Raw genomic sequence first — 144,179 nt, 5'->3', positions numbered from 1 at the left:
AGAAAGGGAAACCCAACTTGTTCAAGGTGACACAGGTAATAATGGGGAGAGGTGAGGTAATAAGCCAAGGTGTATTGTCTCCAAAATCCATTTGTTACTCTACTGCACAGTAAGAACTCCAGAAATGATGCTATTCAAATAGGAAAATGAATAGAGGAAGATAAGCGCGTTTTATAATTTGCCTTTCCTCTGGAGTAGTCACAAACATCTTAGCAGATGCTGTTAGTGTCACTACATAAATACTCTTGTATGCAAAGCGATTTCCACTTAAGATAGTTTTTAAACGTATTTAATAAGAGGGGAAAATACAGTAGGGTTCAGCCAGCAATAGTCTTTTAATTTATTGGTATTAATTGGTGAAGAAAGACACCTAGATTAGTATTTATATGGGAATCAAAATTACCAATGATAATTGTGTTACTATGTAATCTAAAACTGAGAAAAAATTAAAAATACTATCATTAAAGAAATGATATGCAACTAAAACTAATGCAATTGTTTTAAAGACTTTTAAGACACACATTTTACATTTCTTATATTTTCTATTCTTTCCTATAGTTTCTAAATATTCATGGAAAAATAAATATTAAGGCAACAGAATTTTAAGCTTCCAGGCTAATTTCATGCTTAGATATATTTTGAGTGTCTGGTCATTATAAATCCTAGCTACAGGGACCTCAGGTCATATTAGTGGTAGACTTTTCTAGATCATTTTGCACTAGAATCAAATGTTAGCACTTTACTAAGAGTGAATCTTGAGAAAATGAAATATATTTATTTATAGTTACTGTTCTAGTGCAGTGATGAAGCATCATTTCCAAGGCAACTTACAAAGGAACCATTTAAATGGGGGCTTGCTTACAATTTCAAAGTTAGTCCATGGCTATCACAGTGGCAAGGCTGACGGCAGACAGGTAGGCAAGGCGCTGGAGCAATGCACCCTGATCTGCAGGCAGCATTCAAAGTGAGAAAGACGGGGGCCAGACGGGGCCAGATAAATAACTCAAATCAAGAAAGACAAATGATTCGAGTTCTCTCTCACGTGTGGATCCTAGTGTTGAATCGTTAGATCCACGTGCTTAACCTGGAGCCCTTGTAGAAACCAGGGAATTAGAAAGGGGATCATGGGGGTTTGTAATCTTAAGGGACAGAAGAAGTCATCAATATCTCACTTTAATTGAACTTAATGGATTATGTGGGAAATCCTCTTCAGTGTAAAAAAACAATGATCTCTCCATTGTGTCAAGTTTAATTATAATGCTACTAAAACACCACTCAATAAAAATTATTTTTAGATATATGTATAAATTTAACAAAAAGAAATTTCCTGTTATAGACAAGCAAGTAAATATAGCAAAAGTTTCATCTCACTTTAAAAATTCCCATGGGAGGCCATACCTTTTCGGAGGAGGGGATGAGGCGTGGGATGAGGCATGGGCTGGGGGGAGCGGGAGGAAGGATGAGGGGGGAATCTGTGGTTGGCATGTGAAATAAATAAAAAAATAAATAAAAATTACATTTACTGAAAAGTGTTTGCATCATAAAATCTGCTCAGACTTAGTTCACTGTTAATCTTTGATATGCTACAGTGCAAAACAAGCCATTACAAAATCAGAACCTGCAATCCAAGTATTAATATAATACTATGATATTACCTAAATTGTAAAAAAAAGCTGTAAAAATTGACTCTAAGAATTTCATCACAACATTGCTTTTATTAAAGTCTGCACTAATATTTTGCCTGTAACATTATTTTATGTGAAGCCCCACATGTTTAAAGCTGATACAGAGTTATATCTTTAAATATTACAAAACATAGCTATCAAACTAAATCCTTGTCTATATGCATATATTTCAGAGTATAAAGCCATTAGAATCAGAACAACATCAGCATTTTAGCCTCCACATGGAAAATCTGTGATCTACTGTCCTCTTACATGTGGTCCCCTGCTCCCATGACAAAATGCAGGACGAAGATTATAAAGAGTCAGAGAACATTAGATCTCCATGAAGCCTTAAAGTCATCTAACTCAACTCTTTACCACTAAAATAATGCAACACATATAAAGATAAATTGACTTTCCCTCTGCACATAAAAGAAACCCAGGTCTTTCTAATGACTGTTCAAACATTTGCCTCTTAATTACAGCATTTAGATTAATTTACTATTTAAGTTTTGTCATAAGTCTTTCCTCCAAGATTCTCAACTTCTTATAAATGGCATAGATACTCACCTCGCTATTCACGTGACACCTGGAAATCTGCCTAATTTACGTGTCTTCTCGGGCCACATCCAACAGAAGTTTCTATAACTGCTCCTTCTGCAGTGAATGTAAGTGCTTAAGTCTGGAAGAATAGCTGAAAACAGTGCAGACTAACATTATTTGCTATTGTTGGTGGACTAGAATGTTTCTAGTTTAACATTTATATTATAAGATTTAATTTTTTTTCAATTTTATGAAGGCCAACTATTTCCTTGGCAAGCCAGTTCATATGAGAAATTCAATTTAAACTGATTTTGCTTTTATATATTTCTACCAAAAAAAAAAAGATTTTATACTTTACTTTCCACCTCTTGATTGAGTTCAGGAAAGGTTTTCCAACCCTACTGCATTTCATCTGTCAGTTCTAATCTTGTAAGTTGACTGTGCTTTTAATGGACTCTTTATTTGCTATTTACATTTTCACAAAAGTTCAAGGATTCTGAATGATTCTACCTATTCTTTAGAATCTGCACATTTCTTATTTTAATGTTAAAATCACCTTCCTAAAACTAAAAAGAAGATGCCTGAAAGATGAGGACTGTAGAGTAATAAAACATAAATAGTAAATATAAAGTTAAATGTAAAAACTGGGTAACTGCTGTCATTGGCTAAATTCCCCTTCCTCACATGCCCCGCCCCCTTCCTGCCCCCTCTTCCTTTTCTTCTGTTTCCTGTTCTTCTCTTTCTCATACAAAATACTACTGTTATTTCCAATTTCACTAATAAGAATAATGTAACACGAATCTTAAAAGTCTTATAATAAAAAAAAAACAAAACCGGAGCCAGATATTGGGGTGAAAGCTGAAAGATCAGAGAAGCAGAGCAGGCCAGCCACAAGTTCTTACCTGTACAAAATCCTCAGTCTAATGAGAGTGAGTTCCTGTTTCCTCACACCTGTGTCCTGCCATACTACGTCCTGGGATTAAAGGTGTGTATCACCACTGTCTGGCTCTGTTTCTCTCATGTAGCCCAGTGTGGCCTTGAACTCACAGATCCAGATGGATCTCTGCCTCCCGAGTGATAGGATTAAAGGTGTGTGCCACCACTGCCTGACCTCTATGTCTAATTTAGTGGCTACTCTGTCCTCTGATCCCCAGGTAAGCTTTATTGGGGTACACAATAGATCACCACAGAATAAGGATCACAGCACAGCAAGCTGAGCTCTTATCAAAACCAGAGTAAACTGCAAAATTGTGATGTTCATTGTGTTCATTTGCATTTTTCTTTTAGTTACTGAAATAGCTACTAAGCAACAATAAGAAAAAATATTACAACGGCCATTCTCATTACAGTACTAGTTGTAACTGTTCACATCAAAATGGTGACCAGTTTTGATAATTTTTAAACTAAAAAAAAAAACAAACAACTAGTTAAGCCTTAAAGCAACCTTGACCTTCTTGGACTGAAGTTTGTATCAGAGGGAAGAAAAAAATGAAACTTAAGCTCAATAAACCAGAAGCTGATTTGAGCTATACACCTTGCATTCAATGTCCAACCCAACAGACAAGTGGGGCATTGTCAGTCCAATGGTGGGGTCTCTGAATATTTCGCACACATTCTACAAAAGGCTTGTCTCTTTTGCTTTATTCCATATACTTTTAAACCATTTGTAAGCTTCCTGTTTGGAATTGTAAGTCACTTGTCACATAGACACATAAAAATCATTGTTCTTCTTTCAGCACAATAGATACACAAAAATATGATGAAATGTGCCAGACAGACTGATCAGATGGAATGGGCATCCATGGTAAGGAGCAAGAAAATGTGATGGATAAGTACATAGACTGTCATTAAACAAGGAGTTTAGATTTTAGGTAAAGCTGGTCAGTTGACTCCTACAGAAGTTCCCTGGGAGAAGAGTTTGAGAATCAGCTGTGGAGCTTGAGAATGTAGAATTGTGAACCTGAACTTCATTTGGTCCAGAAGATAGGCTTTGGGGATGGGGTGACAAGATGTCCACATGGTTTATCCAGATGGATTGATTTCTAAAGCTCTGTATCCTCATCTATATAAGACAAGGGGCTCCCCTTACTCACAAGATCTACCTGCTTTGAGTCAACAAACCACACATTAAAATTATATATGTATGTATGTAGTTTTTCTCCTGCCATTATTTCCTAGACAATACAGAATGACAACTACTTATATATAACATTTACAGTGCACTATATGTTATAAGTAGAGATGATTAAAAGTGTATGGGGGAGTATGTAGAGTTTTTATGGAATACCAAAGTATATTCTACAGCCAATCTCCCATGGATATCAAGGCAAACTCATACATGGCCTGTAATCTTATATTGCATCTTTGTTTAAAGGATTAAATGAGATAATATGTGAAGGTAACTGAATTCATCTTGTGTGCAGTGAGCTATGTAGTCTATCTGGCTTTGTTGCCAAATGCTATTGTAATTGACGGTATTCCTTCGACAATTGGAACTCCACTGTTGGTATTGCTGCTTTCCTTGCAATCATTATTATTAATTTATGAAATAGCGTGAAGGCGTTATACTAAACTACTATATCAGGAAGACTAAGTGATAACTAAATACTCACAATAATGAACTGAAAAAGCCAGTACAATTTCTTCAGTTCTCAGACATGAAGAAAGCATGCTAAATTATACAAGTGCATAGAAGAAGGGCTGTAAGGATTGCGCTAGAAATTTAGCCCAGCTTTCCTCTGCCATTGAGAATAAAGTGTGAACCACCCTTTCTTCTTTGGGCCTTGCTGTATCTACAACGTTTTCTTCCTTTGCCACACTAGGTTTGAGATGGAATCGCACACGTATCCTGCATCTTTTCTATGAAAGGCTCTCTGTGAGGACATGGATGAGAAGAGCACTCTAGAGAGGAAAAGGCATCCTTATCACACGGTGCCACTAACAGTCGCCTTTCTGAAAGTCCATTCAGTCTCAAACACAGAAGTTTCTAAATGCACACTTCACGTCTGTGTTGCCAAGCATGTTTGGATCCTTTAGAAAACAACCTGAGATGGACTTGAAATCACATGTGTCTGTGTCATAGTTCCAACACGTGTGGAACTTTCCAGAGGCTCTGCTCCTCTGGCTCAGGCCTAGCATCCGCCACCGATTGTTTCTCCCTTTCCAGAAAGATGCCCTGAGTAGCAAGCTTCCACATTTCCCTTACTCAAAATGGACTCTGAACACATCCTTCACTGGTCTCATTCACTCAGCCACAGGCTGGAATTCCTTTGCTTCAGGTTACAATTTCTTCTACCCAAGTTCTCATCATTGAGCAAACATGTGACTGCTCCTTGCAGCCTATTTCTACTCTTCCACTCTCCTTACTATCATCTCAAAGAAAACTGTGTCAGGACCTAGGATTTACCATTTATCTCTTGCATGGGAAGGAGTGGATGGAACAGATGTGGATGTGATATACATAAATTTCAACTTATCCACAGAAACTAAACAAATAAAAATAAATTTGAGCCAGCCTACTTAAGGACATAATATACATAACCCCAGATGTGATAGTTCACTTTCACTGTTTTTATTAAACAGAGGTATGCATGGAATCTACTGCCTTATAAAACTGATCTATATAAAGTCTAACATGGATTGACTGGGCAATTGCCATTTCTAATAAAAGGTGGAATAGCAAAGGACTTTTTTTTTTCCAGCGTGAAAAATGAACCAATGAGACTAGCCAAACAATATCCCCAAGTTGATGAATTACCAGAGTATGACAGAGAAAGTATATGTGCGCAATGAAGCACCTGAATATAACTGTAAAACAGAGATATGCTTTCTTGTAATAGAACAACCAGCATTAGATTGTTAAGGAAAACTATTTTATATGAAAGGCCCTATATGAAGTAACAAAACATATTTCCAAAGACTTTTATGGTTTCTTCACTGGCTACAGATACCAGGAACAAATGCTTTTAGCTGCCTGTGTTCAGTGCCTTTGCTCACATCCCAGTGTTCATCCTGAATTTTGATCTGAAGTCCAAGCCACTTGAGTGGAAAAGATGATTTAAAAAGATCTGAGGTGCTCCTTGTTTTGTCTTTCATCGTGTTACACATCCTCTGTGGACAGAGGCTGTCTTATGATTCCTCTTCTTGTCTCTCCAAACTCAAGGAAAAGAATACTATTATTCTGGTTTTGCTTCTTCACACAAAGTTTGTATTATTCTCGAGTCTGTATTTTGAGAAACTATGCAGGACATCTGTGCCTCTCCTATATTCATCCCAGCTTATGTGTCTTTTCATCTATTTTTTTCTACTTACTCTCATTAAATTTGGACAGTTGAAAGATCTTTATGAGTGATGTTCAAAGCATCATCTCAATTCCCTTTCTCCAATTAGCATCATGAACCAACACTTAATTAGACTTATGGTTTTGAATACTTTTGGACTTTCTTCACTTTCAAATCTGGCTATAAAAATATGCCCACCTTTGACTGGAACATTTTGAAAAGATTTATTCTAAAAGTTCAGTAGGCAAAACTAACTTTTCCTTTCCCAGATACCATATATGATGAAGATGTGGCCAACATTTTCTCCTGTTCTTCTTGAATAATGTTTTACATGATTCTTCAGCATTCCAAAACGTAGTCAATGGGAGCTAGTTTATGGTAGGATTTTAAAAAGAGAAAGCAAAAAGAAATAAATAAAATACAAGCAATTAATGAAATCTGTACATAAAACATAATTTTTGTCACTGTACAGAAATATATTTTTGAATCCTGAGAGTAACATATGTCTTTTTAATTTTTCTACTTCTTTTTTTTATAGTAGAATTTCTTTTCTAAGACCCTACTTTTAATCTAAAAGGTTAAAAAATAAGGTTCAGGGTTTACTTACTAGATGGAACCTATTCCCCAAACAGGCTAAGATAATATATAGTTTTAATCTAAGTACCTTTGAAAGGACAAATTGGTTACAAAATCAAAGATTCATTACTTCACTGCTACCCTAGACAAATCATGAGACTTGCCATCTAACACACTGAATGATGAAAGCCAAAAAGGGGAGAAAAAAAACTTTAGATAAATTCTGATAGAATTGAAAACGACTAAATCAGCAATTTCATCAAACAGTGGAGTTGTTGTGTTTGCCTTTAATTATCTCTATGCCTTAGAATAGTGAGATTAATTTATATTCAGTTCAATATTAATTAAAAATAGTTCCCTTCCACATTATATGTGTTTTGTTGTGACAACTTTTATTTCTTTTTTATGACTGAAGGCTTAGAGAAAACTAACTACAGATATGATATTTGGATCAATGGAACTTAAGTGTTTCAGTGTGTGTGTGTGTGCGTGTGTGTGTGTGTGTGTGTGTGTGTGTGTGTGTGTAAGTGTGGAGGCTAAAGGTCAATGCTGGGTATCTTTCTTAGTCATCTCTACCTTATTTTTCAAGACAGGGTGTCTCATTGTACCTGGAACTCTTCCATTGCCTGGATTCGCTGGCCAATGATCAATAGCACCTCTTCGGCACTGAGGTTACGGATATATCGATTTTTAATATGGATTCTGGGATCAAACTTAGGTCTTTGTAGCAAACATTTTGCTCTCAGTCCTTAAAGTGTAGTGTTTTACATTTAAAGGTGTTCTAGAAACAAAAAGGAGGTACCATACTGCAGCAAGTGTTGAACCCTTTGGCCAGAGTAGAGTCAAGGCAAGAGAGCATTCTTTCATACTCTTACTTTGGCAATTAGAATCATTATGTGCCAATCATAAAATTTCCCCAATTTGTTGACAAAAAGCAACCAAGTATAAAGCCTCAACTTGTTATTCTGCCTCCAAAGCGCCAAAATCAAGTCAAACCTAGTTAAAATCTTTTTATCCATACCACCTTAACCACTCAATGTACAGCCATCATGAAGAGGGATGTGGGAGAAAACTGAGCAAACTGTTAGTGACAGAGCAGCTTCTGCTGGTTTCTTAGAGAAGTATGCACCGGATCCTGTGAGTGTGTAAACATGGTGCTCAGTGTAAACAATCTGCACAGGAAGAATTTAAGGGGCAATAATGAGTGAGGTGAGGTTCCACCTCTTGAACATAGCATTGGCTTAGTGGCTGCTCAGAATCAGACAGCTTATGCAATAAAGACTTGATGAATCACTAAAGAAAGTGAAATAGAATTTGCCATCATTATTTTCTTATCATAAATCAAGCTAGGGAAAATGTAGTGAGACAAACAAGTTATTTATAACAGGAAGTAAATCATTTTGAAATGGTGTAGGATGCTTGATTTAAATCAACTTAAATGATTAGAGAGTCAACAACGCCCTCAAGCTAAAGACCACTACAGGCACCCTCAGTCCAAAGTTTATTTATTGATTTGCTGATATACAAGTGAAAGAAGTGGGAAGTCATATCCATTAAATCCTATAGAAAGGACATTATCCTTTTTTGGACTTGATTTCAGTGTTCTGGTGGGGGTGTAAGGAAGTGATCCTTTGTATTGATTTTTTTTTCTCTCAGAAAATTCAGGTAATTCAAAGATTGGGCATCACAATAATTCCTATTTGGAGATGAAACAATGAGGGAAAGCTCAAGCTGTAGTTGACAAAGGAGCAAGAAGCACCCGCAGTAACCCAAGATGGAGAACTAGTTGCATTTTGCAATTTGAACGGTGGATTTTTCTATCCTGTTGCATTAACATGATAGGGTGCTCTCCTATGTTGAAGCCTTGTGAAATTGTCATCGGATATAGGAGGACATTAGAGGCTCATTTTGAATCTGCTACCATCTCCTAGCAACACCAAGCCTGATGTGATGTCAGTCCACCTCCCAGAGGACAGAGTATTTTCCCTCTTGTTTTCAAACATCTTAGAGAACTTAACAATTTTTGAAATACATCACATTTATATACTAAAATAAAGAATCCATAATTCAATCTACTGTAAAGAAGCATAGGGTCTATTCTTCCACAAGGAATGGTAGTTTTTATATCCAAAAATAAATAAATTAAAAGAAGGAAGAAGAGGCAGGAAAGAGAAAGGAGTGACCTTAGCATTAACAAGGGGTAGCTGTGTGAGACATGTAAGGTGGTGAGGAGCCCTCTGAGAAGATCCCCAACTATTGCTTCAGAGTGGGCTAAACTTAGGCTGGCTTCTGATGAATTGAGTATGAGATGTCACTGCTCACAGTGAGCTATGAAAAGCCATGACTTCCATCTTGCTTGCACACACTCTTTCTCATCCCATTTGCTTTTTCCAGTGAAGCACACTTCGGTTCACAGTGGCAGGAAGAAGTAGAAGGCACTAGCAAGGAACAGAAGTAAACAAGTCATTACTTCAGAAGTAACTGAATCCTGCTGGCAGTCATGTGAATATACTTGGAATCATACTGCCCCAGCCAAGCCCTGAGATAGCTGTAGTATCTGGCCAATCCCTCAATGACCGCTTTATAAGTACCATAAGATGGGGACTCAGCTAAGCAGCAAACTGATTCCCAATTTACAGAAAATCTGCCAAGAATTCAGATTACTAATATCTGATACAATCTGTTATACAGCCACAGATGACTACGGCAGGAATGCAGGGCCAGAATAAGGGTAAGGAGAATGAGGAGACTGGGAGACAGAGGGCATAGATTTAAAGGAGACACTTGTTCTCAAGATGTTTGAGTTCCTTTGCCACCTAATCCTGGTCAAACTATCAAGGGGTAAGTCAAAAGTGAAGTATCAATGTAAGATTTCAGGAGAGGATTACTGTGGATGTGGACCTACTTGAGATGTGCAAGAGTATGGAGTAGCTTAGCATCCAGGGTCTCTATATGACTTGGCTTATAAAACCATTTCATTCCAAACAATGTACCTAGCAACCTAGGACCCCTACTTGCATCAAGCTTCACTGAACACCAGTTGTAAACAATGGAAATGCTTTATACTCCCCTTAGCTACTCTTGACAACTCTATTTGTGTTCAAACGTATACTGGGACACAGTGCAGGAAATACGGGCTATGTATGGATTGATCTGGCAAGAATGAGTTTGGGTTGCATCTTATGAGTATGCATAACTGATTATGCATATGACTAAGGGCAGATGCATTGTGGGTAAGGATACGTTCAGTAGAGAAAGGGTAATGCAATTTAATTTAATTTAATCTGTCATTTAAAGTAGAGAACCACCCAAATTGTGACCCTTAGCAGCCAATCTCTTCCTTCTTTTGAATCCTATAAAAATCAACCTAGGTCCTGAGTCTCTTCACTTGTGTGGTCGGCTGTTGGCCTTGACAGTGTATTCCTTGCTAATCTGTACTATTGATTCACTTTGAATACTGTTTCACTGATACTTTATAATTTGAGAGCTTTTATCTTATTGTTGAGTAGGAGTTTAAGAACCTAGAAACAGAGCTGAGGCCTCATCCAAGAGTAACATACATATTTTATCATAGCTCAATTCCATTGAAATCCAGTGCCAAAATTATAACGAGTATTCTATGAATTAAATACCAGGGTTTGTATAATATTCTAGATATCCAATTTAGGAAAATATATTCTTTGGGTAGGAGGCAGAAAACATGAAAGAGAATTTATTGTGGCTTAAATGTTTTGAAATATTTATTAAAGGAAGTTCTCCTGATAATACCTTTTACATATCAGTGTTGTGAACTAATCTCCTTAAGCACCTCAGCAGGAAGTAGACAGACCAAGGATAACAGCAGCACCAATATTAAAAATAAACGACACAGCAGGAACAAACCCAGTGAATGAGTCATTTCAATGGAACCTCATGTGTGCCAAAGCCAAACTGTAAATGAAACAGTTGACAAGAACTTCAAGATAAAATCAAATTGCATCTAAATATTAGATCAGAAAACGTTGGTGATCCAAACCGCAAGCAACTGATAGTTCTTTGTGATACTTTAGTTATAATTTTAAGCACTCTAATGTACAAAAGACAATCATTGCTTTAGCTATATGTTTTCAAAATTTTCTGTGACTGAGAAAGAAAAAAGTTTATTGCAGAAATTTAAATCATAGGAAATTCAAGAAACATCTGTCTAGTTCTTCTATAACTTTAAAGAGTCTGGTGGAAAAAGGAATTCAGATTTTAGTAGGTGGGGTGAAGTTTGAAACTCTGCAATTTGATTAAAGTTTTAGATAATGTATTTTGAACAACATGACATTCATTTAGAGCTATGAGCTGTTGCTATAATGGTTTCCTAAGGCCTCCAAGGAAGCAGCTTCATTACCACATGGGATATGCTATATGAAAATTCCCATACTTCAAGTCACTCTACTGAGTCAAAGACTGGGGAAGGGACTCAGCAAAGGACAGTGTTCTATTCCTTCCATCTTCATCTGAGAGTTGAAAGTTTGAGTGCCGGTCTCTCAAAATATGGTGTCCTCCCCGACCCGGGAAACAAATCAGATATCCTGGGATTTCAAAAGACTTGACCACTAGACCGACCCAGGTCATAGTTCTGAAGAAGACTCCTTAGAAGGAAAGAGAGTGATAATAAGAATATATTGAGAAGTACTGATCGAAATGGAGAAATGCAACTGTAGAGACTTTCCCAATGTTTGAGAGACAGAAGTAAAAGTCCACCTGATCTTTATTCTTGCTTTCCTAGTTCTTCAAGTTGATACCAAGAGGATTGAGAATCAGGCCAGATAATTCTCTTTGGGACAGAATGTGATCCCAGTATACTGTCACTCTTCTTGTGATAAAGAGGCAGCCACCTGTTCAGAACCATCGTCTCTTACACAGCTCACACAAAAGCACTTGTTGGCTTTGTATATGCCCATGTAAATCCTTAAAAGCACAGTGAGTATGTTATGTTATGTGAATGCTTGGATACTACAAATAATACTTTGTTATTATTATTATTATTATTATTATTATTATTATTATTATGTGTATGCAGCATATTCACACAGTGTAGGTGAGAGGACAATCTTCAAGAACAGGTTCTCTCCTCTCTGGGGTCCAGGAGGGAACTCAGGTCATCATACTTTTGTCTGTATCTTTACAACACAATGATTTTTCTTTCTTTCTTCTCTTCCTTCTCTCCTTACTCCCTTGATCTCTCTATCTCTCTTTTTCCTTTCTTTCTTTATAAAATAATTTATCTTTTGAGATCATAATATAATTATACCACTTTTCCCTCTGATTTCCTCCTTCCAAACCCTACCATACATTTTCCCCTTGCTCTATTTCAAATTCATAGCTACTTTATCCTTAACTGGTTATCTATCTATCTATCTATCTATCTATCTATCTATCTATCTATCTATCTATCTATCTATTTAATTTATCTATCTATCTATCTATCTATCTATCTATCTATCTATCTATCTATCTATCTATCTATCTATCTATCAATCATTCCTAAATACAAACATACAGCCTTCTCTGCTCATATAATGTTATGTGTTTATATGTTTTCTTAAACTCAGTTAACTTAACTTGTTTATAGCTCTTAATGTCTGTAAATTAGGTTGTTTCTAGAATTTATTTCACATCCTTTGAACGTGTGTTTATAACTTTTCCGATCAAAAAATTGTTTCTTCAGCCTAAATCCTATTTTATTTTGCAATAAATGTTTATACCTAAAGTAAAATCTCTTTAAAAGTCTCCTTAGCATAGAAAGCATGTAGACCAGTGTTTGCCACTTGCACGTAGTTTTTGCTCCTAGGAAACTAAAGCATACAAAAGACTTGTACCCATGCATCTTCTGGGATACAATTCAATGGTTTTCTCTAGATACATTTGAAGAGAACATTATGGATCCATTTAGATATGTGCACAATGGTTCTGAATTTTAGTGACACCACCTCCTTAAATGGTTGGGAAAATAGATGGAGAAAATTGGATTTTGCACTAAGTAACATTTAGCAGATAAAGACAGGAAGGCTCCCCGTGCTTCAATGAGTAGTGAAGTTTGACACAATGAAGAATTCCACCCATACAGTCACTGCTTTAAGACACATGTATAGAAGGAATCCTGTATTTAGTTTTGGATTAGAAAAGGGGAAATGCTGTGATGGCACGGGAAATTCACCGTGAATGACAGAGGTTATGTCATCACTGTGGACAGCAGCAGGTGGAGACAGTTAGGACCATCTTGATAGTAAACACTGGAAATAGTCACTTAGAGGTCTATTGGTCAAAAACAAACAAGCAAGCAAGCAAACAAACAAAAGTACTCTTACGATGATGGTCAATGGGAAAGACAATATGCTCTCTCAAAGTGACCTTCTGAAAATACCTATAACAGGACAACAGGCAACGAATGCTTGGAGTTAAATAAAACAGCAATGGGCAGAAAGAATTAATTCAAGGCGAAATCCCCCTACCAAAGCCAGAGGTATGGTTTATAATCAAAGATTATGGAGATGAAACACAGATGGGCTAAGTATAGCCAAGTACTTGTCTTTGATGATCTGTCCTTAATCTATGGGTCTCTTTCATGCTTTGTAGAAGAGGAGATTCTATTTAGAAGTGTGTGTATCACTAAGTATCATCATCCTGAAGAAATAAAGGAGGCAGTTTTTTGTTTTGTTTTGTTTGTTTGTTTGGTTTTGTTGTTTGTTTGTTTGTTTTGTCTTGTTTTACAAAGCCTTCATAAAATATTTAGTCTTCTCTGTTCAAATTGTGATAGTATGGTGTGTGGAATTCCTGGTCATGTCTCTCAAAAAGAATCTGGAATGTAGGAATGCTGTCACACAGATGTTTGTAGAGTGTTTGGTTTGGTTAACAGTTCCATTCCTAGCTCCCACATGGCAGATGTCAAGTTTGTAACTCTTTTCCCAGGGGATCTGCTGCCCTCTTCTGGCCGCCTTGGGCACTGCACAGATGTGCGCGCATACGAAACACAGATATCTAGCAAACACAACACAAAAAAATCTTGCCTTAGCACATCCTGGCAAATGGTCCACTACTGTGCTACATCCCTAGCCCAAAGAAGTTTAATAAAAGAAGAACCAAATCCAATCTTCCTGGTATTTTATTCATTGGGAAAAAAGAAAAACAAAGCTCCCCCTCTGAAACCTTGTGGAAGTTTCCTGTGAATCTAAAAAAAAATCTTTAATGTTATGAATTAAATTAAACTGATCCTGAACTTAAAATTCAGAGAGGGGTGTAACTGGGGACAAAGAGTTTTTGGGATGGACAAAGGAGAAGTATAATTACAACAAAAAGAACTTCAATATATCCAACGCCATCACGCTAACACAGCAGGTTCACTCACATCTCTTTAGCCGTTTTCACCCATTGTCCATGCTTTGCTACTCAGTGAATGAGAATTATGACAAGATGCTTAAGACGTGCACGTCTTTGCTTTGACCTTTAAAATGAGCTTCCATATGGAGTCTGTTAGATATGCAGATATGTTGTTTTATGACACACAGTAGAGTATCTCTCCTAAAGGTGGCTCATATAGACATTTACTTGTTAAGAAGACTGATGGTTGGCTAATACGACATAAAAATATTCATTTGAATTGAGTTCTGGGATCCTACTGAAAGTCAAATATAGACCAATTACTTTATAATATAATATGCTTTCCACTTCCTAGGATAGGCTGTTTTTAGTGCTGAGTGAAGTCTGTAAATCACTAAGTATGTGAAAAGTATCATAACTGAAACAATTTACACCAGCTTTGAATAACTCTGAATGGATTTGATATTCAGCAAATGGAAATTTGAAAGCCCTGGAACATAGACTTTCAATGTTCATGTATTTATTTCCATACAGATACTTTACTTAGGACTTTTAATATTTGATATTAATAACTTTAAATACTAATATTGGGTTTGATATATAAAAGCACTTATGCATCATTTTAGGTCTGGATCATTACTTGATAGATGTATAGATCAGCTACCTAGTTATCATGAAGGAAAGAGACAGATATGCAGACAGACACATAATAGAGCTATAGATATATGGACTTATTAATGTATATTATATATACTCAAATTATATTATATCCATTGTTTATATATATACATATATGACACGTTATCCCTGTATAGAAAATATAATAACTTCTTTTGATGTAGAGCCTGTGACAACAAATACTTCATCTTTCCCCCAAAATGTGTTCTATAAGAGTTCCTGTTCATATTATAAATAACAAGTAAAAAAAAAGGTCATCATGAATAGGAAGTAATAAGTACTGCTTTGTTCTTTCATATCAGTACTGTATATCAACTTTCTTTGTAGTGTGGTGTGCTGTGTATGTGTGTGTGTGTGTGTGTGTGTGTGTGTGTGTGCATGTGTATTCTTAACGACTGTGGACTGAATAAATAATACATTGAATGAAATGGTTAGGATAGAAGTCTACTTTCCAACTCGGGTTGAATCAGTTGTGTACATCAGGTTCGCTGGAAACGTAGCTGATATTTTAAACCTATTCTTAATTTATTTTCAGTTTCATCAATTCTTGTATGACTTATATGGTTTGAATGTAAAATGCTCCCCTAAACAACATCATCCAAGTGAACTTGAATCATCACACAGTTCACAGGGAATTGTATCCTTTAAGCTGTGATCTGGAATAACATGCCCCCTCCTGGCTTGCTTCTGTCAGAAATCCAGAAAAGAATCCAAGACAGGAAGAAGACCGGTAGCTCATTAAGATGCATTTCTTATAAATGGATGATAATTGTATTTCAAAGAATTAACATTGCTGACACTATTAAGTCTGATAGTTTTGTTTTGTTTTTTTTTTCAGTACTCCATGCTGGAAATACAAACTAATGGGACAGTGATCGGTTCTAGTCACCTGTGATTTTCCCATCTGTAAACTAACGTAATGTTAGCCTAAGGCTGCCTCTGTGTCTTTAGTCTCTTCGTTATAAACAACAAACTTAGTTTAGTATCAAAAATAAACCAAATGTCTAACAGTGGCAGTGAGGTTTTTGCTATTGCTTTTTGCTCTGCTTTTGTTTGGGTTACTGCTCCTTTGTGGGAACAGTGCTGACAAGATGGTGACAGAGGTGAGGAAAGAATTTCTCAAGACAGAAAGGCAGAAGTAAATATTTATTTGATATGCTGTGATAAGTGGCCATGAAGAAGCCAGCACAGGGAAGCTGTCTGCACAGAGATCTCCTAAGGAGGCACTTTTATGGATAGAGGGGTTTCACATAGGCAGTCAGAGTGGGCTGTTTTATATTGTAATGCAATTATATAGTTCCCTCCTTTTCTTCCCTTTTACCAAGCCCTCATCTGTGTGCCCTGCCCCTTGTTCTCTCTCAAGCTTATGATCTGTTTTCCTTAATTGCTGTTGCATAATTCCTAAGCCTATAAATAAATGCATCCAAGTCCCTATAAAGTCACTTGCACGTATATTATTTGCAGCTGACCACAGAGTACTGGATAAGCATTTGGTGTGTTCTTCTCTGGGGAAGACTATATTTTCTGCTCTCAGCATTTCTTAGTGGCCTACGCTTCTTGTCTATGGTCAAAGTCTCCTGAGCTTTCCTCTTTCCACATTAGCATGTCTGTCTGTGTTTTCATGGTTTAGGCTGCCATGCTGATGAGACTTCATGGGTATAGCTTCTTTGACAATTATAGGAGACACAGGCTCGCAGCAAACTCCCTGTTCCTCTGGCTAATACAATATTTCTCCCTCTCTTCTGCAATAATCTCTGAGCCTAGGTGCATGATCTCCTGTTCTCTGTATTTAATTAGTTGCAGCTTTTTTTTTAAACGGTCTCTCTGTCTGTTACAAAGAGAAAATTCTTTGACAAAAGGTGACAATTACACTTATCTTTGGTAGAAAGATAAATATTTAGATAGTAGTTAGGGATTATGCTGATTTAGTAATGTGGTGATTATAAATTCTCCTCCAAGATCCCATGACTTTTCTATCCCTGATGGTTGGCTAGCTTTCCAGAACTGGGCATGATCTCCCTCTTGTTAAGTGAGCCTTAAATCCAATTAGAGACTTGATTATAGCCAAGGCATATATTCCACTCTTGCCCCCTAAAGGTGATCATGTCATGCAGGTTGTTACTGTAGTTCGTAGGTGTCATAGATGAGTAGAATTATTCATTTCTTCTCTCCCTTAGAAGCTTCAATGGCACCTCTGGTACCATGAATTCTATTCCTCCAGGGAGTGATTTTAGGTTAGCTTAAGCTTGGGTTCTCTGGGTTCTGTGTCTGAAGTATGTGGTGTCTTCAGCCATATGGCATTACCTTCCACCTCTGGGAGGCAACCAAGGACAATAGCAATAGCCTATAATGTTTCGAGAGTCTCTTGTACAACCATGATAAACAACTCAAAAGGGGGATTCTGTGCCTAGTGTTGGAAGTTTTGTTAGATGGTTCTTGAGGGGAGAAATGTCAGGCCAGGTGGGGCATTCACTGAAGCTATGTGTTTACGTATTTACATACCTTATACATATCATGTGTAATTTTAGGTAGATTGATAATATGATTCCTTACAACTTTTTCAGACATCCTACTGTTACTTTGCACACCTTCTTGTGTATTTACGTCCCTCTCCCTGTAATTAACGCCCTCACCCCCATTCATTATTCCCACTTCTCCATTCAAATAACAGTTCCCTGCTATTCCCCTCTCTACTGCCCGCCCAGTCCTTTTTTACTTTTATGGTTTCTGCAGTTACTCCAGGTTATGGAGCTCTTAAGCTCTCAATGTGAACTAATCCATCTACCTCACTTTTCTGAGATATAAAATCAGAGTAATAATGTGTACTGCTCAAGGTCATCACAAAACTAAGTTGAAATCATTAATTTCTTTCTCTCATAACTTATATACCTATATTTCTATTCTACATGAAACATATTTAAGATTTCACACCTTACTTGTTTAATATTTCTTGGGTTTGTTATTTCAATTACACCATTTATTTTTTCTTGGAAGAAAGCTTTATGCCATAAGAATTAACCTCCCAATACTACATCCCATTTCTGTACCATGACTTGAAACTTATTCTTCTAGAAACACATCTAAGGTAATTACTTCTTTTCCTCGGGGAGCTGAAACGGTAAATTTTTGTTTGTTTATTTGTATATTTTGAGATTGGGTCTCATGCAGCCCAGAGTGGCCTCAGAGGTCAGTGTAGTTGAGGATGACCTTGAACCCTGATCTTTTTCCTTCCTTTCCTAGCGCTGGGATGTCATTCAGTTTGATCTGAGAGTTATAAAGTCCACCGTATGAATGGCGAATGACAGGGCCTCAGAAGCAGCTGCGACTGTTTTCATAGATGTTCTTCTTGCAACCTAGACATGCACGCACAATCATGAAATCTAGAATTCAACGTGGTAATGAGGGTAAGAGTAGAGGGCCAGGACTCAGACTAGCTAGGCCTGCTTCCCAGATCTGTCACTAATTGTTGACCTTGGGGGGAAAATATATATATGTGTGTGCGTGTGTGTGTGTGTGTGTGTGTGTGTGTGTGTGTATGTGTGTGTGTATAATGTAAACAACTCTCTGCTACTACTGACAGTGCTCATGAGATAATTAGATAAAATAATTATATAAAGATTTTAAATGCTGTGGATGACCTACTAGACACCTTCAAGTGGCAAGGGTCAAGGAACTCCCAAGTATTCTTCTCACGCAAGGGTCAGCTTGTACTTACTTGTCTTTATTCTTAAGTGAATCATGCACTTTTTGTTGCCTATATCACAGCTAATAAACTATGCAGGCTACTTTGGTAGCTGTTTTTCAAAGGTGTTCAGGATAATCTCTTTATATTGTTTATTGCTAAAATGGAAAGTCCACCTTATGAAGGTAAGAAAGGAAAAGGACATTTACTCAGAACCAAGTTGACTAGAAATGAATAACTTTAAAAGGACAGTAGACAGTGATGCTTAGGGACCATTTACATCAAGAGATTCAAGAAGGTTTTGTTGGAGAGTGATCATTTGAACAGTTAGCTGAAGCAAGCTAAGGTAGACCGAAAAGCCTCATTTGATATATAGGAGAGCTATATTTTACCTTGGGTTACACTGTTAGTAAGTGCAGGGCTCTGGACCTGAGCTCAGACAGTCCTAGAGTTGGCATTGACTTTGCAGGTTTTAATGAAAAAAGAACATGTCATTAAAGTCATTTTATTGTCCTACATTGCATAGTTTTTGAATCACCTGCTTTTTCTGGTCTTCTGTCTCCAATTTCCCATTCCAAAACCTTTTGTAACTACATAGACTGTGAAACAAAATGCCAGTTTTCAATTGAGCTTGCTAGTTTGGTTAGCAATTAAGCCATTTATTCTATGTTCCTTTTTCTTTTAATACACTATAAATAACTTAACAGCATGGTCAAAGAGCAGCTTCACAAATGACCAAACAATCTTGCACACTTGCTGAGGACTGCATGATACATTCTTTGCCTTCAGAAGTTTTTAATGTATAATAAATTAAACAAGCCAAGATTAAAAACAGTCACCAATTAAATAGTCCTTTAAGTCAGCAAGGAATATCCTTGACCTTTCCAAACTCACACTTTAGAAGAGAAACAAAAAAAAAATCAACTCATCAAAAAGTTACCTGTTTATTTTTATAGGGAAACAAATCAATAGAAATGTGGACTATAGTAATTTTTGTAAAATGTATTTTGTGAAAATTTGCCCTCAGCATCATCATAATGACAGTGAAAGCAGTGGGTGGGACTGAGTTGAATGACTATGTTGCTTGCTGATGTTTCCTGGTTATAAAGGACCACCGAGTCTGTTTAGTAGGAGCTTGTGTTGCTTTCTGCCATTAATGCATATGAAATGAGAAATTCCTCGGAGTTCACATGAAAGCATTCCGTCTGGTTTTGCTGTATTAAGTCTCTCAACACATCGAAGTTCCTTGATATATTCTTGCACTAGACATTAAAGTCTTTCACTTTGGCCTTGACTGCCACCTACTATTGTGTTCCTAACAATAGAAAGAAATAATAGCTTTCTCCACTTCAGCATCTATTGCAAGGTCAGTGATTATTCACTAGAAAACATTAATAGCTAATAACACCAAGAGCTATTTAGATGAATAAAGGTTATAAAGGAATGACAAACTGCAGAGAATTAGAAAAATTTTGTTCAAAATGTTTAAGTAGAAATTATTTATTATTAATTATACCTGTTTTTCTGTATGCTTAATTTCTTTTCATGCTTATATTTCTACATATGCTACTAAGAAAGCTTAGATGTAGTGACTCCCCAGCACACACAAACACCATGGTGGTCAGATTTCAAATTCTAAACTCATCATTAAATAAAAATATTCAGGCCTTGTTATACAAGTAATTGATAACAAGGCTGGGGCACAAAAAAATTAAGACAAATTTGCAGTATATTCAATGGAATAATTAGTAACCTGAATCAATATAATATGAAGAATATCTTTGCATATCCATGATATAAATGCACATATACATACAATGAAAAGGGTTTTTCCCCTTATACAATAATTATAATATATAAAGGAAGATACAGGAAATAAGACTTTCAAGGAATGTGAAGTAATTGTATACTGGAAAATTTGCTAAAGGGCACTTTCTGTAGGAATTGAAGTCAAGGTTCACCAGGGAAAGGATATAAGCCCTTCTTTTTGTAAGACACATTTAAAGACCAAACACTGCACCTATGGAATTCTTTCCACTTACACATAACTCTAGTGTAATTTTGAGAAATGTTCTGGACAAACCCAGGTTAAGGGATGATCTACAAACCAAATTCTCTCTATGTATTTTTCAATTTCAAGATCAACAAAGATAATGAAAAACAGAGAGCCGTAGCAGTTTGGGAAGAATAAGGTGCCATGGCAACTAAACATGTGTGGGATCTGGGAAAGAAAAACTTGTAAAAGATGAGGAGGGCATGCAGTTGTCCTGGTTGGTAGTGTTACCTAACATTGTCTTAGCTTTCCTAACTCCGTGACGTCATTTGAGACATTAATGCTAGAGGAATCGGAATGGTGAACACACAGGAGGGCCTTATCCTCCCGTATGTTAAGCTTGGAATCTCAAACTAAAGCTTTAACATCCAAGAATTATGAAATACGTGGAGACAGTTTCAAAATTCTTAATTCCATTGCTAGAAATAAACTTGGCCGCCTGTCCCTGTATGTAGAACAGACATTGTATTCACTCTCACAATAATAAGTCAATAAAGTAGTTTTTAAATGTCTTATGGTTTTCAAATATCTTACAATTGCTCATTATAAAATACTATAAGAAACTGTTGCAGAATGTCATTTAAGTGCAACATTTCAACAATACCAATAGCAATAGCAAGAACCCCACAAAGACAGAAGTAGATTTCATATCATCTAAAGGTCATTTTACTTTCAGTCCCTTGGTTGGCAGCTGGCACAGGCCACCAGATTGTCCCACTCCTCCTCTAGCATAATCTTGCTTAGCTCTCTCATTTCAATATTACAGTTGGCCTCCAGCCCCTTACTGAGCTCCTTGCTAAAGCAAAGATAAATTGCTTGAACTAATTTACTTGAAATCCTTCTGGAATAAATGATGAAATGCTTATTAGGAATATTTTATGTTCAGAAATTTCATTATATAAATTACTTAAATTAATTAAAGTGTAGAAACCTAATGACTAATGTTCAAAATCCATTAACTAATTAAAAGAGACAAATGAATTCCCATGCCATTCCCTTCTCCATACCTTACTGAATGCTTCTGGAAGTTAGCAAATTTGTTTATGGTGTAAGTGTTCACTCTACTGCATGAGAGTAAAAATTACCTTTCATTTTTTCGGTCCAGAAGATCTCACTTTGATTACCTTCTTTAATGTCTTCTACTTTAACTGATTCATAATTTGAAAATTTGTTACCTGTTAACAGTGTGACAGTGTTCTTCCAATGAAGGAGGGGGCCATGCTTCTGGTAATTTAATAGGATAAAGAGCTAAGAAAATATCCAAATAGAAGTTGGAGAACAGCTCCGGGTGGTGGTGGCGCACACCTTTAATCCCAGCACTCGGGAGGCAGAGGCAGGCGGATCTCTGTGAGTTCAAGGCCAGCCTGGGCTACCAAGTGAGTTCCAGGAAAGGCGCAAAGCTACACAGAGAAACCCTGTCTCAAAAAACCAAAAAAAAAAAAAAAAGAAGAAGTTGGAGAACAGACTCTGAAGGGGAGAGCCTGTAGGGAACAAGTAAGTATGAACAAACTCTGCGTTTTGCCAAAGAGTTATGGAGAAAAGCTGGCTAGCAGGAAGGACACTTCCAGCTCAGCTCTACATTGATGTCTCCATTTGCCTTGATCAAAGGAGTGGTGTCTTCAGCATTAGGGCTTTAGTAAGTCTTGGTGGTCAACCAAGAGTTATGGCATAATCTAAACTATTTGAGAGCCATGGGGGCCTTCCTGACTAGCAACCTATAGGGAGGTAGCCTACATCTAGCACTGAGGCTTTTATTTAATAACTTATGCTTTCTAGGAGAAATATTATCCACCCTTATGTGGGACAACTCCATTCAAATTCTTATTTTTTTAAATTGACTCTTTTTTTTAAAAAGGTCATGAAATATTAGGTTTCCACATAGCTTTAGAAATTATTATCCCTCTCTCTATTCCATATATAAATGAATATAACCTTATTCAATTAAATATCCATTCAATTTTAACAAAACTGAATTTGTGTGTGTGTGTGTGTGTGTGTGTGTGTGTGTGTGTGTGCCAAATTCTGTGTTAATTCCCTAAAATATATTCCTGTATACAGAAATGTGTTGTTGGCTTGGTTCTCAGATTTTACAGGCAATTTGACTTCTTTTCCTTGAAGCTTTGATATTTTAAAATCATGTGTGTGTGTCTGTGTATGATATATATATATATATATATATGTGTGTGTGTGTGTGTGTGTGTGTGTGTGTGTATTTGTGTGTGTGTGTGTGTTTGTGTGTGTGTGTGTCACAGTGCACACGTCAAAGTCAAAGAAAAACCTTGCCAGTATTACACAGACAGGCATATTGTACAGTCAGGTCGTTACTATAGCTCACAGCATTTACAGCCAAGTAAAGAAAGCTATTGGTAACTTTTCCCCCTAGAAGCCTGCATTGTGTCTTCCAGTACTAGAAAAGCTAGCCAGTAGGAAGGATGCTTCTGGCTCAGTTCCAGCTTGAGTTCTCTACGTGCTGTGATCCAAGTGGGTAGTGTCTTCAGCAGCAGGGTTTTATTCTCAAGTTCTGGTGATTTAGCCTTGGCTTATCACTCTACTTGATGCAGGTCTTTTTGTTGATCCAGGCTGACTATACCAACCAGAATAACTGTCCCAAGAGCCTCTAGATATTTTCCTCTTTCTGCTCTCATTTGTCTGGGATTACAGAAACATGTCACCATTATGACAATGTGGATTCTAGGGATCTAATCTTAGGTTCTCATGGTGGCATGGCATCACATAACCCACTGATTTGTCTCAGCCACACAACCAGGCCAGATTTGAGAACTGTATTCTTGTCTTTGATGTTCTCTGACAAACACTGAGAGCATTACTATACCAGCTGGTGCTGAAAAATAGCATCATTGCCTATCTTGCTCGACACTATGATTCTTTCTATACGAGCGTTTATGGCTGGCTTTAAATCTAGAGTTGTGGCTGATTATTGCTGCTGTTACTGTCTTGTTATTTCCTGTTTCATTATCTCTCCATCTTGGATACCAATCACATGCTTTTGACAACTTTACTTTGTATTCCATACCCCTAAGCTTTAAAAATATAGCATTTACTGTTTCTTTTCCTACTTTCTCCAGGGAGTTTCTCAAAGTGTTCTGTCCCATAAATTCATTCTAAAACTGTCTCTCTCGTGTTTCACATACAATCAAATTGTTCTCTATTGTCTTTTTCAAATGAAATATTTCCTCTTTGTTCATCTTTATTGGATGTTAGACCGGTTATACCCACGTGAAGCATGGCAATGTCTTTCTTTTATAGTCCTCACATTTCCTGGGTGTTTCTAGCTTTATTTTTGCCCATGGGTTTGTGCTCTTGTGTGTTTCAGGTTTTCTGTAGATAATGTAAGTGGGACAAAGAATGACAGCTGGGTAAAGTTCTGCCCCCACTGGGCAATTGTAAGGATGATGTAAGAATCCCTAAGCAAGAAGTGCTGAATATCAGTGAAACTCTGCTGGCCAATGTCATTTTTTTCCACCAGGTAAATTTCTAATTTACATTACTGGGCATATCTAGAAAAAAAATATTTGGAGGGTGCTCCTTCCTTTGAGATTACGGAGATCAAGAACAGTGAGGAATATGTGCCTGTGGCTGTTTCTCTGCCCATTCATGCCAAGTCCCAACCTGTGGAAACAGGCCATGGAGGAAAACTACAGGCCTCTATTGTGCAGAAGTAGTCTCTACAGCAGCTCAGTGGACTGTACAGGAATAGGGAATGCAGAGAGTGAGAGAAATAGTCTTCCCTAGGAAAGGGCACACCAATAGGTTATCCAATGCCAAATGATCAGCCCTGAAGAAAAACACACGTCAAGTAACATTATGCAGACTAAACATGTTGTCTTTGTGTATTTAGAAATCTATATGTATATACATATACTTATATGCATGTAAAAACAAATAATGCAAAAAGAGACCAAAAAAAATTTTTTTTTTTGTTTTTTTCGAGACAGGATTTCTCTGTGTAGCTTTGGTGCCTCTCCTGGAACTTGCTTTATAGACCAGGCTGGCCTTGAACTCACAGAGATCCATCTGGCTCTGCCTCCCGAGAGCTGGGATTAAAGGTGTGCGCCATCACCACTCGGCCAAGAGACCAAAATTTAAAAGAGAGCAAGGATGGAATTTGTGGGAGAATTTGGAAGGCGAAATGATGAAAGCATATTATAATCTCAAAAAAAGAAAGAATTTTGAAAGGGAGCAGGACATAAACACTTCCTTCCAGACTGTCCCTTCAGCTCTGTTTCTATTTTGCGCTTGGTGTCTACACATAAGCTATTTCATGATCACGTTGAGGTGGGTCTGTGACCAGAAGAAGGGATATGGATGCTTCATTACATTTAATTTAACACTGTTGAAATTTTTCCTCCAATATATACCATCACTGAAGCTGCTAAGTTAGTTTACTGAATCTGTCTTTATCTTTCAAATTTATTAAAACACGGAGTGAGTCCACTGTTACTTCTAATTACTTTTTTTTATTCAGCAGAAAGAGACTATGCACAGCTAAATTGAGCCAAGAAGAGTTATTCAGTTGGGGGAGACATCAAGCTGTACATGGTACCAGGGCTATAAATCTCAAAAGGACTGAGATGAGGTTGCCAACTGGTATATCTGACACTAGAAGAAGCATTGATAATTAGTGGTGTTTCTCCATCTGGTGAGCAGCTACATGCACGGGGCTGTGAACAAGTCATACAATCAAAGTCAAACTCAGATTTACTCCCTATTGATAGCAAATATTCCCAATGAATAGGAGTCTTATTTCTGGGTAGTGGAACTGTATCTGTTTCTTTCTCCCACTTCCCTATAAAACTATAGTGTTTTAAATGTCCAGAGCGAACTTTATTCATGGATATAGTATAAGATTCTTTTAAAATGGAGCACATGTAAGTTTCCCGTAAGACTCTTTGTTAACTGAATAAAAAAAATTCTCTTTCTATCCATGCAATTGCAAGAGATGCTTAACTATGTGATGCAAAGAATAAAATTAGCCCTTAGGAGAGTATGAGACTGAATGTTTGCTGAAGAGGAATATTAGAAAGTTAAAGAGAGGGAATGAGCCTTGAAAAAAAGCATTCACAAATGGTTTCAATTCTCATCAGGTTCAAATAATACACAGCTGACTTAGCGGGATGGCTCCCTGGATCAGTTATTCTGAATGCTTTTGGACGTATGTGGATGTATGTAGATAGGGGAACAGCTTGTGCGATGCTCTCAGCACATTAGGCAGAAGCTGCTTTTAGTGAAGTTTCAAATTATCTGGCACTTGATGAGCTTAACTAGAGTATAAATTCCCCCTTCTCCACTTAAGCCCCTGTCTTTCTGTGCTAATGAAAAACTCTCTGATTGCATTTTATACTCTATGAGGTGTAAATTGCTTCAGTAAATTTAAGATGTGCCAATATTCAATGTACTAACAGCTTTTCTACTTTTTCTAAATAGCAGGAGTTGGTTATTGAAAGGAAAATATACTCAAAGTCTAGCTTATAATAATAAAGTAATGTAATAATGTTATGCTTTTGAAAAGATTTACTTTATTTTTAATTATGCATATGGGGGAGCATGTGCGTATTTGTGCAGGTGCACAATGAGGCCAAAAGACGGCATCAGAGCCTCTGGAGATGGAATTAAAAGTATTTGTGAGCTGCCCATGTAGGTATAGGAAACCAAACCCTGGTCTTCTGCAAGAGCAGTACATCTTAAACACTGAGACATCTCTCTAGTCCCATAGTTTTATGTTTTTAAGCACATTTTGTTGCTTAGTGTTATTATTTCACTATTTTTATCATTTTTTGTGTATATCATCTCTGGCTATATGATTATTTATATTGAGGAAAATGTATTAACTACCTTCGGAGATGATAGTTAATATCCAACAAACTAAGGAGTGTGTTAAGTCTTGTCTTCATCAGGATGTTCTGCCATCCTGGCCTCCTCCAGTCCTTGTGTTTCCATAGCAGAACTCAGGCACTTACCACCGTACCCTTCATAGAATGAGGCTGTGTATTTACTTGCTGGAAAACTGCAAATGAGGTAAAATTTAACCTCAATAGCTCTTGTGGTAGGAATATTCCTCAGTGATCAAACCTGCTTTCCATGGTATCCTGTTCAAAAAAGCAATTTAGAAGCCGGGTGGTGGTGGCGCATGTCTTTAATCCCAGCACTCGGGAGGCAGAACCAGGCGGATCTCTGTGAGTTCGAGGCCAAGCTGGTCTACAGAGTGAGATTCAGGAAAGGTGCAAAGCTACACAGAGAAACTCTGTCTTGAAAAACTAAAAAAAAAAAAAAAAAAAAAAAAAAAGGCAATTTAGCCCTGAGAACATATACATACAGATAACATTATATAGACTGAGAAAGTTGTATTTATGCATTTAAGGATATGTAACAATTAAAGAGAAGGTGGCTATGTTTTGAGAGAGAGCGAAGGGCTTGAATGGGAGGATTTGGAAGGGAAAACAGGTGGAATGATGTAGTTATAATTACAAAAATATTGCTTTTAAAAACGAATTTTTCATGCACTGATTTCAATGGCTCTTTAAATGCAAATTCTTTGAAGTTTGCATTAACTGTATTAGTATACTGTGATCCTTCCCATTTAAGGTAGGCTCATGTGAAGAATTAAGTTTTCCACATGTAATGTAATATCAGCAGAGCAGAAACTTATAACAGGGAATGAGTCCCATGAAATGGAGACCCACTCCTTAAAGACTGTCACAACCCACATGCTGGGGTCTGGAATCTTGACTGGGGTGGAGAGGGTAGGAAGACTAAGGTCAGACACATGTACAGGAAAGCTGCTGCCAGATGCGCTGTGTGCACCAACTGCATTTCTAGCAATTCTGCGCTAGTAAATGCATTAACCGATTTGCTTATACAAAAAAATGCCTTTGGAATATAAAGATATCCTTTCTTCCCAAGACACAGTATATTTTTTTGCTTTCTCTTCAGGAAAGTGTTCGCCTGGTTAGTTAGCAGTCCCTTTAGAATGTCATGATTTCCCAGCTCAGAAATCCTCGGTTGCCAACACTCTTCATGGGCAGTTTTACTGAACTCTCTGCCTCTTCGTGTGTCTTGGGTAGTCAAAGAGAAACCAATGAAACCCAAAGCTCCTATTGGGGCAAATCAATTATAAGAGCTGACAACTGGGTTAAAATTCCAGATTTTCCCCAGTTCTCGGTCCATTCTCATATCCATTACTTTAAAATACCTTTTCAGTGTTTGGCTCATATTATTGCTATTAAAAGAGTTTTAGTCTTTTTGTAAATTTATGTCCATTTGATGGTCCCTCACCTTTTCATCCATGGAATCCATTTCTCTTTAATCTAGACTTTGTCTCAGATATTTGTTTTCTATCCCTGGATGACGGAATTGGTGGTTTTGACCCTTTATATTTTCCCAGTTAATAATATCCTGCGGCTTCTTCAATGCATGTAACATAGTGAAAATACCTGTGTTGCTCCTTGTCTACTAATTTTAATATCTGTATCATTTCTGGTTCAGTTACAATGGAACTGAATGATTTTTTCCAACAATATGGCTTCTATTTTCTAGCTTCTGTTCCACCCTGGTTGATTTATGATTGAATACTAATCATATTTTTGGTTTTGATCTTGGTTGTTTCTAAATAGCTTCCTAATCTCAGAAGTATTCTACTTCAGAAAAGTCACCTTAAGTTTGATTCGTGCAGGTATGTTCAACCTGTGGCTTGTGGGAAAAATGTACCCCAGGATAGCACAGCATTTTAAACTTACTTAAAAGACAAAATTTGTAAAGAACAAAAGCTAGCTCATACTGGTGCACATTTCTAGCGGAATCAGTGTCTGCAGGGTACAGAACGAAAGCAGAATGGCTGAATGATGAAAAAGGACAAGCATTAAACAGTAACGGTTCTGTTAAAAGAAAGGGGGAGAGATGTTGAGAGGCAAGTGCCCCTCTATATTTTAATACATCACACCTTAGAAATTAAAATAGTGCTTATTACTAAGACAAATGTAACACTGTGTGCAGCAAAGAATATAAGCTAAAAAGAACTCACAGCCCTTTATAAACAGGAAAAAAAATAATTGAAATGCTATAGGTCTATCTGTTCAATTTAATTTTGACTTACTCATTAGGGGGGAAAGCCTAGTTGCTTTGAGCCATTTTGCAAAATCTAGCACTGTAGATTGTAATTTCCTTTACTTGTTTATGAAGCATCAACTTTATATAATTACATGAAAAAAATGCCCAGCAGATGTGCTTGTAGCATTACCCCATAGGGTTTCCTAATACAGGGCAGCTTTCAAATTGAGTTCAGCATTTAAAAGAGGATGAAGCATTCATGTTCTTCCTGCCTGAAATGTGAATAATTAGAGTCTGGGAGAGATATCAGAAATAAAGGGAAAATAAAAAGATTGCCCTTCAGTCTGTGAGAAACCTATAATTTAAGGTATGGTGCCATTTATTTGCTTGCAGAAGAGGTGATTATAATGGACTGTGCTTCAAAGCAATTAGAAAGCCTTCATTAGAGGCAGCCACATGGCTGATAGTATGAATCCTGTCAACCTCTTGTCCCGACATACATTACTGAAAACATCTTGTGAGTTTCAAAGACAGAACAGTTCATTTAAAGGGCATCGCTATGTATGGAACATTTCTCACATTTACAGTTTATGGCAGTTAGAATGTTTCAACTTGATAATCACACCAGAAGCAAGATTGTTACTTTGACACAACAAAAATAATAGCAAGCCTTGGATCTACATATTTTATTAGAAATCCAGACCATCAATGAAAATTTTGTGCTGCTTCTGTTCTCTTGAAGTTTTTCTTTTCACAAAATCAGTAAAGATTTCTTTTAAATACACAGTAAACTCTATCAACAAGTAGTTCCCATGTAAGTTCCCATTGGCAACCACATATTCTTGAAAGTTGGAGACAGTACTTAACACTTGAAAACATCCATAGGCTATAGTAAATTTGGATAGCACACAAGATAAGGGAGGATTTGTACACATATGCATATATACATATACACATACATATACATACACACACATATATATATATATATACATATATATGTCCAACACTATGAAGACTTTGAGATACAGACACGTGAGAAAGTCAAACAAGGAGCAGAAGACAGTCTACCAAGAACCTGACAAAATTCATGTAAGTATGAATGCTCAAAAAATTGAAGGTTAGCATATATAGAGAGAGACTCCACGATGTCATGCAGTTTCAATTCCAAAGAATCAAGAGTCAGGGTGTTATTAGTCTGCATCAGGAACAAATTATATTTGTTCTTTGTGTGTTTAAGGGTGAAGAGGTGAAGAGGGCCAGAACGATAAAAAGACAGAAATTATGAGATTTTTTAAAGCTTGATGAAGATGCCTGTCTACATAGCTATATAGAGATGATATGAGAAGTTAACCACAGGAATGTCCTTGGGGAAAAGCTCCTCATCTTTGCTTCATTGACCCAGGCCCATACTCTTTCTTGGAAGGAAAGAACTGGCATCTAAACAATGCAAGATTGTATACATCTAGATAAAATGAAAGAAGTATGTGAAGAAAACAGAAGGCTGGTGAGTTCATGAGCATTTTTCAACCTAAGAAATAAGTAGCAAAGGAAATGTTTGCTTTGCTTATTTTCAAATTTACCTGCATTGTTTCCTCTTTTCTTTTTGATATCCCAAGCCAACTATATTATTCAACTCAGCTCTCAGGGCTATGTAGTCCACCAGTGTTCTTCTTTCCATTCCTTTACCCTTACAACTGTCTGAAGGTGCTTTAAGGGCAAATGATAGAAACTCTTCTTAGGAATGCATGGTTGATACTGGTAAAATAATATGGGCTGCTTTACCTATTGTGTGGCATCTGTGTGCCTTATTCTAATATGCAACACTCTATGGTACTGAAATTTCATCATTGCTGAATCAAAACAGGCAAGTAAGAAATGCTCAGAGTGGGAGAAACAGTTTTACCCAGGGAAGAGCACACCGATTAGCTATCCAATACCAATGGTCAGCCTTGAGAACATGCATATGAGTAACAATACACAGACTGAGCACATTATATTTAGGAATATGTATGTATATACATATATATTTGTAACTGCAATTAATGTAAAAAAGAGAGACTATGGATTTGAAAGAGAGTGTAGCTAGGAGTCCCCAGCTAGACACAGAAAAGCAAGATGTAAGGTACCAGTAAGCCACAAGCCATGTGACAACTTATAAATTAATAGAAATGGGTTAATTGAAAATATAAGAACTACATAGCAAGAATCCTGCCACGGCCATACAGTTTATAAGTAATATAAGCTTCTGAGTGATTATTTTATAATTGGGCTGTGGGACTGTGGAGGCTTGGCAGGACCCGGAGAGAAACTTTCTGGCTACAAATGTCACCCAACGGGCTGACAAGAGTTTCCACCTAAAATCTGAGAAAGAAGATTCTAAAATGGAACTAAAAACTGCTTACTAGTTGTCTCTTTCAAGTTAGCAGCAGCCTGCGGACTTGAGCTACTCTATGGCCAGTTCATGACATGCAGGCTTGACCTATGCTTGATTGACACAGGTATCTCCAAGCTGTGCATTATGCTGTGTGTTGGATATAGTTTTTGCTAGTTTAAAAAAAAGAAGTTTCTGGGCTACACACTGCTTGAATACAAACATAGACCCACTGCCTCCCAGCGTCAGTGGACACCATGGCTCCCAGTGCTGGTGGTGAATTATCTCCACCAAGTTGAACAGCTAAATTGGGCGGAGCTAGCAGCCAAGACTTGTGCTTCAGTACTAGCTGCTTCAGTTTAAAGCAATAGGTTCACAATAAGACAGATTCAAATGGAATAGTTTACAGTGTATGTAAAAATGCTTAAAAGAGAAAAAAGAAATATATGCAGTTATATAAAAAACAGATAGTTTTAAAAAATAAAGTCTTTAAAGAGAAGTAAAGGTAATATAAAAAATAATCCACATGAAGATAGATATCACACAGAGAATCTGGATTGTGTTGTCTTTGGGATTTTTAACTGCAGAGAGACATTTGATTGTAAAGGCAGATGAGTTAAACCAATATGTGTATTTTAAAGGTACCTTGACTTCAAACTTTGGATCTAAGGATATGTTGCTTTGGAAAGGAGGCTCTGCTTTTGTTTCCACAGAAAGCCAGAGGCTATGTATTTGTTCTAGATTAAGATACATCAGGTTTGACCAACCAAAACCCTCTGAAAGGTCTCTGATGACACCATGGCCCAGATCATCAACATCCAGAATGGTTTCAAAGCAACTGGCTCAGACAATACAGCCTCATGGACTACCCCATAATCCTAAAATTTTCTTTATGTCTCCATAAAAATACAGTGCCCTCATCCAGCAGGACGTAGTATGAGAAGCTATGCCCAAATTCCCAAATATACCAAGCTGGCTTTGGAGATGGAATTGGCTCACTCCTTCTCTAAACCCAAGAATATTCACTAAAAAAAAAAAAAAGGTTGAGAGATTCTTCTGTCCCATATCAAAGGAGCCCTCTGGTGTGGGACAGAGAAAAAACAGTATTTTTATTTAAAGCAAGTTGATTATAAATGTGATCTCTTTTTAAAGAAAAAATGGGAAAGTATAGATATGATAGGACGAAAGGGTAGACTAATGAACCTACTTTTAAAGAGCAGCTACTTGCTTAAAAATGTTTACATTGCTGTAGATTTTAGTTTATTGATACAAATTTGAAGTTAATTTGTTATACTGTATATATGTAAATATATAAATATTTCTACTCTCATTTGAGGTATTATGTTTATGTAACTCATTTAGATTGTAATGGATAATTAAAAAATACAGATTAATAATTAGTCTTCTATGATAGTCAAGCTTATAGTCATGTTAAGTTTTCTAGGTATACATAGATATATTTCAGATAGATAGGTAATCTTCAAACACTTCAAAGACCTACAGAATATGGCATTTAAAATGTTTTAAAAATTTAGACTTTCTGGACAGTGAGACATGTCTGCTCCTGGCAGCACCAATTTACTTCAGAAAGGAGAATGGGCATCAAAGACACTCTGTATTGAGTTTATCTTCTTCTTGGCAAACAATAGCCATTTGGGCAAGAAACTGTTCTTGCCTGGACTGCTTGAAAAAATGTATCAACTGGACATGCAGGACCCATAGGAAGGTGACCACTGAACTTTGCTTGGCAAATGGTCCTTTGAGTTCCTGCTACACAGAGGAAACTGCCAGACATTCTACAGGACACAGAGAGAAGTGACTGAGAGACTCTAGGCCTGTGGGCTAAAGATAGATGCCCCAACTTTACAGAGGAACTTTGGATGACTATCCAGGCTGCCAGCTGTCTCTGTCTACTCTCGCAAGACTCCTGAAAGTTGCTTGTGTCCTTCTCCCATTTCTCAGGTAATATTATATCCTTCTGAGGTCTTTGATGTAGTTGAAGACTAGATAGATATAATTTCCTTAGTCATGATAAAAGATAAGTTAGATATAAAACCTTAGACTCACAAATATAGGATAGATAGAATATCTTCTTTAATTTTGCCAAATACAAATAAACTAGATATTATAAATAGACTAGATATGATAACAGTAATTCTTACTTGACAATTGTTCTGTTATATGTAATTTTACTATGTTAAAGTTAAAACCTTCCCTTTAAAAAAAATAAAAGGGGAAATACTGAGGGTGCTATGAATGTGTTGCTCTGATTGATTGATAAATAAAATGCTGATTGGCCAGTAGCCAGGCAGGAAGTATAGGTGGGACAAGCAGAGAAGAAAATTCTAGGAACAGGAAGGCTGAGTAAGGAGATGTTGCAAGCTGCCACCATGAGAAGCAACATGTAAGATACCAGTAAACCATGAGCCACGTGGCAAGGTATAGATTTATAAAAATGGATTAATTTAAGATATAAGAACTAAATAACAAGAAGTCTGAACCATTAGGCCAAACATTTTAAATAACGTAAGTGTCTGAGTGTTTATTTGAGTCTGAGTGGCTGCTGGCCCTGGGCGGGAGTGGAGATAGCTCCAGCTACAAGAGAGTAAGGAGGGGCATAAAGAGGGTCTACATGGAAGTAAGGGAGAGGAGAATGATGTAATTATAACTTTAAAAATAAAAGAAAGAAAGCTGGGTGGTAGTGGCGCATGCCTTTAATCCCAGCATTCAGGAGGCAGAGCCAGGCGGATCTCTGTGAATTCCAGGCCAGCCTGGTCTACAAAGTGAGTTCCAGGAAAGGCGCAAAGCTACACAGAGAAACTCTGTCTCGACAAACAAACAAAAAAAAAAAAAAAAAAAAGAAAGAAAGAATTAAAAAGGACAGGATGCAAGAAAGGTGTATGACATCTTTATGCTGTATTATGTGTCAACTTCTTAGTGACTCATGCAGTGTTTAATTGAACTCATCAAATAAAATACATTTAAGAAAATTGTTTTTAATTATGCAGACTTGGTCGTAATAATGAACTTAGATGCATTTTGAACTCAAGAAAGTAACAAACTGTACTGTGTTAGTGAACCTCATATGACTATCTAAACAGATATTAGCTATCTATGTCTCTATATTATAATATTTTAGATTGTAGTTTGAAAAACTAGAAAACCATTAGAAATATCTTCCACAACAAATTAACTTTTTCCAAGTAATCATGACTACTACTATCATCATTAACTATGGTTGTTTTATTAATAATTTTTTAATAACAACAGCTGGTGTATATCAAGGACTCACCATGTGAGAGGCATTCAGATTAATACTCTAGGGGTATAGTCTCATTAAGTCCTTATAATAATCCAAGGAACATCAGCAGTGCATTTAGAAATTATAGCCTCTCTGAATTGAAAATGAGAAACATTTTTCCAATGACTTTTTAAAACATAAATTATCTTATAGAATACCTCTTTTTTGAGACAAAAAACTGCTGCTTTATTGAAAATGTACAAATAAATATTTAAGATGATCTTTCTTAAAACTGTATTGTCTTTGAGTGATCTGTTCCCTATCCTCCCAATGTCCCAACCTCCTTCCATGAGGGGCTTCTAGCAGACAATAGAAGGAGAAGACATAGAAACCAAGGAAATGTCAAGTACTAAAACTCAGGCTATAACTTCCTTTCAGTAAGTACAAAAGTGGGAAAGCCACATTTGCCTCAGCAAGCCCAAAATACTCCTCTGTCTAGTCACTCTCTGTCTTCATCCCCTTTTCCTAACTTTGTCTGAAAGTATCCCTCCAGATACACAAGGAAGCAGCCTGCTTAGAAGCACATTCTTGCTTTAAATATGGAGGGTTGGAATAGACTTTCAGTTTTTAAACCAAGATTTCAGCTTGATCCTTCCTGTCCCACTAAAACATTTAAGCAATTGACAAAAATACACACGCTTGACTTGCCACTCATTATGCAGGGTCCCTTCTGTCATTCCTACTAGAAACGGAAAAGTAGAGACGCTGAGATAGGAAATCTAAAACTGGTTATCTTTATAATTCTAGAAGAATTTGGATTAAAACTGCACATATGTGTTGCTTGTGCATAGGGCCTCAAAGTTTGATACTATAAAGAGGCATGAATTAGCCAACAGTAAGCCATCATCAATACCGGAGAGAGGGTTTATCAAATCAGTGGGTAAAAAATGAAGTGACTGGAACACTGAGTAGGACAACAGGCAAGATGACAGAATGTGCTGGAGAGTATCGTGGGGATCTGAGCATTCACAGTCTCCCTGAATTGGGCGCTTATGACTCAACTCCAGCAGATTTTTGCTACACAAGAATGCAGGTTTCATGTTGCCAGATTTTCTGATTTATAAAAGAAGCCGGAAATCATATTTTCAAGTGAAATCATCCCTACTTTAAAGTGTTGGCTAAATTTTCCTTCCTTTTAAAATAATATTCAGGCTGCTCATCTATTACAGTGGATGGCTATTAATTTCAGCATGTGGGAAGCTTTGTGGCAGTTTGTACTCCATTCTATTTGCAGAACTTTGAAGTTAACTTTTTATCAATAAAAATGTGAAGGCACGCTACCACATCTATTCATTCATGTGTTGGTTGTAGCTCTATTGCCCTGCTTGGTAGGGTTGAGTAGAAATGACAGAGATTATATGGTCTTTAGAGTCTGTAATATTTACTCTGCAGCTCCTTATAGGGAAGTATACTGACCCTTACATTAGGAAAAAGTAATTTGCACTGGTCTGTCTCTGAACCTCATAAAATCATGACTCCTCAATAACACTTGAGTCAATGAGAACCAGGTAAAAAGAACCATAGTGCTAATGGTATTGATTTCTAATACAGTTTTGTCCAACTGTTTCCCCTAAGCAAGGACTATCTTGTTGCTATGACAACAGTTACACAAGGCTATGTTGAGGGGAAAAAAGGCATCAAAGATACATTAAATGTTAGACCAGAGAAAAGGACAGCAAAGGCTTGTGATTTAGTGTTGGCTTGCAGGGACAACATTTTCACATTCTCCCCCATAGGTGAGATAGCCATATAAGACTCTGAGTAGCCTAGCTCCTCCAGCAAGCCGCCTCCTACCTTAGACTCTGCAAACACCATCTGTATGGACTGAGGAAATGATTTCACAAACAAATGAGTCATATGCCAGAGCTTTTCACTTGTCGGTGGTGTAGATAATGGGTTTATGGAAGATTAAAAAATAGATTAATGTTGGATTTCAGTTGTCTTACCCTAACTGTATTCTAGCCTTATTTTGTTGAATGGTCGCATAGACTCTGATGAGCTTCTGTGTTTATCATTTTGTTTGTAGTTATTTAACAGCAACTCAGTTCCTATTGAAGCTAATGTTACAATGATTTTGTTATTTCTCCAGACCAAACCTCCCTGAGTCAACCTCAGGTTCACCCTACACCTGACACCATAGCCATTATGGTCCTTTCTCAGGTCTTCTTTCTTAGTCACCCTATTCTTGTCCCATCTTGTCACTATCTTTGTGATATCCTGTCTCTTTGTGATATCCTTTCCTGTCTACAATATGATCTCCATTCAGTAGCCAGAGTTCATTCTAATATAGAAATGAGACAGGTCATTCAGATCATGAGAGCTTCAATAGTATCTTCTATTAAGCTCAATTAAAAACGTAAAAACCCTCCCTATAGCCAAGGAAGCCCCATACAGTCACCTTCTGTTCCTGCTGTCTCCCACCCCTTACCACTTACTCTCCCTAGCCACTCTGGCTACCTGTTTACTCCCAGATGCTCACTTCTTGCCCTACTGACTTCAGATGCTATTTTGTACAGTACAGAAATTTAATTCTATATTCCTTTGTTTTGATCAGTCTTTAAGTCAAGTCATAACCTCAAGGTGCCTGGATTGGTTATTTTCATTCATATTGGTTATTGGCTTTTTTGTCAACTTGACACAAACAAGAGTCACCTGTGAAGGGGTACCCTCAATTGAAAAAAAAATTACCTCAATCAGATCATCTTGGGGTGTTTTCTTGATTAAGGATTGATAAGAAAGACCCAGCCCACTGTCAGTGGTAAGGCTTCTGGGAAGGTGGTCCTGGGTTGTATAAGAAAGCAAGATAAGCAAGCAATAACAGCAGGACAGTAAGCAGCATTCCTCTATGGTTTCTGCTACAGTTGCTAGTTCCAAGTTTCTGCCTAAGTTCCCACCCTGAATTCTCTCAGTGATGGGCTGTGGTCAGAAAGTGTAAACCAAATAAACCCTTTCCTTCCGAAGCTGGTTTTGGGCAGTGTTTTATCACAGCAATAGAGAAACAAAGTAGAACAAGTACCCTTTGTTGAGGAATATTTGTTTAATGTAAAGATGTGTTGCATTTGTTAAATTATGTAAAGATGTGTTGCTATTTTCCTTTGCTTGCTTAAGGCACCTGATTGGTCTAATAAAAAAAACTGAACAGCCAATAACAAGGGAGGAGGTGTATGTGGAAATTCCAGGCAGGGAGAGAAGTACTAGTAGGAGTTTAGGTTCAGAGAAGAAAGAAAAGGAGACTGCAGGGAGATGCCAGGGGCGAGCCAGCCAGATATGGAGGAAGCAGGAAAGTAGGACATACAGAATGAGAAAAAGGTAAAAAGCCAGAGGCAAATTGTAGATGAATAGAAACAGGTTAAATTAATTTAAAAGAGCTAGTGAGATGAGCCTAAGCTAAGGCTGAGCATTCATAATTAATAATAAATCTCTGTGTCTTTATCTGGGAGCTGTTAGACATCCCAAAGAAAATGCCGACTATAGCCCTATCCTTATTATATTTCAATATATCGTAGTACTTTTTCCTGCATTATTTTTTGTGCATTTGTCATCATATAGACCCTATTATATGGCCATATGTTTACTAATTTTTTTTCTTTTTTTTTTTGGTTTTTCGAGTCAAGGTTTCTCTGTGTAGCTTTGCGCCTTTCCTGGAACTTGCTTGGTAGACCAGGCTGGCCTCGAACTCACAGAGATCCACCTGGCTCTGCCTCCCGAGTGCTGGGATTAAAGGCGTGCGCCACCACCGCCCGACTTGTTTACTAATTTTTTAATATACTTCATTTAATAATGAGTGATGAAAGTTTGTTCCTTGTTTTCTGTATTTTTCCAGCACACCTAAAACAAGGCATGGTACAATAGGCACTCAGTGTTTTCAAACTGAGTTACTTAAAGAATGAGTGAATGAATATAAATACTAAGATCAAATTTTTAATATTTTTGTTTTCTTTGGGTTCCCCCCCCTTGGTTATTTGTATAATCTTAAGACATTGGAGAACACAGTAATAAAGTAAATCCTCATGATATTATATTCTGCTATACTTATAGATCAGAGCCTTGTCCAGCCACCATGAGAGAAGCTTCTTCCTGAAACAAATGGAAACAAACACAGAGAGTCACAGCCAGTGTGCCAAGACCTTGAACACTCAGCCCTAAATGGGATGTCTCCATCGAATTGCTCCCACCAGCTTAGGCAACTGTACTGAGGAGGAGGCAGGAAGAGTATAAGAACCAGAGGAGATGGAGGACACCAAGGAAACAAGGTCTTCTAAACATGCAGGACTGATGCACACATAACTAAGATAAGGGAGAGAAGTCTTCAACAGAGGTTCCCTCTTCACAAGTGTGTCAAATTGACAAGATCAGCATTCATAGCTCATGATGTTTACATTTACATGTGGCATTTAAAGAAAGGCAAGACGGTATATACAAGGCATAACAGGAATCTTAAAAGGTCTTATAATAGAAAACTGGGAGCCAGATATTGGAGTGAAAGCTGAAAGATCAGAGAGCAGAGCAAGTCACAGCCAACCTCACCACGCCAACTCCACAGTCATTCTGTTTCGACAAATCCACACTCAAAGAAAGCCTCTGAGTCCTTACCCTTGAGGGTTTCAGTTGAACTGCTGCTGAAAGCCTCTAGTTCCTAGTCTTCACACCTTATTTACCTTTTCTGCTTCCTGCCATCATTTCCTGGGATTAAAGCCAAGTGTGCTTCCCAAGCAAAGGCATGAGATCTCTAGTGCTGGGATTAAGGGTGTGTGCCACCACTGCCTGACTTTGTTTCCAGTGTGGCCTTGAATTCACAGAGATCAGGATGTTAGGATTAAGGGTGTATGCAACCACTGTCTGGCCTCTATATCTACTAATCTAGTGGCTTATTCTGCTTCTCTGATCTTTCAGGAAAGCTTTATCAGGGTACACAATATATCACACACATATTAGCATCATTGAACTTTAGAAATATGCACTTTAATTTTAGACATTTACAATAGAATTAGAGGGTTTTTTAAATTTTATGGTTATATAAGATCAAATGGAGGAACATTTATAACCTACAGTGTTTTAATTTAAATACTTTTATTTTTATAAAGCAGGTTTATTCCCTTTATATTTTTACAATATTATGTGTGATATCAATATTAATGTGAAAATAAAGCTGGTAATAACTATAGACTGTGTATGACAATATACAATTTTATATGGTTGTTTCACATGTTTTATCTATATCAGCATCAAATATAGAAAAAACATGTTTACATTTTCATGTAATTATATATTCAAAAATTAGTGGGATTGTAACACATGTCAGAAATTATGGTGGGACGTTGACCTACAGTGGTGACATGAAAAAGCCATAGTAGGAAGGGCAGGGCTTGCTTCAGGCAGAGTCCTTGAAGTTTTGTGCTCTCTTGATTTTTCTCAGTTGGTAAATACTACTCTTTATCTTCTTTGTCTTAAATGTTCCATCCTTATTCCTTCATGTTTTGTTTTACATGTTGCCTTTGAAACATTTTGCTTAGTGTGTTTTCTTTTGGCTACCTCAATAATTGTGCTCCTGTTTTCTTCCTATCTTTTTCTCCTTTTGAGTATTTACTTATTTAAATACTCATTTCTATTCATTGAGAATTTCATGCATGTATACAATGAAACATGATCACGTCCGCCCTTCAGGATCCCCTTTCAACTTTCCACATGTTCCCTCCAGCACATTCTTTCACAGCTTCATCTCTCTTCGTTTGTGTGTGTGTGTGTGTGTGTGAAAATCCACTATGTCCAATTAGTGTTAGTCATATGCTTCCACTGCAGCATGGGAAACCCACCAATGGCCACATCCTCAAAGAATAATGATTCTTTCTCCCCAGCAGCCATCAACCTTCAATAGCTTCTCAATAAGGGATGAAGTCTGGAGCCGACTTCCCTCATCCATGCCAGAATATTTTTTCTTAGTGGTGTAGTGTGTGTGTGTGTGTGTGTGTGTGTGTGTGTGTGTGTGTGTGTCAATTTTTCCTAATCATGAAAACTTAAATTGCATTTTCCTTCAAAATCCATGTTAATGAGTTAACATATATTTTTATGTTTTCTAAGCAATAGATAAGAATGTTACTCAATTTGTAAATTAGAAAGAGAATAGATGTGGGATGTCCTCTGTATGCTGTGAATGTGTGTTGTTCTCATTGTTAATAATAAAGCTGATTGACTGGTAGCCAGGCAGGAAGTATAGTGAAACAACCAAACAAAGGAAGAGAAGAGAGCAGTGGAATCAGGCAGATACCAGCCAGCTGTCTAGGAAACAAGACACATAAAAATGAGGGAACAATTGCCGGGCGGTCGTGGCGCACGCCTTTAATCCCAGCACTTGGGAGGCAGAGGCAGGCAGATCTCTGTGAGTTCGAGGCCAGCCTGGGCTACCAAGTGAGTCCCAGGAAAGGTGCAAAGCTACACAGAGAAACCCTGTCTCGAAAAAACCAAAAAAAAAAAAAAATGAGGGAACAAGCCACCAACCATGTGGCGAAACATAAAAAAGAATTATGGGTTAATTTAAGTATAAGAGCTAGATAGTAATAAGCCTAAGGTACCAGCTAAGCATTTATAATTAATATAAACCTCTGAGTGATTATTTGGAAATGGCTGCAGGATGAGGTTGGACAGAGAAAAACCTTTGGTTACACAGAATCTTGGAAAGAAAAGTATCAAAATTTTTATTTTGGTATAAAGAGATTAAAACTTAGTATTCACTGGTATCCTGTGTGGTTTTACTGTCTTAAACTCCTCCGAGTAGGTGTTCTTATCTTAACTGGGAATGGTTTTTCTCAAGGGTGCGTAGAGAGAGAGAGAGAAAGAGAGAGAGAGAGAGAGAGAGAGAGAGAGAGAGAGAGAGAGAGAGAGAGCAAGAGAAAGGGAGGGGGGAAGAAAGAGAAAGAAAGAAAGAATTTGGCAATTTCTAGAGATACCAACATTGAATAGGTCTCTGGATACTTTCTGTTTTTCAAACTTCATTGACCAGAAAAGGTCAATTGAAAGCCAATTAGAAATTTAATGGTAGAAATCCCCTGGACCCAAATCGTGAAAAACAAGTAAACATGCTTTCAGAGCACTGAGGCTTCTAAGGTGCCTGGGATGCATCATTCTCTATATCACAAGCTACTTGAAATACATAGACTTGAACTTTTAGTTTTGGGCCAATGTGCAATTCTTAACACAAGGTTATTTCAGTTACAGGTACCTGCTGACAAGATGGGACAGGGTACACTAGACCCTTGCTTAAGGAAGGAAGTGTCCCTGACATGCCCTTGGACTCTTATCTTATTCCACAGTGTATGCGGAGTCTCCTAGATGGAAACATGATTCAAAAACAGTCACAAACCTTAAGACTTAAGAGATCTTGCTAGTCACAATGTGGGCAGAGCTCACTGGAAACAAGATGCTTTTGGTGGCAGGACTGTGAATAGTAATTTTACTCTCTTAAACAGGGCTTCTCAACCTTCCTAGTGCTGTGACCCTTTAATACAGTTCCTCATGTTGAAGTGACACCCCCTCCCCAGTCATAAAATTATTTACATCTACTTCATTACTGTAATTTTGCTACTGTTATGAATTATAATATAAATACTTGTGTCTTCTTAGGCAACCCCGTGAAAGGGTCATTAGTCCCCAAATGGATATTGACCAACAGGTTGAGAACCACTGTTATAAAACAAAGCACAACTTGAGCCCACCTGTAAGATGAACGATTTCAAATTTGTTTTAATGGAAAATGCAAGAAATTCAGTCCAAAGCCAAGCATTTAACAGCTTCACTGTGAGGCTTTGATCAAAGGATAATATTTAAAGCTAAGTTTGGAGTTAAGTGGCCATATACATATATATGTACACACACACACAATACAAAAAGAAGTGGACAGAATGTATTTTTATATTTATATGTATGTATAGATATAACAATTTTAGTTTGAAAAATTAAAGAACACAATAAAGATAATTCATGAAAGTAGAGGAAAGGGGATAGTAGGCAGGGGGACAGGATATGAAAATAGGGGACTGAAGATGATCACAGTATATTATACACAGGACTGGAAAGTCACAGTGAAACCCATTATTTTGAATAATTAATACATTCTAGTAAAGCGAGGTGTGGTAGTGCACACCTTTAATCCCAGCACTCAATAAGCAGAGGGCAGATAGATGTCTGAGTTTGAGGCCAGCTTGGTTTACAAAATGAGTTCCAGGACAGCCAAGGCTCTGTTACACAGAGAAACCCTCTCTTAAAAAAAAAAAAAAACAAACTAACTTACTAATTAACTAACTAAATAACTAACTAACTAACTAACTAAATAAATAAATAAAAATAAAATTGAGGTTTCTTGTTGCAACTGGGATTTTTTAAATTTATATATTTACTTATTCTTTGTGTTTTTCATATCATGCATCTCAATCCCATTCATCTCTCAGACCCTTGTATCCACCTTCTGCCTTTGCAACCTCCCTGTGAAAATAAAATAAAATTTAAGAGAAGAGAAAAGAAAAGAAAAATCTCATCATGGAAGTGATAGTGTGACACTGTGAGTCACTCAGTATACCCTTTAGTCCATGCATCTTTATTTGTAAGTGTTCATTGGAAGAATCATTGTCCTGATTAAAGGCCTCTGGTTTCTGTTGTAACATCAATATTGGGCCCTCACTGGAACTCCTCTTGGATATCCTGTTCTTGTCCTGTGTTATGGAGATCCTGCAGCTTTGGATCTGCAGGACCTGCCCTTTCATGGGCTCCAGCAGATCATAGGTGGGATGGATGTTGGGGTGGGCCAACTTAAAGCCCTGGTTCTAGGTCTGGGTAGTTGCAGGGTTTGTCAGCCTGACAGCTCTCCTCTGTCCTCACCACCAGCGTGAGTTCTCCTGCTTTGCCCCAGCTAGTTTACTCTATATAGCAAGGAGCAAAGGATGAGAACAGTTCTCTTGCTTTCATGCCCCCAGGGTCAGCTCACCTGTACCAATACCACCAGGACCAGCTCTACAGTGTTGCCCAGGTGTGGTGCAGGGCCTGCTCTCCTGAGTGTGCAGTTGGGATTTTATTATTAGTGAAGGTATATGTGATTCTACTCCCCAATTCAATTCTTCATGCAATTTATTTCACACTAATATCTTCATTCATTCTCATTGTTTTTGGAATATACAGTTTTGACATGATTTTAAGTGGGAGGGGATTTGATTAACGCTCTGTTCTGATCTATTACAGAGCATCTGGGGGCAAAATTCTAACTACTGTCTTGCAGTTGGGGACAATACCCACAGCAAAGTGATTAGAATGGAGGACTGATTTCTTGAGGGCAGGAACCTTCTACATGCACCTACTGCAGCCTTTATGCTCATAATCCCAGAGGCTAGTCCCACTTGGCCAAGGGTGTGAGACAGGGAACCTTGTGGAGGAGTTGATCTCATGAACCTTTTCTCTTTCTTGATCTTGTTCTTTCCTATGCTAGTGGAGTGAGTGACCTAATCATTATTTGCTCCTCTGATTTATGTACTGTAACGTGGTGTCTCTCAAAATTCCCCAGAAGAGGCTTTGGTTTTTGAAGTCCTTACTCTTTATAAATCAAGAAATGAAGCAATATATGTTAATGGCACCTTTCTACAGGTTCAGTCCTTGTGCCCACCTCATTCTGAGATCCAGGCTAGAAGGACAGGTAGAAACAAGTCTGCTAAACAATCACCTCAGAATGCCTGTCTTCACTGAGTATTGCTGGCATTTAGGTTCTCTGCTTACTCATTGTTTTATATCTCAGTTGGTTGAGAACTCATGGAAGGTGATGCTATTTACTAGACTTGCCTTTAGGAACCCACAAGATGTAAATATTGATAATTCCTGTTTCATAGTTTAGGTATCTGAGATGTAGATAAGCTCAGGCATATGCCCAAGGTCATGTTCAAGAAGTATGGGCTCCAGTCTTACCAACATCATATAGACTACTCAACTTCTCAATTATGGAGGTGTATAATTTATAAATTATACAATCATTCACTTAATTTTATTTTATAAAGTAATTAGAAATTTGGACTATTATTAGAAACTTCTGTCTAGTTCTATAAAACTTCATTTTGATACATCTGAGCATCTCCTTTAACTCCTGATCACTACTTAACAAATCTTCATGAACTTTGTAGTACCACTCTTAGCTGTACTTACATTTTTTTTAAAAAAAGAGTGTTGTAAAAATAACACATTTACACAGATTTGGGCTTATCCATGGGGATTAGAGGTGTCAGAAGACATTTGCTGAAAAATCAAATAGCAGCTGCAAAAAGCTTAATTGCTTGCACATAATTTTTCACTCCCCAGGATACATTTTTCACTCTTCTGCAATTTGCTATCTTGGATTCTGATTTTTATTTGTATACGTGGTTGCATAATGAATATAAAAATATTAGTGGTCTAATGTTCACATAAACTTTCTCCTTTAGGCCCAACGTTTTTTTTTTTTTAACAGTCATAGACATAAACAGCAAAGTGATGCTGAGAGACAAGGATGATACCTAGAGAATGTGTATTTGACAAGAAATCACAGAATGCTGTTGCTGTAACCTTCACAACTCACCTCCTAGCTTCCCAAATGCTTATGCTTACCTTAATCTCCTTTACCCCACCAGGTGCCCCTTTTTACCTATGGAGAACTTCTTCCTTTTCCTCTTCATTAGAAAGTTACCTCTGTAGAGTGACCTCTGACCAAGATCAATAATCATAGAAAGGATATTATTGGAGGCTGGATCAACTTACAATGATTTCTAAACACTAACAGAATTGTTGGAATGGAACAAATCATTGTAAGAAAACAACTTATGGGGCTTCCTGCCATTAAAGCCAACATAAATAATTTCTTCTATAAATATACTGTTTTGTTGCAAAACAATAATTTTCATTTATTGTTAAGTGTATTGTACATGTGTTTATTTTGTAAAAAAAAAAATATAAACTATCAGTTGGTTGTGTTTCCTGGATTCTTTTTCCTGTGATGTGAAAATGTTGGAGTTTCAGCTGCCTTGCTTGTGACATTTTCAACTAGAATGTATCAAAACCAAGTATTCTGTGTTTGATGAAAATTTTATTAGGTCTTATTAGAGTTGCTGTGTTTTCTTGCTGAATCTGCAGTAAACAGCCATTTCAGAGAAAGGGCAGAATAAGGTGCAGTTGTGGGCCAGCTCATACTCTTTTTCATAGCAACACTTCTTTTCTTCCTGCACACTTTCATCTGGGCTAATGCCCTCAAGAACATCTATGTTTATTGAGAGTGAACTTTGAGGCTTGGTTTTAGCGTAGACCTTAAGATGATATACCTGGATTCAAAGGATGTTCTTTTATTTTTATTTTTAGAGGCGATTGGATCAGCATTTCTAATGTTTACATTACAACCCAAAAGATGAAACAGAAAAGCACAGGACAAAAAGAGATAAGAGAATGGCAGAAAGAGAGTAAATGTCTGGAGCAATAAGGATGATGCAAAATTACAGTAAAAAATCCTGCACAACAATGTTGAGACATACTAACAAAGGAACAGAGGGTCAAAATTCTCAGAAGGAAACATGGACATTATGGCTACATTCCCTTATTATTTTGTTTGTTCATTCCATCATCATTTGACATGTTTTTATTGAATTCTGACTCAGTTCTGGCAGTGAACATGGCCCTGAGAATAGAAGAGAAAATGAACTAGAAGTTACCCACCCTAATGGCCACACATATAACTTCATAAATCATTCCATGATTGCTTCTAAAAATTATTCTCTTGGATAGTATCTATAGCTATTTGAAGAAATCTCTCACGTAGGATATAGTTTCATAGCAAAGCAAAGACAAAAGATTCCTGTAATCAAAGTTTGTTTCACATAGCATCAATTAATAGATGACCCAAACAATACATTTTCATAGTTTTGAAAGTTATATGTTTGCATTTACTATGTACCTATCTGTGTTTGAAACAGAGACTTGCCCAGGCTGTCTTGAAAGTAAAGATTTTCCTGTCTCAGCCCCCGGAACACTAGGGATGATGAGTACATGTTCACATACTCAGTAAAGAAAACTATTTCCAGTGTAAAATCATATCAATCAATTCTCCTCAGAAGGACTAGTGTGATAAAGGCAGAGAGTAGATGCCAGCATCTTTATCTGACAGGCAAGAAATTGAAGTCCAAACACTCAGAGCTCTGTCGAAGTTCATACACCTAGAGAATGAAATCTGATTGTCTCACTCATAATACAAAGTGTTTTCCCTTGTTTGCTGTTCAGTGAATTTGAATAATAATTAATATGAATATGAGTGAAATAGAAAAAATGCAACCATCTTTAAACATGAGTGAAATACTAGATTCCTAAACTTGAAAGTATACATTTAGTAGAAATTTCTAGTGTGAATCTAGGTCATATGTATACTTCCTTTGACTTACATACCTAATTGCCAGGGAATTTGCATTTTCCTGTCTGATTTTTGTACCACATCTAAGTCATCTACATATTTCAGTTAATCTACATTTTGAAGATGGATAAGCTTCCCTACTCATAGCTGGAATAAACTTCAGTTTCACCGTGCTTCAAGGAAAAGAACTTCACAATCTAAAGACAAAATGTTTTCAGAGTCAAGTCTTGTCAATCTTTTTTATAGCAATGAATGGTTACTATGATGCTGTTGTCAGGGTGCTGAAGAGTGTACAGAATGGGGTTAACAGTGAAGGTATCGTAATTTCACATTTATACACAGGCCCATATTGAGAAAAATGATCTATAAATGTGGAAGCATTTTAACCTAGGTATTAGCACTAATGAGCTATGCATTAGCTCTCAGTTCTCATAATATATCCTCTTAGGTTCACTCTGATGTTAACCCTCTAAATTTAGAAATTTGAAAGAATAAGATTGCGAGCTTTTTGAAAAGGTTTTCAATCTCTGTAATTAACATTCCCCAAATGCTCACCATAGCCTCTTTAGGGTCCTGTGCCATTGTGTGTGCATTTCACTAAAATTAGTGATGTTAAATGGACATAGTGCTGATGATACCTTGTGAGCATTTGAGGTTACTTTTGAGGAGGCTGGCAATATGTGTGGTGTGTATGCACACCTATGTGTGTGGACAGACACCTGAGGTAGATGCGAGTTGACTTGCTCTATCACTCTTCCCTTATTCCTTGGAGACAGGGTCTGTTACAGAACACTCAGCTTAGCATTAGCATATCTATGCAGCAAGGGCAGTCACCAGCTGAGCTATCTTTGCAGTCTTTGAGTTGATTTTTTCTTCATCATGTATGCATGATCAAGGTAGCCTCCATGCCCCTCTCAGCTGAGTTAAACATTAGGTTGACGTCTTTCTTTTGTAGTCAATTGTTTCTCCATTTTCATAAACCATTTACTTTAAGATAATTTGTCTTCTGCAAATTCCTTCTATAACCTTTTGAGACATAAATCTCCTCCCAGCCTTTGCCAATTTTATATGGGATGTCTTTGTCAAAAATCATGGACATCTATGTAAAGTGAAATCATCAAAAGAGATAGCTCCTTTTTCGGCCACTATCTGTGTAAGGGTAAGAGATTAAGTTTAATATGTGCCAGTTTGCAAATCACTTTGATCACAACCCTCTAATGTTCCCCAGTTCTTGTTTGCTATTTCACTCCAGTGCTTAAGATACTCTTGCCTTCCTTTACAGCAGTATTAATAAGTTCAGTCTCTCCTGGTTGTGGTAGACTTGGGTAGCTTCTCATTTGTCTGCATAACTCTCTCTGGTGCAATTTCTCTTTGACAATCACCTTTTCTACTATCTTGAGTTTAGTAGCTACATGCCAAATCTTTCCTGTGTCTATTAATATAGATCATCTCATTGAATTCTTATACTTTCCTAGCCTTGATTCTTGGTCTCAAATTATAGACAAAGAAACAAAGGCAGAAGAGAAAAGTAACAATTCTATCCCTAAAAAATAATGCCAAGCCATGGTCTAAAAGCCTGGGAGGAAGAGAGATGAGAAAATGAAAAGGGGGAAAAGGAGATGGAGAAAACAGGAGAGGGGAAGACATGCGAAGAAAGGGAAGGGGGTAAAAGTGGGGGAAAGAGAAGAGGTAAAAGAGTAGGGAGTGTGGGAGCTCCGGAAGAAAAGGAAGAAAAAAGCAGAATGGGGAGGGAAGGGGGAGAGAGGTGAGGGGAGAGAAGACTAGACTCACCAAGTAAGTCTGAAGCCAAACATAGTTCTTTGCCTGTGGTCATCTCTCTAGAAATGTTTTATGTAATTAAAACAATAATCATGGAATAGAGGTCCAAATTTTGTACCGCAAACGGGTATGTCTTTCTGGGAAGGAAAAGTGTCCTTCTCCAGATGCTGCTGATGAAAAAGAGAACACGATTTCCACCTTGCCATTACAGTTTCTTTTAAAGTTTTATTCTTTTGCAATAGCTAGTAAGTCTATGTCTCTGCATTCTGCACTTGTCGTGTCTACCAACTTTCTTAAGCAAAGCTATTCATGTAGAGTGGGGGCAGTTCTCAAGCACAAATGGTGTGTTTGTAGGCTTTGCTGCACGAAATTGTGTGGTTTTGAAATATGATTATTGGAACAGATTCCACATTTAGCTTTTTTATTTAAATATAAGCTTATTTTTAAATTTTCCTCTTTCTATGAATATATAAGATAGAGAGATGGGGTTTGCTCTTTTTACCTTCACCTGAAATCATCCCCACCACTAAAAATGGGGTGGGGGTTAGGTGCTCACAGGAACTTTCCTTTATGTTGACATTGACTGGTACCAGGATGCTTCAAGCTTCTAGGGTCCCATATTTTCATATTTCCCATGTTTCCCCTAGAGGCAATTTCAGTAGTAGTAATAATATAAATCCCTATTTAAACATTCCTCAATATATTCCAGATAATTTATCCAGTGCTTTAGATACTTGAATTACTTAACCACACAATGAATTTATGAGATACTGCTAATATTTGCATTTGAGTGTTTCCCCAAACTGTTCATGTCGTGAAAGTTGGGTATCAAATATGGTGGAGTCAGGAGGTGATGGAGCTTTTATGGCCTTGGAGTATGCCTTAGTTTCTATTGCTTTTACTGTGACAAAATACCTTGACAGAAACAACTCAAAGGACGGTTTAATTTCAGCTAACAATTCAAGGACCCAGTCTGCCATGAAGGGAAGTCAAGGCAAGTGAATCCTGAAGCAGTTGGCCACATCATATCCCCATTCAGAAAGCAGAGAGTAATGAAAAAGAATAATGCTCACTCACTTTCGTCTTTTTATTTGGTTCAGGATTTCAACCCCAGAGAATGATGTCACCCAATTTGAAGCTAGATCTTCTCAACTCAATTCATCCATTTATGATAATGCCTCACAGGCATGACAAACTAATTCTGGATTTTGTCCAGTTGACAGTTGACACTAACCACCACAGAGTACCACCCTTGAGGGGATTAAAGATGGTTGCTATAAAAAAGCAATCTTAAATTTCTTTGGTTTCCTAGATCATTGGTGCTTTCTCATGTCTACCCTCAATGCTGATTGTGATGCCAATCACTGAAATTTCATGTATCCAGAAAATCTAGACAGAGTCTTGAGCTCCAGAAGCTTCCTTGATTTTGATCTTTACTCTCTAAAAACTATATGTTAAATAAACATCTTAAGTAACCAAGTCATCCAGTGGGTAACTACCATCCAGTAGGCCTCACTACCTCTCTATACCGGAACAAAAGCTGAAAACTCAGTTCGATATATACCACTTACATTTGTGACACTAATATCCTACTTTAAACAAATTGATTGTCATGCTAAGCAACCTGTAAGTGTAATTTAAAATAACCATCATACACACAATCACAGACCTACACAAACATATACTTAAGGATTACACTTTCTTGATATAAATGTATGCCGTTCTTTATCTAGCAACTGAACTACAGCAGAACTAAATAATTTCATGTTTTATTTGTCATCTAATGAGATGTAGTTGAAACATTTCTTATTAAGTTTTTTAATTGGCATATATTTATTTTACATGATAATGGGTTTCATTTTGACAGTTTATATGTGTATGGTGTATTTTATCGTATTGATACCCCTTTACACTCTTATTTCCTTTCCATCACTGCTGATCCTCTTCTCCTAACAATTGGTCCCCCTTGCACTTTTATGCTCATTTTTTGTGGACCAATTAGTTTCTTAGGTTTTTTTTTTTTAATAGGAACATAAGCAAGAGGTTATTTCTCAGTGCATAGACAACTTGTCACTGTATATACTACTCCTCCAGAAACCATTAACTGCCTTCAGATCCTCATAGAGGCTGAGGATTGTCTTAGGAGAAAAGGACACAGAGTGAGACAAAGAAATTGTTAATATAGAGAATGAAAGGAATAATGAGAGAGAGGAGGGAGCAAAGAGAGTTTTGAAGTGAGAGAGTTTTGGGGGTTTGTGACATATTGGGCATCTATGCTTTCTCTGGATTCCTGTTCTGTGTTTACATGAAGAACTCTTCCATAATACCAGTCAGCTGACGCTAGTCTCCATTTCCTTCATTGGAGGATTTCATTGATGATATTTAATTTGGTTCTTGGAAGGTTTTTATCTACAGTATCATTACAGTAATTTTTTTCCTAGTGGTTTTCATAGGATTACCCATAATTGTCCTGCATGTTATATGGCCTAGTAACTCAATACTGTTTCTATATATGCATATAATTGATATATATATATATATATATATATATATATATATATATGTTAATTTTTATATATCTTCAAGCAAAGATACTACAACTTGCATTTTCCTAAGAATACCAGTATGTTCATATTGAACTTCTTAATAGATCCAATGAAAAATATGAGTAAAATATAATACATTTTGGTCCTGAAAATAAATAACATTTCCTTTCACTTACTTTTTCAAAATTTTGCATGTTTAACACATTTTATTTTTCTTTAGGACTTGAGAAATTGTCCGTGATAGGCAGAGCACTGATGAGTCCTTCCTCCTTAGCTCAACCAGGCAGCAGTAGAGAGAAGAAGAGAAGGCAAACACATGTGAGGGCACAGGGTCTGTACCCTCCTGTGTCTTTCATTCTCACAAACTTCTCTGTGGTGTTAAATTGAATGCAGCCCCTTGGGCACATATTTCCCCAGAGGTGAGGATTTTTCTGAGGTTTGTTTTTCAGATTTATATTTACATTTAAACTCTAATGAAAGGTCAACAGAGAATGAGCTCATTACGGTGACCTTGACTCTCCTTCCCACTCTCACTGAAATAATTATCCAGACATTTTACTGTGTACTGACAGGCTAGGAAAGAAAAGACTGGGGAATGTCTCTTCCTGTTTTCGGTTCCATTATCTAATTACCTGAAGATCGCTAGATCCTATGCTTATGTTTAAGGAGAACTTAAAGCCTATGCTTTTTGTGGATTATCCACAAGGATGACCCCAGCTAAGAATTTTAGCCATAGTGAAGAGGGTGCCTGAATTGGCCATCTACTGTAATCAGATTGGTGAATACCTTGGAGTTCCACAAGTAGATTAAGCTATTCAACTGTCACACATATGTAGCTGTCCTAGATTGGTCCCATGAGGGCTCCTTAGTGGTCCAGTGTAGGTGAGCTCCTATAAGCCCAGGTTAGTTGTTTCTGTGGGTTCCCTCATGATGATCTTGACCCCACTGGCTCTTAAATTCTTTTTCCCTTCTCTTCAACAGGATTCCCAGAGCAAGGCCCAGTGCTTGGCTGTGGATCTCTGCATCTGCTTACTGGATGAAGGTTACTGGATGAAGGCTCTCTGATGACAATTAGATTATCTGATTATAGGACAAGGCCAGTTCAGGTTATCTATCCGCTATTGCTAGGAGTCTTAGCTGAGGTCGTCCTTACAGATTTGTGGGAGTTTCCCTCCCACCAGGTTTCTACTTGACCCCAAAATGTCCTCTGATCAAGACATCTCTTTCATTGCTCTCCCTCTCTATCTCACCCCCAACCTGATCACTCATGTTCTCATTCCCACTCGAACCTAATTTACCCAGGATATTTCTTTTATTTCTTCATCCCACAAGTAATCCATGTGTCCCTCTTTGGGCCTTCCTTGTTACCTAGCCTCTCTAGGGCCGTGGATTGTAGCATGGTTATCCTTTACTTTACACCTAATATGTATTTATGAGAGAGTTCATACCATGTTTGTCTTTCTGGGTCTGGGTTACCTCAGTTAAGATGTTTTTTTTCTAATTCCATCCATTTGCCTTCAAATTTGCCGATGTCATTGTTTTTAGCAGATGAATAATACTCTATTGTGTAAATGTACCATATTTTTTTATCCATTCTTTCATTGATTTACATTTCATTGATTTCATTGTTTTTATGCTCTGGCTATTACAAACACTGCTATGAACATAGTTGAGCATGTGTCTTTGTGGTATGATTGAGCACCCCATATCTCACAGAGGGCTGATCTCCAAAATATATAAAGAACCCAAGAAACTAGACATCAAAAAACCAAATAATTCAATTTTAAAATGGGGTACAGATCTAAATAAAGAATTCGCAACAAAAGAATCTCAAATGGCTGAAATGCACTGAAGAATTGTTAAACATCCTTAGCTATCAGGGATGTTGCAAATAAAATGACTCTGAAATTCTATCTTACACCTATCAGAATGGCTAAGATCAAAACCACTGATGACAGCCTATGTTGGAAAGGATGTGGAATAAGGGGAACAGTTCTTCACTGCTGGTGGGAGTGCAAAATTGTACAGCCACTTTGGAAATCAATATGGCAATTTCTCAGAAAACTGGGACTCAATCTACTTCAAGATACAGGTATACCAATCTAGGGCATATACACAAAAGATGCTCAATCATACCACATGGTCTCATTTTCATTAATTGTTACACACACACACACACACACACACACACACACACACACACTATTTTTGTATTTAATTTATGTTATTATATATTTTCCTAAATATGTAAATGCAAATAGCAATCTCACACAAGCTCCCTGCTCCTCTGACTTATACTCTTTCTGCTCCCTCTTCTACAGTGGTCCTTGAGCCTTAAGTGCTGGAGTTGTATTGTAGGGATTAACTTAGTTTGTAAATTTATTGTCTACACAGCTCTCTAATTAGACTTCAGAACATCTTAACAAGAGGAAATCCTAACCAACTAACTATCCAGGGCTAATGAAATCATGGATCCTGGAGGAGAACCTACAACCACCATGTTACTACACAAGCACAATCCCTAACTAAATTCCAAATATTTGTTCTTGTACCAACAGATGAGTGTAGTCCTCACTCCATCAAGAAAACTTCTCTTTGCAACAGAGACAATTAGAGAATCCACAAGCAATCAAAATGCAGAGTTGTGGATCCCAATCCCAATGGATATGTCTATAAAACACTCCCACATCTAAGGCTCATTGCTCATTGTGGAAGAGTGGACAGAAAGACTGAAAGAGCCAGAGGATAAGGGAGTTTTCTGTGATACTGTGTCTCCTAGGAATGTCAAAAGCTATACCCTTAAGGTCTTACCAAACATGAGCTGAACAAGGACAACAGCAATAGACATGCTAACATGAATGGAGGGAAGACCACAAGGCCTCAACCCCACATAAAGAACTGGGAAACTAAGGAATTGTGAGAGCAGGAGAAATAGCCAGGGAAAAGCATAACAACTAGTTATTCAATACCAAATGGTCATCCCTGAAAACATACACACAGGTAGTGTTATACAGACTGAGCTGGTTATATTTAGGAATATGTATGTATATACATATAAATGTATGCATGTAACAGAAATTGATTTTTAAAAAAGAGCCCATGAATTTGTATTAGAGCAAGAAGGGTCTATGCAAAATTTTGGAAGGAGGACACAGAAGGGGGAACGATGAAATTATAGTATAAATCTCATGAATAAAGAGAACAATAAAAAACACTAAAACTACAATTTTAGCCAACAAAGACTCTAACATTTTACTTAAATATTGATTCACTCATTGTTTTCTGTAAGAATAAATTCTAAGAAATTAATTGAGACTATACAAAAAGGAAGAGGAGAAAACATCTAAATGTCCAATTGGCCCTCATCTATGATTCTGCATAATGAAGACAAATGCAGCTACAAAAATAAAATCAGATTAGAAAACAGTAAGATATACTCTTTTTATTTAAAATATAGCCATGTGTATATACATGAACTATTTAAAGATGTACGGACTAGTGTTAATGGTGACTATTAATGACTGATGGGATTAGAATAAATTCTTTTCCTCCCTTTTTTATTTTATCTTCTCTCCATTCTTCAATTCTACCTTCCTATCATCTTTCCAATTATAAAAAAATGATATTCCATCATTATATAGGACTTGCATCATAAGTATAGTCAAATGTTTTATTTATTTCCTTGATTTTTAATATGATAACAAAATATTAAAATCACTAGTTTAATCAATAAAGAAAAACATGTATGTTTTTTATTTCCAAGGGGTTCCTAAGAATTTCAGGCATGAGGAACTAAAGCTGGAGGATCTCCATGACACGGGACAACAACAGGATATCCAAGAGGAATCCCAGTGAGGATCCAATGTCGATAGTGTAGCCGAAGCCAGAGGTCTCAAACTAGACCAATGGCTCGTTACAATGAACATTTGGAAGTAATGCTCTTTGGTCAAAAGGGTGACACACTGGGACACACCGTGACACACCACAGCTTCCAAAGTGAGATTTTTGTTTGTTTGCTTCCTTTTGGGGGTTGGGGTTGGGTAGCAGGGGAAGAGGACAGATATGGAGGAAAGAGGAAATGAGGGGGCTTGGGGTGCATGACGTGAAATTCACCAAGAATCAATAAAAAGGTTTTTAAAAAATTTCAAAAGAGCCGGGCGGTGGTGGCGCACGCCTTTAGTCCCAGCACTCGAGAGGCAGAGGCAGGCGGATCTCTGTGAGTTCGAGGCCAGCCTGGTCTACAAAGTGAGTTCCAGGAAAGGCGCAAAGCTACACAGAGAAACCCTGTCTCGAAAAACAAAAACAAAAACAAAAAAAAAAAAAAATTCAAAAGAATTTCGTGCATGGATAGGAGGTGTTTTGATTCTTCCCTTCAATTCTCCCCACACCTTTTACTTCCAGTTTCCTCAACTGTTAAACCCACTAAGTCTAGCCTCTGCTGCCAGTATGTGCATGGGTGCAGGGCCATCCATGGGAACACAACCAGCCTGACGGGCATATCTAAAATTCAAATCAGCCTTGTTATGTCAGGAAGACAATGTTTTGCAGGAGTCTTCCACTATTTCTGGCCTTAACAGTCTTTCAGCCCCAGATAAACTCTTTAATAAGATTGCCCTAGTCTCTTTGTTCTCTAACTAGAGAGGAAACAAAGCTAATCAAAGTGGACCATAATATGGATGAGCTTGGGTCATTGATTTTTCTCATCTGAACTACTATGTGAAGAAGAAATAAAATCTCATTTTTAAAAACTAGTAAAAATTTTTGAAGGTTCATTTGTTACAGCAGTCAACTCTCTCAAGACACAAATTGGATTTGTGCTGCCCAGGTAACTCATATCCAATATTATACTTTTGACCCCTGCTCTGACTTTTATCTGCCCTGGTGACTCAAAATCCACTTACCAGACGTCTCTGATTTTCTGTTTACCACAGACATATCCAAATTTATCTTGGATAACCCCATGCTGCCATTGCATGAATTTTTAGTGTCGTGTGTGTGTGTGTGTGTGTGTGTGTGTGTGTGTGTGTGTGTGTGTGTTTGGAAAATATGTTTCCTTGTCCTGCTAATCATGCATATGACCACCCAAAAGCAGTTGTTTGTATACTAATAATCCCTCTGCATCATCAAAGCCCAAATAGGGGCACTTCTCTCCTACTGTTCTTGTATTGTCAAAAATCTTCCCATCTTCTCTATCTTTGTGATCTATATTTAGGGACCCTTTTCTTATTGAAATCACCTAGATGGTATAGGGTAGCTTTGTTCTAAAAACCAGTCCATTGGGAATTTTACTTCTAATTTTGATGAAAACTTAACACACTCACACTTTTAGGATTTAGGTTGTGGACTTTGGGATGTGGGTATTACTATACCAGTTATATCATCCAAAACCTCACAGGTCATCCCTAGCTGTGCATGATAAGGAATGATATATTCACCTCTGACAGTATCACCGGGTTATAAGCATCTGTGTAAATGCTGCCATTTTTCTGGTTTCTACTTTCACTGTTCACTTGATCAACATTTCAGTTTCCATCTGTTTTTCATAGACTATGTTTAGTCCTCCTAAAATTCTGTTGCCTGGGAAACACCCACAGGATTGGAAACACATCAACAAACCTAGAGGAATGTTGTACTTTACTTGGTAATTTGAAAATGTATTTGCTTCAAAGAAAATAATTTGGAGAAAAAGACCAGTGTCTAAACAGGTACTTTGGACAAGTGGCTTGAGAGGTGAATGTGTTTTGTTTTGTTTCTTTTTATTGTTTGTTTGTTTTTAACATATAATAATCATTCCTTCTCTGTCACTGGATAGTATGATTCAATACAGAAACTTTGCAAGCTATAAATTTTGTCATTTTTAAATAAGTAGACTTATTATGTTTGTACAGAAAAATATGGAATTATCCAATGAACAATGTATTTTATGTATATATATATATATATATATATATATGCAGCAGGTGCATGGTGCAAATGAACTGTGTACTAATATGAAAATGTTACCTCTCTTCTATCATCGACTAAGATCTTCAGCAGTTACATAGTTTGATGCTGCTCATCTAAGCATAACCATGTTCCTTAATCTTTCCTAATAATTAGTATTTTACATTTTACAAATAAATTATTTATATCTTAATAGGCATATTAATCATATCCATCATCCATAAAGATAATGTTTATTAACTGGCAGTGGCATCTTTTAAAGCATGAATTTATTTCTTAATCAGAGAAACAAATTACTAATTGAAGCACCATGAAGAACAAGGAACTGTGTCATAATGTGTACATCAAGTGACACTGGCAGTCCAATAATGAGAGAGTAATGAGACAATGCTTGTCGAAACCCTTTCTGGTTCTCAGCTGAACTTTCCATCTGGATCTCCCTAAGTATCTCAGCTCTTCTTCCAGATTATGCATTAAAGATCTTTCTGTGCTAGATGGCTACAGTTAAAAACATACCATCTGCTATGCATAAGTCACTATTGTACATATTAGAAGTGCAATCACACATAGATGTGATGTGATATGATTAAAGGTCCACAGAAAGATTGAGGATGAAAAAAAATGCTTGTAATCTAAAGCAGAATACAGGTAAAACTATCCACAGCATGAAGAAAAATGCTTCATAAACTGATTAGCAGCAGTAAGAGTTATTAAATCCTTGGGCACAAGATGGTCTTTTAGAACCATTGGGAAGTTGATGTTTATGTTTACAAAGGAGGCAGCATTGGAGCTGCATAATTAAGGGTAGGTAGGGTTTTACAGTTTCATATAGAAAAGGGGAAGGTACAAAAAGGGAATAAACATTGATCATCGGTCCAGGCTTTGTTCACTGTTTGAACATACCCGTCGTTAAAAGTATCTGAGTATGATTTTCACCTCCACTGCACTAGAAACCTTCTATGATTTCCCACCATGCTCTCTGAAGACCAAAATCTATAGCATGCTTCTTGGCACCTGCAGACGTTGGTCTTGTCAAAGATTTCAGCCTCTTCCCTTGCTTCCACACAAGAGTCCTCACAACCTGCTTGGAACCACTGCATGCACTGATTTCTTTGAGTCCAAAATTCCTGTGGCCTCACGACTGGTCTCTGCCTATTTATCTGGCATGGTTTCCTATGGTCAGCCTCCATTTGGTCATTTGAGTTCTGACTTGGCAATTCTTAAGGAGTCTTCAGCCTCCAGTTCCAGAATAGTAAGTTTAGTTCACAATCTCATGAGCACTGAGACTTAGAGAATCTCACTTGTTTTTTTCATTGCTGTTAGAGTTATCTGACTTTCTCTGCCTTCAGAATTTCTACCTATCTTCCTAGCTAATGTGGAATCATCTTTAAGTCAACACTTATAATAATATCTCCTCTCAGAACGTAATTCCTTGAGACTGATACCTCTGTTGTTAAGTGCCTTTGTTATATGATTTCAGGACAAAGGCATATTTCTTTTAATACCGTTAACATTTAAATTAAAATTCTATTTTTCAACCTGTCAAGAAAGGAAATCTATGGTATAGGAGACTGGATACATCTTATTAACTGTGTATTCCACATACAGCATGCCTAGCAGTGACTGATTTCCAGATAAATAGTATTTACTCTAGGAACCTGAAGATGAATTAGAAAGCATGGCTAGATTCAGACTGGGGAGGACTTTCACCTTAGGGCTATGAAAGTTCAGTAGAGAAAAAGAATCCATGTGCTGCAGGGTGGTGGTGGCATATGCCTTTAACCCCAGCACTTGGGAGGCAGAGACAGCTGAATCTCTGAGTTCAAGGCCAGCCTGGTTTACAGAGCAAGTTCTAGGGCAGGCTCCAAAGCTACACAGAGAAACGCTGTCTCAAAAAAAAAAAAAAGAAAGAAAATTCATGTGCACTTATAATATAGATATTATACACATACATACTGAACAGTTGTATTTATATATTTAGGAACACACACACACACACACACACACACACACACACACACACCAAAAATTTAAAAAAAGGAGGCCAAGCAAAGGGTTAGTACTGAGATATAGCAGAGGGGTTGAAGGGAGGAAAGGGAAGTGGGAGAAATGATGTAATTATATTATTATCTCAAGAAGTTTAAATAATATAAAAAAAGAATAAAAGCAACTTGAAGGAGAAAACAGTGTTTGGATGTGGAGGGGCAGAACTTGCAATGACTCACAACTCTTTTTCCTTCTATCTCTGAATTCTAAATTGGACTGTGAGAGACCCAGAAGTCTTAATCTCGTAACCCCCTTTTGACGTCTGTGTATACAGGTGTTTGAGTTATAGTACGGTGCGTCTCTCTTGCCTGTTCTCTATAATGTGAACATTTCCTTGAGCAAGTGTTCTTCCACTTTGACCAGTGAACCTTTATTTAATCACAACCTTCTGTAAGTCCTGTTCTTAATTTACATACACCTGATTCCTGGAAATAAAGTCTTTTAAACTGTCTTAAGTTTTGTTCCTACAACAATATCATAGTTATTTCTCTGCCTCACTTCAAACAGATTATGTATTTTCTTAATAATGCAAGCATCCATTTTCTAATTAAGTAATTTCAAAAAGCTACTGCCCTCCTGTGTTTGAAAGCCCTCTTTCTGGTCACTGAATTCTAAAAGGATGTTAAGGCCTGAGGATAATGAGTGTTTTTTAGGCTGTCTGTTCTAGCATCTTGATTAGGAACCTGTAGAGAAGTCACAGTCATTTCTCTAGGCCCTAGAGGTAATTAAAATCCACGTGATAGAAATGTAGAATTGAGAGCAGGTGACCTAACATTGCTTACCTCTGTGTGGCAATAACAAATTCACCCTCTATGTTGAGTCTGCTCCAGTCCTTTCCGATTTCTACAATTTAAAGTCTTAGTGTTACTGGCTTGGACAAAAAGTCCAATAAAGCGAATACTCTGCAATAAAAGACTCCCTTTGTTCACAAGCCTTGAAGATTCTTTCTCTCCAGCACAGGTGTTCATGAAGGTCAAGGTCAAGCTGCACTGACTGCCCATAAAGATCCCTGCTGCCTAGAAGTCTGGAATCCTCGATGTGAGAGCTGAACGTGCTGAGGCTCACGCCAGATGTAAACAGCCCTCAGCGTATGAGCAATACTATAAATAGCTACAGGGTTCTCTGACAAGTCCAAAATTCTACAGTAATAATAACTTTTCAGCTTCATTCCTAGAATCTACCCATGTGTTACCAGTTAAAAGGAATTTTTCTAAATGTAAAATCAGCTACCTGAGACAATAGATTCACCATAGATTCTTAAATTTGCAACTGTTCAGTACTGGTCTTATTTAAACTAAGCCTAAAACTACATCCCTAGGTTTTTTTTTTTTATCAATTGTTTAGACTCAAGTTCTCCTTCCTTTTTTTTCTCAGTTTTTAAACTGTGTTCCAAAGTTTGCATGATGGGTTTCCAAATGAAATTCTTATTTTGCCTGAATTCTGAATAATTTAAAAAATGTAAGAATTTGTCAGGTAAAGATACAAAATTATTACAACCATTTTCCATTATTGGGATGACTGACTTATGTTGCCAACCCATTTAACTCTCTGATGCATCCAATTTGAGAGTACTCTGGTTGAATTAAAACTTTCGGAAAGTTGACTTCACAATAGAATGGAAACAAACAAAATTCCTAACCATAAAAATGTAATAAGGCAGTAGTTATGTTAATTAGCTTTATACAGTCATTCTACAATGTAAGCATACATGAAAAGCTTACATTGTTCCCAGTTATTGGAGGATGTGTCAAAAAGGAGTGCTTTGAGTTCAAGGCCATCTTCCTCTACATAGTGCATTAAAGGACAGCATGGACTTCATAGTGAGACCTTATCTCAGCAAAACCAAAACCCAAACAATAAACATCACATTGTGCCCCCTACATTTTGATAATTATTATTTGTCCAAAAAAGAAACTAGTTAATTAAATTTTAAACACCAGAAGTCAAATAAATAAAAGACAAAAGAAGGCATGGTGTATCTTAGTATAACATGGGGGACAAGTTCCATTTGATATGGTAGTTGGCAGGTCAGCTTGGTACAGTTCTTAGAGAAAGTCTTAGCCCCCAAATCCTCTGACTAGAACCAAACTATGAAGATGATTCCATCTTCAACTAGAGGGCAGTCTTCCTGACAGCAGGACTTTTTCCCACAAAGTAGAGCAGGGCTGATGCTGAAGATAGGGCAGACCTGCCTTACTGTGAGGACTGCAAACTGTAAACATTATTTTACTAATTCCTTGTGAGTTTCATGTTATGATTTTTGAATTTATCCCCACTCCTACACCTAAATTAACTGAGCGGGCCATGTTCTTTCTGGATATGAAGATACCCCCATGCTTTCAAGAGGGAGGGCTACAGGTCTGTTAATCTACTTCTGAGAGCTCACATGCATTTGAATCTTCTCTTCTCTCTAAGCAGCTACAATACCCTTAAACCTTCCAGACCTTTAGATAAAGACATTACATGTTATTTCCTTTTAAAGAAATCCCTTCTGTGCAGTTCTGATTGATTAGCAAGTGTACTTCAGGCTGGCAGTGTGACAATAAACTCTTGGTTGATTTAGAAGATTGGAGTTTAGAGACATTTTCTGCACTTTTGCTTTTGTAGATAAAGGATTCTTCCAACCCAACTAACTTTCTTCTTTCCTTCTTTCTTCTTTCTCTCTTTCTCTCTTCCTTTCTTTCTTTCTTTCTTTCTTCCTTCCTTCCTTCCTTCCTTCCTTCCTTCCTTCCTTCCTTCCTTCTTTCTTTCTTTCTTTCTTTCTTTCTTTCTTTCTTTCTTTCTTCTTGTGTGTGTGTGTATTCAAGTGTATTGCGGATGCACGTACATATGTGGGCATGCATGCATGTAGAGGACAGAAGTCAATGTTAGGTGCAGTTATTCAGTTACCATCCACCTTTGTTTAGACAAGAGTCTCTTACTGGCATGGGGCTACCAAGTAGACTGGGATTATGGCCAGTGAGCCAAAGGTATCCACTTGTCTCCACTTTACAAACACTGGGATTACAAATGTATACCACTAGATCTATAGGTTCTGGTAACCAACCTTCGGTCCTCATGTTTGCATGGCAAGCAGTTTACTGACTCAGCCATCTCCCTAGCCCCCAATCCAAATTAATCTTTTATAAGAAAATGCAATACTCTTCCTTTACTGAAGTTACAAGTCAGCTCTCAGAACTGGCATGGAAGAATCACTCTTGGATTATATCATTGAAGGGATGTGTGCTAGGGACAATCAGATTCAGTGCCTGATTTTCATGACCACAGCAACAGGTTCAGAAGAAACTGCATGGCACAAGAACTCAACATGGATTGTTTGCAATATTTTTTGTACTTAACCTTCTCTTTCTTTCTAGATGTTGTGTGGTGTTGGTATGTGGGTCTGATGTGAAAAATCCTTGTTCTTCATAGTATGAAGAAGGAACAAATATTATTACTACTCTAATGTGAAGTGAAAAAGAAAAAGAGTGAGAGAGAATTCACTTGTAAATGAGTTGTTAGTGCTTAACTTTTTTCCCTTTATGTCATTAAATTTCATGCAGAAATAAATTTCTCTTACATTTGTTTCTAAGTTCTAAAATTCTAAAATTACATTGCATGGTAACTACAAAGCGTGACTACAGTTTCAGCCATTTACCTGCAGGTTTCATTTTGTTTTTCTTTACAGTTGATTAATACTCCATTGTGTATGTACCTCATTTTTCTTTTTCCATTTATTAGTTGATGGACATCTTGGTTGACTCCATTTCCTAGTTATTAATAATAGAGCCAGAATGAACATGGATGTAAAAGTATCTTTGTTGTAAGATATGAAGTCCTATGAGTATGTGCCCAGGAGTGGTAGAGCTGGGCAACAAAACAGTCCTATGTCTAATTTTTTGGAGAAACAGACTGATTTCCAAACTGCCTTCACTAGTTCACACTCCCACACAGTATTTAAGAGTTCTACTTTTCTCGCATCCACACCAGTATTCATTGCCATTTGATTTCCTGGTGATGGCTATTCTGACCAGAGTGAGTTGGAATCTTAAAGTGGTTTTTCTCTATTTCCATGATCAGTTAAGGATGTTGACCACATTATGCTCATTTGTATTTCTTCTTTTGAGAATTTTCTCTTCAGTCCTCTAGCCATTTTTTTAATTGGGTTTTTTTTTCCTTCATGTTTAGCTCTTTAGGAATTTAGAAAATTTTTTAAATAGAAAAGAACTTTATTAGAGGTATATTTGGCAAATATTTCTCCCATTCTATCGACTGTTTCTTCATTTGATCGACAGATTCCTTTTCTGTGAAGACATCTCTTAGTTTTATGAGATCTCATTTGTCAATTGTTGAATTTATTATTTCTTAATTAGATTTATTCTTAGGGGTGTGTGTGTGTGTGTGTGTGTGTGTGTGTGTGTACTGTGAGTAGCTGTCAATAGGATTGTTTCCATGTTTTTTTTCAGAATGTCTGCCATTGGTATATAGGAAGGCTTCTGATGTGTTAACTTTGTATCCCAACTATAGCATGAGCTGACTTTTCAAAGCATGTTTAAGACTCATGATACTATTTTATGTCACAACAGAATAGGTTTTCTAACATAGCTAAATTCATAGTATTTAAATATATATTTCATAAATCATATCTGCCACATTTATTCTTTTAGAGGATACTCAATTATTTTAGATTTTTGTGTTATTTCTTAACTGTTTTACCAATTATTTTTCATGATTCACCATCCTTTGTAATCTTAATGACCTTTAACTAATGAACTGAGGATAATTTTATGTACTCTAGTCCAGAGTGCATATGTTGCTGTTTTCCAGAGTTCTTATAAATTTGAATCTTAGTTCTAAGAAGTACCCTTTTCATATTTTCCATTAAAAAGAATACTTCTCAACATTATTTAATAGTAAGAGATAAATTGCTTTTCCCTAATACAGAATCAAGTGCACTGGCATACACATGGCTTCAATATGTTCTGAGGAGTTCTTGTTGCTTGCTTCATTAAGTGTCAATAATAATTTCCAAAGACCCCTGAGCCTACAAGTAGCATAAGTAAGTGCATTATGGCACTATAAAAAGAAGGAAGAAAAATATTTTTAATTCTTCAAGGACTGCTTACCCTAATCAATATTTCCTAGGTAATACATGAGAATTTATAATATTCAGGCAGAGCTCAAGGGATCATGTTATATAAATTAGATAAGGGAGAAATTTTTATCAGTGTATCCTACTATTTCTTACTTTTCTGTCAGCTATCAATTTTAAATTTTATAGGAAAAATATGATATCCATTGTTCAAAAATATAAAATAGAAAGACTACCATTTATGAAATGGTGTTGTTATAAAAATTGCTCCAGATATCAACAAGTTTTGCTTGATCAATTGATTAACTAAAATAGAGTAGACAATTATTCTGTTCTAGAGAATTAGAAGCTTGTAACTATCTGAACATTATATATCAATAAGTCTACATGTATGGTAAAACATTTTGATAATCATCATCTTTATTAAATTCTTATTGTTAACATTTTTGACATGAATAAGATTAATAGCATCAAAAATAGGTTGTTTCATTTGTCTGCTACATTTATTTTTAACAACGTCATTTCATCATTTCCTTATTACAAAAAGCATTGTAGATACAACAGGACAAAATTTCTTCACCCCAATAAAAATCAACCATTTATAAAGTGATATACCTTATAAATAATGATTCAAAAGATGTATATAATAATAAACAGAAATATTATTTCTCAAATATGAAACTATTTCTGAAATAAAGAGAATTATAACAGCAAATAAATATTTAAGTAGTTAAAACTTAATTTCTAGCCACATTCTTTTTGTCTAATTATACCTTTATAGGATGGTCTTGATCATATCTTAGTAACAAGCTAGTTTAAAGTTGGCAGCTAACTGCAACATATTTATTATTGCATTTTTTTGTAGGAAAATAGGTAGGAAAGCCAGGTGTAGCAGGGCTGTGCTTTCTTTTGGTTTCTGAAAACCTTTTGATTAGAACAGCAGCTGTCTCAAGGTTCACCTGAAGCCGGAGAATGCACTTACAGGACTAAAGCTGTTGGCAGGACAGAGAAAATCTAATTTTAGGCTCACTATTGTGGCTTCTGGCAAGTCTTGGATGAACCACTTCCAGGCACAGTCAGATGGCCTCTCTACCGAGCTTTCCTGGCAGCTGCCATTCCCCAGGGATGAGAAATCCACAGAAAATTAGAGAAAGACAGAACTAGAAGCTCCAGACTTTGTATAGCCTACTCTTGAAAGTGACACCCTACTATTTCCATCTTGTTATAATAATGAGAAATAAATTAAATATTGCAGCCCTTAAATTCAGAAAGAGAAGTAGATTTGAGGACACAAGGTAGTAATTCATGACACATCTTAATATGCAAGTATATCAACCTTTGTTTAGTTCCTCCTGTCTTCTATAGAAGAAAAGCAATGCTTCCTACCATGCCAACCAGATGTAACCTCTAAAACCAACCTTAGGACTCCTTCACTTACAAAAATCCACACTGAGAGTCTGAATCTGAGTCACATTATTTTTTTTAAGCTGCACCATTTGAAGTTCAACACTGGTTTACCTTCCTAGGAGCACCACTGTGATGCCTTCCAGCCCATCCCAAAGTCTAGATACAACAATCACATCCATAAACAGCAATAGCTAGCGATAACTGTCCTGTAACCTGTGATGTCAACACTACTTCCCAAGGGGTAATTCCACAGCAGCCACTTCATCAGTCTTTGCCTCCTCCTCTAACAGATGCTCTCAGACACTCTTTAGCTGGCTCCTGAGACACAGGGGAGTTATAAGCATTCAGTCAATTGAAAGAACATTACTTAAAAACACCTTAAGAGCTACAAAGTGCTCTAGACCTGTAGAGATCTTTAGACGTCCTTTTCCTTTTGAAAGGTTTTATAGATCCCACTAGAGTAGGCCAGAAAGGCCTGAGTGATAGGAAACCATTGAAAAGGAAACCACAGGTTTGCAGATTCCAAACCAGCCATAGAAAATATCTAACAGTTAATATTTACTTTGGCAATCACTGTTATTTTAAATAGCTGTAGCATCCCTCATTTTCATCTCAATGTGGTTAATCAAATAAGAATAAAATGAAAAATAAACCTATGTGTAAGACAGGGGTCTCAGGAGGGCTAAAGTTTGATTAAATTTGATGATAAAATAGTAATATTATTTCTTACATGTATTTTTATTAGCAATTTATAGGCAAGCAAATACTGAAATCTAGATGCTTACTAAAATAAAATTTCATAGGATCCAGGATGACAATAATGCTTTTAACCTTGTTATTTTATATGACTGCAGGTAGTCACTTCAGTAAAATTGCATGGATGTTGAATTATTTGCCCAAGAGAGCATTTTTAGCTTAATTTTTTGGAATGTTTTCTCGAAATGAGTCTGTCAATGAGGCTTCTCTGAATTCCCATCAGCCTTGTCTTGACCCATGGGTGTTGCCTGTTGACTCTCCTCTATTCTGTTTTATTTTTTTCTTTCTATCAAATATTTCCCATTCATTTTCAAACAAGGTGATATTTTACTGTAAAATAAATTTATTGCCTTTGAAACTGCTGTCTCATTTTTCTTTGATCTTTCAACTGGATTTCACTCAGGAGGCTACTCTGGGTTTTCAGAATACACCACATTCTACCTGCTTCTCCTTTTCTTTTTTTCTTTTTTGTTTTGTTTTGTTTTTTCGAGACAGGGTTTCTTTGTGTAGCTTTGCGCTTTTTCCTGGAACTCACTTGGTAGCCCAGGCTGGCCTCGAACTCATAGAGATCGGCCTGCCTCTGCTTCCCGAGTGCTGGGATTAAAGGCATGTGCCACCACCACCCAGCTCGCTTCTCCTTTTCTATATAGACTCTTCTTATTCTGCATTTTCAGTTGCTCTTTGTTTCTTTGACATTGAAAATGTGGAATCCCAAACAATATTTACAACAATAGAGTTTCTTTTCTGGCTTGGTTACATATTTAGTAATCTCATCTAGGCTCATGACCTTAAATTCTGTTTAAACCAACAACATCTAGATTTGGATATTCTTATCCCTAATACCTATGATGACAGTAAGATTGGGCCTTAAATTATGGATGATGGAAATCCAAATGTGCTGCTGTGCAGTCTGGTAAAGACCCATCCTTCCTCTAATTCAAACTTTTGCACTGCTGGAAATAAGTTGTTAATTTAGAATAAAAAAGCAACTTCTCTGTACCAATGGGAAAAAATATTCTCCTTCTTCAGGATTGAATTGTCCTTTTTCGCATTTAATAGCCTATAAACATCACCACAGATTTATTATTGAATATATTTCTCATACCTCCATTGTTTGAGTACTGAGCACATAATAATATTAAGCATCTCCTACCTATCAGAAGAATGAACAAATGAATGAAAATATTGCACTTATTACCCACATTGCTGTTACTTTATGTCTTTGCTTTCTTGTTCATTTTTTACATTCTATCTGGTATTTTCTGAACACATATTACCATTTATTTTATTTTAAACTTTATTTATACATGTATTACAAATAGAAATTTGAAATGCTTAGGGTATATATTGTGATTATTTCATATACTAACATATGAGTAAGAGCTTACCATTATTAAGCCAATTTTTATATTTGTCACCACACATAGTTAATGCTCTCTTTGGTGTATGGGGAGAATACTTAAGATCCACTCTGCTGGAAGAATCTTCAATATGTGATTAATTATTAAGTATAGTCATCGTGCTGTCTAGATTATGCCAACTGTATAATTTGTTCACCCAAGAGATTTCCAAAACAATATTAGCAATTCCAGTTGCCTCTGGTTACCTCACAGAGGCAGAAGATAAGTCTCTATTGCTGAAGACAGTGTGCATTTCAGACATAAGGCTCATTTCTCTTTCTTACGCAGTGATAACATTCTTATGGAATACTATTCTTAGTAATACAAAAAATATTAAAATGTCAAAATAGAATATCAAAATTCAAGAAAAACAATTTTATTTTGATGTTGGTATTCTCAAATTCTTTTTGATATATTTTGTTGACCATGACTATGAATATAATTGATTTTTGCATCCTTCTGATTTTACTGGTTCTCACAGGTAGAGACACTAGGATATATGTTTTTGGATATGGACTGCATCTATGTCCTGTTTGTTCTATATACCATGTCTTCCCTATAGAAGTTCCTTTACAGAGGAAACATAAAAAATAAAGTTATAGTGTTATGTACTGCCCTACAAACAGTACAAAAACCAAAGGGAATTGCAATGTTAAACATTTATTTGACTCATGCTTTTGCATTTGAACAACATAAATTATTAAGCATATGGGATAATTAGCTAATTCAGTTTGGGCTTCCCTTTATAGTCAAAATGCAATTTGAAATGTTCTGTCTCTCATCTTCCCTGGACCAATGACTTAACTTATGCTTTCTTTGGCAGTTCTCTTTCAAGTGTCCTCATGACCCACTCTTTCACTAACTTGTAAAGAAATCAACAATTGAATTAGGCTTTTCTGACATTTCAAATTACTGTCCTATACTAATACAATTTGTAATACTGCAAAGTACAACAGAGCAGTCTGGAATATGTAGTGCTTATTACTTCCTAGTCCTATCTGGAAGACCCTAGTCTTTACCTACCTACTTGTCATCAATTTTCTCCTTAAGCTGAAAGCCAAGAGATAAAGACTATGCTGGTCACTAGTTGTAAGAATTGGATAGTCACATAACAAAACATACAAGAACAAGACTGTGTGCCAAAGTTATGCCAAAACTGCACTCAGTGATCAAAGTTAAAGGACTGGGGTGAATGTTAATGAGTAAAGTGCTTGTTATGCAAGTATGAAGACGAGTTTGGATCACAAGAACCATTTAAAACCTGGGCACAGAAGTACATACCTGTAACTTCAGTGCTAGGATCACAGACATGCAGAACCTTGCATAGCCAATTAGCAAGGTACAGACTCAGCAAGAGACCCTGTCTCAAAAAAATTCAATGGAGAGCAATGTACAGAAGGCGACATTTGACATTAACCTCTGATTTCCATGTGCACCTGCATGGGTATCTATATATACATAAGTGTACCTGCACCTCCACAGATATGTGTGTGGAAGCATGCATATTTACCCATACATTCTCTCTCTCTCTCTCTCTCTCTCTCTCTCTCTCTCTCTCTCTCTCTCTCTCTCTCTTTCTCTTTCACACACACACACACACACACACACACACACACACACACACACACTACATTGGATTAAACTATCCAGTGATAATAATACCACCAAGAATTCCCAATGCAGTATGACTCTTACATGGTGTTCCAGTATTTTCATAGCCTCCACAGTACATTTCAGTGTATCAGCTATGACTCCAGCACTGTTTTAGATTCTGACATTAAAATACACAAGTAAGATAAGGTTCTATGAAACAAACAGGGAAGCAATTACTCATTTTATAAGAGCTGAATGATTCAGCTCAGTTTACTTATATGGTGAATAGGCACATTTGAAATCAAACATAGGTCCTTCTTGTAATTAAACTATGTAATATTTCTTAATTCCACTGCTGACCTGGACAGACTATAATTTACTTAAAGTCTAAAACTGCAATATAGAGCCAAGACGGAGTTGATATAACTCCACTCTATACTAAATCATTGTCTGAACAGTATAAATTACTTGGTTATCTAGGCCCAGAGCTATGGCCTTCTATGTGCAGAGTTTGTTGCTAACAGATAAGGATCATTTTTCTACCCACTCCCTCACTCCAGATAGTGAGTTTATGCCCATTGCAGCATATAACACTTTATACTCTGAAGGAAAATCTTCAAAGAGAATCATTGCTAGGACCTAAGAACACAGCTTGGAACTCCCTTAATAAGACGAAACTGCCTTTGTCTTTTGTAATTTCTTGTGGATTTTTTCTCATTGTCTTCTCCCAACAAGCTGTTCCTCAAAGGAACATATTGATTTAATTGAATCTTTCATTTGCTTCTGGGAAGTACCGTGAATAACAATAAGGTTTCTACATGGAATATGACTTAATTTAGAGAGTTAAGTGCTGATACAAGATGGCAGATTCATTAAACTGCCTGGCTGATCAATGGACTACCATTTGAAAGAGCTAATGCTAGCCTGGGACCTAAGTACCTTTTCTCATCAGTTGTCTTTTTTTTTTTTTTTAAATATCTTGTTATGTGTTATGACAGATGTGTGAAAACATCTTAAGATCAAGTCAGCAATTTGAATGTGTGTGTGTGTGTGTGTGTGTGTGTGTGTGTGTATGATATGTATACAAGTGCTGCTTCAGCCCAACATTTCCCATCATTCTGCATCTACACAGAAATAAAGTGTGCTTCACTTCCTCCTTGGCAATGACGATAGTGGGAAATAATCCCTCCTAATAAAGCTGCAACTTCCCATTTTATTCTTTTCAGTAATAGAAAGCTTGCTAAATTAAGGTGGAAACTGATAGTTGGTGCCATTGAAATTACCGTTTGTAAGAAAAAGTCACAGAAGCAGTCTTTGTTAAAGAATCTGCAGGACTCTGCTGCTTATTCTGGACACATCCTTTTTCCTGAGACTCCTGGCCTTAAGCACCGGGTTTCAGTTGTATATTCAATTGCTTAGTTCTAAATCTCCAGGGAGTTGTCTTAATAAGCAACAGCCTGCCCTCTTCTAAGCAGCCCAATTAGGGTTAGCAGGGAAATTTCTTGCATCAAAGGACAATTGGGCAAACCTTAGTGAATTGGCAAGGCACCTCTAGTGCAGTCCATTAGCGGGGAGTCATGGTTATAGATCTGAGGATTTTTATTTTAGCCCATTTTCGGTAAAAGTTTTATACCTGCGGCTATGACTTTTTTAAAAAAATACTCCAATTAAATATAACAATGATGATTCTCTGGTCACTTTCCTGTTTCCTGACATCCTATTCTCTTGTGTGAAGACACGTATATCTGAGTTTTATTCACAATTCTTCACAAAAATAATCAAGGTAGGAATATGACCATGCTAATAGAAAACATACTGAATATAATTTTATTTTAATATATGGTTTTATTAAGATAGAATTTCTGTATATTTTCCCTCTCCTAAATATTGTCTCAAACAAGGAATTAAAAATAGAAAGAATACAATGTCTATTATAAATGATATTGTAGTTATGAGGAAAAAAGGAGCATATGGCCTCATGTCCCTAAATGAACATATCTGTGACTGTTCTGTCTGTAGATGCCAGAACACTATCACAGTTTCCCAGTGAGTTCCTTTGAACAACTGAACTAGTAAAGATAAGATATAATTGCTGCACAGGAACGTAAAGATTTTAGGGTACCCTAGATCCAGTATAACCATGATGTGGTGTATGCACAGACTAAGGAATTAATTAAGGAACATTAAACTATAAGGTTTAGAGAGGAATAACAGGCACTATTGTCAACTATAGGCAAAGAACAGTAAGTGTAGACAGAGTGAATGGAAAAAAAATCCATCAAAGAAACACAGAAGATAATAGGGTTGATGTCAAATTTAGTATTTGATAGGCAAACTTTGTGTTAAGACCTGTGTGGTTCCACACCATTCAACTCACCATTGTGGATGGTGGAAATCTCACAAGGCCTGACCATAGATGAAGAGCTACAAGCCATCAATGGCTGCTGAGAGGAAGAATCCATTTTCTCTAGGGATCATTTGCTTTATGAGTTACCCAATCCTAAGTGGTCAGCCCCACTTACACTGAACAGACCCACTAGGTTCTCTCTCTGTCTCTCTCTCTCTCTCTCTCTCTCTCTCTCTCTCTCTCTCTCTCTCTCTCTCTCTCTCTCTCTTTCTCCCCTCTCAGTATTCATGTGTATGGGTGTGTGCATGTGTGTGTGTGTGTGTGTGTGTGTGTGTGTGTGTGTGTGTGTACAGCCCAATTTTCCCTGTACTTTTTCATCTTTACCACTAAAATTTTTGTCTTGATCTCAAACAAACTTTGGGAATTTTATCACCCTAACAAATCTCTTACTACACCTGACTTATAGAAGAAAATAAAATGATTTTAATAAGACCCATCTACTAAGCCCCAGGCTTTCAGATTAAAAGAGTACTGTCTACAGTATCAGAAAAAGAAAAAAAACCCTAACCTCAATTAAAAGACAATTGTAACTTATTACATGCTTAGCTGTATTCCCCACTGAGAAGGAAGAAGCACAAGACATCCAGAGGTAGAGTGGATAGAAGGGAAATTGTAGTAGTCTAAGGACACCATCTGGAGACACATGACACAATAACATTTACTTCAATGAATTTGTCAATACCACAAACCCAACTTGAATTGTCTGCAACCATAAAAGAAACTTACCAGCAGTATTTGGTACAAAGCTGATGTATGACATTGGCCTTGCTTCTATTCATCTATTTTTATTTATCCATAGTACATTTTTAATTGAAATAAAATGACATGACTTCCCTCCCTTTCTTCCCTCCAGTCCATCCAATGTCCCTGTCAACACTTGTTGATGGTCAAATTTTCTTTTATTATTATTAGTGTGTGTGGGAGGGTAGGTGTGGGTGTATATACAACTATATAGATATAACCTGTTGAATCCAGCTTTGTTGCTTGTCTGTATATTATTTCAGGGCTGACTACTCTGCATTGGACCAATAAGGGGGCTCATCCATGGTACAGCCTAATTCCTCTTTTACAAGCTCTCATTACTTGCCTGTAATTCTTTGTCTAGAGGCAGGAGCATATGAAATTTCCCCCTTCCATATTAACATGTCCATTGGCATTGCCACTATTCTGGTCATGTTTATACAGTCATTTCTAGGAGAGATTGTTTCACAACAGACTTCCCAGTATTATGGCTCTTACAATCTTTCTAATTCCTCTTTGGGCAATGTTCCTAAGCCATAACTGCAGGAGCTGTGCTATAGATGTATCCACTGGGGATGGGTATCCCATGAATTCTTGATCTCTGCATTGTGCCCAGTTGTGGTATTCTGTGATGGTCTCCATTTGCTAGAAGAGAGGCTACTTTGATGAGTGTGTGGGGGTTGGAGGTGGGAGGAGGTAGTCTGTACTTATCTGTAGATACAAGGAAAAGGTTTAGAATGTAATAAGTAATTTTGCTGGTCTTACAATGTGGCAGATGTAGATTGTTTCCTAGGTCTATGTTCTTACTAGCCCTGGGAAACTGGCTAGGTTTTCAGTAACAGATATAATTTTCCTCCTGTAGATTGAACCTTAAGTCCAATTACACAGCTGCTAGTGACCACCAACATGTGAGTGCCACTGTACTGTTACATATATCTTATCATGCTGGTCATTGTAATGGTTTATAGTTGTTGCAGGATGGTTAAATTGCTTCCCTCCCTTGGCAGTTTGCATAGTATTTCTGGTACCATGGAAGCGAGATCACAGGACAGAAACTTCCAGGTCAGACCCAGCTCAAATTATCCAAGTCCTATATCCTAAGTGTGCAGTGTCATCAGAAATAAGAATCCACTCTCAACCTCTGAGAGGCAACAAAGGGCTACAGCTAAAGCCTATATTGTTTCAGAAGTCACTTGGATTTCACTGACCAATTATTTGAAAGATGGTTTCTTATGCATAGTTTTGGGAGTTTTGTTAGTCTATGACTCTTGTGGAGAGAACTGTCAGCCCAAGTGGTTTAACTTTCTTTAAGATCATATATATACAATTATATATGATAATAAATAATATAATAATATAATGATATGGCATATCATGTATATGATATAAGGGTGTATATGTATATATAATACACATATATAATTTTAGGTAAATACAAAATATTATCTCTTGAGGCTTTATCACTCCACCTTGGTATTATCTGTATCTCATCCTCCTCATTTTTCTATATTGACATCTCTTCCCCATCCTTAGTTGGAGACCCCATCCCTGCTTCTCTGCTACCCATTTCATATCAGCTCTGTCTTGCTATTCTCCCTTTAAGTCTCACTCCCATGGTTCTTCTATACTTTCCTTGCTTCTCTCATTTCTTTAATACTTATTCCATTTGTAGTGGCTATATTCTTCTTTCAGGTTTCTCCTTTATTCCTTACATAAAATATGAAATTAATATACCTTGATAGTCATATCTTCAGACAACAGGATAAAAATGTTTTACTTCAAGTTACAAAATTTCCATTAAAGCAGCCAGTTTTCTTACTTTTATTAAAGAAAACAGTTCTGGATAATCCATGGCCAAAGTTGAGATCACATTAAAAACATGGAAGCTGTGTATGAGACTTGTGGATGACACTAAAAAGATAGTTTACAGAATGAGAAGCATGTCATTGCCATTTCTGATTAGTTTCATGACATGTTCCATATCCACTCCCAATCAAATATTTTCTTTTGACTTTTGTCCAATACACAAATTAGCCTATTGTCATCTTTTACTCGGTTTAAGTACAAATTTCCTCTTCATGGAAGAGAAAAAATACATACTAGTTCAGCAAGATAGGATTTTATTTAGAGTTATTACTGATAAAAATACACTAAGAAGAGCAGTCAAGGTGGTGTTGGTGGTGTATCAGATGGCTATTCTTCCTTAAGTTTAGCATTTCTGAGTGGTACCATGGCTGAAAATATGAACTCCTCAAAGTAGACCTCAAACAGTATAACCACAAAATTTAAGCAGATAGGAAATGGTCAGTATGAAATAATAAGGAAACAATAGAACTCATGCCCAATTAGAAAGTGACAGGAAAGTTAACACCAAGATCATATATCTTGGTTTGAAATATAAAGTCTAATAGCAATGACCTTGTTTTGTGAGCTAACATTTTTCTCCCACTACCAGATATATAGTCGTCACTCAATATGAAGTATTTGATAAATAAACATATGCTCCTTTTTCATTTCTTAGAATTAGCTTATATTCTTAGGCCTGTTGATACAGTTGACTCAGATACTAGATGTTTATGGCATTACACTGAAAAAGAAAAGGGATTCAATTATGAAACTGATAGAACTATTACTACATGAAGGTTTCTCCTTGGCTCTTGTTTCCTTGATTGAAAGAATTCAGCCAAGAAGCATAGTTATTTTAAGCAGTGGTTTATTTGCTAAAGCAAGGTCTTCTCCAGAAAAAAATAAAGACAAAACAGAACTGAAGCAGGGTGACCCAATATGTTGGTAGTAACAGTACCTCAAATTATGTTGTGCTTCAATCTTTAACTGTCAGGGGTATTTATGAGGTGGGTGACATATTCATGGAGGTAAGTTTACCTTCTCCTCACACCCAAATCATGATTGACAAGATAACTCTTTTAGAGCATTTCTGCCCATCCTGCAATTGCATGTGAAACAATGGGAAAGTTCCCAGGTACTTGGGTTTCGAAGACAGTAGAAGAGCCTTCCTGTAGGTTTAAGGATCTATCCTTCTGCATGCAGGAAGCACACCTTAACATCAAGGATAGACTTTACCTCGGGGTAAAAGGATGGAAAAATATTCTAAGAAAATGGACCGAAGAAACAGGCCAGTATAATCATTTTAATAACTGAAAAAATAGACTTCAAATCAAAACTAATCAGAAGAGATAGGGAAGAACACTACATGTTCATCAAAGGAAAAATCCACCAAGAGGACATTGTAGTTCTTAACATCTATTCCCCAAGTACAAGGACACAAAAGTTCATAAAAACAAACTAAACAAAACACTACTATAGCTTAAATCACACATTCAACCTCACACACTGATAGTGGTATACTTCAATACCCTACTCCTTCCAATAGACAGATTATCCAGAAAAAAACTAAAGAGAGAAATGCTAAAGCTAACTAACATTATAAACCAAATAACAGATATTCACAGAACATTTTACTTAAGGACAACAGAGTATACCTTCTTCTTAGCACCTCATGGAACTTTTTCTCCAAAATTGACCACATACTCAGACACAAAGTAAGACTCAACAAGAAAATTGAAATAACACCCTGAGTCCTTTTAGACCATCACAGATTGAAATTGGATATCAATAATAGAGACAACAGAAAGCCTAAGAACTCACAGAAACTGAACAACTCTCTCCTGAGTGAAAAGTGGGTCAAGACATAAATTAAAGACTTGTCTAGAATGGAATACAAATAATACACAACATACCCAAACTTATGGTAAGCAATCAAAGCAATTTTTTGTTTGTTTGTTTGTTTGTTTTTTTAGGAGAGATCTCCTACTCCTAACTTAAAAAAAATAACAGCATACTGGAAAGTTCTAGAGGAGGAGGAGGAGGAGGAGGAGGAGATCACAAAATAGAAACAAACAAACAAAAAATCAACATATGAAACAAAGAGTTGGTCCTTTAAGACAATCAATATACTTGAAAATTCTTCAAATCAACTAAAAGACAGAGAAAGAATATCCAAATTAATAAAATTAGAAATTAAAAGGGGGCACAACAACAGACACCAAGGAAATCCAGATAATCATAAGGACAAATTTAGAAAACTCATATTTCACCAAATTTGAAAATCTGAAAGAAATGGATAATTTTGTCAATCCCACTTAACAAAGTTAAATCAAAATCTTATAAGCAATTCAAACAAAGCAATATTTAACTACAAAAGGGCTTTGTGACCAGGTGGAGACAAAGATGCCAATATTAAGCTGTAGTTTTTTTGTTTCCTTCATATTTAATTTTGTGGCTAACAAGGAATTTGAGCTAAAAAAATACAGCTTCTATTTTTCTCAATTAATTGGTATATAATTATTTGGCTGTTTTCAGGATGACTTCTTTTGTTTTGATTTTTTTATTTGAAAAAATTTATTCATTCTACATACCAATCACAGATCCCTCTCTCATTCCTCCTCCTGCTCCCCCACAGTCTCCCCTGCCTTGCCCCACCCCCCATCCCCTCCTTCAAAAGGATAAGGCCTCCCATGGAGAGTCAGCAAAGCCTGGTACATTTAGTTGAGGCAGGATCAAGTCCCTCCCCCTGCATCAAGGCTGAACAAGAAGTCTTACCATATAGGTAATGGGCTCCAGAAAGCCAGCTCATGCACCAGGGACAGATTCTGATCTCACTGCCAGGAGCCCCTCAAACAGCCCAAGCTACACAACTGTCTCCCATATGCAGAGGACCTAGTCCAGTTCTGTGCAGGTTCCACAGCTGTTAGTCTAAAGTCTGTGAGTTCCTATGAGCTTGGTTCAGTTGTCTCTGTAGATTTCCCCATGGTGATCTTTACCCCCCTTGCTCTTCCCTCTCTTTGACTGGACTCTTGGAGTTCAGCCTGGTGCTTGGTTGTGGATCTCTGCATCAGGATGACTTTCATTTGGCAACAGAAGAATCATTTTTGTAACTTGAAAATCTATGCTCAATTAGTTTTTGTGACATGTATCTTTACTTCCCAATGAAGTTTTCAGGTCTTAAGAATATAGCTTGGATCTAAAATACAAAAACAAAATAAAACAAACAACTCTCCAGGTTACAAAGTTCCTTTAGATAAGGAAGGGATCAATTCACAACCCTCTTAACTAAAACCAGTCATTTTGGCAGGATTCAAAGTATCTGGTATAAAGTTCATATTTTTAATAATGTATTTTAAAATTTCTAATATGGTTGTAGTTTAATCTGACAGCTGGTCTACTTAATTAAGTTTGGGATAGTACATCATCTTTTTATATGAAGTTCTTTATATGTTTTCTGTGCTATAGGAAGCTGTGGGTTAGTGAATCTGCAGTCTCTATACCACTTTATTTTGAGAATCTGTACTTGTACCTCTTTGAGGCAGATAAAGCCCATACACCAGATGAATGGGCTAAGGCTCAATTAAAAAAAAAAAAACAAACTGTGATATGTGCAATAGCACCTTGACCTGGAGAAGCCTGAAACTGGACCTCCAAGATGACAACTGCCAAAGTAAGACCCAGGGCCAAATCAAGAAGTGCCACAATAGCTACAAAAGCAAAGCCCAGAAAATAGCCCCCACACAAATACCTCAGCCCTTTGTTTAATAAATGAGCTTGCTTGCAACCTCCCAGAGTCTATGTCATTGACTCTGCATCTTCTCACCCCCTGCTCCCAAGGGTACCTAGGTCGGTAAGGACAGAACAGCAACACCCCTTCAATTAGATTGTCATGTTCAAAATCATGTTGATGTGTGTAGACTTTAATGGAGACCACATGGCCCAGGTCAGACTGTTAAATGGCTTAGACTTCAGGAACAGTGATTGATTTAAAGATGAATCTGTGTCCCCAGCAGAGTCAATGAGATGTGTCCCTAATTTTCTTGGACTCATGATAAGAAATTAGTATGTTTCTTTGGAAATATTAGGAACTCTACATCTTTCTGGGATCAGAAAGAAAGAAAACTACTTTCAGGCAGATCGGCACTTAATGATGAAAACAGAGAACTGCTGATAAATTTTGCATTTAATATCATCATATCTTAGCTCATTTACACTGTAAAATTTTCAACTATGTAACCCACTAACTAGAACTCATGGTATTTCAAATAATCTCTTTGTTGTGAAATAGAATACTTAACTGTGTAAAGATGAGTTGCTTTTGTTTATGCTGCATTTTTTTAGCTATGTAAAGACATGTTGCTGTTTTACTTTTCCTGCCTAAGGCACCTGATTGGTCTAATAAAAAGTTGAATGGCCAATAGCTAGGCAGAGAAGGGATAGTCAGGGCTGGCAGGCAGAGAGATAAGAGGAGCCAGCCAGCCAGCCAGCCAGACAGGAGTCAGCCAGCTGAGGATTAGACAGCTAGTGCCTAGCCAGCTGGGGGAGCCAGTCAGCCAGAGATAGATGAAGCAGGAAAGCAGGATAGACAGTACATAGATGAGATAAAATAGCCTCTGGGCAGCACATAGTTTAATAGAAATGGACTAATTTAAGTTTTAAAAAAGCTAGCTAGAAACAAGCCTAAGCTAAGGCCAAGCATTCATAATTAATAATAAGTCTCTGTGTTATGATTTGGGGGCTGGCAGTCCAAGAAAGCCTGATACATATCTTCTAGCAGAGTATACAACAACTTGATACAAAATATAGTAAAATATTGAAAACCCTTTTAAACACTTCATGGAAGACTTTTATGAAAATGGTGCTGTTATGATTATGTATAAATGCAAACATTTGTAAGGCTGTAAATGTTCTTCAGGCAGAAGTATTGAAAGACATGCTTTTAAAGTGAAATATGCATAAAGAAACATCAACAACATATTCAATTCACAAAAAGAGCTGTATAATCTCCTTGGATTTCCAGAAATACTTGTTTGTAGGATAAATAATGAGTGTTTTAAACTCACATATAAGGTTTACACTTATATAAGTGTTGCTTTTTGAGAAATTGAAATTTTAGCTTTTCAGCACTCATGGTGCTAAATTTATATGGGCATTTGTGACTTGGAAGATAAGTGATACAACATCATGGTGACTCAACATCCATGTGAGGAATTGTATTTAATAATAAGTAAAATCACCCAATTCTAAAAAGTAAAAGGAAAAATTGAGTTCATTAATGATGTTTATGTAGAAGTAATTTCAAAAGATATATTGCTATGGTTCATTGTAAGAAATGAAGAGATTGCTGCCTCTCTTTCCCCTCTCTATTTTCTCTTACTTTTAATGGATTTTTTTTCATACAATATATTCTGACTATGCTTTTTCCTCATCCAACTTCTCTAAGATCTTTCCCACTCCCCTACAATCCAGACTTACACCCTTTCTGTCTCTAGTTAGAAAACAAAAAGTCGTCTAAGTAATAATAATAAAATAAAACAAACAAACAAGAATAGGACAAAATAAACAGAAGAAAAAGAATCAAAGAAAAAGCAGGAGAAACACATATAGACCTAGAGACACAAAGGAATGTTCATATACACAGGGATACTGCTGTGGATATCGCTCTATATAAATAAAGCACTGATTGGCCAGTGGCCAGGCAGGAAGTATAGGCGGGACAAGGAGAGAGGAGAATTGAGGAAGGAGGAAGGAAAGGGAGACTGGCTGGAGCCACTGCCAAGACAAGGAAGATGTAAAGTACTGGTAAGCCACAAGCCATGTGGCAAAGTAAAGATTAATAGAAATGGGCTGAATATAAGAGAGCTAGACAATGATAGGCCTGAGCTAATGGCCAAGAAGTTTAAATAATGTAAGAGTCTGTGTGTTTATTTTATAAGTGGGGTCCGGGACTGGCGGGACTTGGTGGTGGGAGCTGGAGAAAAATTCTCCAGCTACAAATGGTGCCCCACGTGGGGCGCCAGATATTGGTGTAAATATTAAGGCCACTCCACGTAGTTAAAAGGAGATTTATTTAATGGCGTAACTTACAAATTAAGGGATAGGTAGGTTGCGGGGTCTGGGGAAGGTGTATCATAGTCCAGCGGTGTTCTCTGGAGCTCTGCTTGATCCACCTCCACCATCCAGGGTCCCGGAACGGAGAGAGCGACTGCCGATCCAGATCTCGGGTCCCCAGGCGCCTCCCTTGGCCCCCCCTTGTAGGCGTGACAGTTGCCGAAGTCTCAATGGGGGTTGGAACTTCCAGATCAAAGCTGAAATGGCTACCCACTACAGATACCTTAAAAACAGAAGGCCAGACACCATAACATACAAGTAAGGAAGCAATAATATTAAAAACAAAACAAAACAAAAAACAACCAAACACACAAAAACTAGCAAACATTGAGACAAAGATCCTCCAAAGATGCCATTGAGTTTGTTTTATATGGGCTATCTGCTGCTGGGTATGGGGCCTGCCCTTAAGAGTGGTTTGTTTTCTCATTGAGACTCCCTTGTAGAAAACTAATTGTCATTTGCAAGTAGTTATTATTGGAGATAATGTTCAAGTTAGGGATGGAGGCATGTGTCCTCTTCTACTTTCTGTTCTAGGATCTAGGATCTCATCTGGTGTAGATCCAAGCAGGCCCTGTACATACTTCCTTAGTCTCTGTGACTTCATTTGTGTATCAGTCCTGCTGTATTTAGAAGGTCTTGTTTCCTTTGTATCCTCCATTTGCTCTGGTTCTTACACTCATTCCCCATCCTCTGGTAAAGTGTGAGTCCTGATGGGAGGTATTTGATGGAAGCATCACATTCAGGGTTGAGTGTTTCAAGGTCTCTCATTCTCTGCACATTGTCTGGCTGTAGGTGTCTATATTTGCCCCATCTGCTGCAGGAGAAAGATGCTCTGATTATGGCTGAGCAAAGCACTGATCTGTAAGTAGAGCAGAATGTCACTAGGGGACATTTTATTGCTGTGTTCCTTTAGTAGAAAAGTAATATTTGGTGTTTCCCCAGGTCCCTGGCCTATCTTGTCTCAGTTTCTTGGTCATCTATGTAGCATCAAATAGAGGTTCCATTTCATGTAATATGCCTTAAATCAAATCAAACATTTGTTGGTTACTCCCACAAGCTTTATGACACTAATGAACTACCTCTTTGCTTTTTGTTTCTATTTTACTGATATCAGTCTGAGTTTGACTATTTCTTACTATCTATTCCTCTTGGGTGTTATTTCTCCTTTTTGTTCTACAGATGTCACATGTGCTGTTAAATTACCAATATGAGATCTCTTTAATTAAGTTGGCTCTTAGTGCTATGAATGTGCCTTTTAGAACTGCCTTCTTTGTGTCCCATAAGTTTGGGTTTGCTGTGTTTTCATTTTCATTCCATTCTAAAAAGTTTTGAAATTCTTTCTTAATTTCTGTACTTACCCATTTTCATTTAGTAGTGAGTCATTCAGTTTCTCTGAGTTTGTAGGCTTTCTGTTCTTTCTGATGTTGTTGATATCCAGCTTTAACCCATGGTGGTCAGACAGGATGGAGGGTGTTATTTTAATTTTCTTGTATCTGTTGAGACTTGCTTTATTTCCAAGTATGTGGAGTATTTTGGGCAAAGTTCCATGAGTTGCTGATAAGGTATATTAATTTGTGTTTGGGTGAAATGTTATTTAAATGTTTTATATCCATTTGGTTTATAACCTCACTTAGCTTCAGTATTTCTCTGTTTAGTTTTTATCTGGATGTTCTGTCAATTTGTGAGAATGGAACACTGAAGTTTCCCACCATCAGTGTGTGAGGATCAATAGGTGATTTAAGTAGTAGCAGTATTTCTTTTATAAACTGTGTGCCTCTTTATTTGATGCATGGATGTTTAGAGTTGCAATATACTCTTCTTGGTGGATTTTCCTTTGATGAGTATGTAGTATTCTTCTCTATTTCTTCTGATTAGTTTTGGTTTGAAGTCTATTTTGTCTGTTATTAGAATGGCTACACCAGCTTTCTTGGATCTGTTTGCTTGGAATAACTTTTTCTATTCTTTTACCCTATGCTAGGGATATCACTCTGTATGCTGTGAATGTTTTGCTCTGATTGATTGATAAATAAAATACTGATTGGCCAGTAGCTAGGCAAGAAGTATAGTATAAGCGGGTTAAGCAAAAAGGAGAATTCTGGGAAGAAGAAGGCTGAGTCAGGAGACCCTGCCAGCCACCGCTGCCATGAGAAGCAAGATGTAAAGATACTGGTAAGCCATGAGCCATGTGGTAAGGTATAGATTTATAGAAATGGGTTCATTTAAGATGTAAGATCTAGCTATTAAAAAGACTGAGCCATTAGGCCATACAGTTTAATTAATATAAGCCTCTGTGTGTTTACTTGGGTCCAAGCGACTGAAGGACTGGTAGGTGAGAGAGATTTGTCCTGACCACAGGCCAGGTGGGACAAAGAAAAACTTCAGCTACAACCCTAAGGTAATGTCTGTCTTTAATGTTATGTATGTATCTTGGATACAGCAGAAGGATAGATCTTGTTTTCACATCCAGTTTATTACTTTTTGCCTTTTTATTGGGGGATTGGGAACACCAATATTGAGAGATATTGATGAGTAGTGTTGGTTGATTTCTGTTATTTTGTTGTTTGGTGAGGATTTATTTTCTCAACTTTGATTTGCTGATGTAGGATTATTCACTCCTTGTGTTTTCATAGTTATACGTTGTCTTTGGAGAAATGCCTATACTCACTTCTCATTTTCAACTGGTTTTTTTTCTTTCTATTATGATTTTGGAATTCCTTTTATATTTTGCACATCATTCCTTGCCAAATATATTCTAAAAGTCAATCTTTTTATTTTAATTTTTTCTTGACTGTGAAGTGGCTTTTGAGTTTGATACAACCATATTTATGTAGTTTTTATTGTATTTCTTTTTTTTTTTTAGTCTTACAAAAGACATCCTTGGCCAATCCAACATCCATTGTTGTTTCCCCTATGTATTCTGATAATAGTTTCACACATTTCAGTTTTACACTTAACTCTTTAATAATTTGAATTTATTTTATTTTGTTTTTGAATAAATTATAATATTAAGCTAACGCTATTTTAAGGGATACTCCTGGGCCTATGATTAGATTATGCTATTATATTTTTAATCACTTGGAAATAAAAAATAAATCAAATTGATAGAAAGATAGACTTTTAGCAGTTGTGAATATACACAAAAGCATTCATTCAATGACAGGTACTATAAATCTATCAATTATAATAGAAGACACTTTGAAAGTGTCCTAAAAATCTTTGAGCCTCCCTCCATACAATCCCCCACATAAATTTCTTTTTCTTCTTTTGTTGCTGATACATCATGTATGCTTTTGTTACAATACTCATCTCAGTATTATAATTTCATATACAATTCTTTTACTTACTTTCCCTGAAATGTGAATTCCATGAGAGAAAAGTATGAATCACTCATTTTGTCTTCCTCCAACCCTCTCAAGATAGGGGATCATATATTCTAGAATGATCTCAAACTGTGCAGCAAGAATGACCCTGAATTTCTGAACTTCCTGCCTGAAATGATGGGATTTCAGATGCGTGCACCATGCCCAGTTTATGCTTTGGTAAGGATCCAACCAAGCATTTCATGCATGTCACACAAGTGCTCTACCAACTGAACTACTTTTCTAACCTCATTTTACTGTCTCTAAAATGAATTCTATTCTATTTGCTCTATTATGAATATTTAACATGAGGTCTACTCAACTAATGTTTTTAACTAATTGGTACCTTATGATCACAGGTCTCCAAATAGATTTGAATTTGATACAAGTGGCCAAATATGTATGGAGTTGTCCAGTATGTCTCAGAAGCGTATTTGTTTTATGAATTCCAAATCCTGTAGCTCCATATCTGATGTTGCAGGGTGTAGCTAGAGTTTTCCTGCCTGGCCCACAGTCAGGGCAAATCTCTCTCACCTGCCAGTCCCACAGCTTCTCAGACCCGACCAAGTAAACACAGAGACTTATATTGGTTACAAACTGTATGGCCGTGGCAGGCTTCTTGCTAACTGTTCTTATATCTTAAATTAATCTATTTCCATTAATCTACACCTTGCCACGTGGCTTGTGGCTTACCGGTACTTTACATCTTCCTTGTCCTGATGGCGGCTGGCAGTGTCTCTCTCACTCAGCCTTCCACTTCCCAGAATTCTTCCCTTTGTCCCGCCTATACTTCCTGCCTAGCCAATGGCCAATCAGTGATTTATTTACTGACCAATCAGCAACACACTTGACATACAGACCATCCCACAGCACTTCCCCTTTTCTTTTCTTAAAAAGGAAGGTTTTAAACTTTACACATCTCCAAAGTCAGCTTGGTATATTTGGGAATTTGGGCGTAGCTTCTCTTACTACTTCCTGCTGGAGGGGGGCGCTGTATCTTATGGAGATACAAAGAAAATTTTAGAATTATGGAATAGTCCATGAGGGTATGTCGTCTGAGCCAGTTGCCTTGAAACCATTCTGGATGTTGGATCATCAGGGCCATGGTGTCATCGGAGACCTTTCAGGGGGTCTTGGCTGGTCAAACCTGATGTATCTTAATCTTGAACAAATCCATAGCCTCTGGCTTTCTGTGGAAACAAAATCAGAGCCTCCTTTCCAAAGCAACATATCCTTACATCCAAATTTTGAAGTTAAGGTACCTTTAAAATATACATTTTGGCATAACTCAACAGCTTTTACAATCAAATGTTTTTCTTCAGTTACGAATATCAAAAAGAACATAATCCAGATTCTCTGTGTGGTAGCCATCTTTACGTGGCTTATTTTTTTATATTATCTTGAGCCTATTGCTTTAAACTGCAGCCTTCTAAGCCTGAAACGGCGCTGGCACTGTGGCTGCTGGCTCCGCCCACTTCAGCTTCCCAACATGGCGGTGGTGCGTGTTTACCGCCAGCTCTGGGAGCTATCGTGGGTCAATGCTTTTATCCAAGAAGCATGCAGCCCAGAAACCTCTGTTTTTGTTTTGTACTAGCAAAGGCTAAATCCACCACGCAGCTTAATGTGCCACTTGCAGAGGCCTCATTCCTGCCATAGGGCGGCAGGTCAAGCACGCACGCTAAGAACCCGCCAGCAGTAGCTCAAACACGCAGGCTGCCGCTAACTTGAAAGAGACAACTAGGAACTATTTTCAGCTCCATTTTAGAATCTTTTTACTCAGGTTTTAGGTGGAAACTCTTGCCAACACGTTGGGCGCCATTTGTAGCTAGAGTTTTCCTGCCTGGCCCACAGTCAGGGCAAATCTCTCTCACCTGCCAGTCCCACAGCTTCTCAGACCCGACCAAGTAAACACAGAGACTTATATTGGTTACAAACTGTATGGCCGTGGCAGGCTTCTTGCTAACTGTTCTTATATCTTAAATTAATCTATTTCCATTAATCTACACCTTGCCATGTGGCTTGTGGCTTACCGGTACTTTACATCTTCCTTGTCCTGATGGCGGCTGGCAGTGTCTCTCTCACTCAGCCTTCCACTTCCCAGAATTCTTCCCTTTGTCCCACCTATACTTCCTGCCTAGCCAATGGCCAATCAGTGATTTATTTACTGACCAATCAGCAACACACTTGACATACAGACCATCCCACAGCAGCAGGGCTTAGATGGCACTACTCTTCCAGCTTTGCTGCCTACAAGACATTTTTTCTCTTAGGTTGGTTCTATTCCCTGTGTGCAGCTCTGCTTGGCAGATATCTCATGGCTCTAGCACCTCTAACACACTGGGGTTTCCAACGCAATCTAGGCTTCATGTTGACAGCTTCATGCAATGGCTTCTCAGGGCCTCCACACAGGGACTCCCTAGCCATAGCCCTGACTTCAGTAGCTCTACTTAACTATGGGGGAAGATTCCCTAAACCTGTCACTCTTGTATCCTTTATGTTTCTAAAGCCAGAACCATGTAGAAAATGTTGTCAGACTTGACTGCCCATTTGAAATGGAAGTTGTCTCCCTTGAACTACATTTGCAGCTTTCTTTTGTTGTTTTTCCTTAGGATCAGACAATTCCTCAGGCCTTTCATTTTTACAAGTTAGAAGCTTAGCTGGGTGGGGTCTTGTCCTGGGGACACTCATCCTTTTATTTCAATGTGCATCAGGCCTCTCAGTTTTCTCATCTCTTTCAGCACAAGCCTTGGCTCCAACCTTAAATTTCCTGCTGCTCATATTCTTATCAAACTGCACATTTTGTATTTCTTCTATCCCAGTTGCTCCTTTTTCATTATAAACCTGAATAATGGTTATTACTAACATCCACAAGACAGAGTCAATATTAGGTTATCTTTAAGTCTACTTTATGAAAGAAATTAGTCTATTGCTTTGAAATTTAATCTCAGACAAATCTTTGGGATTAGAAGATAAGGAGGCCCCATTCTTTGTCAAAATAGCAAACCTGGTGGTTTAGTATTCTTCCCCTCTGGAACCTCTTGAGTTGGGTCTAGACCATTTGCCTAGCTCTCAACATTATTATTTTCCAAGCTGCTGTTAAGATGACCCATTAATCTCTGCTTACAACAGGCAACAGTTTTTCTAGTCCAAAGTCCCAAAGTCTTCCACATTCTTTCAAAAAAAAAAAAAGGCACATGATGTGGTCTGTAACAGCAACAGTCCATACCCTAGTACCATTTTATATTTGTTACTTTTCTATGGCTGTGCTAAAAGACCAAGACCATGACAACTTACAAACTACAGCACCTAACTGAGCTTGTGGATCCTGAGGTTAGAATCTAGGATGGTAGAATGAAGGTACAGCAGCAGGTGATTGCTCACATCTATAGCTGCAAGCAGGAGGCAGAGAACACACAGGGAGAGGAACTCACCCTCTGAAACTTCAAGCCTGCCCTAACCACAGGCCTCTTCCAACAAGGCTAACCATCACAATCCTTCCCAAACTATTCCATTAATTGGGGACCAAATATTCAACCCTGTGGAGGCCATTCTCATTCAAATTACCATAAGTCTGATTTGTATTGACCATGGGTGTACCCTGGAATGTGGCTGATATACCTAGTGTCATTCCATTAAAGAAAATGGGCTTTCCCTCTCCTTCCAGCTCTCATCTGCAAGAGGCTCTATGGCCAGCAGTGGGACTTTGTGCTGACTTTCCCTTCTCATGCTGGAATTTTACCTGGCTCAGTATTGTACAGGTCTTGTGCATGATGTCACAGTCTCTGCAAATTCAAGTTGTTGGTCAAAGTGATCCCATAGGCACCCCAAATATTGCAGGCTATTACCAATGCTATTGGTTAACCACCACTACCTGACAGTAAGACCCTGCTTCTGATGACATCACATACTCACTTATAGAACATGGAGAAATCAAGTTGGTACTCACTTGGAAGCTTCACATTTACTGACTAGTATTCATATAGTTGCTGAAAGGTGCTATTCAAACTACCAGAGGTAAAAGAAAGTAATTATCAATCTCACCTAGCAATGAACCCTGGGAGCTGCAATAGAAACCTTTGAAGTTATGACTGTGGGTGCAGTGGTAGTACAAATGCTATGGGAGTAAGGTCCTTCTTAAAACCTGTTAACTCCGTTTCTTTTGGTTGTGTTCCATAGTTACTGTTTGTCTTTGAGAGAGTCATGCTACCTTGCTTTTTCATGCTTTATATATATATATATATATATATATATATATATATATATATATATATATACCCTATGCATCAGTTATCTTTAAATTTTTAAATTATTTTCAGGTGAAAATGTTCTCCTGGGGTTTTGGGCAATCATTTAAGTAAGGTGCATTAGCTTTGGTGTAGGCAGATGCAGGAGTACAGTGTCTGTGTGGCTTTATAACTTTCATCTTCAGCAATGCCTGCGTGTGGTTCAGTGACCTCACCTGTAATCCATCTCAAAGCACTGTCATGCTTTACATAGCAACTTCATCATATGGCTTATATCTTCAACTTATATCTTATTAGTACCTTGACATTATAACTTTTTATAATATATAATCAAAATATTCACTTTTTGGTAAGTTTTACAATTTTTATATGAAGAATTTTGTTAATTTGTAAATTATTCAAATTATTTCAAGTCTTATTAAAAAAACTGTGTAGACAAACTTTATATGTCAAAGGATAGACAGTCACTAAGTCACAATATTTGTCTGTTATGAGCTTGGTCATTAAAAATAAAAGTGATAGATTCAAAGTAATGTCTTTTGTCAGGGTAAAACTAAGGTGTATTTCTTAACATTCCTTTGTGAATAAATGAGAAGTATGACATGGGAATTAAATAAGAATAGGCAGAAAATAACTTTTACTATGTTTTTAAAACCTACTATTTTAATTTTAAGTTCTCTACATTAAACATTTCCACCTATATTTCACAAAGAAGGATGCTACTTTCATGGTTTCCTAAAAGATCATGACAATTCAAATCATGTACTAAAAATTCATTGCAAATATAGTGACAGATATAGATGCCCTTCCAAAATTAGTATCTTTAAAGTGTGGTTAACTTTATAGTTGTGTGGAAGTTCACTAAGCTGTCCCAGTCTTTGGGACTGGGAGAATGTCTAAGTCACTTCCTTAAACTAACTTTGTGATGCTTTTATTTGTGAGTTAATTAAAATGAAGTGATTTCATTTATTTTTGAAATGGTGCCATGACAAATTCAATGATAGAATAATTTTGAAATAAAACACATAACACACTCACATACAGGCATGTGCACACATATGTGCACACACACACACAATTAACCTTGGCTAGCACCATTTGCTAAGGTTTTCAAGCAGAATGCATTTAACCACAAGTAGTTGTCTGCTGTCACAACAGAAAATTTGGCAGTGTATTTAGTTCACGTGGCTATATATTTTAGTTAAATTGAGCTGGATTCAGTCATGTCTATATTAGATACAGGTCATTTAAATTGTTTGGCTATGATGTCTCAGCCCTTAGAAGTTAAGAAGGTAGTTGTCTGGCTGCTAGCTGGCCTGTGATGACTTTGGCAGGGATGACTTCAGTAAGCCAGCACTACACAATATAACATTTATCTCTTTATAGTCTAGTCCATAACTCCAGTCATGACACCGATTCAAAATTAAGCAAGCTGTGATTCAAACCTCATACTGATCACATTTGCTGTCTTTGTAATGACTGTACTCAGAAAGAGATCTTTACAATATAATATGCCAAAGTATAGAACTACAGGGCACGCTGAAAGATTTGGACCACTTTTGATGACTGTAGCCCAGAGTTCTAGACTTGCTTTTTTATAGGAATCGAAGACGACATAGTTCCTACACTTCTAGACTCCTGGTCCAGGAACATATAGTTTTCTTGTTAATATTTACCACAGATGAAGAGTTTCTTGATCCTGTAACAGCTTTCAAAAATGCACATTGCCGATTGATCCCTCCCCCACCCCTCTATGCAAGACCTTGAAAGGGTGATTTTCATTTAGCATGAGGTGACTTTGAAGTATTAGCTAACATTATTTAATGACAAGTATGCAGTAATGTTCTCTTGCACTCAGGAATGCTGCAAGGAAGATAAAAGTGGAAGTGAAATGGCCAAATAAATGAGCCAGAAAATAAGACCCCTGCACAATGAAATTGTAGTGCCTAAGCCAAACAAATGAAAACCTTTGAGGTTAATTATATAAATTCTGCTTATTATAGATTGTAAAAGAAAACAATTTTTAGGTTTCTTATCACCATGGGCAGCTTCTGAAGCTCCAAATGGAATTTCCTAATGAGCATGGAAACAAATCTGTTTCTTTTTTTTCCCAGATACTGTGTAGCTTGGCTACACACCAGTACTGACCAGCTGTTCCTCTTCATTCTTGAATCCACCTGGTCTTATTGCAGACATTTGAGTTTGGAAATAATTCATGCTTCTTCCTAAATAATAGCCCTGATACTGTCCCTGATCACCCTACTACTGGCTTCTGGAGTGACTCAATGAGAAAATGGTAACAACTCTGGTTTTTTCCAAGAGGTAAATAAAATGAAGTACTCAGAGAGTCTCAGCGTGGAGACTCCCTAGCCTTTGACCTTGCTTCTGTATATTGGAGGCTTGAAGAACTTACATCTAAGCTTCCAGCATCAAATGAGGGTTCTCGAAATGTGACAGAACCATATAGACTAGAAAATGGAAAGAAGGCAAGCCACAGGACTGCAACTGCTATGGCGAACTGCTTACTGTCAAACAAGTGCAGGGAGTCTTTGACATTTCCAGCAGTGAAATTAGCAGACAATTCCATGAATAGTTGTGAAGGTTGGGCATTAAAGGGTTGGGTATGGAAACTGAATATTGACTCCTTGCTTCTTGGGTGGAACTCAAGCCTGTACACTGGTTAAGCTGCTAAGTCCTGCAAGCAAGCTCCTCTTTCCTCCTTTTCATTGTTAGAGTAAAATCAGTGGCTCTCTGGCAGATTCTTCTATTTGGCTTCCTTTTTACCTACCTTCCCCGCTAACCACTGTCTTATATTGGGTGTGTTTATGTGCACATTTTGTCAGTTAGTGTTTGTATCCACAACACCAGACCAGTGTATACAAATGCTTTATATTTTTATACTTTCTGTAAACTATTTTATATTGTCTAAATCAGATGTATTTTAACAACTTACTCTTTTAGTCAATATTATTCTGCTTATTTTTCTATTTTTACACATAAAAGACCACTTCATTTGTATTTAACATGTGTATGCTTTTCTAGTGACTAATATTTGTATTTCAACCACAGTGACTGATATTTTAATAGCATCTCAAAACCAGTACCATAATAATTAAATACATAACTTTCTCTTACACTTCACAGTAGCTCTGATAATTGATTTTCTAATTTTTATCATGACACTTGTACTCCCAAGTCTTCCAAGTTCAATATATTTCTTTTATTTTGATGTATTATTTCAACACTGGTCAAATATTGTTCATGTTTTATGGTTTAGAGTTACAGGTGGATCTTCAATTAGAAATCCAATCCACCAATTTAGCATTTTCCACCAAAATGTTGAACAGAAATGCTAAGGAGAAAGCTCATAAATCACCCCCATCATTTGCTTAGATGCTGTCTTCTCAGGAGTAATAGCATCAGCCATTGCTCTCTTCACAGACACCTGAAGAACTTTCTTGGCATCTCTAATACCATACTTTCTTTGGGCCTTTCTAAATATCAAAATTCATGATCTTGTGTATTGTTCTTGCACAGATGCTATGCTAATCTTCTCTGTATTGTCCCAATTTTCATACACCTCTTGCAGAAGCAAGTCAATCATTGGTCCATGCTTTTTATCGTCAAGTCCTTGTCACCTATTAAGATCACTGAATGTCAGTCAATTGCTGCTACAGACATTTATGAAGTACCACTCCCAATTTGCTGATGGTCTCCAACACCCAATCTCCTTCCAGAGTATTTTCACAATGCATAATTAATATTCACCTATGTTCTGGTTTATTTGTCGACTCTTCTCTTTACTTCACTATAAGCTCCATGAAGTCAGCTTCCAAGTCTTTGTATCACTTTAGCACATAATATGAGCTCAGTAGATATTTGACCAGTTGATTGATGGATACACTGTAGAGTTCATTGAATATAAAATTCACCCTGTCTCATGACAAGATTTTATCCTTCAAAACATAAATAGTACATGGAGAAATAGGATATTTAGAAGCAGGAAAAATATTAAAAAAAAAGAAAGACTTGTAGAACTTAGCATATTATCTAGCTTATTTCTGGATGCTTAAAATTAGAAATATTAAGATGTTGGGACAAATGACTCAAACAAAATGTGACCATTTAATTATAAATTGTAATTTATATTTTAATATGAATAAATTTCACATTTCCTATTAATAGCATTATTTTTTAATTATAAGAAACTTCAAGTATGTAGAAAACTACAAAAATAATCCAAACATTTATGTGCCATCACTAAAATTCAACAGATGTTAACATTTTGCCATATGTGCATCAAACCATTTTTAAAATAGAAAATGAAATATTGCAAATTCAGTTAAGGTCCCCAGTCCCTCATATCTCCTTTCCTGCTGACTAGAAACTCACATATCAAAATGTTTGTACTTCTAATGTATATCCTGTTTCTAGAAATAGTTTGTATATAGGCTGTTTGTATGTCCCGAGACTCTTCATTATGAAAATCACACAATTAAAAAAACAAAATCAAAGGCAAAAAAAAAGGAAATCCACGGTGATAGCTTAGTCAGGAAAGTGCTTGCCTTATAAATATGAGGACCTGAGTTCAATCCCCAAACCCAGTGCAAAAATGTCGAGCATGTGACATGGGTCTGTAATCTCAGAAAAGGGGCAGTGGAGACAGGAAGATCTCTGGGGCTTGCTGGTCAACCTGTAGAGCTTAACTGGAAAGCTCCAGGACAATGGGATAACCTACCTCAAGAAGTGGATGTAGTTCCAGAAGATGACACTTGAAGTTACCCCAGCATCCACACACACATGCACATGCACATGCACTCATACAAACTTGTATATACACAAGTACACATGAAATGCAAAAATGAGGCATATTTTATGTATAGTGTGGACAGATTAGTGTATTTGTAATTCCTGATACGTGGAATCATTCATTTTACTACACTACAAAAAGCTTATTTGTTACAGTGGTGTTGGATTTATAGTCAACCTATCCAGATGCAGGGAAAGAATGAGTTCTGTCTGAGGTCACTAGCTTAACTGGAGACCAGCAACAGCTACTAAAGCAGGCAGAGACTGACCTGCTTGAAAGAGGGAGCTCATGTCTATCTTCTCAATAGTTTACTTCTGTTTTTGCTTAATAAAATTAGTAAATGTATACATTGCACTAACCAAACATATGCATCATTGGAAAGTATTTTCTCTCTAGCTTTTCTTCATCATCTTAAAGCTAAGGTATTTATGGTTAATCTCAAATTACACACTACTTAGAATAAAACATCTTGTTCAGAAATTTTTTTTTAAAAAAAAAAACTGTGAAAATAAAACTTCCCCAAATTGAAGGTTCATTAACATATAAAATCTACCTTCATTTGTGTTATATTTTACATGAATGGTTTCACTCTCTGCACCTTTTAAAATTTAACTAGCTCATTGACTTTATTGTAGAAATCCTTCATGCTGACATGTAGCTATAGTCTACTTACTTTTACTGCTGTCAAATACTGCATTGTGCTAATCAACCACATTTTATTTTTCTAGAGTGTTTAAAGTGGGTTTTTAAAAAGTTGTTTTTGCTCTTCTGAGCAAAGTTGAAGAAAATATTCTCCTTCCTCTCTCTCTAAATAGGTGTAGTACAGTCACCAAGGTAACCAATTAGAGGGTAATTCTAGGTTGCAGGATGTGCCTGTCATATGCAAACTGCAAAGCAACTGAAAATCTTATACTCTGCCCTTCATTATCTTATTGCTTCTCTCTGAAGATTGGTGCAGACTACACTCACTTTACTTTAGATTTTCCACTGCTATCTCAAGTGCCTTTCTAAACATTGCATATGAAGATTTCAGTGCAGACACTTACTTCTATTTCCATCATATCTACAGTTTCTCTTTCCCAGATTATTTTCTTGAGATTTTGTGAATACTACAGTTATTAATGTATATTTGGCATTGACAGTCCACATATATGATAGTAGTAATGCCATTATACAACTGGAAGATTTCTATCTCCTAGTAACATCACCATGTTGTAGCACAACAGGTTAGCCATGTGTTTGTGGCGTTGTTGATATAATCAAACCTAGTACATTGCCAATCTTGTAAAAAACATAACATATATGAATATGCTTATTGATATACGATATAAAATAATAACAATAATACTGGCATATATATTTCTCTACCATGTGTCTTATAAACTGTATTGCTTCTATTTATTAACAACTGTTTACTGTTATACCTTTAGAAAGAGGGCAACCTCATGCATCTTGGTGTTTCCCATTTCCCTTCATTTTCTCTTGTGTTTTATTCAATCTCAAGTCTGTGCAAATATGTCCAATCAAGTCACATAATAGAATCCTCTTGTGGTGAATTTCTCTTGACAAGCAAACCCCATATCATTATGTAAAACATGCCTATAGTTTGACAATAACTAAATACTAGTTATCCATTTGATGTCAACTTAATCTTTTATTAGACACTGTGAATATGCCATCATTATACTCAGCACACAGGCATGGTGAGCAAGCACAGGATGCCATGAGTCTTGACTTGTTTACAACCTGGTAGGAGATGCTTACATTCCCATGACTATTTTCAAGCAAATGAAGTTTAATTATTTTAATCATAACAAGCCATGAAACTCATGTTAGAAATGCTTCTAGAAATGGAATGTGGCTTTCACTTTAGTAACTCCCCATGGAAACCATGTGAGAACATACTGTACTCTAAATGTCAGAGACAAGAAATGAAAAAGACCTAGAAATAGAAAGGGATGGAGAAAAGGGGAAAGCAATGTGGGAGAAGAGAGTAAATCAGATGCAGAAAGAAGCAGAGTAGACAAGCCATTTCAACACATATCAATAATTGGAAACCTCAGACATAACTAGACAGAAACTAGACATAACAGAGTTATTTTATATTTTAAACATTTGCAAAATTTTTTACTTCCATCTTTTCTCTGAAGTGTGTGTGTGTGTGTGTGTGTGTGTGTGTGTGTGTGTGTGTGTGACAAAAATATAGCCAGCTATGGCTTTTAGTTGTTGTGTTTGCTGGAATGTTTTACAAGATCAGTATCTTCATTTCTTTGCTGTTGACAACCAACACCACCATTGTCCTGACTTTTGTGCATTTATAGACAACAATCCCTGGGATAGAAGTGTGATTCAACCACCCTCTTCCTTTCACAAGCTCCAGCAACTCATGTTTCTGTTCTCTCCTGCTGTGATAGGCCATGATTTTCATAGTATCCCTGCTTACAGCAAATATGCCCATATAATTCCACAAAATTTTATTGTTTACATTTGCTATTGATGATAATTAAATGATATCAAATAATAGGCCATTAATAAATCACAACTTATAATTCTGTAATTATTGAACTCTCGATGGAATGGTTTAATGTAAGATGCTTGCACTTAATACCCACCTTAATCCTAATGATTTTATGTCATAAATATTTGTGTTAGCCCAGTTTACTAAGGAGAAAGTTAAGCAACAAGATTATTGAGTGTGGCAGAAACACTGACTGTGTGTGCATGGATGTGTGTGGGTTCATGTATGTGCCTATGTGTACATGTGTGTACAGTCACACACATGTGTACAGGTACACATGAATGTGTGTGGTTAGAGGACAACTTCAAGTGTTCCTCAGGATTTATATTCATTTTGGTTTTTTTTTTGTTTGTTTGTTTGTTTTTTTTTTTGAGATGCTGTCTCTCACTGTCCTGGAATTTGTCAAATAGACTTTCTGGTTGGCCAACAAGTCCCAATGATCTGCCTGCCTCTGCTTCCCTGCAGAGGCCTTATGAATTTATGCATGTCACCATGCCATTGTAATTAATATGGGTTCTGAGAATCAAACTCAGGTCTTCTTGCTTGCAAGTCAAACATTTTACCAACTAAGCTATTTCTATATCCCCTTTACTTTTTGTTATTCTAAGTTCAATACTGCTTGGGTTAAATTGTCATTTCAGAATTGACTAGATGTACATCCTGATAAAGGAATCCTTAATTTTTTATTATTTTTGTTTTGGAAATAGAGTTTCTTCAAAGCCCCACACTTCATTCACAATATTTGATACTTCTGTGTTAAAGCTTCTTCCATTCGTTTCATGGTGACTATTGACTTCACTGGTTCTGAGTTACGCCAAGCACCATAGGCTGCTCTTGATACTGCGAATTTCTGAACAAGAAAGAAGCACCACTCTCCTCCATGAAATTACACTCTAATGAAGGGAAAAACTCAACAGGTGAATAATGACTCATTTAGTCATATTTTGCCAGTGTTATAAAGGAAATTGATGATTGTGATAAGTAATCATATGGGTGAATTTAAAGATTTAATTTTTTATATTTATGTGTGTGTATGTTTGCCTACATGCATGTTTGTGCACCATGTATGTGTGCAGGCACCCAAGAAGGCCAGAAGATTGCATTTGATCTCCTGGAATTGGATTTATAGGTAGTTTTGAGCCACCATATTCATACCAGGAACTGAACCCAGGTTCTCTGCAAGAGCAGTAAGCATCCTTAACTCCTGAGCTATTTCTCCATTCCCAGGGGTGATTTTAAGTGGGATAACTCTTTCTTCTGAAAATGGGACTTTTTTTTTTTTTTTATCAAGGTCTGAATGAGTGATGAGAAAGAAATAACGCACACCATTTCTTGGAGGACTCATGTTTCCCTTAGAGGGAAGAATCGATTTAAAGTCTTGAGGCTGAGACAAAAGGCAGAAGAGCTGAAAGCAACTTAAGAAGGCTAGAAAAGCCTGATCTAGTAGGCACTTGCCAGGCACTGAGAAAAGTAAGCGCTTTTTCTGGGAAGGCAACGAGATGCCACTGGTGAGTTTTAAGCACGGGAACAATGAAATCTGACTAGCATTTGAAAAAACACACTACAGATGCTGTTAGACCAAGTGAAATTTTAGGTGCCAAAGAGTGGGTGATTCGAGTTCTCCAAGGCTCATATGAGCTTTATTTTTATCCCAGAATAAGGCTCCTGCATCTAGAGTTCTGTTTCTTGTGGGATATGTAGTTTATAAAGCTTATAACTGCTTGTCTTTCCTGAAATCTAAAATCAGAGCACATTTTTTTTCTTGGTATTTGTTTGTTTGTTTTCACAAATAAAAAGCAATGAGGTTTAGCATCCCTATAAGATTAATGGTCAGTTGGGTGATACAGTGTCTTTTGGGGGGATGGGTTTCTTAAAGACTCACATAATCCCTGTTATTTGATTGTTTGTTTTATCAGAGACAAATCCATTGTGTCTCTGAGACAGAGAGGGAGTGTCTTGCTTCTTTCCAGTTGTGAGACATGGATCTGCCCTGCCTGGCTGTCCTTTAGATGTATACTTCCTCATGTGGAGACATTGGTCTAGAACAGAACTTGTCAAATAAGACACTGTTAAAAACTGGCTAACACTTCATTGTGAGGGACTGTCCTGCATCTTGCAATATTTTTTTTTACCAGCACCCCTGTATTCTACCTATAGAAGTCAGTTATCTCTTTCAGGTGATCAAAAATGTCTACAGACACGGAAAAAACACATTTTGCCCCCATGCTGAGAGGCAGGGTGCAAAATCTTTGACATTTGAGAACGCGGAGTCTAGAAAGACATCTTAGTTCTCTCTTTGCACTTGAACTTTAAATGCATCAGGAACCATATCAAAAGTCAGAGACTGTTGCACTTTGGTATTTTGTGTTATTTACGAAGACATTCTCTGCAGAGAAATGCTGAGCTTCCCTCAAGCCCTTTTCTTCTTCATCACCATGACACCCAATTATGGCCCTAAAATGCCTCTTACCACCAAGCAGCTTAGTAAAATAGCCAGAGTGACTCTTTGAACATCAGTGCTCAAGTAATCAAGAGTTGCTTACCCCACCGGTACATAATTGTCTTCTGTATTTTTGAGGGCCTATGGTTCATTACGAGAAGGTATCTGTACATTTGACTAAAAAGGAAATTGAGACAAATCCAGCTGAAGAAACCTAACACATCTTAGCTGCCACGTTTCCTTCAAATTGGAATTTCTATTTCTTCTCCAATAATGTATAAAAAAATGAGTGAATCTAACTCAAAATTCAAAATTCTGTTCTCCATCCTCAGATCAAATGCCTGCATTGCTGGATGAGACTTCAGGAAGCTTGAGCTGGTCATTGCTGACATAGTCCCGAATACTCCTGTCTGCTGTCTTGGGGACTTTCCTTATGCTTTCCCTTTGGAGGCATTTTTAGACATTCTTTGGCTGAGCATGCTATTCGGAATCTTTGAAACTCAAAACACCTACTAGATTCTGGGAACTTTACTTTGACCTAAAACCATAAGCTCGTGTACACTTTGATCTACCACAAAGCCTAAAGCATTTATTTTTAGGCTATAGATTTTATGTCAAAAGGGATAATATATTCTAACAGTGACAGAATTACTGGAAGTATTTATATTTAAGATACAATTTGTATAGAGAGCAACAATATCAAAACTTGCTTAAGAATCAAATACTCTACATATATATAACAGTTGTGTAGGCTGGTGTACTTGTGGGGTTCCTAACAGTGGGAGCAGGGTCTGTCTCTAATGTTTTGGCTGGCTCTTGGGAACATATTCCTCCTAATGGATGGTTTTGCCCACCCTTAATACAAGGGGAAGTGCTTAGCCATACTGCAACTTGATATGCCATGCTTTGTTGATACCCATTGTGGGGGGGCTGATGCCCTTTTGGAACAGAAACAGAGGAGGAGTGGATGGGGCACAGAGAGGAAGTAGGGAATGGGAGGGTAGGAGAAAGCAGAAGCTGCAGTCATTGGGATGTAAAATAAAACAATTAATCAAATAATAGTAAAAATAAAAGAATCAAATACTTGGAAGACAGAAAGATGTATGTCATTGGCTTTTCAAATGATGACATAACTATCTATCTATAGCTACACCTATGTACATGATCATGTGTTCTAGGCTTACTTTTAATTAACTATGTATCTGAGGATATCCTTGAACTGATCTTCCTGCATCTACCTTCCCAGTACTGGGATTACAGGTATCTGCCATGCCACCTGGTTTATGGGATCCTAGGGATGAAACTCAGGACCTTGTGCACACTAGGCAAAGACTCTGTATTTCCAACCTCTTACGTCTTTGATGCACTAGAAAATAAAATAGAAATATTGTTTATAGGTCTGTGTATCTGTGGAGGACAGCAGATGATAGCAGATGTTTTCTTTAAATTATTTTCACTTTAGTGAAAGTGATTTTCACTTTGAAACAGACTTCTCTCCACACCTGGATCTCACCAACTTCGCTAAAATTGTTAGCCTGCCAACAAGCCTGGGAGGCTTCTGATCTTTGCTTCTCCAGTATTGGGGTTATAAGCAAGTGTAACCTTGCCATGCTTAACATTGATTCTGAGAATCAAATTCAGGTCCTTATGCTTGTAGAGTTCACAGAAAAATTGGGCAGAAAGTACAGATAACCTAATGACCACTTCACAGCACTTCTCATTATCAGTATCCTGACCTAAAACAATTGATTTGTTACAAACATTCAACCTATATGGACTTATCATTGTGACATAATGTCTGTAATTTATAACAGCATCACTCTTAGGGTTGTGCATTCTATGAGTTTGAAGACATGTAATAACATGTGTCCATATAGAATGTTACCATATGCAGTAGTTTTATAGCTCTGAAATCTGTGAAGAGGCTTTCTTTGGAATGTAATGGATCCTAAAAAAGTATAAAGTCTCAAGTGAAACTCCATCACTTCAGAACTGCATAGCAGTTTGCTGAGGTAGATAGTTTGGGACTGAATGATTGTTTGAATGGCTTCCTCAATCTAGTTCTGTGGTGTTTATATTTGTGAGTTCATTACAATTAAGTGATTTTATTTTTAAAATAACAGTAAGTGTTATAGTGGGAGAGGTGGTCTGTAGGAGTGAACAACTGTGAACTGCTGTTCGAGTCCAATCCTCACCTGTACAACTTCCAAGGACCCCCATGTACCTGAGTCCGGTGCAGCAGTCAGTATGACAGGAACATGTCATAAGGATTTGCTGAATGATTTGGTAGCATATATTAAATTAATTGTTTTTTTATGTAGCAACTATATCAACTACCCAAGATGTGCTAGGCACCAGCAACCTCAGTAAGAAGTGCTGTGAACACAGCACACAGGAGCTGCTCCCCTGTAGAATGGAGAATATTTACTAAAAGGAAAGCTGCCTTTAACTACTTGTCAGCATCCACCAATCTCAAATTTGTTGGAGTTAAGAAACAATAACTATTATCCCTCTTGAATACCAAAGTACTTTTCTTTCCCTTTTACATATTTCAATAGACTTTTCATAACAGCATTAAAGTCACAGCAAAACTGAACAGAAAATATACAGCTTTCCCATTACCCTCTCCCCAGTGTTTAGAAATAATCCTTTATAGAAACTCTACCTCTGAACATGGTGTTTGTTATACTGGATGGACCTGCATGTTATCCAAAGCACATGGTTTATATTGGGGCTCATTGTTTAATGTTGTAAATGCTATGGTTTATAAATGTTTAGTGGCCTGTATTCTCAATTATATCATTAAACAGAGCATTTTCATACCTATAAAACCCATGATCTTCTTATTTGCCCTGAGCCATCACATTTAAATGATAGTCTAAACCCCATATAAAAATCTAGATACAAATCATTTTATTTCAACTCTATGAATGTATCATTCTATTATCTTCTTTCCTATAAGATATCTGCTGAGAATTCTGGTGCTAATCAGGTTATTATTACACATGTAAGTAGTATTTTCTTTCTGAATACTTCCAAGATTTCTTTTTTCATATGTTCATAAATGTTTCTAGTTGTTTTATAAGTCAGTTTTTAAAAATGACATATGAACCTGGCAGTGGTGGTGCACGCCTTTAATCCCAGCACTCGGGAGGCAGAGCCAGGTGGATCTCTGTGAGTTCGAGGCCATCCTGGTCTACAAAGCGAGTTCCAGGAAAGGCACAAAGCTACACAGAGAAACCCTGTCTCAAAAAAACCCAAAAAAATAAATAAACAAATAAATAAATAAGATGACGTATGATTGTCTCACAAAACCTGTATAAATTAATGTATACAACTTGGTAAGTGTGGAGCTAAGTGTATCCCTATGAAGGTAGAAGTTGACCATAGTCTATGTAACAAGTCTATGATAGATAGCATGCCACCAGGAGAAAGAAAGTCACTAGGAGAAATCGTACAACAATGCATAGCTTGAGAGTCTTTTTTGTTTTATGTATCTGGGGAAAATTCAGATTTCTTGTTGATGTCCAAGAGATGTTGGACACTATTCCCTGTTTCTATTTTTTGCTTTTGTTGCTGGTATTGTGGGATGGTATGCACTAAAACATTGACGAATAGAATACATCTTTTTCTCAGGTTTTCCCCTACCTGTTTTATAGTTTTCCTATTTAATCAGGTTTTAGTTAACTTTGTGTAAGATGTGGAGAGAAGGGTTCTATTTCATTCTTCTGCTTGTAGATATATAGTCTTCCCATCACTTCTCGAAGAGACCTTCCTTTCTCTGTTGCCTTCCTGACCCTCTTATAAACATTCAGTTCACCATGAATGTATTCACATCTTTCCTGGGCTCTCTTTTTTGGTCTATGAGTCTGCTTTATCAGTATCATGCTGTTTTGGTTGCCATAATTTTGTATTATATTTTGAGATCAATTAGTGTAACAGTCCAGTTCTGTTCTCTGCTTAATACAACTGCTTTGACTTCATACTTTGTGATTCTATATACATTTTGGAATTTTCCCCCATTCGTGTAAAAATAACTCAAATTTGGAGTTATCAGGTGAGTTTTGGAGTAGACAATGTCTTTGTCTGGCATTTCTGGCACAGTGCTAACCTTGACAGAAATGGATAGTGATGAATAAGGTCCATATACAGGGAGTTCTGAGCCCAACTATGTTTCTTACTGATACCAGGCAGTTTAGACCTAATATACTCAGTGTTTTCTTTGAAGCAAGATACTCCAGAATTCCAGGGAAGCTGGATGTCAGCTGTGGGCTTTTATTTTCTTACTTGAAAATGACTTATTATTCTTTATTATTTTCATTTACTCAATGCCTCTGTTTTATAACAAAACTTTAACAATAGGGTTTCTTAATACGAGACATGCTGCTGAGTCCTATGTCATCCTGTCTTCCTAAAAAAGGCTGGATTCTTCTATTGCTGTAGACTAGCTTAAGCATCTTTCATGGGTTCATCTCCATGTTTGTTGTGAATTTAGTGATTGTTCTTCAACCTCAACCAAGGAAAGCAACAATTTTAAAGACAAACATCTTTAATTTTTTTAAATGTATGCATTGAAAAAAATCCAATATCCTTCTGTGGATGATATCTGAAGATACATTTTTGGGGAGCTGGATAAATTCCAATTTGATTAGAAAATCAAGTGTGTGAGGTAGCTCCCAATAGTATACATGAGACAATTACCTAGGAGAAACATGGGGCATGCAGCTCAAATAATGGAGAGAGCAGCTGAATACAAACAGTCGAGCTTGGTTTCATGCCAACATAGTATTTCCAGAACCTCTATTATTAGCACTTCATGATATGCAAGGATTATATAACACATTTTTATTATGCTTAAAATATGATAATTTACAACCATAGCCATTTTACGGGTACAATTCAGCAGTATTAAATATATGCAAAGAATTTTAAAAAGTTTTTTTTTCTGAATTGTGTTTGTAAGTACACACTTATTATAGATTTAGTAGCAAAGTGTCTTTTTTCCTCTATCCCCAGTCATGAGCGTCTACTGCTCCTGCCTCCTGTTGTCATGACATTGAACACATCAGATACTCAACATAAGGAAAATTATCCCAACCAGGTTTGTGAGGCAGAAGGGAGCTTCTTATCACCAGACTTCTCCAAAATGACAAGAAAAGAACACCTGAGCCTTTCTCCTGTTTCTCTCCTGTCAAACTCACATTTAGGTATTTCACTTAAATTATGTCCTGAAGCTTTATCCATGCTTTTCTGGTTTTATATCTGAATAGTTTCCCACTGCATTAATATATCATGCTTCCTTTATATGGTCATCTCTGGTGGACATTTAGGTTGCTTCTGTCTCAAGGCTATTATTAATAATGATGCCATGAATGTGGTAGTGTGGATGTCTTTTCAAGACCCAACCCTCAATGTTCTTGGCTTTCTAACAAGCCGTGTTAACAATTCATATAGTAATAACCATTGAGTTTGGAAGCCATAGTACATATGTCTTTCAGGTGTCTCCTCATCTTCCTCTACTCTTATTATTTGCTTTGCTTTAAGTTTTATTTGTTTGTTTCTGATAGCCTCCATCTACTGTTGCTTAAGTTTTTCTTGCCTGGCCCACAGTCAGGACAAATCTCTCTCACCTGCCAGTCCCACAACCGCTCAGACCCAACCAAGTAAGGACAGAGACTTATATTGGTTACAAACTGTATGGCCGTGGCAGGCTTTTTGCTAACTGTTCCTACAGCTCAAATTAATCCATCTCTATAAATCTATACCTTGCCACGTGGCTTGTGGCTTACCGGCATCTTCACACGCTGTTTCTCATCGTGGCGGCTGGCAGTGTCTCTCTAACTCAGCCTTCCACTTCCCAGCTTTATTCTCCTCCTTGTCCCGCCTACACTTCCTGCCTAGCCAATGGCCAATCAGTGTTTTATTTATTGACTAATTAGCAACACATTTGCCATACAGAATATCCCACAGCAATCTACCTCTATGGGTATGAATCGATTTCTTATTATAGCTTTGATTTCATTTTTTAAAAAATTGTTAATGATACTTAACATCTTTTTATGTCTATATTAACATTTTATGTATAATTTCTAGAAAAATATCACGGCTTTTCAGTTTCTCATTAGGTGGTTGGGTATTTTGTTGTGAATAATAAAACTTACTTATGTATCCTAGAGATTAACCTTCTCATCAGAATTTTAATCTGAAAATAATTCTACATATGGCTGTGGTGATATTGTGTCCCCCAATATATTTTGCACCATAATAAACTTATCTGGGGATCAGAGAACAGAACAGCCGCTAGACAGACATAGAGGCCAGAAAATGGTGGCATACACACACCTTTAATCCTAACATTCCAGAGGCAGAGATCTGTCTGGATCTCTGTGGGTTCAAAGCCACACTGGAAATAGCCAGGCATGGTGACACAGGAAGCGATGGCAGGAAGCAGAAAGGTATATTGAGGACCAGTAACTAGAGTCCCTTTGCGCTTTTAGGCTTTTAGCAGCAGTTCAGCTGAGATCCATTCGGATGAGGACTCAGAGGCTTCCAGTCTGTGGAAACAAGATCAGCCGAGGAACTAACTGGCAAGGTGAGGTGGCTGTGGCTTGTTCTGCTTCTCTGATCTTTCAGCATTCACCCCAATACCTGGCTCTAGGTTTGTTTTTATTAATAAGACCTTTTAAGATTTGGGCTACATATGGCTTTTTAATTATACTAGCTGTGTCCTTGGAAGCAGAATGTAGATTCCAACTTTAAAATTCTTCTTCTCCACCTAAAGGAAACATGCTATGTGGTGCTGACCTGAAGCTAAGAAGGAGCTGACGCATGCCTAGAAGCCCAGATTTTCTCATCCTCAGAGTGGCAGGAGTTTGGCAGCTCCCCTGCTTTGCCCAGGTGCCAGCAATCCACAGCAGTTAGGCTTCCCAGAGCGTGTACGGTATGTACTCCAGTGCAAGTAGCAAGCTCATGCTTCTCCATGGCTACAGGGACTGGTTGCTGCTTCTCTGATCAGCAAAAACATTCCGGGCTGGCCATCTACGTCCTTAAAAGATTCCTTCCCTTGGCCCCTGTTGCCTCTGAGTATGCAAACGAAGTGCCCTTGATGTTCTTGCCTCAGCCAATGACATACTTCCACATGAATCCAACTGGCCGTTCTTCCTAGGGTATAAACGTCCCTTGCCCACTCCGAATAAAGGAGCTGTCCAATGACAGCCTTGGGTGTGTTTTCCAAAGGCCTGGGGATCTGCCTTTGGCTCTGCCTATACTCATCCCATTTCTCCTCCCCAGATTGTGCTAGTCCAACCCATGCTGGGACTAAGCAGGGCTTGAGTCCAGCAATGCTACAAAAGAACAATTTTTTTTCTGCTTAGTTATAAAACTAATCTGAGCTTCAACCCTGTCTGCAAAGTCATCTGGATAGTTGAAGGTCAAACTGTAGCAGCTTGTACAACGAAATTAACATCATCCCACATTTCTGAGTTGAAAGGTTAACATTTCTTTAATGTCTTGAAAGACCGTGTTTGGTAAGGGCTCATTATATTGCTTTTGCAAGAAGTGGACTGTCCTGTATTTGAAGCTGTGAAGTCTCTGCCATCACTCTCATTTGGACAGAGATACTAGAGGTGGCAGTGACCCTCCAAAGTCAAAACCCCCAAACTCTCATATACTAAGATGGAATAGAATTCACTGACTACAGCTATTCACTTCATATGAAAAATTTTGCTTTCTGCAATTTTCATGTGGTGAGATGAGATTCCAGTTGATTTTAGCTTTCAAGGCTCATGGCAAACAAATAAGAGATTTAAGGGATTTAATGATAATTCTCCCCTTTCTCCCAGAGCTTAAAACAAATTTTAAAAAATGAAATAGGAGACAGAAAGATTGATACCAAAATGTCAACATATTGTGGGTAAGCATTATTGGAAGGTGAGAATTACATGAGCATGCTAAGTCTTCGCCCCTTGTGAGGCCAATTCAGCAGCAAGCAGGTAGCAATGGGATGCTGCGGGCCTTTGAAATAATCTTTCCCCACGATTTGCAAGATCAGAAGCAAGACTCTTACCATACTGATGTCTCCAAAAGAAAAGAAGAGTGAGAGCATGTGGAACTTGCCTATATTATTCTCCCCAGACTCACATACCTCACTCCATTTCCTAAAATGGAAGAGAGAGGTTAGACATGCTGCAGGGCACTTATAAACTGATCTGCCCACAATAAAAAACAAAACTTCAAACCAATTATAACTGTGTGGAAGATTCTACCAGGCTGTTTAGAAATTCATGATTGTAGTTACTTCCAACATTGCAGATCTAGTGCTGAATGTCTTGGGCTGCCAGCTGTCCCTTGTCCCTCTGCCTGTGAGTTAGCATACTGTGACTGATGGGTGGAACTTCGTCATGTCTTTTTACCAGACCTCTAGACTCTATTGGTCCAAATGCTGAGTTTCATTAACTGGCATCTGAGATCTAGAGCCCGGGTTTGTTTGTTTGGCTCTGATTCACCTGTGTGCCCGGGGAGTGCATTTCCTTACAACTTTGTTTTTCTCTGTGACCAATAAAACTTTAGGTAATCACTTCTATGATGAAAAATGTTATTCAGGGTAGTCCAAGTGTGTGCTCCTGGGTCAGGAGTCATTCCTATTTAGTTTAAAATCAGTTGCTTCTTATTCTCTTTGAGCTTAGATCTGTGTTTTCTATCAACAGTCCATAGGAGAATATTTGTAATATAGGATAATTGCTCTAGTTTTAACATTTGACTTAAATTCATAGGACAAAACATATTTATTCTTCATTATTTAGCCTTTTTTAAAAATGAGAAATACCTTAATAGACAATGTTGTGGATAAACTAGGAAACTATAATGTTAAATGGAATAGCAAGCCAGTAGTTAATTCATTAAAAACAGAAAATAGAAAAGATTTATTTTGGATGTGGGGTAAGAGAAATGAGTTTTTAAATGGTTCTGTTTCTTTTTTTTTTCTTTCTTTTCTTTTTTTGAGACAGGGTTTCTCTGTGTAGCTTTTGAGCCTTTCCTGGAACTCACTCTGTAGCCCATACTGGCCCTGAACTCACAGAGATTCAGCTGCCTCTGGCTCCCGAATGCTGGGATTAAAGGTGTGTGCCACCAATGCTTGCCTTGGTTCAGTTTCTTAATTGCTGTTATGTAATAAGTTGGGGGGGGGTACAGAAATTATCTAATGTAGTTGGGAGATTTGGAATGAACCTATACTTTACAAATCAAATAGAATACAAAGGCATGTGCTACATATTAATAGTTATACTTGGATCTGAGGATCTCATGAGATTTTTTTCTTAAGAAGTTATTTTCATAATATTAAGACATTTATAACATTGAACAGAAAGAGTTTAAAATACATAACTATTGAAATCAAACTAGTAGATATGTAGAAAATCTTTGTGATTTTTTTCAGGCAGCTTCTACTGACTAGATATTATAACCCAGTAATGTACTCTCGACATTAATCATACAGAGTGATGGCTGTCTCTTTTCTATAGGGGATTTACCACTGGTTATTTGGTTTGAGGTAGGAGGCATGGAAGTACTTAGAATGCAGAATATTTTGAATTTTTGAAACACTATTTTTCTGAAGAGGGACTTCTAATAATAATAATGATAGCAATAATAAATTATAGCATATTATGTTGATATTAAACATAAATTTAATTTATGATTAGTAATAATCTGTTCAATATATATGAATTTTGAAGTGTTCTATCTGTTCCCATGTCCCTAAGTCAACTACAGGTCCAACTAGTGGCAGTTTATTAACATTTTAAGCACAAGGTTCCAGTGGCCAATAAATTACTTCTCTGCCAGCTGCACAGATGCCCTTACTTACATGCATATTAAATGCACCTGAAGTGACTGATAGCCACATATCATGAAAAATTTGTGATTCATAAAGAAAATTTGTATTTTCATATTGGTTCAACCACTGGTACCCAGACCCACATACAACCTTGCACAAATACAAACCAGATTCAGTCCTGCCCAGATGGAAGTAGTCCAGTAAGAACACATTTTCAGTTGAAAGCATACCTTGCATGAATCTGTTTTTTTCCTAAGGCAGTCAATTTTGTTATCGTTTTGTGTTTACCATTACCAGTGTGGCATATGGAATCTAACAATTTGATTCTTCCCAGAAAGAATACTTTAAGAACCCAGGAAATTCTTTTTTTGCTGGTGGAAAAGGAACAGTTATTATTTAAACCATTTACCTTCAGGAATTACTTTTTTCCTAAATAAAATTATTTTCTGTAGTTCTCTCGACAAACACTAAATTGAAGGTGAGATGGGGGTTTAAAATCATGAACCCATACTTCACATCTTGCATAAGCCCTAAAGAAAGACAGCATCTTTCAAAGTGATTCCATTCAGAAATCTAGTGCGGCAGGCTTACTCTTACAAATTAGAACATGTCTAATTTATCTAATTTATATGACATGTAGGGAATTACCTTAAAGTCTCTGGAAAAATAAAGAAACATCTTTTAAATGTCATGATTTTAAAGTTTGCAGGCATGTAGTCTCCCTGAATATGAGTTCTGCCATAAGACAGGGACTGAATTGGTGCATTCTCTCATTAGTGTGTATTATTTTTTATAAATTATCTTTCAAACTTGTTGACACCCCTCTTTCCACACAAGAACAGGGATATGTCTATACTTCATGACTCCTGTCTCACAGCCTTGGGAATCAGGAGTGACCTGCTATGGATGTTCAATTGTCTCTTAGTGACAGTCTTCTAGACGATGATAAGCAAAAAGCTTAGGAACATTTTTAAAAACTGGGTACCAAAAAATGGGATTGTTTCTTTTCCATTTACCTGTGTAATCCGATGTAGAGTTTATGAGGGTGGAAAGACTGGTATGTGTACGGCAGCCTCCTAGAAGCTCTCTTTAGGCAAGACTACAATAGCCTGGGATTAATGACTACCCTTTCAGATGGCTCCTCTCAATTCCAACTATAAAAATGTCACCATGACATGACAAGCTCTAGAAAGTGTCTGAGATATAGAAGCTCTGCCCTCTGCATGTTGTCAAAATTCACTTGGTGCTTTGTTCAGAGATCTCCAAGGTATCAGATCATTCTCTTGAGGGACTCACAGAAGGTAATTGAAGGTTATGGTCGCAACTGAGGCAAATTGGGGAAAGACTGTATAGAGCAAGAACAGAAGGACAAGAGGCACTATGCCAGACTTAGAGAGAAGTGGGATACAGGTTCCCTAGTTTGGTCTTCATCTCAGTTTGGACCCATTATTAAGGATGTGCTTTCCCCACCCCCCCACCACCACCAGTTTTGAACTGCAGTGACATGTAAAGAAGGAAAACTGAAAAAGCACTAGGCTTTTAAGCAAACCGTGTTACACTGACAGCCATGGCAGCTAAGGCTCAGGAGGGGCCCTAGCAATGAAGCCAGGTGCATATTATCAATCTTGATTTTCGTACAAAAGAGTTCTGGCGTGTCCATGCGCAGTGATCTATTATTGCAGGTGTACTCAACAGAATCATCAGCCATTAACATTAAAAAGTCTGTTGAGGTCCAGATTCCCAGGGCTCAGCCAAAGGTCAGCTGTGATTCTAGGTTCCCATGGAAACATGCAAGAAACAGGTAGTCAGTCTGCTGTGACAGCCCTCCTTGCTGAAGGGTGCCTCCCAGTGCTCCTTGCAGAATCAAATCTATGTCGTCAAACACTGAACAGAAAAAAAAAATCCAGATGACAGTTGTTCCTAAACAAAATCATTTGATGAAATTAAGCATTTCCTTAGGGGAAAAAATGTATGCGCACACATAACATTGGCATATATTAGCAGGAGTAAAGTGCGGACAGTTCATTTGGAGATGGTACCAACAAACAAGGCAGAGACGTGTGAAAATAAAAGAGGTAAAAGAAGGAAGGTCACACCAGGTCTATAATCAAGCCAGCTCTCACTCTAGGCTGCCAGAGTCCAAGATGGATGAGAAAGTCTGGAGACAACACACCGTATTCAAGAGCAAAGGAAGAGAAGGACTTGTCTGTTCACATCCCTTCTATCACCCACCAAGGGCTATTTCTAGGATCATCAGCTCCTGAGGAGAATTTCCTTGTTCTGTGTAGAAGTCAAATGTCTACCCAGATTCAGTAAAGCAAAAAGAATTATACAAAGATGCAGTTATTCAAGTAAATAAACAGATGGACATTGAAATTAATGCCAGGAAGTTATGGGCAGAGAAATGAACATGCTTGCTATATATACTTGCACATACACACATAAAAAAAGATGTTGCTATATCCAGTTTTTGACAGTTTGTGTGGCTGTGAATCATAACCATGGACTCCTGGACACTAGAGATTAAAATAGTCCAGTGAGTTACCAAATAATACTGTATTTAAAGCTAAAGCCTTGCAAATATCATGATTTCATTTAGGACTAGGTTACTAGTAGTAGACTATCTCAAAGAATCATTTATTAAAAGTTATCTGGTCAGTTCCAATTAGATTCTTCCAAGACTTGTGTCTGAAGTATGTGGTGACTTTAGCAATAGGTTCTTAACTTCAAGTTCTTGAAGTCAACCAAGGACAATGGCAACATCCTAAATTGTCTAGTGAGTCTCTTAGACTCCCCTGATCAATAACTTGAAGGGAGGTTTCTCATATGTAAGTGTGTGTACATATATATATATATATGAAATATTTAAATAAGCTTATAAAATAACATGTTTCTATCCTTAGAGTTATTTATTTCTTCTTCCTCCCTCTCTTTCTATAATACTTTTCTCTTTTCTTGGCTTGTATAGCTACTTCAGATTATGTACTCAGATCTAAAGAGTCTGTGCTAGGATCTACAAATAAAAGAGAACATGGAAAGTTTGTCTTTCTGGGTCTGGGTTACCTCACTTGGCATATTATTTTCCCAGGTACATCCATTTACCTTAAATTTTAATTATTTCATTTTTCTTTATGTCTGAATACCACTCTATTGTATATATATATATATATATATATATATATATATATATATATACATATGTATTATATGTACCACATATATCACCACATTGTCATTATGTATTTCATCAGTTGAAGGATATCTAATTCTCATAGTAGTGGAAGGTGCTTTGCAAGTTGCCAAAGAAGAAAAGCAATAAGTAATCATACCCACTGTGTAGTCTGAATGTAACTGGCTCCCATAAGATCAAAGGGAGTGACACTATTAAAAGGTGTGGCCTTGTTTGAGGAAATGTGTCACTGTGGGGGTGGGCTTTGAGTTCTCCTACGCTCAAGCTACTCCCAGTGCTAGTCTATTTCCTGTTGCCTGCATATCAACACGTAGCAGCTCCTTCTCTAGCACCATGTCTGCCTGCAAGCCACCATGTTCCTCACCATGATGATAATGAACTAAATCTCAGAAACTGTAAGCCACCACCTCAATTAAATGTTTTCCTTTATAAGAATTGCCATGCTCATGGTGTCTCTTCATAGTAATAGAAACCCTAAACAAGACACCCACCCATAAAGCATAAGAACCAAAACAATTAAGAGCATGATAATATATTTCCAACAATGCACTAGTGGCACTATTATTTTGGGGGTTAACCAATAGCTGTCCAATAAGAACTAAAGCCCACTTAATATTAGGGAATTCATGCCTGGTACTGTAAACCTGGCCAACTACCTGTGACTGGAAAGATCATAGACCCTAGAGGAGAGTCTACTACTGCCATTTTCCTAAACAAATGTGATTTCTAACTATATTTTAAGTATTTATCTTTATACCCATAAACAAATGTAACTCTTACTCCTCATCAAAGAAGATTCTTTTTGCCACAGAAGGAGACTATTACAGAGAACGACAAATAGTCAAAATATATAAAGAAAGTGAATGTGGTATGCTCAACCCCAACTAATACATCTACAGTGCAACCTCCCCAGTGATTATCAGGGAACATCAAAGAAGAGTGAGCCAAAAGATGGCAAAAGCTAGATCAGGAAGTTGGCTGATCGACAGTATCTTTGAGACATGATGGCTGCAGTACCAATATCTTAATGATAGAGTTTGCCTAAATAAGACCTGCATAATGACAACCCTAGTCAACATGCCAACATGGAAATGCAAAATTTCACAAGGCTCACTCCTAGATGATGAACCACAGGCAATCAGTAGCTGCTGAGAAAAGAAGAATCAGTCTTCTCCAGGGATGGGCTTCCTAATATGTTATTCAGTCCTAACTGATCATCAATAAATTCATGAATATACAGAACATACTAAATGAACTCAATAGGTTGTATATGCGCATAGTAATAATAATTACAGAAAAAGAAAGAAGTAATACTTTGACAGGGAGTAAGAGGGCATAGGAGGAGTTGGAGTAAGAAGGTGGATGGAGATGATGTAAATACAGTACTTATGTATGAGAGTTTCTAAAAATTAAACAATTTCAATTAATAAAATAAGTAATAGATGCTACCTAGTATCCCCTAACTCAGACCATCTATGATACTGTAGTGATAAGAGCAACTCAGATTATCACTGCTGAATTTGCCTTCTCAGTAGGAAATATAATAAATTCAAAGTTGACATTGGTTGTGAAACTCCATTATATGTTATCCCCCTAAGAATAAGGAAAAATAAGAATAGAGAGAGCCAATTTACTATTACATTATATTGGCTGAAAAACACAAGCATATTTCCAAGATTTCAGAATATGGAAACTCAAACAGAATCAGTCAAATATAATAATATTAATTTTTACGTTCTGGACTTTAATCATTCACCAAAGGGCCATATTCTAAAACTATGTTACCAGCCTGTGGTGTCACTGGGAGCTCCTGGACCATTAGGGAATGTAAGGAAAACTAAGGGGAAGTAACATGCTCTTGAGGGGAATATTAGACCTCTATCCCTTTCTATCTCTCTTTCACTTTCCAAGTTTTTGTAAGATGATGTGACATGACATCCTCTGCCATGATGTACTATCTCAGCACATACCCAAATCAAAGGGAAACCCTAAGCTAAAATCATCTTCTTTGAGTCCTCCGCCTTAAATGGGGCACCTATATTATCCCCTGCCCTCCACCATGGTTTGGGAAAAATCTCAGAATGGGCTAAGGAAAAAATGTAAAAGATAAACAAATAGGAGGAAAGGTCATGAAATGCTGTCCTATGGGAACAGCATATCCATGACATTCATAAATTTACCACGGCTGTGATAGCCTACACAGGGCCCATAAAACACTGAGCCAGCAAACATTCACTCATAGATAGGGTACAGGCATCGTTAGCCCTTGTCCTACTCAGGGAACCTGGCAGGCAGCTGGGAGCATCTGGAGAAAGGGAAGTTGTTTATAGGAATGTAGTCATTGATGAATTACTCACACTACAATGGATAGTTTTATACCTTTGCTCACAGAAGAGGCCCTGGTCAAGTCTGACACATCACAAAGCAATACAATAAGACATGAAAGAGGGATGGAGAATTTGTGGGATAAAGAGTGGGTTACTGAATTGGTAAGGGGATAAGAAATGGTGGAGAGAGGAATGTGACCAAAATGTGTTATGTCTATGTCAAAGAGTGAACCAAATAAAAATTAAAATGTATTAATGTACTTAAAGGGTGGAGGGACTTGCTCTACCAATCCTAGATATTATGTCTAAAAAACCTGAATGTGAAAACTGCAAGTAAGAGGAAGAATTTTAATATGCTAAAGAAATCTAGAGCTTTTCAGGGAAAACATTTTTGGTCACACATCAAAGGAAACTTGAAAAGTGAAGGGAAAAAATTCCTAATATGGTAACGTTTCCAGAAGTTTTGTTCTTACTCTAATGACGTTGCTCTCTTGGGACTGGAGAGTGAATTAGTGTTGTCTTTCCTTATGTCTCATCCCTCCTCTCCTCTCCAGCAGTCTGTGTGTCAGTATTCAGAAGGAAGCCGGAGCCTCTGCTCCTTGAAGAAGGATTGCCTCTGGAAAAGCTGTCAGCCATGATGAGTCACGCCTGGCATTGATTCCAGATATTCTGTTGCCAAGCTGCATTTGCTAATGCAGTCATCAATATCATGGTGTCTGAGAAACACAGTGGAAGGCAAATTTGTCCTTGTCATTATATGGCCAAAGGCCTCTTTTAAAAGACACTACAAAATTAATTAGTCTGCAGATATAGCTATAAGATGAAAGGATTCATACCAGACATCCAAGCACAAATGCCTAGAAGAGAAAGCCTTCTTTTTATGAGGAGATTCTTCTTGGTGTTTAGGTCAAGTGGTTCACCATTTGTTTGGACAGGACAATAATATTTCATTATTATTTCCAATCTTGGAGTTAATTAAAGAAGAACCAATGTAAATAATTTATCATTTTTTGTCTGTCTCTGACTTTACTCTATCATATCATCACCGCACATAGTGATCTTCAGAGGCTTAGCATCAATAGATATTGATGACTTCAATAAAAGAAAACTGAGTAGTATAGGATCTCTAGGATTTAAAGAGTAAATACAATAATTTTTGAGTAAAGTGCATTGAAAATTATATCAGAATAAAATGTGTCTTATTCTCACAATTGTACACATCACCCTGGAGATCGATGATGTGAAGTTAAAAACATTTATGACATTGAAGAGATGACTCACTTGTAGTGTGCATTGTTCTTGCACAAGACCAGACTTCAAGTCCCAGCATCCATGTCAGATGGCTCAAACCGGTCTGGAACTGCACCTTTAGGGATATTTGATGACTTGGGCCTCCACAGATATTTGCACTCATGTACACATACCCACAGATAGACAGACAGGAAGACAGGCAGGCAAGCACGCACACAGACACAGGAGCAAATAAGAGTCTAGTTTCCTATTTTTCAGATCTATTTATTAGATTTTTATGTGTATGTGTGTTTTGTCTGAGTGGAACTATGTGTGCCATGTGTGTGTCTGGTGCCTGGAGAGATCAGAAGGAGGTGTCTGATCCTCTGAAAATGTAGTTACAGATCCCTGTGAGCTACCGTGTGGGTGTTGAGAAGTAAATCTGGGTCCTCCGAAAGAATAACAAGTATTCACAAGCACCAAGCCATCTCTCCAGCCACACAAAAATAAAACTAAAAAAAAAAACCCTCATTTATCACTTGGAGTTTTTAAAAATTCTTTGTGTATTGTTATTTTACAGAAGAAGAAAAAGTATAAGAATACAGATCATAAATATCTTTCATTTTGCCTTACAACAATTTATTTCTTATTCTAGATTGATGAGTACTGTGATGTTATGAAATTATTAAACCAAATTTGATAAAGTAAGACTAGAGGAATTGAAAATGTTCCCAACTAGATTGCCAGAGGGCATAAATGTCCCTTCTTGTTCTATACCATTCAGTTTGAACAATTGAAAAGAACATACAATTAGTGTTAATTCCCACAGGGATAACAATATAAATTTTGACAGAATACATACAGAGAAAAATCTTGTTTAATTCACAGAAAATTGCTTTTTGTCATTAAGTTTATGGAAGTATAGAGAATATATATAAAAAAGATTGAATAAGTGTCAGAGATACAATTTACTTAAATGTGCCATAGAAAATGGGGTAGTTAAACAAAGTCTCTGTTAATTATTGTTGAACAACACTATAATTATAAGTTTAAGTAATATGGAGGATCAACCATGCTTCACATATATAAGTAAACTGTGATCAAATCATGTATTAATTCTGTGTATTTTGAGTAAGGGGTGGCTCATCAATAATGAAAATAATCAAGTACCTTTACACACCCTCCTTCATTAATAAGATTCTCTGGATTCCAGATTGTTAAAAATAAAACAAACAAACAAACAAACAAAAAATACTGTTAAAGAGGATTTGCTGACCAATCAAAATAAACCTATCAAAAAACTTCTTTCTGAGAAACACATGAAATGTTTTTAATTTTATAGTATTTATCTTTTGGTGAGCACAGATTTCCCACAAGCTTTCTTTATAGTTAACAATTCTTATTTTATAAATTCAGTGTTTAATTTCAACTACTTCATAAAAGTCTTAAGAAGCAAGATAAGCATTATACCTGTTGTTGAAGGACAGGGGTCAGGTAAGAGAAGGGAAAATGCTCTAAGAACAGGATGAATTGGTAAAATTGTACAGAGAGCTTATTTGCAGAGTAAGACAGCAAAATAAAACTATTAAAAAGATTGCTGAATTTGGAATTGGAATTTGGTGTGCAATAAGAATACAAATGAAATGTGGAAAGACTGTTGTCAATAAGCTTAACTCCATACTGGGAAGACACAACATTTTATTATGCAAGCAAAAGATTTAGTAGTATATGGGTAGTAAATCATAGTTTTTCAGTAATTCAAAGGTGTTTAAAGTTCCATAGCATGATAGTAGAAGAAATAATTGAGTGAGCCGTCTATAGTTAGTGCTGCAACACATCTTCACCGCCATCTACCCTGCATGGACTGAATTTTTGCAATTTGTCTTGGACTCTTATTTCTCTTATATTCATTTGCTTATCTATGTCAGTAAAATGTTATTGTGCTTTGGTAGTTTAATTATTGTCTTTGCTTTCAAAAATAAAGAATCAAAAGAATAGCATTATTTTAAAACATATTTTACGATTATTTATTTATGTATTTATTTTATGGATGGGGGAAACACATATGCCACAGCACACAGGTATTGGTCAGAGGACAACTTCCATTGAGTGGGTTCTCTTCTTCCATCATGTGGATTCAAGAGGTGGAACTGAAGCTGGAGAGATGACTCAGCAGTTGAGCACTTCCTGCACTTGCAGAGGACTGGAGTTTGGTTTCTAACTCCTATGTCAGTGTCAGTGGCTATTATGACTGTTGATTCTACTTCCAGGGAATCTGACTCTCTCTTGCAACCTTGATGAGCACACGCACGCATGTGTTCACATGCACACACACACACACACACACACACACACACACACACACACACACACCAAACAAATAAAAATAAATGTTTGGAAAAACAGAAATGGAACACAGGATATCAATTTCAGTGGCAGGTGACTTTATGTACTAAGTCATCCTTCTGGCTAAGGCCTAGCATTATTAAAGTAATTTTCTCAAGCTTTTGATTGTAGGCAGACAGTTGCTTGACAGGTGATGGACAGAGGGTCTACTTTAAGAGATGAATGCAGACATTGAAAAGAACCCCTGCGTTTGACTGAGTAGACAAAAGAAAAACAAAACACTTTTGTATAGTTCTAGGTCTCTAGAAATTAAAGGAAATCATAGCCAGTCAGAAGAAACCTGAGAAGAAGTGAGGAACACAAAGATAAGAAGTAAATTACATCTGCCCCAACAACAGACTTCTTATAGAAACAATAGCAGCAGAATATGAAGAAATTACAGTGTCAACACACCAGTGAGACTGACAGAAAACTTTCAATCCAGTACTGTGTGCCTACAATAATTCCCTTCCAATAAAGAGAGTGAAAGAAAAAAGTAATACATTTCAGATAAGAAAAAGCTGACTTTCCCACCAGTGAGCTGTCATTGAACTAACTTCTAAAAGATGTGTTTTTTAAAAAGCAATTACCTCAGAACAGGTTTTAGGGGGTTAGAAGCAAATCTGAACACAGGTTTTGGTAGACAGAAAATTTATCAACCCTGACATTGTGTATAGAGAAGAAAATAGAATAGTCTTGGAACTTACAAAAAGAAATACTTAAGTGTTGAGAAATAGTAAGGTGAAGATGGACCAGAGAGTGAAAGAATCAACCAAAAATAAATACATATAAAAATTACACAAAAGAACCTATCACCTCCTAAAAGAATAAAAGTATTGACTACTTGTAGGTTGGAATTTTCCTGTCCTGACCATCAGATCCAAAATAAATGCACAGAGACTTAATATTAATGTAAATGATTGGCCAATAGCTCAGGCTTATTACTAACTCACACATTTTGTTTTTTTCTTTTTTTAATTAAGAAAATTTTTTATTTATTTTACATACTAATTAAAGATCTCCCTCTTCCCTTCTCCCACTCCTCCAGCCTCTCCCTCCAAAACCAACCCCCATTCACTCCTACAAGAAGGTAAGGCCTCCCATGGTGAGGTACATTTAGTAGACACAGGTCCAAGCCACTCCCCTTGCCTCAAGGCTGTGCAAAGTGTCCCATCATAAGTAGTAGGTTCCAAAAAGCCTGCTCATGCACCAGGGATGGATTCTGATCGTACTACCAGGGAGACCCTTAAACAGATCAAGCTATATAATTGTCTCACTATGCAGAAGGCCTAGTCTAGTCCCATGCTAGCTGTTGATCTAGATTTCATGGGTTTCCACTAGTTCGGTTTGGTTTTCTCTGTAGATTTCCCCATCATGATCCTGATGTCTTTGCTTATAGAATCTTTCTTCTCTTTCTTCATCTGGACTCCTGGAACTTGGCCTGATGTTTGGCTGTGGATCTCTGCATCTGCTTCTATCAGTTACTAGACAAAGGCTCTATGATGACAGTTAGGGTAGTCATTGATCTGATTACTGGGGTAAGCCAGTTCAGGTACCCTCTCCACTATTGTTAGTAGTCTGAGCCAGGGTCATCCCTATGGATTCCTGGGAACTTCTCTAGCACCTGGTTTCTCCCTATCCCCATGATTGTCTCCCTCTATCATTTGCTGCAGATGTCACTCTGTAGGCTGTGAATGTGTTGCTCTGATTCAGTTGATAAATAAAACGCTGATTGGCCAATAGCCAATCAGGAGGTATAGTATAGGCAGGATAAACAGAGAGGAGAATTCTGGGAACAGAAAGGCTGAGTCAGGAGTCACCAGCCAGACACAGAGGAAGAAACATGTAAAAGTACTGGTAAGCCACAAGCCATGTGGCAACTGATAGATTATAAAAATGGGTTAACTTAAGATATAAGAACTAAATAGCAAGAAGCCTGCCACAGCCATACAGTTTATAAGTAATACATGTCTCTGTGTGTTTACTTGGGTCTGAGCAGCTGCAGGAGCTGGGTAGACACAGGAAAATTCCAAATACAATCATGGTATCTCTTTCATTGCTGTCCCACTCCATGCCTGTTCCAGCTCCACCATCCCATTCTCTTATGAGATCTTCACCAACTGTACATTTGACAGAGGGCTGATCGCCAAAATTTATAAAGAATTCAAGAAACTAGACATCAAAACAATGAACAATCCAATTTAAAAAATGGGCTACAGAGCTAAACAGAGAATTCTCAACAGTAGAATCTCAAATGGCCAAAAGACACTTAAGGAATTGCTCAACATCCTTAGTCATCAGGGAAATGCAAATCAAAATGGCTCTGAGATACCATCTTACACCTGTCAGAATGGCTAAGATCAAAAACACTGAAGACAGCATATGTTGGAGAGAATGTGGAACAAGGGGAGCACTTCTCCACTGTTGGTGAGAGTGCAAACTTATACAGTCACTTTGGAAATCAGTATGATGGTTTCTCAAAAAAGTGCTAATCAATCCTCCTTAAGACCCAGCTATACCACTCTTGGGCATATACCCAAGGAATGCTCAATCATACCACAAGGATACATGCACAACTATGTTAATAGCAACATCATTCATAATAGCCAGAGCCTGAAAACAACCTAGATGCCCCTCAACCGAAGAACGGATTAAGAAAATGTGGTACATATACACAATGGCGTACTACTCAGCAGTAAAAAGCAATGACATCATGACATTTGCAGACAAATGGATGGAACTAGAATATATCATCCTGAGTGAGGTAACCCAGACTCAGAAGGACAAACATGGTATGTACTCACTCACAAGTGGATACTAGATGTAAAGCAAAGGATAATCACTACAACCCACAGCTCCAGAGAGCTAGCTAACAAGGAAGACCCAAAGAGGGATGCATGGATTGCCCTGGGAAGGGGAAATAGTTGAGAACTCCTATATTTTAAATTAACCCATATTCCTTATTTATGCTCTGCCATGTAGCAGTACTTTTATTAGCATGGCACATTCATTTCCTACTCCCTCTGCATCTACTGAGGACTCCAAATTCTGCCCTTCCTCATCCCATCATTCTCAGTTTGACTTTCCCACCTATCTTTATCCTGCTCAACTATTGTCCAGTCAGCTTGTTTGTTAAACAGCAACATATATTCACTCAGTGTAAAGGAATATTCCACAGCAACTACTCATTTAATGAGACTACAAAAATGAACAAATTCAGTTACTTATTTATTTATTATTTAAGCATGTGTAAGTGTGCAAGTGCATCTGTGTGTGTATATGCATGTGTGTGTGTGTGTGTGTGTGTGTGTGTGTGTGTGTGAGTGTAGGACAGAGGTCAACCTTGATGTCATTCATCAAGTGTCATTCAACATTTTCATGAGGCTAGATCTCTTGTTAGCCTGGAGCTCACTCTTTAGGCTAAGATTGTTAGCCAACAAGCCCAAGGCTTACACTTGTCTCTGTCTCTCCACTGCTAGAAACACAAGCATGAACTAACATGACCCGGTAGGTTCTGAAGATTGAACTCAGGTCCTCATGCTTTCAAAGCATGCAGTTTACCCATGGAGCTATCTTTCTAGCTCCCAACTAGTTTTGAAAGTCAAACAGAGGCAAGAACTAGAAACAAGTGGCTAAGTACAACAGATAAAATAAAAACAAAGACACAAGTTAAAATATTAACAGTAACCAGGGAAGGACTTAGCAGAAGTAAGATGAAGGGGGTTGGTTTATGAACAGGCAAGGACAGAGAAGTAACTTCTACTGTTTTGTAGCAAGAAGGATATTCTGTCTCATACAATTAATTTAATGTCTCATAATATCCAATGAAAAAGCTTTGAATGTTCCTCTCTCTCTCTTTCTCTCTGTCTCTCTCTCTCTTTCACACACACACACACACACACACACACACACACACACATACACACACACTCCACCACCACTGCTTCAGGCACTACAGGGGCCATTTATTCAGATCTGATGAGCAGTAGTATGGATTTAAATATTGAAATATAATACTGTACCCATAAATGTGTAACTAAGTGTGGTATTTTGAATGACAAATGCCCTCTTAGGTGCATGTATTTGAATATCAGTTGATTGTTTTTGGCTGTGTTTGGAGAGACTGCGGATTTTTTAGAAGGTAATCATGTTCTGGAGCAGTACATCACTGAAGGGGATTCGAAGGTTTCTAACCTTGCCCCACTTTCAGTTCACTCTCTTGCTTCATGATTGTAGTTGAAGATGTGATCTCTCAGCTCCCTGCTTGCTCCCATACCTCTCCCACCATGATGAATCCCTCCTCTGGAACCATAAGCCAAAATAACTTCATGTTCCATAAGGCACTTTGAATCAAGGTGCTTTTTCACACCAGTGAAACAGGAGTCCGAAAAGAGACTGGTGAAGAAAGTAGAACACAAAGACAGTATAAGAGAGTATTTTTAGGGTTACAGACTCAGTTGGAGCAGATTTTGAAGAAGAAAAATGATAAGAACTACTTCACTTTAGAATTTTTTTAAAAATCAGACAAATTGTATAGGTGAGGATTCAATAATGAAACTGTGTACTGAGCAACATAACAATTATCCTCAAGAAATGGAACCCTTTATTTAATTAAGTATTTAAATCTATGTTTCTCTTTCTCAGAATAAACTGTTATCTGCATTACTTACATAATACAGGATTTTGGATTTAAAGTGTGTTTTTAGAGATACAGTTTCCAATACACCCTCACTCCTTATCAGAAAATTCCCCATTTTCCATTTGAATAATGAGGATACAGTTTTTTAAAAAAATCCAGAATTAAGGACAAAAACCAAAGGAATAAAAAAAAATCTGAAAACTGAAAATCATCTGCCCTATTTCCTGAAGATTTCAAAAGCAGAACTCTTTCTTGCCTTTCTGCTCCAATTTTCTTTTTAAAATCCATAGGAAAATGGGAGGAAGTACAGGAATAATAGGAAAGCATTGGAATCACTGCAAAGCTTGGACCAGTGGTTAAAATAGTAATGATGCTACCACTAATAATAAATAACAATTACAGAGGACATGCATTTGGGAGGAAGATGTGTTAGGCACGAGGAGGGGTTGCAGAGGGAAGTGGAGAATAGATACAACTGAGGTATATCATACCTGTATTAAATTTTCAAAGAATAAATAAAAACATCATTTAAAAATGAAAATATCTTCAAAACTAATGAAAATAGTTACATTTCATCTTCTACTCTGAATGTCAACTCTAACATTTAAAGAAATTACTAAAATAGAAAAGGAGTTATTAGAGTTCATCTTAATCTATGTTTTTCTGTAAGAACCCTACCTACTTGGAGGTAAAGAGATGCCTAAGTGGTTAAGAGCAATTGTTCTTGAAGATGACTTGAATTTAATTCCCAGCACCCAAATGGTGGTGCACAGTTTTCCATGGTTTCAGTTCACAGAAGGTCTGATTCTCTTTTCTGAACTCCATGGGCACCAGGCACAGGAGCACTTCTCAGACAAATCACTTGTCCACACAAAATAAAATAAATTAAGAACATTTTAAAAGATCTTTGACTGACAAAATGAAACAAACAAAAGAATAATATATTGTACATGTGTCTGCAACTTAAGATGTAGAGTTACAGAAGAATGGATTTGTAAATCTTGCTTTATCATAACTCAGTTGTTTAAATGTTTCCTGATGACACATTTAAGCAGAACTCCAACAGTCTGAGACTTAAACGTGACAAAATACTGTGAATGGTATAAAGCAAATGGCAAGCTTTCAATGTAGGTTAACTCTCATCCTAAGTATTATAGAGAAAATATTATGAATTTATCTATAATAGACAAGTTTTAACACATAATAATTCTTTAAAATACTTCTTGTCTTAGATATTGTCCAGACATGTCAACTGTCCCTCAGTCTAATATAATATCCTTGCTGTTGCTTACTGCTCAGCCAGCCCTTTTGTGTCAAATGACAGTGATAGCATTATTAGTAATTATTTTACTCTTGCATGTTGACCTGAAAAAATAAAAATGGAGGTAAGAGAGGTTGGAGAAAGAAAGACAGCTATAATAATAAACTTCATACTACAAAAGTGACTGAAAGCATCAAGCAAGGGCTTTTGGGTTGGAGGGCTCTGCTGCTTAAGGCTGCAGTTCACTGTGTCCAGATAGCTCTCTGATCTTGGTGGAACATGGAGGAATCCCTTTGCAGCAGGACTACCTCCCTACCCTATTTGAATAGTGTCTCTAGGCCTGGATGCCTGACTTTATTTGGAAGCTGTCCCTGAGCCTGGATGCCTGACTTATCTTAAGTGTGACCTTTGACACAGTTCCCTGCAAATGCTCACCCCTTGCTGTCCACATGATAATCAGGTATTGTGCTCCAGCTGTATGGCAAGATCATGCTGTCAAATGCAAATTAGGTGATGCCTCGGCCAGTGTCCCCATCCTATATATTCCCCTTACTCTAAAATAAAGTTGAGCTGTAACACTGAAGCAGACAGCCAGAAGGCTATTTCCATTGTACTCACAGGTCGTACAAAGCCCTGCACACCACCTCTATTCCCTCTGTCCTCACAGACTGGTGTCAATGGATCACAAGGAAAAGGGAGACCCCACACTTTTGGAGAGCTTGAGGAACTAGAAAGTTTTATAAAACATACCTGTTATGAATTCAACCTCATGAAAGCACTAATTAATATCTAACTATAGTTAACTGATAAATCTGGTGACATAAAAATTGGGAGAAATAACACTAAAGCCAGCCTCCTATAACTCTCACTTAAACTGTTATAGAGAATGCTTCTTTTGATCTATTTAAATTTCTTCAGTAAACCATCAGTGGATTTTTGGTTGGATTAGTGAAAAGAACTGATCTCATTTCATTTTACCAGATGTTAAAATAAAGTTTCTTAATGGCCTCATGAATTATACAGATAATTAAATTGTGCATTTCATTATATAACCATATATTTTCTGAATAATGTCATTTTAATGAGTTTCTAAAACATCCTGAAGTAGATTATTCTAGAAAGAATTACTAGAGTATTTCAAATTGTAGGAACACCTCTCAGTAATGTACAACAGATATTTTATTTTAAAATCTTTATATCAAGCCGGGCGGTGGTGGCGCACGCCTTTAATCCCAGCACTCGGGAGGCAGAGCCAGGCAGATCTCTGTGAGTACGAGGCCAGCCTGGGCTACCAAGTGAGTTCCAGGAAAAGGCGCAAAGCTACACAGAGAAACCCTGTCTCAAAAAACAAAAAACAAAAAACAAAAAACAAAACAAAACAAACAAACAAAATCTTTATATCAAAAAGTGTGAGAGACGTCATTGCATTGTTCTCTTCTAGACTTTCATAAAGATGTTGTAGATTATAATTAGTAATTATATGTGACTCTTTGACATCACAGCCATATATTCTGTCCTCAGGGGATAAAGCCACATTCCCTGTTCAAATGTCACCTGGGTTTAATACTTACTTTTAAAAAACAGAGTACAATAGAAGTTATTAAATTGGGGTTGGAGAGAAAGCTCAGCAGTTAAGAGCACTAGCTGCTCTTCCCGAGGACTCAGGTTCAATTCCCAGGACCCACATAGCAGCTCACAACTGTCTATAATTCCAGTTCCAGAGGATCTGACACCATCACACAGATATACATGCAGGCAAAACACCAGTGCACGTTAAATAAATAAATAAATAAATAAATAAATAAATAAATAAATAAATAAATAAATAAGTAAATAAATAAATAAATAAATAAGTTATTAAATTGCCCTTTACACTAACTTTCAAGAAGGCTGCAGTCTTATTGGTGTTCTCTCATTTTCTTTACCTCCAGTGACAGGCTGCAAGTGGAGTCATAGCTGAAATAGGTGGAGAAGACTAAAGCTGGCTGGTGGCCAGGGTGAAAACGCAGTGAACATGAAGAAAAGACCACGCAATGAAGACCTTAAAGTGACCAGAATCACATGAATGAAACTGAAAACAGATCTTTGCGGGCTTAACAATGTTTGTTTGACTTATTTTGGAGGTAGATTCTTTAGTTACCCAAAGCACATTTTTTTCATTAATTTTTACGGAAAATCAACATTAATATTCAGTGGTGGCTACTAAGCTACAAGCCAAAGCCCCCCAACCAACTACATCCAAAGAAGTCAGCTGGAATCCACTACTTCAGTTTACTTGATTCAAATGGTATCATATTTGTTAAATATTTAATAATTATTAGTGAAAACTGACAGTAACATTAAAAATTGGACTGTTTTGGTTCAAATCTCCTTATGTATCTGACTTGCTATACAGTATTGTAGTAAGAAATAGCAATATGGAATTTTAATCAAACTCAAGTGCTTTCTCTATAGAAGAGACACTGAGAAAAAGTAACTAGGGAATTTCATTGTTATGAAAAACAAACAAAAAAACCCAAAAAACTCTTAACATTTTCACACCTATCAACTTTTAAATTTTTAAAAATGTGTTATCTAAGAAAAAAAAGCAACCTCCAAACTATGCAAACTAACAGAAATGACTGTCTTGCAAGCATCTGGATGAATGAACACTTTAAACTAATCAAAGATACCCTAGAATTATTTAAATAATAATTTAATAAAAAATAATAACCCGCCGGGCGGTGGTGGCGCACGCCTTTAATCCCAGCACTCGGGAGGCAGAGCCAGGCAGATCTCTGTGAGTTCGAGGCCAGCCTGAGCTACCAAGTGAGTTCCAGGAAAGGCGCAAAGCTACACAGAGTAACCCTGTCTCGAAAAACAAAAAAAAAAACAAACAAAACAAAACAAAACAAAAATAACCCTAGATACCTAGTTATTATTTAGTGATGAAAGACTCTAGGAATTTATCAACTTTCCTTGAATTAATCATAAACAACCATGAGAGATTAGGGGACTCAAATATAAATTGAACAATAAAGCTGATAAAATAATATTATTAACACAATGTAATTAAATTAAAAACATCTATTACTTTAATTTTTCTAAGATTTTTTTTTTGCAAGTAAGGCTGCTTTATACTTGATTTCTCCACTATGAGTTTACTTTAATTTCTGGGAAATATTCCTGAGAATGAAGGGATGATGTCTACCTATAATAAACAGTCATGTTCCTGTGATCAACATGGATTTTACAAAGTACAATTAATGTAACTTAATAATGTTAAAACCTGGTTCTAATGGTTCATATCATTGTGTTTTTCCCAATTTGTAACATTTATTTTTTATTTGTCTTTACTCAGCATTTGGTAACTTATTGATGTCTTGGAAGACGTCACATTAAATCATTGATAGAAAGTTTGATTGTAATCAACTTGAATGACTAAGATTTATCAACAGGAGTGGGCTTCCTTTGTCAATGAAGGATTAAAATCAAATCCTTGGTAATGGCACTTCAGTAAAACTGTTTTGTCTTTATTTGTCTTCATGTTGAAGGAAGATAACAATAGTAGTTGTGAACTATGATGTGGTTAGCCTTTTCTAGGGGACTAAATTATTTATTGAAAAATCAATATTATTTATTAAGAATTTATCTTATACTGCTGCTCAGTATATTAATAAGAATAACAAGATGATAACATTTGGATTTTACAACAATTTTGCTTGAAAGATTAAGCACAATTGTTATTCTCTTTAGAGATATTTCAATTTTAGGAACATTTTTAAGGAACATATATAAAATAAACTTGGTCTAGCCAACTGTATTATTTTCTTTAGTGTTGGATACTGAAGTATCAAAACACATAGCAGACATGATGTGGAGGGCACTGGGGATTGAGTGATTTGGGATAGGAACTGCACACAGCACATAGTTTGGACATCACTGAGTGAATTGGAGATGCTATACTTGAGAAGAAAAGTTACTAAGAAAAACAAACAGTCTTCAACTATCTCATACTGTCTTTAGAAATAGAAATTCCACTTCCTATGTGTAGCTCCAGAGGAAGCACACAAGGCCAAAGGACAGAAGTTTCAAGAAACAGTTCAGGATTAGGAGGAATTGCTTTTAGGCAATGAACAATGTCATAAATACAATTTGGGAAACCATTTGCTAGCCCTGAACTTAGGGGAAGTAATAGAACAAACAACATCTATGATGCCTTCTGTTTCTTTGATACTGTTTCCTTGCAATCTGTAAAGCAGTCAGAACCTTGTGTGATCCTGATCTACATAAGAATAAGATTTAGCTATGGATTTGTGTGTGTGTGTGTGTGTGTGTGTGTGTGTGTGTGTGCATATGTATGTGTTCTAGCTAATCTATAGAAGTCCATTAATTTTTATTATTTTGTAGTGTTTTTCTACAACTTTACTCATAGTCCAAATTAAATAATATATTTATTGAATTGGACAAAACTTTAAGTCTACATAAACATCAGTTTTCAAGAGAATTTTCATATTTTTTAGGTGGATTAGCAATTCATGCATTTTTAAAAGTAACTGTTTGATTACTTAAAATTCTTTACTGGATAGAAATGATTGCTCTTTCTATAAACGACTTGCAGAGTTCTCTCTCCAAAGAGGACTAGGCATTAAACTAAAATTAGTATCACTAAGCATTTACTAATCAGTAATGCTTCCAAATACATTTAGAAAAAATAAGATAAAAATAAATCCTTTCCTAAGATTTATTATGCTAAATTCACATTAATTCTGCTTCCAGCTTGTGAGGATTATTGAAATAGTTTCTACTGGAAAGTCAAAAGAGAACTAAAAATGACAGGGGTATTGTGAAGATGGGTCACAATGACAAGGGAAGAATAATGATACTTGTTTCTTTCTGTTTTATATGGAAGTATAATGATGAAATAGAGACTCAAATAATAATTAAGGGGATTTAAAGGTTACAGTTTAAGATACTGACAAGTAAAATATAAAGCACTGTGGTTTTCAGCTCAAAAGAGTAGCACACTGTTATGTAAAATCCTTCTTAAGCAGGGTTATATGCAATCTCACTCTGAATTATGAAGGTTTACTTAGTAATGATTGTCAAGAGGTGTTCATGATGTTTTGTAGAATGTTATGACTTGACTTTTGATAGAAACAGTACTGACACACACATCTGCATTTGGTCCAGAAATCAGCAATGTCATTCATTGACATTGATAAAATGTTAAGCTTGAATTTTCATAGGAGTGGGTAAAGAATTATAATCTCCTGTCTCCCACTCCAGGCCCAGACAATTTTAGTTCAAAATATTCTAAAACATCACACCAATCAGTACATATAAAATGTACATTTATAATAAAGGCTATTTGTGGGTTCTGTTAGACAATACTATATGCCTTTAGTATGAATACTTGTATATTTCAATGTTTTTCCCTTCTTCAGTTGGAAATGTTAGAATGAGTGGGGAAAAATAAAGCCTTACCAGAGGCAACAGAATTTATAAAATAGCCCCAGAGCAAATTTCTGGGCAGAGTGGGGGAGCTGCCCAGAAGAGCTAAAACAATTCTGGCTGCATAAAAATCAGGGCAAGCAAGGATGACATACAGCAGATGCAGCTTGTGGAAGACAGAGAGGTTGAATAGCAAAGAGAAGATGGAGAAACCAGTATCAGAGACACCCAGTAACATCTCCTGAATTCAGAAATCGATTTTGAGAGTCATGTGTATATCTTTCTATTGATTGTTGGGGATAATAGTGAGATTTGAGAGTCATGTGTGCCTTTCTTTTGACTGTTGGAATGATAAAGACACAAAATGTATCTTGATAATGTTTAAATTTGATAAGGGCGATAAGCTCAGCTCTGCCTCTGGGGCAGAAGCAGAGACAGGCATCTCTATGTCAGGTACTGAAAGGGCAGTCAGTATGTGATGGATTCAGAAATGACTTTACAGCTGTAAATAGCTAGTCCACAGAAACCGAAATCCTCCAAAAGTGAGTTTCTCAAAACAAGCAAGCAGACAGAGAGATAAAAACCCCTGACGTTGTAACCACAGCAAAGTTTAAATTTTTAGAAATAAAAATGTACACATGTATTTAAAAAAAGCTTTTATCAGACAGTTAGTGGTCTAAAATAGACAAAACTATGCTTTATCATTTCTATACAACTTGGAGAGAACCACAGATAAACAAAAATGTCAGAGGCTTGGGAGTAAATGTCCAGTCAGCTCAAGGAGACCAGAATAAACACTTTCAATCTCACATGCAACACTCACAAAGAAAATCAATTTAGGAATATGAAATCATCTTAACAAACCATGCAAAGTATCCTCCCACTGAAATGCAACAGATAACTACAGATAACTGCAGGAGTATCTCAAATTACTCAGAGATTAACCGTTTATCTCAGAATAGCATCATACTAAACAAATTTAAAATACTTCAAATTACATTTTAAAAATACCATAGGCATGATGATTCCCTCAATCTTCTCATTCTGGTTCCATAGATCCAAATAGGTGGGAAAGGATTAAGGACATAAAGATAAGTGATTTGTGATGCTTGGCGTCCAGACCATTTTTTTTTTCTGTTGTGTTTCTGCTTACCACATTGAAAAAGAATCATAATATATCCTACTGACTCTAAAGAATCACATTGATGTAATAGAAACTTCTAGATACCTTGAAGAAGAGATGCAATAGAGAGAAACCAGGGCCCACTGACTCAATAATCCTGATGAAGGCCACACCCTTGCATCTTGAGAAACTGCAAGGTGTCATAATCCACTAGTCTGAGGGTTAAAGTCTAGAAAAGCCAGCAGCATGTATGGTTCCTTGTGGGGAGCAGAAGAGTTCCTTAGGTCAAATCTCTGATGAGTTGATTCTAGGAACTTCTGACCACTGGAAACTTCCACCTACTGAGGCATTGGTGCTAGGACCAATTTTTTGAAATATCCAGTCCTTGATTATGATGGTTGATATTATACAAAGAATTCACACTTTGAACAGTGAATGAAAACAGGGATTGTGTAGTCTAGTCATATCATAAATAGATACATATATTTAATAGCACCTTGTATGTGGCCATACTTGCACATTTGACTCAGGGAAAATTGGAAACTGCATATAAGAGATTTTTTAATCAAAATTAAAATAATATAATACATAAGGTATGCCATAAAAATGCCAAAATAAATGCAGCATCTAAGATATTCAGCATCTAGACAGCATTCCACTTTGTCAATGACCAAGGTAGATAGAGACTTTCAGGGACAAGGCCCTGTTTAATCTGAATTCAGAAGATTTGCTCTCCTTTTAGATACATTATGACAATAAGCAATCTCCACATGTAGAATAAGGTAATTTATAATCCCACCCTGGAGAAGAAAGAAATTGACTATTGCCACTTCTTCAGTGAGGACTTTTAAAGCAATATGCTCTGAATGATTAGTGCTATTAATGAAAACATTTTCTTGCTTGGAAGAATCTCTTTTCAAAAATATGTGTTCAGATGCTAAATAGCATTCCATAATTTTTTACCAAAATTATATTTAAAACACTTCATCTTCAATGGTGCACAAGCTAAATAATGAGAATAAGGCATTAGAGTAATGCAATGATACACTCCTGAAAGGTGTTTTTTAATCCTTCAGTACTTAGCTTTCTACCTATTATCGTAACTACTAGCTTTGTATAGCAAACACAAAACAGGAGGAGGCACGTTGTTCCTGTCTTTGAGGAAGGATCCATGCTTCTTTCTGTGTCTATTGAGAAGCCTTATATCATTTTCCCTACAGAGCTGTTTTTCCTACTGTCCACATGAATCTTCCACTATTTCCCAACTCCTCTAAAAGCATATTTAACACACGATACTTTGGGCAACATTCCAGACCAAACTACATTTGTATATACACATATGCCATAATCATTCATTACCAAAGCCAAGAAATCAAAATGAGGAGAAATATTTTAAAAGAGAAAAATATCAGTATCATTCATGCAGAAGAAGATTGGTGCAATTTATTTCTTACTGGAACACGGTCCAGTCAAGGGGGGTTTTGCCAGCATTTGCCAGTAAGAAAATACAGTACTCAGAAGTATTCACCTACTCTAAGGAGCTAAAGTGAGGTCTTTGAATATGTTCACTCATCACTAACAGATTCTCATAAACCTTCAATCTAAGATCCATGGTACCCTGGCCACTTAGGAAATAGAGATAAAAGAACATTATTATTCCCCAATTTAAGGAGCTATTTCAGCTCCCCACCACAACACTAGGACTAAACCTCTCTTCCCTTTGGGAAAAAAGTAGCTGAGAACAGAAAAAGTTACAATGCAGTGATTTTCAGAATTTCATTTAAAACAATGGTTCATTGCATGAGACTTCAAGATTCATGGTCACCTTTCTTCATAGCCATCCCTTTCATTAGTGACCTGATATATCAAGGCTACCTAAAAGAAACTGCATTTTTTAAAAAGTAATGTCTTCTCTGAGAAAATGTTTGTACTGAGAACATATTCCTATCATAATACTGGCACATATTTATAGATATACATATTCTCAAACCTTCAAGGGCTTAGTCTAGCCAAATTCCCATTATATTTAAATACTCAAGTAAAACTGTTGATACCTTCTGTCTCAATCGCCTGCTTCAGATTAGACTTGGCTTTAGAATACTTTTTAAGAACAACGAGCATTAATAGTATGATTTCATTTTTTATTACTTCTCTGGGAATTTCATATGTCTTTTTATTGTATACATCTCCTCTTCCACTCCTTCAAGATCCATCCTTACCCACCCAACTTTGGGTTCTCTTTTTTTGTTTATTTCTCTTTAAATTCACTAAGTCATATTTGTACAGCCTGTATAGACTTGAATGTGTGGCCTTGTACCAGAGTATGATGGACTTACCATGCACTACATTAAAGACAATTGACTCTTTCTCTTCAGGTTGCTAACTATTGTCAAATAAGATCAAGACTAGCATTTTTTTTAACATTTTTATTAGTGAAATACCCCATCTTAAATGATTTTCCATCAAGGACTGGAAGTTTGGGCCAAAGATAAGTTGGTACTACTGCTTTTACAAGCGGAAATCTAGGGAAAGTTTAAAGGTCTCCTTCTTCAGCTTCAAAACACTATGCCCGCTGGAAAACTGTTTGAAAGAGTAGCAAATCGCCCCATACACAAAAGAACACAGTGTGTGATGCCTGCCACCTGTACAACCCCAAATGCTTTGCTTGAATGGCTTAACAATAGCCTTCAATGACAGCAGAAATACTGAACAGATTTTACGGGCCGAAAGCGGTGCTAACTGGTAAGAGCCACAATTATACATGAACGGAAGCAGCACGCTAAGCCGGCAGGAGAGTACCGGTCACCTCTGAGATAAAGTTGTAAAAGGCAAGCAAAGGTGACTGAGAGCATTTAAAAATACATGGCAAGTGTGGAAATGTAACGATGGGGATGGAGAAATTTATAATGGGACTTCAAAGTCACCTTTCCCCTAGTCTTAAATTTAAAACCAGCACTAGCCTACATTGTTCACTTATTTCAGTGCACCAAATGTTACATTTTAAAATGATGGCTTCAAGATCGCTTTTTTTATTGTTTTCCTAAAGTAAAAGACCTTAGGTCCAAAGACAAATTGCTACAACTTCATAAGCAGAACCCTGTCTTGATATGAAAGGGCAAAGTGGTCATCAGAGGGACCTGTAAGGGGCCACAATGAGCAACAGATCCTGTTTTTAAGCTTTAAAATCTATCACCTGCTCTGTCCAGAAGCAGTATCTCTCCTGAGGCTACCATTAACAAGTAAGGTGGAAAGGTTCAGGAATTCTGAACCTACCAGCGTTGTTCTGGTGGTTCAAACAGAACCTCCATAGCAGTAAAGATGCTTCCTTCACACTTCTCATCCTACCATGTCAAAAATGCATTTCAGTCACATATCTCTTCTATTATTGTCAGCCCTCTCATTATTTTCTTTTATAAGAAATTTTTCTCTTGATATAATCCTTGCATGGGAATCCAGTGTTGATGATGTCTACTCCATAGTAAGAGATAACATCTATTCTTAAATAAGCATGCTCTTAGTTTCATTAACTGAAGGGGCTTAAATTCTAGGAAGAAACCAATCACTGACATAGTAGAAAAATCTTGTCTTCCAATGGCTTCTAAAATATCTCAGAAATAAAATAAAAAGGAAGAAATAAAATGTACATAATATATTGTTAAGTGAAGAAATACTTCAGAAGGGGAAATAATTATTAAAATAACATTATTCATAGATAAAAATGATAGAATCAAAAATGCTTTTATTCTTCATTTCTCTTTTTATATACTTTGTTTACTTAACTGAACATATTAATATTTGATATGATGTTGGGAAAAATTTTTAAATATATTTGTAGTGCATCAACCAACTCTCAGATACTTGAAATAAAATTCAGACAATAGAGAATAGTTTTGGATCCCTGCATGTCGGCTGTCTCCACGAAACGATTAGTGCTAGATTGTTGGCTTATTTCTTACACATGCTCAGGACTGTTCTCATCTCATCCCAACAGTTCTTACAAGTTCTAAGTCCCAGCTCCCCTTCTAAGGAGAGTTCATTCCTGATCTCTGTATGCCAGATTTCCTCAAGAAGCTTTATTACTGCCAGGGCACTTGGGAAACAATCAGGGATTCTGGCACACTTCACAGGTGCCTACCAGCATGAGCCAGTGCAGCTAGAGGGCAGGACATTCACCAAGACTCCTCTTTGAATAAATACGAATTCTCTAGTTTCACTATCATTCCACTCTCTGTATTCTAAAATTCTAATTTTCTAGTGGAAGAAATATATTTAATAATGTTCAATTACACATGCTTCTTTAAATGCAGTTTGCTGCTGGACCAAGTTTAGACATGTCAAAATGCAAGCTTCTCAAGTATAGTCTTCCTCAGTTGAAGAGCTTTTCCATACAGCCTTGTGGTGATATTGTGTCCTCCAATATATTGTGTAACCTAATAAAGTTATCTGGGGTCAGAGAACAGAACAACCACTAGAGAGACATAGAGGCCAGAAAATGGTGGCACACACACCTTTAATCCTATCACTTGGCAGGCAGGGATCTCTCTGGATGTCTGTGAGTTCAAGGCCACACTGGGGGAATAAAGCCAGGCATGGTGACACATGCCTTTAATCCCAGCACCAACCATAGAAGTCTGGAGGTCTGTATAGACAGACAGGAAGTGGCAGAGGTGGGCAGGAAGAGGAAGTGATGTAGCTGGCCTGAGAGAGCCAATGAAAGAACAGAATAGAAAGATATATAGGCATGGGTATACAGGAATAGGCTCTCTTTGGAAGCTGCAGAGTTAATAAGACCATTTAGCAATTCATCTACACAGCCCCATCCCAATGTTGGTGTTCAGGTTATAAAGAGAAATGTATATAAACTTCTATCTGACATCTGGGAGGTATCATCCTCATGTAATTAGGGAATGTCATCCCACGTCTCTATGATTTTATGTCTGCTCTGAATGCTCACTGTGATGAAGGCCTGTGAATGATTCAACTCACGGTCTGCTTTCTCTGAAAAGAAAAATATTGTGATTTTTCCCCTGAGAATGTATCATCTCTATCTGAGTAGGATAGGCACTTCATCTTTGCTCTTATTTGTACTTTAGACATCACAAGTCATGCCAGGGACCATTGCAATCCTAAGCTTGAGAAGTCGTAAAATAGATAGTCTATGGGCATTTTATTTGCAATGAACCTCTAACAGTTTTAACATTAAGCTCACATAGAAAAGCAGCTTAACTAATGTTTATTAAAATGAAGCACACAAACATCGGACACTATTGTATTGACTTCCCCATGTATGTTCACAATTAAGAGAAACAAAACATTTGACTTCCTCTTCATGGTGGTCAAATGATTTTCTTTGATTCTCTCATCTCCTGTCTGTTCTTCAGTGATGACATCTTATCTCTTTTGAATAATCAGCCTTATGACATTGCATTTATTGGGAGAGTGAGATGGGGGAAAAAAGAACAATACTGGATAACTGAACCAAAGCTTGCACTGGGAATTACTCTAATGCCATTTGCTCAAGTTGATTTATTGTCTCATCATTTTATCTTTTTTATTGAGTCAATAATATTTTCTACATATTTATTTTCAAAAATCTTTGTAATTATCAAATAATCAAGAGGTAATTATTGCTATCTTCTCATCTCATTGATATGAAAAGAAATGTCTTCAAATCTCTTTTTTTTTCTTCCTCCTACACTCCATAAAAAACAAGGGACAAGATGATAGAGATGTAGAAAAATAATTAACAGCAATAAAACTAGAACACTGACTAAGTCAATCATTTGAAGCACTTTACTCAACATTCTAATTAAATTCATTTGGTATTTAGAACTAATTTCAGATGTCTGCTTATAAGCTCTAGTTGGATGATGGGAACTTATTAAATCTTATGCAGTTTATTCAGGCAGAATTAATACAATGATCTTCCAAGACAGGAGTCCAGGTTTAAGTGACATTTCAAACCCAAACTTTTGCTTACATTTTTGTTAACTGATAAGCAGATCATAATTCAAGTATTTTCCTCAGTTATGTTTCTTCATGAACTTGAAGCCATGGTTAGATAAGGTTGGAAATAATAATTGATAATGAAGTGGTATAAATAGAATCTTGCTATTAGACTTCATGGTTTTAAGGATAAAAATCCTCACAGAGAACAAGCAGAATGTTTTTAAATGCCTCTATATAATTTAGCAAAATAGAAAATACACATTTACAATGATGTTTTACTTTTTCTTTATTCTAGTGAAAGTGGAAAAAATTCACTGTTGCTGTGAAATTTACACTACTGCAGATGAATAATTTAAACCTCTTAACTTGTACCATCGTGAAAAGAAATGATTATTTCCCCAAAGTAGACACAGTCAGAGCACTTTTTCTGCATCACTCCACAAAGCCTTTGCTGTCTCCCTTAAGGGACATTTGTTCCCAACAATGGCGAGAAGCTATGATTTAGAGAACTGATGTCATTCCTAATTTCATTTTTGTCTCTGGATCCCATTTACTTCTACCACAAGCTCATTAGTGATCATGTTCATTTACCTTTGGTGGATGATTGTGTGTTCTTATTGATTTTTGTTAACTTTCCTTTCTTTAAATCATGAAACTTTCAAAAAGAACTCTTTGTTATAATTTGGGTCACAGTCATGTATGTGTGCCAAAGAGGGATCCCTGAACTTTTGCAAATACAAATCTAGCTGAAGCACATTTCAACATCTCACCTCATGCTTCCACAAATTGAGTTTAGGAATATTCCTGCTTGAGGAAGGTTTCTGCAAATGCAAATCATTTGCCTTTGTCTAATTCAAGTCCCTCATGAAGCTTCCTGTGCTTCCAAACCCAGTTAAGGAACTGAACCATCATCAAACATGAAAATTAGAAATGATTCTCAGTGGCTTCAAGGAGAGAAATAATCAAGCCCTGGATTTTAATTGCGATTTTTTAAAAAATACTTGTTGATTATATTGCTTTATTTCAACTGGAAGGGCATATACTGAAGTAAAGTATTTTGATTTCTAAAATGACTTTTAAAAATACAATTCTACTTTGAGGAGTGTGTGTGTGTGTGTGTGTGTGTGTGTGTGTGTGTGTGTAAATATTGTATATGCATGTGAGTCTGTGCATGTGTACACATAAGTTCATATACACAAGTATATATACAAGTGGAAGTTGAGGTCAACATGGAGCGTTTTTCCTTGGTCACTCTCTACTTTTTCTGAAGTAGAGTCTCTTACCCACAGGAAACATTGATTTGGTTATTCTGACTGGTCAGTAAGCTTCAGGAATCCACTTGGCTCCAACCCAGCTCCAAGGTTTGGGTTGCTAGCACATGTAAACCCAGGTTTTTGTATGGGTTCTGGGAATCCCAACTCTGGTCTTCATGCTTACATGGCAGATACTTCACCAACCGAGTCATCTATCTCCACAGCCCTTCTTGGAGTTCTTTAGCTATGATTAAAATCTACGAATCTAAGACAAAGGCACAGTCAGCTATCTCACCAAATTAATATGTTTATTAAACTTATTGGTTATGCTAGTCAAACCTTATGTGTTCATTATTTTATTTGTGATTTAATTTATGACTAAATAATCACAGTTTCATGTTAAAATCAACATTAGTAAATTTATCAACTTGTAAAAAGATTTTATGAAATTTACAATTGCCTTATCCCCATGGTCAATCAGATCTTTAGAAATTTTGCATATTCTTTATCTTTACAAACTTTTGTTCATAAAGTCTATTGTATGACATTAATATCACCAAATAAGTTCTCATTTGCTTGTTCTTTTATCATTTGCTTCATGTCATACTGTATGTTCTGTAACTTTGAAATGTCCCAATATACTTGGTTTAGAATTTTCTCATAAAATCCTCTATTATGACAATATAACCTAATTGACAGCCATTGTATTTTAAATTTTAGTCATTCATTTCCTTCATGGTTTTTGTATTCACTTATCCACTCTTCTTCTTCAGACCTGACAACCTGACACTCTTTTGCTTGCTCTTAAATAAGTTGGTTTTTTTGCCTTCTCTTGTTTTATATTTCTGGGCATTCTCCCTTCATTACCATAGACTAACCTTTTTAGTGTATGTGATTGACACATTCAGGCTAAACTGGCTGAGCACCTATGAACCTATCCCAGTGCTTTGTCAGTAGGTAGAATGTTAGTATTGATAGGAGCAGAATGAGCAAAAATCTCTCTTAGTACACTTCTTGGGGTACCAACCCTATTCGGAAAGGCTTTGCTGCAATGATCTAACTTTCTACCAAAGTCCTACCATCTAATATCATCACATCAATAATTAGGTGGCAATAAGTCCACTTTGGAGGACTCAGATATTCAGATCACCACATTCCACTCCTACCTCCCAACTTTGATGTCTTTCTAACATACAAGTATATTTTGCATAGTTTGAATGTGTTGTATCTAAAATCCAATATTGAAACTTAATGGCCAATATGATATATTATGATGTTTGCCTCAGGCTGGAGCTGCAGCTTGATGATAGAGCATTTGCCTGGCATGTGCAAGGTCCCATGTTTGATCTCAACACCACAAAGGAAGATTAAATATGCGGGGCTTTCAGGAAGTGATTAAGGTTATCGAGGCTTTTCCTTTGTGAATGAGATCAAGGTCCTTGTAAAAATGCTACATTCTTTTACCACATGTGAAGACAACATTCTTCCCTCTGGATAATTCCAAATCCACGTGCATCTTAGATGATGAAAGTAGCTCTCACCAGACAACTAAACTTGCTGTCTAATTTTGGACTTCTGAACTTCTGAACCTGAGAAAATTAACCAGTCTTTATCAATTTCCCAGTCTTGTGAATGTTGTTATAAAAGCACAGGCAGACGAAGAACATTTATTCTATAGCCCAATAGCCTCTATAGTCTCTTTGTTCATTCCAGCATCAACTAAAAAGTCTGAAGTCTAATCTAAATATCTAAATCAGATGTGGGTCAGGATGGAGTTATGATTCATCTAAAGCAAATACACCTCCAGCTGTGAGCCTGCAAAATTAAACAAGCTATCTGTTGCCAAAACACAACAGTAGGGTAGGCATTTGCATGCCAAAAGGGAGAAACAAGAAAGTGGTAACAAGTTCCATGTTAATCTGAAACACAGCAGGACACACAGTAAGTATCAAATCTGACAAATTATAAATAATCACTGTTGACCGATATCCTGCCTTCCAGACTCCTGAACAAGAGTGAGTTTCAGGCTTCGCATAGCACCATCCACATGGTTTCAGGGGATTCAGCTCATGTTGAAACTCTTACTGATTCCAGCCAGATACTTGCAGCTAGTCTGGTCTCAGGTTGCACACCACATGCTCTACTGAGCTGCATTTACAGGATGGTTTTAATCCATGGTTCAGATAAGCATTGTCTAGTGGGTACCCCCAGTGATGACTTCACCCTTCTGGCAGCCTTCTGCCTAGTTCCTGTCATAGAGGCTCCAACTGTCAGTATCCTTCAAAATCTAAGAGGAGGTAGCCGTGTTCCCGTTGGCTATGGATTCTACTTGCTTGTAGAAGTGAAATCATACAGATTAACAACCTGTGACTATGATACTGGCAGCAACCAGAGTTCATGCCACACTTGGGTAAGCTGCTTCCCAGCCAGGGATTGGCAAGAGGAACAGCAATGGAATGCAGGAAACCAAAGGCGGGATCCAAACAGCAAGTGTCAATGTCACACAAGCATCCATGACTTCTCCTTTAAAATTAAATTTATTCTGTTACCCAAACCTTGTACCATGGGACCCTAATGGTAATGACATCCCTAGTGATCTCTGAAATGCCTTTATTATCACTGTGATTTGAATGAAATATCACCCATAGGCCCATGGGGTTGAAAAGTTGGCCCCAGCTGTTGGCAAAGTTTGGAAAGTTCTTACAGAAGCAAGAACTTTAAGAAGTCGGGACTATCTGGCAGAAGAAGGGCATTGGTTGGGCTTTTAGAGGTTATAGTCTTATGTCTGATTATGGTATAGCCTATGTTTTCTGACTTACCAAAATGTGGTACAGTTCTGACATCATGTTTTCTTTACCAGCATGAACTGAATCTTCCCTAGTCTGTTAGCATAAATTCAGCTTTCTTCCTTTGTTTTCTGTTTGGCATTTTGTCAACAGCAACACAGAACACAGAAGTAACTAATGCAAAGACCCAAGGACCATTCCTTCATTATCTCTATATAGCTCCTAGATGAACTATAATTTTTAACACACCATAGGTTGGCCATTTGCTCTTTCTCATTTCTTACAATATGGGCAGAATAACAAATTCTCCAAATTTGTTCATTATTTTGATTTTAAAATCCATTGCTTCCAATTTTTGTCACTTGTGTTCAATTATGATATGAAATGAATGAGACATGCTACAAGAAAACCAGAGCAATAATGCAAAAGAAAGGAATTAGGCAAATCCAAATTGAAAATCAATTATGTTAACATCCAAATCACAACACACCACCAACAAATCTAAACTGGAAATATGAATTGTCATTGCTTATGAAGGACATGATCTTATGTAGAAAACTGCACCCAAACTACATCAAACCAAAGTGTAACACGAATCTTAAAAGGTCTTATTAATAAAAACAAACCCGGGAGCCAGATATTGGAGTGAATGCTGAAAGATCAGAGAGACAGAACAAGTCACAGCTAACCTCACATCACCAATTCCTCAGCTGATCCTGTTTCCTCAGACTAGAAGCCTCTGTGTCCTCATCTGAATGGATCTCAGCTGAACTGCTGCTAAAAGCTAAAAGCTTAAAAAGAACTCTAGTTCCTGGTCCTCATGCCTTATATACCTTTCTGCTTCCTGCCATCACTTCCTGGGATTAAAGGTGTGTGTCACCAGGCCTGGCTGTTTCCAGTGTGGCTTTGAACTCACAAAGATCCAGATGGATCTCTGCCTCCTGAATGCTAGGATTAAAGGCGTGTGCTACCACTGCCTAAACCTATGTTTAATATAGTGGCTGTTCTGGTCTCTGACTCCCAGATAAATTTATTGGGAAGCACAAAATACCAACCACACCGAAGTCTGAAACTACAAAATTAGTTCAGCTATGTTTTAGGAAACAAAAATCAACATGCAAAAATTAACACTGGTGAAAGATATTAAAGACAACACAATAAATGTTAAGATAAACCCTGTTTGTGGTTTTTTTCTGTTTTTTTCAAATCCATCAAGCCCAGTCTGTGCTACCCATGTACTCTTGGTTGTATGGTCTTCCACTGGAGCCTGGTCAACTAACCAGGAACTCCAATGCTAAGATAAAGCGAATTCTCCCCCTCCTAGCACCTATCAATTGCCAATAAGCCCTCAGATAGTTTTGGGAATTTATGCTTGTGCATGATGTCACCACCACTGTGAGTTCATATGTGCAACAGTCCAGAGAAACTATTTCCCTTGAAGCCATCCATCCATGGCTGTAACATTTGTTCCGCCCTATCTTCCACAATGATCTCTAATCCTTAGGACAAAGGAATTCAATGTAATTGTCCAATACAGGCTTAAGTGTTCTACAAACTCTGTTTTAACCAACATCTACTGCAAATTGAAACTCGTCTAGCGAGGGATGAGAAATACACTAATCTATGGATATAACGATAAGTGATAAGTCATTAAGAGTTGGTTTAATAGTATATCCACTTAGCAAAATAGAGTACTAGGTCCTCCCCTAGTGTTCATGATTGGGCTAGCTATGGGTTCTTAGCTTAAAAATGGTGCTAGGTGTGGGCTTCATATTGTCCTTCTATTTTTCCAGATATATCCATGAAATATATAGAAGCAGTATATTCACTTAGCTAATGGTAAAATCAGCTTGGACAACTTGCTGCCTGTCTAAGTTATCAGAGTAAGTACATCTTATACGCCATTCTTTATCCTTGCTCCATTTGTTTTCCATGCCTTTTCTTATAAGCACAAAGTTAATATTTATATTTTTCACAAAGTTAATATTTATATTTTTCTTTCAGTAATTTCTCCTGTGCGAATGTTTTCACACTGTGCACATCTCTGCATAGCAGCCCTTGTTAGCACCATTGGAGGAACGAATTTACAATTGGAGGATTGTGGACAATGCAGGGGAAGAAAGAAAAATATGTGTTATAAATCCAGCATAGTAGTTTATTATATTGTGCCTTACTATATAAAAGTGTATTCTATAGCAAGTTAGTTCATACCATCTATATCATAGCTACTTATTAAACAGTAAATTTGATGAGCATATTAGTGCTTAACCAACTAGAAAAAATTTGTGGTATAGAAACCATATAATTTCCTAAGTGAGATGAAGAATCCTACAGTATCTATTCTACAAAAAACACACTGTCCTTCAGTGGCTATACTACAAATAAGATTAAAACAGCATGTTTAGTCATTATTAAAAACTTGCCACAGAGCTTTACTTTGAACAAATACACACTCTAAGTAGTGAGCATGTTAGGAATTTAGTGTAACTTTACTCACCTTGGCTGCCTTAGTGGGCTTTCCATCAATGTTACAGTCACATCAGAGAAACAATTTCAAAGGAAGGAAGACATGTTTTGCTCCATGGGTTCAGTTACATTAAATGCCTTAACATGTCATGACAGTTAAAAGTGAGTGCTTTCATTTTTTAGTACAATTGTCTTGTACAGCTAATCCAGCCTTTCTTACCTTAACCACAGAAACAATAACACGAGACCAGAAAACTTAACAGATATTTATTTGGAATATTTCATATATGTCTAGGCTTCTTCACTTTTTTCTAATATTTTCTGAAATTGAGAGGAAATCATTTATCACCCATAGTATTCATGATGTCTTGTTTCTAAAGTAACCAACCAATAAACAAACATATCTTTTAAAAATTTTAACATATAATATCTTACTTTATGTAACTCATTGATTCCAGATACTTTAAACTAATTTGTGAAATATTCTCTCAACTTCTCAAATTACCTTTTCCTCTGTGTACCTTTAACAGTATGTAGATTTAGGACGGATATAATAATTAAATTCTTATACAAAATTTTTCAATTGAATATTTCCACAGGTTGCCAGTACACCAATTATTGTTCCAGTTCAACTAAACACTGAAATTCTTTCACTAATAAAATAAGCAAGCCTGCATTTTCTTGTCTCTCTCTTTGATTTTTTTTTGAGAAAGTGTGTCTCTTTGTAGCCCCTGGTTGTCCTAGAACTCATTTTGTAGGACACACTGACCTCAGACTCACAGAAATCTGCCTGCTTCTGCCTTCCAAGTGTTGTGATTACAGATGTGTGCCACCACCACCTTGCAATAGTTCTTATATTCACTGAAGCTAACATGCAGTACCTTGTTTAATGATATATTAATTAGTATATTGGTAGAATTGCCAAATGATGGAATAAACCTTAACATACGCACAAACTTAGAGAAAAATGATTAATTTATGCTTAGTAGAATAATGCTTATGCATTACTCAGGACTCTGGGGAAATAGAACCAGTGGAATATACATTACATGTGTGCGGATAAATACACATGATATGTATGTAATATAAGATAATCTGCAATGGCATTTGTTAGGGGCTTGCACATAGAAATCTTGTTAATCTAGAAATGGCTATTAGTGTGACAGAGATATAAATAAATTTATAGCAGCTCAGTCTAAGAAGATGGAGACTGAGCAGCTCCTGTCCTAGAAGTTATTGAAGAATGGAACTAATTGGAGTTCACAATGAAAGGGTGAAGAAACTGAAGTCTGATAACTTTGGGTGACAGGAACTGTAATCATTACAAACATTCAGGAAGAGAAGACTAGAGTTTTCATTCACTGACTAGCACTTTTTTCGACTTTTACTCCACCAGCCCATAGAGTGCTGATTCCAAATCTCAGGATAAGTATTTTCTCCTCAGTTAGTGAATGTTAGTCCCTTTGCACACACACACAAAGGTAGACTTCAAGGGTCCTCGACAAGTCTTGATCCAGTCAAATTGTCAATTTTGGGTTTCCTGATACTGGTGGTCTCAGGATGCAGAGGAGCTGGGGAGCAGGGTCTCTGGGGCCAGTGAGGAGACCTGGCAGGAACAACCAAGGACACTGTTTCATAGGACAGCTCATTTACTGAAGTAATGGGGCTAGCTTATATAGCTCAAGTCAGGGGAGAGGGGAGGATAAAGAACAAAGGAGGAAATGCACCTAATTTGCACATACGGACCTGATTGAAGACAGACAAATGTTAATGACTCATCAATTCAGACACCAAAGCATGCTAGTGGGAGTGCAGGGAGGAAGTGCTGCAGCACATGCAGGGACTTTCCAAGCCTATCAGTTAGGTTAGCTGACTGCTGGTCACATGATTTCAGAGGAGCCTGTTCTCTGGCCGGGAAACAGTAGGCCCAGGGCTGATTTGGGTAGGGAGGGTCCCACTCCTCTCATGATCTCTGAAAAATGTCTGGGGTATGAGCAATGCCCTCCATCCCTCATTTTACCTGGGAGCCCACGGTCAATGGAGACTATGTATCACAGAATGTAACAGGAAATGTATACATGTGATGAAAATGTAGGAAAGGTGACAACGATTGACCCCATACACGTGTTATTGTTTGTGTTCCTCTGGGTTTCACTGACTTAAGGTTTCAAGAAAGGAGAGAAGATTTATTCTGGCTTACAAGTTTCAAATGTCCAGTCCATGGTTAGTTGCATGTATTATTTATGGGTCTGTGGTGAGGCAGAACAAACAGAGAGAGAGAGAGAGAGAGAGAGAGAGAGAGAGAGAGAGAGAGAGAGAGAGAGAGAGAGAGA

General features: G+C 37.0%; 1 long non-coding RNA gene and 1 other non-coding gene across 5 annotated transcripts; one reads left to right on the top strand and one right to left on the bottom strand.

Annotated features, from left to right (window-relative positions):
- Positions 1-33,071: 33,071 nt before the first annotated feature.
- Positions 33,072-141,265, top strand: LOC131921197 (uncharacterized). Of its 4 annotated transcripts, none has more exons than XR_009381892.1 (7): positions 90,317-90,526; positions 96,824-97,040; positions 102,989-103,073; positions 104,470-104,564; positions 104,754-104,912; positions 124,768-124,833; positions 141,174-141,265. It is a non-coding gene; the product is annotated as an uncharacterized LOC131921197 (long non-coding RNA). The 4 variants fall into 4 exon arrangements; XR_009381891.1 differs by having other exon boundaries at positions 102,989-103,179; XR_009381890.1 differs by lacking the exons at positions 90,317-90,526; positions 96,824-97,040; positions 102,989-103,073 and adding exons at positions 33,072-33,223; positions 38,601-38,815.
- Positions 91,697-91,800, bottom strand: LOC131921368 (U6 spliceosomal RNA). The gene has a single exon (XR_009381982.1). It is a non-coding gene; the product is annotated as a U6 spliceosomal RNA (small nuclear RNA).
- Positions 141,266-144,179: the final 2,914 nt, after the last annotated feature.

The sequence above is a fragment of the Peromyscus eremicus genome, chromosome 10 (assembly GCF_949786415.1).
Source record: "Peromyscus eremicus chromosome 10, PerEre_H2_v1, whole genome shotgun sequence".
NCBI lineage: Eukaryota > Metazoa > Chordata > Mammalia > Rodentia > Cricetidae > Peromyscus > Peromyscus eremicus.
This window is presented reverse-complemented; position numbering and strand designations above follow the sequence as displayed.